The sequence below is a fragment of the Sphaeramia orbicularis genome, unplaced genomic scaffold (genome assembly GCF_902148855.1).
Source record: "Sphaeramia orbicularis unplaced genomic scaffold, fSphaOr1.1, whole genome shotgun sequence".
NCBI lineage: Eukaryota > Metazoa > Chordata > Actinopteri > Kurtiformes > Apogonidae > Sphaeramia > Sphaeramia orbicularis.
The window spans coordinates 84,301-219,251 of record NW_021941543.1 but is presented as its reverse complement, the minus strand read 5'-3'; the positions used below and the strand labels follow the sequence as shown (position 1 = coordinate 219,251).

Sequence of the window (134,951 nt, the reverse complement as noted above, 5' to 3'; positions counted from 1 at the left end):
TTGTTAATTGTTCCTTAACTAATTTTTGTTTATTTTAGTCATTATTCTGTCATCCCTTCACTAAAATCTGGTCATTTTTGACGAACACCTTTTTTGTTTTTTTTCCTCCATGTTTATTTTAATCATTACTTTATTTATTTATTTTTTTACATCATTTAATTCATTTTTGGCTCTTTTTGTCATTTTTTTCATCTTTTTGTAATTTTTCGTTAACTATTTTCTTAAATCTGAAGATAATTTGTTCTGATTTAACGCTTACACTGACGACAATATTTATCAGGTTTCCTTAATGATTTAATTTCCATCAACACTTGTGTTTTTACCTCCGCTAGGAGGTATTGTGGTCACTTTGCTTTGTGTGTTTGTTTGCGTGTTTGTTTATTTGTTAGCAACTCTACGGGAAAACTATTCCATCCATCCATCCATCCATCCATCCATCCATTATCCACCACTTATCCGGGGCCGGGTCGCGGGGGCAACGGTCTTAGCAGGGATGCCCAGACTTCCCTCTCCCCAGACTTCCCTCTCCCCAGACTCCTCCTCCAGCTCTTCTGGGGGGACCCTGAGGCGTTCCCAGGCCAGCCCAGAGACATGGTCTCTCCAACGTGTCCTGGGTCTTCCCTGAGGCCTCCTCCCGGCGGGACATGCCCGGAACACCTCCCCAGGGAGGCGTCCAGGAGGCATCCGAAACAGATGCCCGAGCCACCTCAGCTGGCCCCTCTGGATGTGGAGGAGCAGCGGCTCTACTCCGAGCTCCGACTATTCCACCCATCTTTACCAAACCTTCCCCACAGATAGGCCTAGGCCCTGGGACCAACCCACCTTTTCAGAATAGCCTACCCCCCATAAGCTCTACTCCATTCTACAACTTCATTTCTATATATAGTAATTATTTGTTTTAATCTGTTTATTTCTTTGTATTTTATGGATTGTTTGTTTTATCTTGTTGTACAGTGTCCTTGGGTGTCTTGAAAGGCGCTTATAAATAAAATGTATTATTATTATTATTATTATTATTATTAAATTTTGGGCCAAGTAGGCCAAAGTTCAAGGTCACAGCAAGGTCACAAAATCTACAATTTTCCTATCTGTCATCATTGAGCAATTCATAAAAAATTCAAAACGACTCCGATTAGCCTCCAATTTGATCCACCCGTAGCTTAGAACAATATCTTGTATCTGGCACAAAATTGTCCACATCCACTGTGGAATGTGGACTCTGGACATTTAACATTGAAAATCCCATTTCCCACACATTTAAAATTAGAACTCAACAAATATTAATTGGAATTGAATATAATTTGACAGACACACGACTGGTACCAAGCTTCAACTTTTTCTGCTGTATGGAACAACCTGGAAACTGTTGAATTTAAACAGAAATAGTCCATCCACACATGCACACTGTTCGGGGTGCTTGGTGTAGGTTTGCGTTCTCTGAACACTTGTTTTACATCAGTTTTTCCTTCCTTTTACCTGAACGTAACTCCATGTGTCATCTTTAGTTCCACACTAACCCTGTCTGTCCCACATTTGTCTGGTTGGGACCTGGTTTCTTTATTCTCTGTTCCATGACACACTTTGCTTCTGACTGGACATTTAATTCATTTTATGACTGGAATATTAACGTCCACAGAAACACATCGGTCGTCTCTCACGTCTCAAGGTCTCCGTGTCCTCTGCGAATCGGACCGAACCCACAGTGGGTTTGTTGTCACATCGTTCAGATCACAACGGTCTTATTTCCTCTCCCTCCTCTTCCTCCTCTCCCTCCTCCTCCTCCTCAGTCTCCCCCGTCCTCCTCTCCGATACCTGTGGTCCCCAGGTGATGCTGGCTGGTTGCTATGGTGTTGTGATGCAGTTGCTAGGTGGTCAGGGGGTCACATGACTGTTTTTTCTGCCTGTGCTTCTGCAGAGTCATTGTCTTCAGCCATTAGCTTTTATTAATTCTTCTGTGTGTACAAACATTAAAGTGTGAGATAAATAAAGACTCGGCGGCGTCTCTTGGGTCCAAACAAACTCGGAGCGTAAACACAAATAAAACACTTAAATTGATTTGGTTTTTTTTTTCCTTTTTTTCTTTCCCTCATAAATCCATAAAAAAGACAAAACATGTTTTTGCCCCAAAGTTAAATATCTAACAATAGCGCTGCTGTTCTTCTGAAGGAACTTTTTGCCTTGAAAGAATGAAAGAAATGCATGTCTTACCTAAATATTTATACTTTAATGTGGAAAAGTTGGTATCACAGGAAGCAAAGTTTAAGAGTTTAACAGTCACAGATAAATGGAGACGTACAGGATTTAAAGAATAGAAATAAAAGTCTGTTTTATGTCAAACCAAAGCAGGATAAACGGTATCAGAGCAGCAGAAACGAAGATAAATGAACCCGTACATGCAGTCAACGGCGATGAGGGAATATTTTTAGGTTGCTATGACGACCAGCCGCCGTCGACCAGGAAGTAACACTAAGCTTTCGTCCATCAATGACAGTTTATTTAGCGAAAATGAGCTAAAACAGCTAAAATAGTCGTTTTGACATGAACTTCTACAGAATATCTGAGATGGAAATCTGTGACACATGAAAATCAATAGGAAAAACCAATAATAATTAATTCTAATTAATTTAATCTTTCAGAATCAGATTCAGATTTCTTTATTATCATTTAAATATTACATTATAGATGCACTGTAAAAATGAAAATACATTGCATTGCCCACTATAAAAACAGGTAGATCAAACAGCATGAATACAGTAAACTGGATACAAAAATATATAAATATTCATAAATAAATAATGCACATAGTGAAATCTGTCATTAAAGAAACTATGCCAAGTTCAGTGTTGCATTTTATGTTACACTGAGTATGGAATAAATATAAATATCAACAATATTTTTCAAATATTTTTTGGTTCAGTTTGTGTGTTTACACTTTAGCAGCAAAACTATTGGGTGAATTCATACCAAATTTCGTTTATAGATTGCCAGTGACCCAGAATTGATGTGATCATAGTTTTGGGAAAGTAGATCAAAGTTAAATTTTTTTTTGACACTTTTAAGTCTTCTTTTTTTTTGGTCAATTATTTATAACGGGCAAAATTTCAAATTGCTATAAAAGCATCCATTTAAACTTAATTTACTTAAAACGTTGCAGAGACAGAGATTAATTTTAGACATCACTCTGCAAAATATCTGATAGCTTGGTTTTGAAATTATTTTTTGACATTTATTTTTACTTGTTTATTATTATTATTATTATTATTATTATTATTATTATTATTATTGTCATCTAACTCTGTAAAGCCTGAACCATTAAATCATTGACAGAAAATTCCAGTTCTTTGAAAGTGGAGCCTTTATTGGTCCTTCTGAACATCCCCCCAATTTTTTTTTTTTCCAAATATCAATGTCCATGTTTGTATCATATTTGATCCATCTGGTCTCAATGTTCAAATATTATTATTTTCAAACAAACAAAAACATAATATAACACAAACATGTCTAACAAATTGTTAATTCCTTTTCTAAATGGTCCCAGTTCTTCCTCCTTCCTCATTAATGACAGTCTTATAGTGTCACTGGTAAATGAACTCCTCCCCCTGGTGGATAATCTGTGTATTACATGTAACTAATTGTATACATCAGGTTTTTCAAGACAAAAAATAGCACACTGATCATGTAGAGGGCTTCAAAACTCATGAATCAAATATATCTTTGGTGTTATAGGGTTAATTTGTTTATTAAGTTTTTGTTCTATGTTATTTTAGCTACTTATTTTTCTTAATTAGACAGTTGTCGTATATATTCTGTACTGATCACATGTCAGTATTGGATTTACATTTAGAATTGTCTTCTTTTGGGTGGGGTAGGATTGTGGGAGAGATGAAAAGAAAAATGAAAGAATGGAAGTCCTTTCTATCACACTGCACTGTGATGCTGTTGCCTGTGAAATTGCTTCAGATAAAGAAAGTTAATTAAAAAAAACAAAACAGTATGAAAGATGACCATAAGCAACCTGTAAAATCCTTGTTTCTGCACACAGGTGGACTTTACCTCCTGTTTTAATCCGTCCCATTGACTCCTCCATCTGTTTTTTGATTGGTCGTCGTATGTGACAGCTGGAACTGCCCGAATTTTATTTTATTCATTATTCTGTTATCCCTTTAGTAAAATCTGGTCATTTTTGATGATCGTCTTTTTTGTTTTTGTTCCTTTATGTTCATTTTGCTCATTACTTTGTTAAATTTTTTTTTACATCATTTTATTCTTTTTTTTTTTTGGCACTTTTTGTCTTTTTTTCATCTTTTCGTAATTTTTTGTTTACCATTTTCTTAAATCTGAAGATAATTTGTTCTGATTTAGCGCTTACACTGTTGAGCCACATTATGTAATAAATTCCCATTATGTAATAAAAGTTCAAAATGTAATAAGAATGTCACGTTATCTTGTAATAAAGCCGCATTATGTAATAAACTGACACATTTTGTAATAAACTACCTCAATGCATTATGTAGTAAATTTTTTCGCATTATGTAGTAAGTTATTACAATTTGAGAAATTTATAACAAAATACACTTGACACATTTTTATTTTCATCTTTAAACTGTGTGGTTAAAGTTCTGATTCCATTACCTGTAGCTCCTGTGACTAATTTCTTCTAAACTGCTCTGAAATTATATTAATTTGGATTGTTAATGAATGATGTTAATGAACCTTTTTTTTTTTTTTTTTTTTTTTAAATAAAATGTGTCAAAATGCGTTGACGTAGTTTATTACAAAATGTGTCAGTTTATTACATAATGTGGCTTTATTACAAGATGACGTGACATTCTTATTACATTTTGAACTTTTATTACATAATGCGGCTCAACATACACTGACAACAGTATTTATCCTGTTTCCTTAATCATTTAATTTCCATCAACACCTGTGTTTTTTACATTAGTTTGTATGTGTGTATTCTGTACTGATCCCATGTCAATATTGGATTTACATTTAGAATTGTCTTCTTTTGGGTGGGGTGGGATTGTGGGAGAGATAAAAAGAAAAATGAAAGAATGGAAGTCCTTTCTAACACACTGCACTTTCATGCTGTTGACTGTGAAACTGCTTCTGATAAAGAAAGTTAATAAAAAACAAAAAAAAAAGTATGAAAGATGACCGTAAACGACCTGTAAAATCCTTGTTTCTGCACACAGGTGGACTTTACCTCCTGTTTTAATCCGTCCCATTGACTCCTCTGTCTGCTTTTTGATTGGTTGTCATTTGTGACAGCTGGAACCGTCCGAACTCCCAGCATGCCGAGCTTCTCCTCGTGTTTAGCCCGGGGCTTGGGGCTGCGACCGGCCGGTTCAACCCCGTCTGACTCTATTATTCTATTATTCATATCAAATCACCCCCGAAGCCCTCGATCAATAATTTAGAGTGGGTCCTGCGCTGTGCTCGTCTTTTATCTGCGTTTTCCATTCATTCTTTCCATCTGCAGGACGGCGTCATCTCAACACCTTCCTTTTGTTGTGTTTTATCTCCACTCTTGGCAGCTCCCTCTTAAATCTCTGCAGGAATCGCACATGAAAGTTTAATAAAATATCTGATCAGGTGGACGTGAGCAGCTGCAGATTGGCTGCTCTGGGTAGGGTTTTCTGTTTTTTTTTTTTCTTTTTTTTTTCATGTAGAAATGACTTTTCTTCACCCAGAGGTCGGGTCGGTGAAGGGTTCACGGCCGATCGCTGCAGATGGAAAATGGTTGTGACATTTACAGCGAAGTGAAAACAGTGGAAGGAAACCTGAGTGAAGAGGCTGATGTCAGAGCAGACACACCAGCAGTTTGTTTTATGGCTGCCGCTTTTAAGAAAAAAGAGGAAAAGTTGATTCTGTAAACTGGACTTTTTTGTTTGAAAGCTTTTCTTTAGTACGATTTCCTGCTTCATGGTCGTTAGTGATTATGATGAACAGCATCATAGTCAGAATAGTCTTCAATTAACAAGCATCAGCTGGTTTAGTTGGGCTTAAATGGAAGGATTTGGTCATTTTTACTTTTCTGCATCTTTGTCGTGTTTGATTTAATGAATTTGGTGCAAACAGATGTTTTTTGGGGTTTTTTTGGGGGGAGGGGGATTGCATTTTTACCTCTGCCAAGGAGGTTCTGTTGGTTTGTTTGTCTGTCTGTCTGTCCGTGTGCAACATAACTCAAAAAGTTATGGATGGATTTGGATGAAAATTTCAGGGAAGGTTGATACTGGCACAAGGAACAAATAATTAAATTTGGGTGGTGATCGGGGGGGTGCACTGATCTGCCTTGTTGGAAGTCTGCACTCTGAGTGCTTTTCTAGTTATTATATTGCGTTATAAATGCTTAAAGCAGTGTGTTCTAGTATATAAACAGGACTAACAGTAAACTATCAGTATTATATATATATATATATGTATATATATATATATATATATGTGTATTTTTTTATTTTTATTTTTTTCTCCTTTATTCTGTTTACTTCTTCGTTCCATTGTTGGTTGTTTGTGGGATGTTCATGTGGTGGGTCAGTGTGTTTTTTTTCTTGTACTGCTGCTGTTGTAACGAAGCAATTTGCTACAAAGGATCAATAAAGTATCTATTTATCTATCTATCTTATAAACAATTATTTACAAGAATTTACCACAAACACATTGCTAAAGTAATAAACAATCTACCATAATGTGTTAAATCGACTCCCAATCTCAGCTTTTAGATGAATGTAGAAAGTTTGTTTTTATAATCTCATAACATTTCGTTATGCACATTTACAGCTGTTTTTTGTTTTTTTTGTTTTTTTAATAATTATGCAAAAAAAATGCAAGTTTGTTTTTTATTTTTTTTGTCACTCTAACAGATTGTTTTAAGCATTTTTTTTTTTTTACATATAATGATGATAATTAACGGACAGGTATTGAAGGTTAAGAGTTCTTTTTGAAAAAAGGTGGAGAAGAATTGTTAAAAAACAAGACATTTTCTGACACTTTTATTGCAAAAACAACATAAATAAATCCAGGCGTCCTGTTATAATTGTGATCCTTCAAGGGTTAATACCAGTTTTGGTGTCTGTGCATATCCAGGTCTGTTTCCACGGTGATCGTCCTGTAGAAACACCTGGTCACCTCCTGTTTTCGCTGCATCATGGAATCAAAACGACTGAACAGAAGTCGTCGTATGAGCAGACGTGTCTTTGTCGTAACGCGTCGTTTTCAGCTGTTTATTGACCTGTCACGAAGCGAAGACGACGTTCACAGCTGTAAAAAAAAAACCCAGATAGAGGAAGTGAAATGACAGCGCCGCCGTCGGACGCCAGACTGTGATGAACCTGTTTTGTGTGGACTTTATCACCAAACCCAGACAGGCCCGGCGCTTCTGTTTTCACCGTTACTGCTGTAAAAGGCTCAGCTCTGTTCACAGTTTTCATTCTTCTGTTGCGTTTCGACGCCTCGGGCTCAGATCGACTGGAGCCGAAGTTTCCAACGGGGAAAACAGACAGAAATAAAAGTGAATAAACCTGCGAGCTGCCCGTTTCACCTCAACATGACTTCATCCAGGGGAGAAATCAACCCTTATCTGTACTTAAGAGGCCGTTTGGAACAGACTCTCCTCAGAACACTGTTTTTTTTTTTTTTAGCTCATAGTCCGATACTCTGTTTGGTTCAGTCTGGGGCGCCGCTACCGACTGTGGACGCCATGGACTGTAAACGTTGTGGGCCCTCCGGAATAGAAATTATCTGTAAATATGTCATCAGAGGGGTATGAATGTTTGGTAACAACTGGAGGTATAGGGGTGCGTTTTATAAGCGCTGTAACAACCACAACGAACATGAAAACGAAAGTAAAACTTAACTTTGAACGTCCGACTCCTGGCTCTTTTACTGCACAACTTACACATTTTCACAACTCCTCACCTGTATCCACTGGGCCCCCTAGAAATGCTGGGCCCCATCAGTTTGTCATGTTTAACACCCCCCCCCCCCAGCTATTTCTTCAAACATGACCTCTGACAAAACTACAGGTCGGATCCATTTCAAATTTTATAAGTAGCTTTTAGGGACGATCTGTACAACGTTTGTTCACATTTTCAGAAATTTTTACTTTTGAATATTTGACGAGTTTTGAAATATAAAAAAGTGCCTTATAACATGTAAATGGTTACAGATATTAATGTATAGTTCCTACTGATCACTGATAGAAGTCACATATGGACTTCCATTTGGGTCCATGACCTTTGACCTTGAGTGACCTTAAAGGGTCAAAGTCACCAATGTCTTGATTTCATCAGTCTTCTTCTGTGGAACTACTTGTTGGATTCATTTAACATTTTTTACATGTACCTTCTTTGGGATAATGTCTACAAAGGTTGTTCATTGTTTTGAGAAATTTTGATTTTGGATTTTTTGATGATTTAATTTAATTTTTTTTCATTGTGCCTTTACGTGTAATGGTCCATATTTTAATGGTTTATAACATGTAAATAGTTACAGATATCAATATAGTTCCTATTGATCACTGACAGAAGTCATATATGGACTTTCATTTGGGTCCATGACCTTTGACCTTGAGTGACCTAAATGGGTCAAACTCAAGGTCACCAGTGTCTGTATTTGAACAGTCTTCCACAAAACTACCGGTTCGATTAATTTCAAGTTTTAATTGTATCTTCCATGGGACAATGTTTACAAAGTTTTTTCAGTTTTGACAAATTTGTTTTTTCTTTTAATTTTTGACCAATTTTTGAAATATAAAACATTTCTTTAATACTTAATAGTTTACTTTAATTACTTCTAATGGTCCGTATTCTGATGGTTTATAACATGTAAATAGTTACAGATATCAATACAGTTCCTACTGATCACTGATAGAAGTCATATATGGACTTTGATTTGGGTCCATGACCTTTGACCTTGAGTGACCTTGAAGGGTCAAACTCAAGATCAACAGTGTCTAGATTTCAACAGTCGTCTTCTCTGAAACTACTGGTCGAATTCGTTTAAAAAAAAATTATGTAACTTCTTTGGTACAGTGTCTACAAAGGTTGTTCTTGGTTTGAGAAATTTTGATTTTTGAATTTTTTGTGATATTTTTAATATAAAAAGGGTGGTTTTTGATTTTTTTTTTTTTTTTTTTTTTTTTACAAATTTTTTAAATATTAAAATTTAGTCTTTCCTTCTAATGATTCATATTCTGATGGTTTCTAACATGTAAATGGTTCCAGATATCAATATATTTTCTATTGATCACTGATATAAGTCATATATGGACAGTGATTGGATGAGTGGAGTTCTCCTCCAGTCAAAGTCCCGCCCACTTCTATAGTTAGATTGATCTGCGTCATCCAGACCACAGGACTGGAACATAGAACAGAACCTGATCAACCTCACAACAGAACATGACGCAGACGTACGGGGCCACTGGTTTTATTTTTCACTCCAGTTTCTACAAAGTTTTACAGCCGAAAACAAAAGCCCAGCGTCTGTTAATCTGAACTTTCCTTGCGTCGTCTGCAGTCGAAGATAAAAAACACAAATCAACAGAAAAATACAAACACAGAGTCGGACAGGTTGGCCCTGAAGATCCCCTGAGCTTTTTGATTAAAATTTTAACAGATAAAGTGGAATAAAAAGCTTCACGGTTTGTTTAGGGAGCTTCTCCTCAGGCTTTATCTGCTGCTTCACTTAATAAATCGGATAAAAAAAAAACAAAAAAAACAAGAAAAGTCTGCGGAGAGTTCCAGTAAATATGACCGCAGGAAGTTTGAGTTTGAGATGAAAGTTTGAAACACACTGAAACCTGATTAATGAAGCCAGAACAGAGTGTGTCTGTGTCCTTTATGCGCCCTGGTCGGCCGTGAGGGATTGTGGGTAAATCTGATTGGTTCTTATCTAATTCGGGGGTTCGGGGGGATGGGGGTAGATTAATTTGGACACACATACATGAAAACACACACACACTTTAAAGACATTAACCAACATTTCCCAAAGTCCCAAAGTCATTCTTTTGTTTCCTCTCTGAGATGAAACTTCTCCTCGGGGTGTTTTCTCGTCCTGCTTCGGGGAAAAGATTTTCTCATCAAACACAGGGTTTTTTTTCTTATTAATTTATTTTATTAATACTTAAAACAATGGAGGGCTTTCTTAGTGCTTTGTGCAGCGGATTTTAAAGACGGCAACAGAAGGAGATAATTCCGCTGCTAACAGACGTAATCAGCAGAAAAATGAAGGAAAACTGAAAAGTAAGCAGCGCAGATTAGACCTGCTTTCCTTCTGCTTCTTTAACTTTAACCCATAAACACCCAGTGCTGCCTTTTTTTTTCTCTATATTTAACTTTCCTAAGTGATTGATCTCCATTTATTATAATATATCCTCAGTATTTTGTGATTTTTCAGTGAAATCCATGTATTTTCCTAAACTCAAATCACTGATTATGTAGATCAGGGCTGTCAAAGTCATTTTAGTTCACGGGCCACATTCGGTTAAATCTGATCTGCAGTGGGCCGGACCAGTAAAATAATAACATAATAATATATAAATAATGTCAACTCCAAACTTTTCTCTATGTTTTAGAGTGAAAAAAGTAAATTTACATTATGAACAGGTTTACATCTACAAACTATCCTTTCAAAAGATGTGAATAACATGAACAAACGGAAAAAATAAGTGTAATTTTAACAATATTCTGCCTCAGTTTATCATTTACACATGTACATTATAACGTACAGATCACAGTGGATCTACAAACACACAAAACATTTCATAACAGGCAAAATATTGTTAAAATTGTACTGATTTCTCTTAAGACTTTTCAGGTTATTCACATTTTTTGCAAAATTATACTTAGGTTTTAGTGTAAATACATAAAAATATTTACATTTACAAAGAGAAACATTTGAAGTTGACATTATTTCTATGATATTATGATAGTATTTTACTGGTCCTGCCCACTTGAGATTGAATTGGTCGGAATATGGAACCTGAAATAAAAGGATTGTTAAAAACCCCTTTAGCCCTATCAGCCCAACCGCGGGCCGAAAAAATTCTATTAATATTCATCTACTGTAAAAATATAATAAATCAGGACAAGGAATGTTTTTTTCAACTTTTGCTCAAAGTTTAGACCCTAATGTTCCTAAAAGTACATCAAAAGTGTATTTTAGTGCAAACTTTAATGTTCAAACATGATTTTTAATCTTTGTGGGGTGAAATATACGCTATTAAAAATCTCCGACACGAACAATTAATTTATGCATATCATCGTCAATCCAGCCGAAAAAAAACAGGCGAGGATAAAAAATTCCAATTTCTCTTTTAGTTTGTTACAGTTTACTCAGGCAGAGTAATAGATACAATATTTTAGACAATGGGAATAGATTCTGTGAAGTCTGTAAATGTCCACAGACACCGAGAACATCCACATGAACCTTATTATTGTGAAGGAATTCTTCATTCACTTTGGGTATGTCTGTTTAGGTGTGTTCCCCTTGAAAATATGGTCAGGGTTAAACAGGTTACTATCAGGGGCCAGATTTGGCCCCCGGGCCGCATGTTTGACACCTGTGATGTAGATGAACATAGAAGCCCAGATTAAAGTTGAAGGTTATTTTATCAGAAACAGACAAAACTGAAGAAAAACAGACTTTTCCAGCAAAAGTATTATTAGTGTAAAGGAGTGATATTTTGCTTTTTTAAATGGAATAATACATTTTCAAACATTTCCCTGTGGTCTACATAAACTGTACATGCTACGCTTGGGTCAAACCCGAACAAACGTCTTGTTCCCTCAAATTAAAGTTTCCGAAGGTAAGGAAAAGGAAAATTAACTTCACAACAGAAGGAGGCTCAGACGAATCAGTGAAGTGTCTATAGGTTTCACTTTCACTTCAGTCATTTAAAAAAAAGAAACAAACAAAAAATTGCCTTTTTAACAGTATCATGATATATTGTGATATATTGTATTGTGATCCTAGTATTGTGATTTGTCAATACACACCCATGTCAATAATGACTCCAAATTTAAATCCAGATTTCATTTATAAAAGTCAGTATCGGCAAAACTAATCCAAAAAAAAAAAAAAACTCTGATTGGAAGCAAAAAAATCCAGATTGGGACATGACTACTTTTAGACCACAGATACAGGCTCATATTAGGTTTTGGACCACTGAACGGAACCATCAGATGTTATTTGTTTTTAACCTCATGGATTATAAGAAACTCAATTTAGATTTTTTCGTGCACTGTAAAAAAAAAAAAAAAACATCAAAAAACGGTGATATTCCAGCAGCTGGGGCACCAAAATAATACTGTTAAACAATGGAAAATAACCATCTCATAAAAATACGGTCATTTTCCATGATTAAAATACAGTTTTTTGCCCTAACTTTACATGAGATTTTGCTTTTTTTTTTTTTTTTTTTTTTTTTTTTTTTTACTTTTTAATGTTTAATAAAGAATATTTACATATATTAAAACAATCAAATTACCTATAAATATATATATATATATAAATAATTTTCAATGAGACTCAGTTGTCCAATCCACTGATAAAAACTGTATTTGGACAGTTTATCAGTGCTTATACATGTTATACATTCACAAAAATATATTTATTCAACATTTTTGTTGTGAAACCTCCTGTAATTACACAAGATATTTATCAATTAACAAACAAGTCTGGTTAAACTGACAGAACAAATACTTCTGTTACGGTTAATTGTCAGTGATTTTATCTCGTTTTATTTTTTTTTTTTTACAGTATTCAACTTTAAATTAACAGTTTAAGAAATATTTGTGAAATTGTGTTACATTTACAAATGGGTTTTGACGTGTAAAATCAGTCTGTTTTTGGAATTTCCTGTATCTTAAAAATACAGGAAAAATCTGTAAAATAAACAGTGAAAATTCTGTCAAATTACAGATTTTTTTTACAGTGTGTGTGCAATTCAGTTTAAATTTACATTGTTTTATGAACCTGTTTTTCATGGTTTTACACAAATGTCCACTCAGCCGGACATCATGAGTTAAACATTCGAAGCAAAAATGTGTTTAATAAACCAGTATCAGAAATGTTCAACTGTTTATTTACTCCTTCGTCCGGTGTGTTTGTGGTGTTTGGTTTCATCCTCCAGGTTTCTTAAATTCGTGTCTTATATTCGGTTTTTTAGTCGTTTTTCTGTCTGTGTGTGTGTGGGTTTTTTTTTTTTTCATCGTCGTCAGATTCTGAAACGGTGACTCACTCTGTGTCGACTTCTTCTCCATCAGGAAAAACCTGCCATTATTTCAGGATAATTAGGATCTTTATTCTCGTTAACTTCAACTTTATGAGTCCTGATCATAATGTTTAACTGACGAAGCTGAAATCGGAATTAATGTCTTTCTCTTCTTTTTTTTTCCATGTTCGGTGTCTCCTCCTCCTCCTCCTCCTCCTTCTTCTTCTTCTTCTTCTTCTTCTTCTTCTTCTCAGGTAAGTTTAACGTCTTCACCTTCTGCTTCTCTTTGACCAGATTCTGTTTTAAATATCCGTTCCATCAGACGGAACTCCACTCATTTTCTGATTTATTTATTTCATGTACGTCCACGTTGCAGATTCAGGACTTTAGGTCACGTTAAAAGACTGCAGAGGCTTTTATTTTGAAATGACAGATACAGGAAGTGGAGATGGGGACGTAGACGAGGGTCGAGTAGATTTAACCAACGTGAGTTTATCAATGAATAATATGATGTGAACATGAATAGATCTGTGCGTTAGCTTTGACTCTGAAAAATACGACGAGTTTTACTTTGTTTTTATGCGTTTAGTTTTTTAAGCTAAATTTAACCTTCGTCTGTCGGAGTTTTAGCTCATTTTAGGTTCTTTGTGTAAACTTTAGAGAAGTTTTTTCTTGTTTTTAGCCTCTTTGTCTAAGATTTGCTGCAGTTTTTAGCTTTTTTTTTAAGCTTTAGAGAAGTTTTTTTTTAGCTGGTTTGAAGCTTCTTTTTGTAAAATATTCAAAATTTGCAGCATTTAAGCTTGATTTTGTTTGTGAAATTTAATGAGTTTTTGCTCATCTTTACCTTCTGTTTGCAAAACTGAGACATTTTTAGCTTCTGTCTATAAAATTTGCAGCATTTTTAGGTTTTTTTTAAGCTTCTGAGAATTTTCTTTAGCTGGTTTTTAGCTTCTGTCTAAAATATTCAGAGGTTTTAAAATTTGCAGCATTTAAGTTTGATTTTGTTGTTTTGAAATTTGCTGAATTTTTTGCTCATCTTTGCTTTCTGTTAGTAAAACTGTGACATTTTTAGCTTCTGACTATAACATTTGCAGCATTTTTAGCCTTTTTTTTTTAGCTTGTGTCAAAGTGTCCGCTGAGTTTCCGCGACTTTCTTTAAAATTATGATGAGTTCAGCTGGTTTGTGCCCTCAGCCCTCGCTGCAGGGTATTGTCATCAGTTTATTGTCCGTCCGTTCATCCGTATTTGCAAAAACTTTGACGTGGACTGAAAGCTGAGGGTTTTCAACTGCATGCATGTTACCTTTGTTTACCTTCTTTCAGTAAAACTGTGACTTTTTTATCTTAAATTGTGTACAATTTAGCTTGTTTTTAGCCTGTCTAAAATTTGCAGTATTTGTAGCTTCTTCTTTAGCTTTATGTATAAAACTTTGTAAAAGATTTGCTAATTTTTTAAGACTTGGACAGTTTTGTAGCTGTTTTTTAGCTTCTATCTCTAAAATATTCAGAGGTTTTAGTTTGGTTTTGATGTTTTTTTTGGTTTTTTTTGTAATTTATTAATTTTTTGGCTCATTTTTACCCTCTGTCAATAAAACATATGTTTTTAGCTTCTGTCCATAAAATTTGCGCCATTTTTAGTTTTTTTTTTTTTTTTTATGTTTTTTACTTTGTGTGTCAATCTTTCTGCTTGGTTTAATTGTGGTTTAATTCAGTTTTTTTCACTCAGTTTCTTTTCTGCTCAGATTTTTAGCAATAAAATATAAGTAGGAGGAAAAACGGAAGTACTATTTTTAAAATAGTTGTATTTCCTAAATCATTAATGCAAAATTTGTTTTAAACCCATTGAATTAAAGCTGATAGTTCACGTTTATATCACATCTGGATTAATTAATTTCAGATTCACTGTGGCGGTGAATAGAGCCAACATTACAACATATGCATCACTGTCCAAATACTAAAGGACTCAACTGTAAAAAGACATAAAATCAGTGAATCTCTTTTCCTTTTTATTTAATTTTTATTTATTCATAAATAAAATATTAGATTATTATTATATCATTATTATTGTAAATTATGTTAAAGAAATAGAAAATCAGTGAATCTCTTTATTTTTTATTTCATTTTTATTTATTTATAAATCAATTATTAGATTCTTATTATTCTTATTCTTCTTATTATTATTGTTATTATTATTATATCAAAAAAATAGAAATTCTGTGAATCTCAGCTTCTTCCCGTTACATGTTTTAACCTTATGAAGCTAGAGTCTCGTCAAACACCGTCTCTGTGCGTTCCAACCCATGTGACCTGATCATGTGACCTGAACAGTACATCCCAGTTCATCTCCTCTTCGTACAAACATTGCGACTCCGTTCCAGACTCGGATAGCTCTCTCCGGGTGTTTGTTCAGCTGCAGCTTCTGACCCGATTAGAACCGCGTTAACTCTACTTTCAGTGGATGAAAAAACTTCCAGTTCGTCGGCCCGTCTCCGGTCCAAACCCGGTCACGTGACGGCGCCGAGGCTGCCAGCGCCGCTTAGCTTCACTTCACAGAGTTTACGGGCTGATCCGCCAGATGGAGCGCCGCCGCTGCCGAGACGGAGGAATTCCCAGGTTAACACGAGTGAAGAGCCAGCCAGCGCACAGGTGGAGGGATTTAGGAAGTCCCGCCTCCGACGCCGCAGAGACCAGGACGAGGCGGAAAAAACAGAAGACGGGAAGACTTTGTTTTTTACCGGTTGAACGGTGAAGAAATGATGGAGTTGTGAGTTCAGTCTGAGATCTGTGTTCGCTTAAAGATCTGGAACAGCAGGAAGGATGAAGAGTCTGAGGCAAAGATTTGACTGTCGATTAGTGAAACTTCACATCCGCAGGCGAAGAAACCACAGAAACCAGGTCCTGACGTCCAAAAAAGTCAGCCCACACTGTAAAAAAAATCTGTCATTTAACAGAATTTGATGTCCAATGGAAAAGCGACTAATGACAGTGGCTGGAGATGCTTGTTTCATGTTCAGTTAACGAAGTATTTTACTGAAAAAGTCACTTTTTCTTCAGTTTTCTCAGGTTTTGATATAATAACCCACAACTTTTTGCCTACACTGTAAAAAAAATCTGTAATTTAACAGAATTTTTACCATTTATTTTACCGATTTTTCCTGTATTTTTAAGACACAGGAAAATATCAATGAAATGACAAAAATAGACTGTGATTTTACATGTCAAATGGAAAATAATGAAAAAAGTGTAACTGAATAACCATAAAATTTCCATTTTAAAATTTTTTTTTGTTTTTTTCACAGAAAAATACAGTTAAAATACATTTGCAAATGTTTCATAATTTCACAACTATTTCTTTTCAATTTATGAGATTAAACTGTTAATTAAAAGTTTAATACTGTAAAAAAAATAACTAGTTAATTAGAGTAAATTTTTAAATTTACTCTAATTAATAATTACTAGTCCTGCAGGAACTGGCCTTGTGGTTTCATGGTGGTTCATACCCGGTCTAGGTCTGAGGCGGGTTCATGGGTTCTGCACGCGCTCAGTGGATCCTTATAAAAGTTATCAACAAATTGAACAAAAATGAATGAAAATAATGAAACAAAGAAATAAAATAATCTAAAAAAGTGCAAAAACGAACAAAATGATTTTTAAAAATTAAGAAAAACTAACAAATGAATCAATAAATTGAACAAAAACAAACAAAATCTTCAACAAATTGAACAAAAATGAATGAAAATGAATGAAACAAATGAATAAAATAATAAAAAGTACAAAAACAAAAAAAAAATAAAAACTGAAAGAAAAAGTAAAAAAATTAATCAACAAATTGAACAAAAACAAACAAAATCTTCAACAAATTGAACAAAAATGAATGAAAATGAATGAAACAAATGAATAAAATAATAAAAAGTACAAAAACAAAAAAATAATAAAAACTGAAAGAAAAAGTAAAAAAATTAATCAACAAATTGAACAAAAACAAAATCATCAAGAAATTGAACAAAAATGAACAAAAATAAAAGCAAATAATGAAACAAATGAATAAAATAATCAAAAAAAGAAAAAAAAAATTAAAAAAGGAAGAAAAACGAACATTAATCAACAAATTGAACAAAAACAAACAAAATCATCACCAAATTCAGCAAAAATGACCCAAATTATCAGGTTTGATTCAACACATGTTGTTTGTGCTGGTTTTGGTCCTGGGGTCAAAGGTCAAACTAAACAGTGACTTGAACCTTTACACTTAGTTCAGTTTGTTGTGTGTGTTTTAAAAACTGCGATTATTTTAATGGAAAAAAAACTGTCGGAACAGTCTGGTTTGGACCGCTGTGTCCATAAAATGTGATAGGATTTGAACGTCAGCAGGTCAAACTAGTCCTGCAGGAGCTGGCCTTGTGGTTTCGTGGTGGTTTAGACCCGGTCCAGGTCTGAGGCGGGTTCATGGGTTCTGCACGCGCTCAGTGGATCCTTCTAAAAGTCCTTCTTCGGTGGTTTTTACTCAGTGGGTTTGTGCTGATTCTCCTGCTGATCTTCAGGATCTGCAGACGTTCTAATCCAGAGGAGGGGGGGGGGGGGGGGGATTAACCGGCGGTGAAGCCCTCCCCCCTCCGGAGTGTGTGTCGGTGTGTGTGTCGGTGTGTGTGTTGTTGTGTGTTCTTGTGTGTGTGTCGTCCCGCTGCGCCGCCACATCTCTGTAAATCTGATTTCCTGCAGGTTTAGACCCAGCGTCGCCGTCTCATCCCTCTCCGTCCTTTATCCTTGATCTCTTCCTCCTTCAGTCTCTCCTTCACAACTTCCCACCGACCCCCGCCGCCGCCAACCCCCCCTATCTCGATCTGTCTCCGGTTGCCATGGCAGCCGCTGCATCCCAGCATGCTCAGCGGGGGGATCGGATCGCTGCATGGACAAGTGATGCAGAGATAGGTGGAGGCGGACAGACGTCTCAGTTAGATACGGGACGCCATGAGACGGGTTCAGTGGCGGCAGGCGGTGCGTTCAAGGACAAACGGAAACTCTGATTTACAGTTTGATTCTAAACTAAAGCCTTTTATAAAACTGGACAGAATAAGTGGAGGGTGAGGCTTCTAAAATAGCCATCATGTACACGATGTTTTTAATCAACAAAATGAACAAAAAAGAAAAGGAATAATGAAACAAATGAATAAAATAGTTTTAAAAAGTAGAGAAACAAACAAAATAATTTTAAAGAAATGAAGAAAAACTAACAAAATCATCAAAAAAATTGACAAGTTTCATTCAACTTGGACATTGAACAGTGGTGGTGCGTTCAAGGACAAACGGAAACTCTGATTTACAGTTTGATTCTAAACTAAAGCTTTTTATAAAACTGGACAAAATAAGTGGATGGTGACGCTTCTAAAATGTTCAGTATATTTAGCTTCTTTTTGACTTTATCTGTGAAATTTTCCTCCTGACACTAACATATCAGCTTCTTTTTAGTTTATCTGTAAACTTTTTTTTGTTCTCAGAGTGTTGTTCCTTTCTCGGCCCTTACACATCAGTGGTGACAAACAGAAGCCATCATGTATGAGATGTTTTTGATCAACAAAATGAACAAAAATTAATGCAAACAATATAACAAATGAATAAAAAAGTTTTTAAAAAGTGGAAAAATGAACAAAATAATTTTAAAGAAATGAAGAAAAATGAACAAAATCATCAAAAAATTGAGCAAAAATGACCAAAAGTTTCATTCAACTCAGACATCAAACAGTGGTGGTGCGTTCAAGGACAAACGGAATCTCTGATTTACAGTTTGACTCTAAACTAAAGCCTTTTATAAAACTGGGCAAAATAAGTGGATGGTGACACTTCTAAAATATTCAGTATTCATTCTTTCATTATCATTCATTCATTTTCTGAACCTGCTTTATCCTCACTGGGGTCACAGGGGTCGCTTGGAGCCTATCCCAGCTACGTAAGGGTGAAGGCAGGGTACACCCTGGACAAGTCTCCAGTTCATCACAGGGCAAAAAACAAACAAACAAACATATATATATATATATATATATATATATATATATATATATATATATATATATATATATATATATATATATATATATATATATGTGTAAATATATATATATATATATATATATATATATATGTAAATATACAGGGTGGGGAAGCAAAATTTACAGTGAACATTTAGTTGTTTTTTCTCAGCAGGCACTACGTCAGTTGTTTTGAACCCAAACATATACTGATGTCATAATCATACCTAACACTATTATCCATACCTTTTCAGAAACTTTTGCCCATATGAGTAATCAGGAAAGCAAACGTCAAAGAGTGTGTGATTTGCTGAATGCACTCGTCACACCAAAGGAGATTTCAAAAATAGTTGGAGTGTCCATAAAGACTGTTTATAATGGAAAGAAGAGAATGACTATGAGCAAAACTATTACCAGAAAGTCTGGAAGATACTATTAAAGAAGAATGGGAGAAGTTGTCACCCCAATATTTGAGGAACACTTGCGCAAGTTTCAGGAAGCGTGTGAAGGCAGTTATTGAGAAAGAAGGAGGACACATAGAATAAAAACATTTTCTATTATGTCAATTTTCTTGTGGCAAATAAATTCTCATGACTTTCAATAAACTAATTGGTCATACACTGTCTTTCAATCCCTGCCTCAAAATATTGTAAATTTTGCTTCCCCACCCTGTATATTCAGTATATTTTTTCATAATATTTGCATAGAATTTTCAGTATTATCAGTTTTTTTTAAGTTTATCTTTAAACTTTTCTTAATTCTCAGACTTATTTTTTTCTGTTTGTAGAATTTGCTGTATTTTTCGCTTCTCATTGAGTTTATGTGTAAAATTGGCTTCTTTTAGTGCTGGTTTTTAACTTTCTATGTAAAACATGCTGAGTTTTTAGCTTGTTTTTATCTTCTCTCTGTAAAATGTGCAGCAGGTTTAGGTAGTTTTGACCTTCATTCCAGTCATATGGACAAAAGTATGTAGACACGTTGAATTCAGGTGTTTGTTTTCTAACGGGTCTGGGATACACTGAATTCAACATTAAAAGCAGTAAGTAGATGTTCAAGACCATTAATACCCAACAAATCAAACAAAAATGAAGAAAATAATCAACAAAATGAAGAAAATAATTAACAAAATAACATAAATGAGCAGAATAATGAACAACAAGGACAATAATAAACCAAAAATTAACAATATAAAAGGGCAAGGAAAACTCTGTTCTGACATGTGTCATTATAGTCTTGTATCCCAGACCCGTTAGAAAAGAGACACCTGAACTCATCGTGTCCACATACTTTTGTCCACATAGTTTATTCTGTATGATCTGAAATGAACAGTCTGAGCTGACCCTCTGGTGTGGACAGTGGAACGTTGTTAAACTCAGTCTTGTGCAGCCTTTTCCAGCTGTTATTGGTGCTTGTTTCAGTTCAGTCCAGTGTGTGTACTTCCTCCTGCAGCTGTCACAGACACACACTCCTGTTTATCGTCTGCTGATGTTCTGTGGTGTTTTCGCTTCCATTAGTCAACCTGTTGACGGCGCACAAACGACACCACAGCCTAATAAATGTGAGTGCTGGAGGCCGGTGCTTGATTATTCCTGCTTTGTGCCGGCCTGTCTTCTCATGTGCGGTCTTTATTGTGTTTGTAGCAGACGCACAACGCAGACGCACAACGCAGACACACAACGCAGAGGGCTTGTGTGTTGGGTGTGTGTGCGGTTATCAGGAGGATAAATGACTGCGTTGTGGAGTCTTCGCTGTGGACTGCAGTCAGTGACGCGGTGCGAGCCTGCAGTCATGTGTGTGCGGTTGTGTGTGCGGTTGTGCGTCAGGGTGTGTGGTGTGTGTGGTTGTGTGTCAGGGTGTGTGGTTGTGCGTCTGTCTGCGTGGGAGGCTCACCGTCTGTTTGTTCAGACAAAGAAAAGCGTCCTCAGACTCACACTGGGATGAAACTGAAACAAAAGAGGCCGATACAGATTCCACCCATGGCTCCGTTTACTCGTATACCACCTAAAAGTCAGCGTTCCGTGACGGTTCTGATCCATAAACCACATTTATATCATCCACACACCATCAAACAGACATTTCAGCCCCTACATCTCCACTTTTATTCATCCACTAGATGCGTTTATGTAAAATATCAGAGTTTAACCCTTTCATGCGTAGTGGTCACTGGTGGACAGGTACTCTGCAGCTCTTCTCGTCTATATTCATGGGTTTGGTTGTTTTAACACAGTGGACACTTGTGCATCCTCTGCTTGTGCTGGGAAAACGAAAGACCCAGCCACTGTGGCTGCGTTAGGAGAAATGAGTGTAGCCACAAACAGCTACAGCCAGTCTGGGACCAGTTTGGGTCCAGTCTGGGTCCAGTCTGGGACCAGTCTGAGTCCAGTCTGGGACCAGTCTGAGTCCAGTCTGGGTCCAGTCTGGGACCATTCTGGGTTCAGTCTGGGTCCAGTCTGGGTCCAGTCTGGGACCAGTCTGGGACCATTCTGGGTCCAGTCTGAGTCCAGTCTGGGTCCAGTCTGGGTCCAGTCTGGGTCCAGTCTGGGTCCAGTCAGGGTCCAGTCTGGGTCCAGTCTGGGTCCAGTCTGGGTCCAGTCTGGGTCCAGTCTGGGACCATTCTGGGTCCAGTCTGGGTCCAGTCTGGGTCCCTGCAGTGGGGCACGTAGCGGACCACGACGACGAGCATAGCTCCCCTGGGAAATTTTGGGAAAAATGAAGTCTTTTTCCTGCATTCTGGTGCATTTTGAGCTTAAAAATCTGTTCAATCTGGCTTCAGTTTCATACAAAAAAAAAAATAAATAATAATCATAAAAAATTAACTTAAGTCAACATTTTCATCTAAACTATTTTTATTTCTAATCTAATGTATAACAAAACAATAAATGACAGACTTATAAATACAATTATTCTGACCACTGATGTTCATGAGATTCAATATGAGATTCAAAATAAAATAAATTTACCTGTGAGACAGGATTTATCATAAAGTCATTTGGTAATTAAATATGGACAGATATGGACTCCTGAAATTATTTTATTTGGACTAGAAAGTCCTCCTGTCATTAGTCTGACTGGAACAAAGTGCTGCTGCTGACATTTAATGTGTTGGAATGAGCGTTTTTCAATGAATCCACCAGGGGGCACCGCTCTGAATTAACCATACTGGACAAATACCACGAAGAAGAGGAAAGTTTAATGAGAAGAAGAAGAAGAAAGTCAGTAATAACAAACATGGAGACAACAGAGGAAACACTACTGTGATACTAATACTGCAGCGTTTTCGCTGGTAAGGTTTAAAAGTGAAACTTCAGCAGGAAGAGAAAAGAGAAACGAGTGATCAGTTTCATTTTCACTTCTGCTGGTGGTGGTCTGCACTGCTCTGTGCCCCTCTCTGCTTCACCAGCTCCATTACTTTCAGTAGATGTTGTACATGATGAAATGAACGAGCAGTAACTTCCCACAAGTGACGTGTGCAGTGTGAATTCGTAAAAAATCGGAATTGTTCGTGTGAGTTCGATCGCTCTCGGCAGCGCTCTTCAACAGTGGAGACCGCATTTGTTCTTTTCCTTGGTTATCGCTCGGACATTTTCGATCAGAGATGTAAGTTGGTTGATTTTACAAAAAATACCTTTGCCACTGTGGCTACACAGGCTGAAAACAACTGCGCCAACCAGGAAAATGCATCGCCAGTGGTGATGTGGCAATAGGCTAGCACAAGCCTGGGCATCATCGCAAACACTGCGATCCATACCAGTACTGTAACTTTACTGTTCTCGATAAACCTGTATAATATGTTTTAGTGTAAATCAATTGCTAGTTGTTATTAGACTGTAATTAACAGTTTTGTTAAATAAAAAGGTTTTTTGCAAATTATCTCCATGAAGTGGAGTAATAACTATTAGAGTACGTTAAAATGTGAGAAAACATCCGATTAGCGGCATTAGAAATGTTTTTATTTCATAGTTTTCACACATATCACTTTCTGGTGATGGGTTTTAAATACATGTTAATTTGCTTCAGAAATTAAACACGTGGAGTCCAAATGAGTAGACATTTTTGTAACTCCATGAAAAATAGGTTCATTAAAAAATTTCAGTTGTGTTGTTTTTTCATGCCTAAAGAGGAATAAAATCACTTAAGAAAAAAAAAATTTACTAACATTCTCATAATTCATGCATGAAAGGGTTAAAGACACATTTGAATGGATTCTGGGAAATTTAACGTTCATATCTTACCCATATTTCATAGGGTTGGGCAATATGGAAAAAAATCATATCACAGTAATTTTTTTCATATCAGACAATATCGATATGGATCACGATATAAATCAATTCACTATTTTGGTGCAGCTTAAATTTTCTGTTGCTGATAAGTTAGTTGACGGTTATTTTTGATTTAAATATAGTTTATTTTCTGTCAGGGGTTGAACATGACAGATGTGCTGAAGAACATTATAGATAGATAGATACTTTATTGATCCTTTGCAGGAAATTGCTTTGTTACAACAGCAGCAGTACAAGAAGAAAAACACTCTGACCCATCGCATGAACATCCCACAAACAGTCATCAATGGAACAAATAAATAATAAACAGAATAGAAGATATATATATCTATATATATATGTACAATACAAGTAATGTATATAATACAATAACCTGAAAACACCTAACACACCTAAGTATGCACAGCATACAATAATAATTTATCGCACAGCGATATTAAAAAGTCTAATAGCAGCCGGCAGGAAGGACCTCCTACTGCGTTCAGTCTTGGACCGAGGGGGGATCAGTCTGTGGCTGAAGGTGCTCTCTCTGAACACCTCAAGATGGTGCAATGGGTGAGATGCGTTCTTCAGAATAGAGTCCAGTTTCCTGAGCATTCTCACCCCAGCCACCTGCTGAACTGTTTCCAGTCCAGTCCCAATGATGGAGCTCGCTTTCTTAATGAGTTTGTTCAGTCTGTTTCTGTCAGAAATGCGAGCTCCCTCTCCCCAACACACCACACCAAAAAAAGGGCACCAGCCACCACAGTCTGGTAGAAACTGCACAGAAGAGGCTTGGAGATCTTGAAAGACTTTAATCTCCGTAGGAAATAAAGTCTACTTTGCCCCTTCTTGTGCAGAGTCTCCATATGACAGGACCAGTCCAACTTGTTGTCCAGTTGGACTCCAAGGTACCTGTAACTGGAGACAGCTTCAACCTCTGTGTCATGAATGGTGACTGGCACCAGTCTGGACCTCTTCCTTCTAAAGTCCAAAACCATTTCCTTGGTCTTGGAAATGTTCAGTTGGAGGTGGTTGAAGTCACACCAGTCCACAAAGTCCTTAACCAGGCCCCTGTACTCCCCCTCCTCCTCTCCTCTGATACAACCGACAACTGCTGAGTCGTCAGAAAATTTCTGAAGAAAGCAGCTGTCTGAGTTGTATTGGAAGTCTGATGTGAACAGAGTGAAGAGGAAGGGGGACAGAACAGTCCCTTGTGGTGCTCCAGTGTTGCACAGGACCTTTCCTGAGACACAGTTCTGCAGTCTCACATACTGTGGTCTGCAGGTCAGGTAGTCCATGATCCAGGAGACCATCCATGACTCCACCTGCATCTCTCTCAGCTTCACACCAAGCAGCCCCGGCTGGATCGTGTTGAAGGCACTTGAAAAGTCGAAGAACATGATCCTCACAGCTGCATCTGAGGTGTCCAGGTGTGCCTGGGCCCTCTGTAACATGTGGATGAGAGCATCATCCACACCGATGTTAGGCTGGTATGCAAACTGCAGAGGATCCATGTGCACCCTCACACTGGGACTTAGACAGGAGAGGACCAGCCTTTCAAGTGTCTTCATTAAGTGTGAAGTGAGGGCTACAGGCCTGTAGTCATTAAAGTCCACTGGATGTCTCTTTTTGGGGACAGGGACAAGACAAGATGTCTTCCACAGGGTGGGGATCCTCTGTAGCTGCAGACTGAGGTTGAAAAGATGAGTGAGTATTCCACAGAGCTGACTGGAACAGATCCTCTTATACAACTGTTTCTGAGAAATAAAACAGACACATTTTGTGTGTGTTGTGTTTCAAGGTTCATGTGTAAAGTAGGGCTGTGTATGGGCAGGAACCTGGGGATACGAAACAAATCACAATACTAGGATCATGATACAATCTATCATGATACTGTTAAAAAGGCAATTTTTTGTTTGTTTCTTTTTTTTAAATGATTAATTCCTGGAAGAATGGAATTACACCAGAAATAAGCTCAAATACTAAACACATTTTCATTTGATCAGAACAGGATCTAATGTTATATCACAAAATTTTTCTGTGTTCAAACTGAAATTCTGTTTTACAGACATTACAGTTTCAGATCCTGTTCAAATGTTCAGATTCTGTTAGTTCAGAACTAACATCAGAACAGTATTTTAGTTCAATCCCAACAAAGGAACGAACATTATTTAATAAAAGAGTGTTAAATAATAATGAATAAAATATTTAAAAAACCCAAACAAAATAAACGAAAACAAAAATGAACCTCCACAATATCTGCATTTGAATAAATTCCTAAAAATATCGATACAGTGCTTTTTAATATCGATACAGTATTGTGAAATGAAATATCGTGATATATTACAGGATCGATATTTTCTTACCCCCTACTCTTCCGCCTGTGCTGTGGGTGTCCACCTAACTTGCTGTGGCTCTAGCATGATTGGTTCGGTGAGGCGCTACTTAATTATGATTGGCTGTTCTTATGTCTGTCAAAACATGAACGAATGAATTCTATCGAAATTATATAGAACATGTCTTATATTTCTGTTGAGGAAAGTTATATTGTGATATATATTATCATTTTATCGCCCAGCCCCAATATTTCACTGTTTCACAGCTTTGTTGGTGAAGACAAGTATCAGATGTCTTCATCTGACCTGCAAAATGAAAGTGGGTGCTTCTCTGAAACTGGGTTTGTTTTAGTATCTGTCACTTTTCCATCTTTTTAGACCCAATAATAAAAGGTAAATGTAGACTTATTTTCCCCCAGGATGGACCTAATGATGACCTCAAATAAATGCAAAAAAAAATAGGCTCTTGCTCTGAGCCATTCCATAATTAATGAATTTTTAATCAAATATTGGGTTCAAAAATAGGACCCAAATATGGACATAAAATCTTCCTATGTGTCAGTGCATTAGGTCTGAAAACATGTCTTTAAACGGCCTTATATAACCCATCTAACATCTGTGATAGTTTTCACAGCCTCGTTCAAGTGTTTATTTTGTTTTCTTTTAGTTTTAATAAAGAAATCTTTACATCTGACCAGTGAAAATGTGGATTTTTGGAGCCGATAAATGTATTAAAAGAGTGAATTCTCCTTCTTTAAGTGGATGGATTCAGTCCCAGCAGCTTTAAATGGATCTGTCAATGATCTGAGATGGTCTGTAGAAAAGTGGAGTCGTTCAATGTCAGACGGAGACGTTGAACAGAATGAGTCGGACTCATGGTTGAAGAGGGTTTGGAACCAAAAAGAGGAGGAGGAGGAGAAGGAGGTGAAAGAGGAAGAGGAGAAAAAGGAGGAGGAGGAGGAGGAGGAAAATGACATTCAACGGAATGAGTCAGACTCATGGTCGATGAGGGTTTGGAGCCAAAAAGAGGAGGAGGAGGAGAAGGAAAGAAGAAGAGGAGGAGAAGGAGGTGAAAGAGGAGGAGGAGGTGGCGGAGGAGGAGAAATGGAAGGAGGAAAATGACATTGAACAGAATGAGTTGGACTCATGGTTGACGAGTGTTTGGAACCGAAAGGAGGAGGAGGAGAAATGAAAGGAGGAAGAGAAGGAAAAGAAGAAGAGGAGGAGAAGGAGGTGAAAGAGGAGGATAAATGGTAGAAGGAGAAGATAAAGAAGGAAGTGGAGGAGAAAGAGGTGTAGGAGAAATGGAAGGAGGAAAAGATGGAGGAGAAGAAGAAGAGAAGGAGGTGGAGGAGGAGATATGAAAGGAGGAAGAGGAGAAGATGGAGGAGGAGAAGGAAGTGGAGGAAAAGAAGAAGAAAAGGAAGAGGAGAAGAAGGGGTGAAGGAGGAGAAATGGAAGGAGGAGGAGGAGAAGATAGAGGAGGAGAAGGAAGAGGAGGAGAAGATGGAAGAGGAGAAGATAAAGATGGAAGTGGAGGTGCTGGAAAAATGGAACAAGGATGAGCAGAAGATGGAGGAGGAGAAATAGAAGGAGGAGAAGAAGATGATGAAGGAGAAGAAATGGATGGAGGAAGAGGAGGAGAAGGTGATGGACAAGGAGGAGGAGAAATGGAGGGAGGATGAGGAGAAATGGAAGGAGGAAGAGGAGAAGGAGGACGATGAAGAGAAGATGGAGGAAGAGGAGAAATGGAAGGAGGAGGAGGAGAAGAAGGAGGAGGGGAAGATGGACAAATAAAATGAAGAAGAAACAGTAGAAACGAAAAAAGAAAAAGCAGAGGAAGTAAAAACAAAATCAAAAAAGGAGGAGAAGAAGAGGAGCAGCAGCAGGAGGAGTCTTTGTTCTTCAGTGTAACCCAGAGCCTGTGGTTAAAGGTGCTGTTGTTCTCCTGTGGTTAAAGGTGCTGTTGTTCTCCTGTGGTTAAAGGTGCTGTTGTTCTCCTGTGGTTAAAGGTGCTGTTGTTCTCCTGTGGTTAAAGGTGCTGTTGTTCTCCTGCAGTCGGAGCGGTGCTGACATTCTGCGTCGTCTCGGTCCGATCCGTCTTCGTTAGCGTTGGCGCTGAGCCTCAGAACGAGGACCTCGTTAGTGTGAAGGACGTCCCACCAGTGGAAATGTCACAGCTCCACAGTGGGTTCCATCATCACACACCTCCACTGTCCACGCTGTCAGCACAGACCAGCCCCACGCCGCAGAGGTCGTCCGCCCGCCGCTTCGCTTCGTTCTCATTGGCCGGTGACACCTGAGCCTTTGGTCCTGGATCGGAACTCAAATGTAGACGCATGAAACAATTCAGGAAAAGAACCGAGAACAGACAGAAGAAGAAGAGACGAAGGAGGGGTTTATCTGAGATATCGACCAATCACATGTGTCTAAAGTAAGTCATGTGACAACAACCAGGAAGGACCAGGAGACACTGGACATGAAAGACCAGGAGAGACTGGACATGAAAGACCACGAGATATTAGACATGAAGGACCAAGAGACACTGGACATGAAGGACCAGGAAACACTGGACATGAAGGACCAAGAGACACTGGACATGAAGGACCAGGAGACAGTGGACATGAAGGACCAGGAGACACTGGACATGAAGGACCAGTAGACAGTGGACATGAAGGACCAGGAGACACTGGACATGAAGGACCAGTAGACACTGGACATGAAGGACCAAGAGACACTGGACATGTAGGACCAGGAGAGACTGGATGGAAGAGACCAGACCTAGAGGACCAGAAGACACTGGACATGAAGGACCAGGAGACAGTGGACATGAAGGACCAAGAGACACTGGACATGAAAGACCAGGAGACACTGGACATGAAGGACCAAGAGACAGTGGACATGAAGGACCAAGAGACACTGGACATGAAGGACCAGTAGACACTGGACATGAAGGACCAAGAGACACTGGACATGTAGGACCAGGAGAGACTGGATGGAAGAGACCAGACCTAGAGGACCAGAAGACACTGGACATGAAGGACCAGGAGACATTGGACATAGACCCAGAGGAGCAGAGGACACTGGAGGTTTCTTTGGTCTCAGATCGGTTCTGGTCCCTCTGGGTCCGTCTCAGTCCTAGTCCAGTCCTGGTCCAGTCCAGCGTCCTCCTGCTGGACGGTCCCTGGTGGTCCTTCCGGTTTCCCTCCTCTGTGTTTTTCCATTTCCATCCTGGATCTGCAGGACCGGCGTCCAACAGGGTAAATTGTCCACTTGATGGTGTTGAAAATGAGACGCTGTCAGGTCGTTATTTCAGACGACGGGATACGAACGGAGGCCGACGAACATTCAACTGCATTTACAAAAAAAACACCGCTTTTATTCTGAGCACGTCAGCCGCCTGGAAAGAAAACAGCAAAACACAGGATTTACAGAATAAAACCCAAAATAGCAGGAATATGTGATGGGATGGTTTAAAGATCTGCGTTTGTGGAAGGAGACGACTGGAAAGAAGTGGTTTTTCTGAATTTAGAGGAAGTCTCAGGACAGTTTTTACAGTTTTAACCCTTTAACACCCAACGTATCATATTTGATACATGAGTTTTGAAGCCCTCTACAGGATCAGTGTGATAGTTTTTGACCAATGACCAAAAAACACCCACACACAAAACAAAACAAAAACAAAACAAAACAAAACAAACGAGAAAAGCACTCAGAGAGCGCAGACCTCCGCCAAGGCAGATCAGCCCCCCCCCGCCCCCCACCAAAATTTAATAATCATTTGTTCCTTGTGCCAGTATAAACATTTCGTGAAAATGTCATCAAAAGTCACTTAAACCCTTTAACTTACAATGTTTTTTTTTTTTTACTGTTTAAGACATACGATATAATCATTTACGATAAAATATGAAAATACGTCAATAGTCGCTTTTTCATTGACCCTCAAAATGTGTGAATATAACTTGGACATAAACAATTACCTAATGGAAATACGACAATTTCGCCATTACTCTTATATTTTGATCAAAAGTTTTTGCACTAGCAAGAGGTGATTTTTTAGGCGTAGCGCAATTGATATGTCACGCAAAACTGCAACGGAAAGACCTTTTTCCACAACTAGGGTCAAATGAATTAAAAAAAACAAAAAAAACCCAAAACAAAACAGATGTTGACGGATGTTGCAACAAGAGAAGAAGAGTTTTAAAAGAAACATGTCGTGGTATGTGTGGACACACCAGGAAACCTAATCATTTTTAATTTAGTACGCGGTAGAGGGGTAATATATAATAACAATGAATATATCTGTAAATCAACACCATATTTACATTTCGTCGCCATGTTTATGGAATGACTTCCTGTGTCATGTCACGATAATAAATAAATAAATCATCGCATTTGTGATTTAATGGAAAAACCGACATTACGCATTTCTGTTTTTTCAACATTTAGTAAATATCGGAAAAGTTTTGCGCACATGTCCATTGGAAAAGTGACTAATGTGTAGACTTATTATCAGTAATGGTAATTTTTTTTTGTCATCGTAATGAAAATTGCAAAATAAACTGTGAAAAAGAATCTGACTAATTCTGAACAGTGATTAGTGATTATCAACCTGTTATTGAATCTCTATATTCGCTGATGACACCGTGGTTTACATCAACACTAAAAGACCAGTCTGAGTATTTGTAAAAGAGAAACAACACTTCCAAAGCAGGTTTAAGTTTAAAAAATCTGTGAAATGTACAAGAAACATCCATTCAAAAACAAATACAACATTTCAAGCCATAATATTTAAATGAAATATCTCTTATTTGTGAATTTTGATCAACAAAAGCATAAAAAGATGTCTTTTTCTGACCTGAAAAATAATGACTTTTCCCTCGTTCTTGATGAAAATTCTCAACTTGACTAAATGTAGCGGCTTAAAGTGAAACTCGGGCCTGTGCGGACGAACGGACGGATTAAAGCAGGATTTTCACATCAGATCAACATCGTGTGTTTGTTTTCTCTGACTCATGTTTTCATATTTTCATCCAATCCTCCGTTTGCAGGATTAACCGACCAAACATGTTAACGTTCTAATCCAGGCATGTTGTGTCTGGGTCGCCGTGGTAACAGGATGAACCCTGATCTAATCTGAGCCAACTTGGTGCTGCTTTCAGGGATAATCGGACAGCTCAGTGCTTCCGTAGTTACAGTGGACGTCTGTGTTTGGAGGTGAAAGTTTCAAATAATGACTGAAGGAAAAGAACGTTTTACAGGAAACTAAACAACTTAACATCAAGCTGTGAGATAGCAACGAGGCAGAACAAATGGTCACTTCCTGTCTCTTCAAAATAAAAGCGTCTGTAGTCTGATCAACTATTATATAACTTAACTGTCAATAAATGTAATTAATGTAAATGCAGGGTTTTTACTGTTTCTTAGCTGTTTCAGATCAAATATTCGGAATTTACTTAAACAGTCAATAACCGCCTGTTTTTATTTATTTATTTATTTATTTCCATTTTTTTGTTCATTTCAACTAATGTATTGTTAATTGTTTTGGAATTTTTTGGTATTTTCTGCTAATTTCTGATTAATTTATAAATTTTTGGTCATTTTATTCATTTTTTTCTGTTCGTTTTGAAGGTTACTTTGTTGATATTTGGATGTTTTTGTCATTTTTGGTAACTTGATGTGGCTTTCAGGGAGAATCAGACATCAGAAATGATCCATACATCAGCATTCTACAGAGAAAAAAAAACAACAAAAGTTCCCATTCCATTTGACTTTATATCAGTGAGTTAGTAACAAGACGGAACAAATGGTCACTTCCTGTCTCTTCAAAATAAAAGCGTCTGTAGTCTGATCAACTACTATATCACCTGACTGTCAAATATTCGGAATTTACTTCAACGGTCAATAACAACCTGTATTTTACTTCAGAAGTGTTGCTGTAATATGTACATTTTTACAGTTGAACAGCAGCGACAAACACTGAAGATTTATTTATTTATTTATTTATTTATCTATCATTTTTCTTCATTTCAACTTGATTGTTTTGTAATTCCTTTGGTATTTTCTGCTAATTTCTGATTAATTTATACATTTTTGGTCATTTTATTTATTTTTTCTGTTCGTTTTGAAGGTTACTTTGTTGATGTTTGGGTGTTTTTGTTGTTTTTAGTAACTTGGCGTGGCTTTCAGGGACAATCGGACATCTGAAATATTCCATACATTAGTATTTTATAGGGAAAAACAAAAAACCCCCACAAAAGATCCCATTCCATTTGACTTTATATCAGTGAGTTAGCAACGAGACACAACAAATGGTCACTTCAAAATAAATGCATGAAACTTAAATATCCTTAGTTAATTTAGATTTAGTGTTCTTAACATTTGTTTTAGCCGTTTTAGATTAAATATTCTGAATTTAACAACAGTTCACAACAGTCTGTGTTTTACTTGAGAAATGTCAACCAAACATCCATTTTTACCACTGAAAAGTAGCAACAAACACTAATTCTGTTGGGTTTTTGTTTTGTTTTGTTTTGTTTTGCAGATGCAGAAAAAACGAGTTTTATTTTTAATCCACCAAAATGAACATGTTTTTGCAGAAATAGACTTCTTATTTGGTCTTGTTGATGTGTTGGATGTTTATTTGGTATTTCTCTTAATTATGATGAAGTAAACCATAAAAATTCAGCACCTTACTTGTTAAAACGTGACTTTTTAAACATTTTTACTGGAAAATTCCCTGTAATTGATAATTTTCTTTTAATAAACTTGATGAATTGACTAATTAGAGCAACTTTAAGTCAAATTAACCCTTTCATGCTTGAATTATAAGCACTTTAATTAAGATTTTTTCTTGAGTGTTTTTATTCTCCTTTAGGCATGAAAAACAACAATGCAATTTAATTTTTTTTATGAACCTATTTTTCTTGGAGTTAAAAAACTGTCCACTCAGCTGGATATCATGCATTTAATTTTAGAAGCAAAGAAACATATAATTACACTAGGCTACAAGGAAAATGCTTCCAGAATAAAAGTAATGAAATTTTACCACATGAGAGTCACTGATAAAGAAAAATCAAGTCAAAAATGCTGGTTGGCTGAACTTTCCAAGATCCAGCCTTGGGTCAAAATGTGAAACTCAAGAATTAACGAGAGAATGGGTTTGACTCAAAAGGAATATTTGTCTCAGAGCTACAAGATCTACTTCCAAAACACTGTCTGCACATTAGAATACATTCACTTTACAGGTTCTATTTAGTGGAAGATTTATAAAACTATTATATAAATGTACATAAACCAGTATATATGTGTAATAACACTTAATCTTATACCTTGAAAACATCAGCAAACCGGCACTTTTGTCATTTATTTTCCAATTAATCTTATTAAAATACGTAACATTTAGCACATTTAATGTCTGAAGCAAACTGGTCAAGGCAGATGGCCATCTTCCAGGAGTCTGGGTCTGCTCGAGGTTTCTGCTGTTAAAGGGAAGTTTTTCCTCGCCACTGTCACCAGTCACAAGTGTTTGCTCCTGGAGGATTCTGTTGGGTTTCTGTAGAATTGACTTAGAGTCTGGTTTTGACCAACTCTATATATAAAATGTCAAGAGATAACTTTTTTGTGATCTGGTGCTATATAAATAAAATTTGATTGATTGAGTGATTTAATTGGTTTTCCCCTGTAAGTCGCTTTGGAAAAAGCGTCTGCCAAATGCGTAAACATAAATGCGTAAACATTTCTGAAAAATTGTAGACCAGTGGTATTGATATACTGTGTGAAAACTATGAAACAGATGATGTTTCACACATTTTAACATACTCAAATACTAGTTATTACTCACTTCAAGGACATACAGGGTGGGGAAGCAAAATTGACAATGAACATTTAGTTGTTTTTTCTCAGCAGGCACTACGTCAATTGTTTTGAAACCAAACATATACTGATGTCATAATCATACCTAACACTATTATCCATACCTTTTCAGAAACTTTTGCCCATATGAGTAATCAGGAAAGCAAACGTCAAAGGGCCGGATCTATCAAAGGTTTGCACGTATTAAAACGTGTGCAAACTCACTGCACGTGCAAAAAAATGTACAAACTGATTTACTAACAGTGCGCAATAAGGGTTGCGTCTTTCAAAGGTGCAAAATAGCGCATCTGCATCCAGTTAGAACGTTTGCCTCAATGAATATGCAATATGGGGCGTTTACACGCAGTTGTGCGTGTTGTGGGAGGAGAAAATGTAAATATATTAATTCAGCACTCGCAAAGTGATTTATCAAACCCGAAAGCAATTTTGCTGATAGAAACTGCGTCTGTATTTACCACGTCTCAAAAGGAGGTGCAAACGGTCTGGATGCGTAAGTGCGCACACATGGCTGCGGTTAGGAGACAAAGAAATGATGAAACCAGATGCAGAGAACATATTTTTCACCCTCATGTGAACATTTTTGGAGTGATAGAAGAAAAAATAACTGAGACATATGCGCCCCCCCCCACACACACACACACACACACACACACACTTTACAGGACGCTTTTCCACTCCTGATGATTGTGATTAAAAATACGCACCGACATATAGCTACAGCAGGGGTCTCAAACTCAATTTACCTGGGGGCTGCTGGAGGTAGAGTCTGGGTGAGGCTGGGCCGCATCAAGTACTGCACAACAACAACACTTCTGAACACAAACGCTTCTTCTGAACATGAACATTTCTTCAAACATGAACGTTTCTTCAGAACAGGCTTCCATTGACTACTTGTTGCTCCCAGACGTCTGTCAGCGCGTCCTCCTGCACACATGAGCCACATTTGGCTTCGGGGAGGAAGCAGTGGAGACCCTCAGTATGTCTTGCAGATGCTCATCATGTCCACTTCAATAATGACGTTTGATGTTGTATTCTTTGTGCACTGCAACTTTTTCTGTGTATATCAGACCCGTCGGGGTCCTCCTGTGCTCAACACATAAATATTCCATCTCCCACTTCTCCTGGAATTGTCTGTGCTTGTCGCTAATCTTTCTCTCCACGGTAGGTTTTGAAAAAGCCATGACTGGGACAGGATACATGTTTATGTCACTTACTTGTCGCGTCCTCCTTCACTAATCGCGCATATGCGAGGTGCGTTCACGGGCGTCGGAATTCCGAACATCAACATTAATGAAAGGGAACTTAACAAGTAGCTATAAATAATTACTTTTTTAAATAAATTCCCCCACAAAAAATAGATCCTGTGAGAAAAAACTTGTGGGCTGCACTAACATTAACCTTTGGTATCAAGTGGGGGGCCACAAATTCACATACTGCGGCCGCGAGTTTGAGACCCCTGGGCTACAGTGTGACAAAATTATGTGCGCCTGACAGTCCTTCTATCCAAATACAACCCCCCACCCACCCCGCGCGCACGCACGCACGCACACACGCACGCACACACGCACACACACACACGCACACACGCAGACACGCACACACACACTTTTAAAATGACAAATAAATGAATGAATGACTGAGTCATGCAATACCTTCTATGACAAAACTCCTCCAACGTTACATTTCCGTTCCTCTGGATCATTCAGCGCACCCATTAGTGCTGGTTTATCCCACTGCAGTTTTTCCAGTGTATTGTCTCCAGTAGCGCACGCAAAACCCTCATTTAAATAGGGCGGTCTGCAAGACTTTGCACCTGTTGTAATTTGCGCAAGCAATCTTGGTAAATCACCCGCAAACCGTGGTCACACCCCACACGCAAAATTCTAGATTGCGCAAGCAAATTACTACAAGCAAATTGGGATCTTAGTAGATTCGGCCCAAAGAGTGTGTGATTTGCTGAATGCACTCGTCACACCAAAGGAGATTTCAAAAATAGTTGGAGTGTCCATAAAGACTGTTTATAATGGAAAGAAGAGAATGACTATGAGCAAAACTATTACCAGAAAGTCTGGAAGTGGAGGAAGCAACAAAAAACGTCCCAAAGCTTTTATTAAAGCTCTCAAATCCAAAATCCTAAAGGATCCAACCAAATCCATGAGAAAAATGGCAGTTGAACTTGAGGTAGACAACAAGACTGTTAGAAATGCAGTAAAATATGATTTGAAGTTAAAATCTTACACAAGAACACCAAAACACTTGTTGACAACAGCAACAAATCCAACTTTAGCAATTTTTGGGAATCATGTTTATGTCCGCCTTCTAGCCCAGATCTAAACCCTCTGGATTCTGCTGTTTGGGGGTTTTAGAACATGCTACCAATAGAACATCACACAGCAATGTGGACTTTCTTAAAGATACTATTAAAGAAGAATGGGAGAAGTTGTCACCCCAATATTTGAGGAACACTTGCGCAAGTTTCAGGAAGTGTGTGAAGGCAGTTATTGAGAAAGAAGGAGGACACATAGAATAAAAACATTTTCTATTATGGACATTTTCTTGTGGCAAATAAATTCTCATGACTTTCAATAAACTAATTGGTCATACACTGTCTTTCAATCCCTGCCTCAAAATATTGTAAATTTTGCTTCCCCACCCTGTAATATGCAAAAAAAACAACTTTTTATTTAAAAAAAACAACAAAAAAAACCCCAATTAATTAAAGTCTAATAACAATTAACATTTTTTACACTCAAACATGTTAGTGCAGATCAGGTTTATCAAGAACAGCAAAGTTACATTAATGGTACGAATTGCAGTGTTTGGGATGGTGCATAAGTGTCCACTGTGTTTTCTGATATGGAACTAAAACAACAAAATCCATGAATATACAACAGAACACCTTTAAACAGCTGTCCACTGTAGGGACCACTATGCATGAATGGGTTAAATTCACTAAAAAACTGAAATAATATGTGATTCTGTCTGCTTTTATACCACCTCTACTGACCTGAAACATTCCTAAATGAAGAGTTTCACCTTCTAATTCTGCTTCTGGTGAAAATCAGGTGTTTTTTTTTTAATTAGATCATGTCTGAGGGTAAACTCCTGGGTTTTTGGTTGATATTAGACTCATGTTTGTTGTGTGAATCAGTTTTTTCCTATATGTAAGTAAATAAAACCCAGATTTTAGAGGTACATCTCTGGTGTCGAGCCTCCCAGGATGCACCTCTTCCATCCCTACCATATGTCAGAGAGCGCCCCCGTACCAGTCACATGACCGCCTAAACCCCGCCCCTCCCCCCACCTCCGTTTACATCACTTGACCTCTCAGACCTCGACCCCAAACTGAGGGATTCAAGACGCGACCTTTGACCCACATTTGTTTGTTTTCCAAAGTTTCTTCATCCGTGAAAAAGCGACGGTTTGTGTCAAAACAGCAGCTGAAATCCACCACGAAGGCAGGAGTTTTGGGAGATATTTCTGATTTATGTCACAGTTACATCAGATCCACTAAAACTTTATGAAAAATAAGAAGAAATAAGAAAAAATATGAGTGTTAGGGCTGGATAATAAAATCTTCAGGGTTTAGTTTTTACGTGTTTTCAGTCGAAACACGTCCAAATGTTTCCATGTTTTAGTGATTTTGGTGAAACGTACTTTTTAATGCACATAATAATCAGGTTTTTTTTCTCTTATTCTGATGTATTTCATATTAATCTGTTTGCATAATTATTGAAACTGAATATTCTTTTCACATTCCTGTTCATATGCATCTGCTCAAACCCTGGTTGAATATTTACATTTTTTTTTTTTTTTCATAGATTTAAAGCATGAAATCATCTTTAGTTTCTTTTAAGGAGTTTTGTTTCTGGTGAAAATTGGAGAAATCTGGTGATAACTTATATTTTTTAAGTTGTTTAGAAAGGAAAAACCAGATGGAAATAGATGCGTGTGATTGATGGAAGCTGAAATTTTGCTGAAATGCAGTTGAAACATGGTTGAATTTTGCTGAAACTATTGTTTAAATTTAAAATGAAAACTGAAAAATAATAAAGTAGAAAAAAAAACAAATTAACATTGAAGAGAAAGCAGAAAATGGTGGAAGCAAATACGTTTGAGGAAAAATGTAAAATAGGTTTAAATAAAAAAATAAAATTTAAGTTTAAATAAATTAAAATTAGTTAAAAATTTGAATTAAAAAAAGAGCTGAAAGCTGAAATGCATAAAGAAAGCAAATATTGGAAGAACAGTAGAATATTAAAAATCTTAAGGGTTTAATATGAATCATGTGAAAGATCCTGAAATCTGCACCATATGTAAGACATGAAAATGTAAAAGAAAAAAAAAAAACATGAAAATGTATGAATGTCAGTAAGAAAATAAAGAAAAAAAACATTAAACTTAAATGGTCACTATAATAAATATGGGAAAATACCTGATATTCACTGAAAAATACAATAAATGGATGATATTAAAAAAAAAAAAAAAAGAAAACTCACTAAGGAAACTTAGATATGGAAATAAATTGTAATGTTTAACTTTCTGATGTAATTGTTTCTAGTTCTTTAAGGGTTAAATTTCTGTTCAACAATACGACCAAAAAAATGAAACTTTCTTTACTAAAAATATCTGTCGTATACAATTAGAGAAACAAATTTAGTATTAATATATACAAATACAACTGAAGAAACAGGTTTAATATTAGTATATGCATATAAATAAACAGTTTATATATTTCATTTTATGTTTAGAAACAAAAATCTGCAGAGGAATGAGCTGAAATTAAGCTAAGATTTGGCCATTCAAGCATTTTTCCCAAATTTTACTAAGAAAAACCTTTATTAATTAACTTTAAATTTGATAAAAATAGTCATCTAACATTTATTCTGATTATTACTGATATAAAAATAGGATTGTATTTATTTCCCAGACCTTAATCTACATGTTTATTTTCACTTCCTGTCTCTTCAAAATAAAAGCATCTGTATTTATACCATCTACCAAACATCGTCACTGTTAATAAACATGAATAAATGTAAATCGATTCAATGAAACTAAACTGAAATTCGTCTTTAAAGTCTGTAACTACGTCCAAACGCTTCCACCTTCATGGTGTGTTTTGGATCCAGGGGCTGGAGGTGTTTGCTGATGCTAATCCTCCTCAGACCAAATGTCGAGACCTTTAGAAAACACCGGATCTGGAGCGTCGATTCTTCCACATGTGTCAGGACTGAGCCCGAGTCAGATTTTGACCTTTTTATACATAAATCACATGTGGATGGCGGCGAAAAGAGTGAAGCGGCGAAGAAAAATGACCAAACACGACATTTAAAGAGGAAAGAAATGAAAGAAAACAGACAAAAGTGGAAAAAAAACCTGCATGAATTCCATGTGTAGTGGTTTTATTACAGGGGGAATAAGAGGAAAAGGTGAAAGTGAGGCTGATTAATGACATAAAGACTCATGGAGATGCTGGATAATGAAGAGGAAGACGCTTTGATTAATTAAAGAGGGAGAAAAGAAATGAAGAAACAAACTACAAGTATATGAAACAAACAGTAAATGGACAAAAAAATGAATGAAATTAACAAAATAATCAACAAAAGTGAACCAGAATGCACAAAATAGCAACAAAATGTATAAAAATGAACAAAGAAAGCAACAAAATGAACAAAATAACCAATATGTGTAAAAATAAACAAAGCAACAAAATCAACAAAATAACTAATAAAAAGTACAAAATGAACAAAGAAAGCAACAAAATGAACAAAATAACTCATAAAATGTATAAAAATGAACAAAGAAAGCAACAAAATGAACAAAATAACCAATAATATGTGTAAAAATAAACAAAGCAACAAAATCAACAAAATAACCAATAATATGTGTAAAAATAAACAAAGCAACAAAATCAACAAAATAACCAATAAAATGTATAAAAATGAACAAAGAAAGCAACAAAATGAACAAAATAAACCATGAAATGCATAAAAATGAACAAAGAAAGAAACAAAATCAACAAAAGAACTAATAAAATTAATGAAAATGAACAAAGAAACAAAATTATCAAAATAACTAATGAAATTTTTAAAAATGAACCAAAAAAGCAACAAAATGAAAATAACCCATAAAATGTGCATAAATCACATGTGGATGGCAGAGAAAAGAGTGAAGCGTAGAAAAAATATGACCAAACACGACATTTAAAGAGGAAAAAAATGAACGAAAACAGACAAAAGTGGAAAAAACCTGCATGGATTCCATGTGTAGTGGTTTTATTAAAGGGGGAATAAGAGGAAAAGGTGAAAGTGAGGCTGAATTAATGAGCTGCTGAGTGAAGAGGAGACGTTTATTAATGAGATAAAGACTGATGGAGATGCTGAAGAATGAAGACGCTTTAATTAATTAAAGAGGAAATAAAGAAACGAGGAAACAAACGAGCAGATCGATACACAGTTAAAGTTTAAAGACGACGAGGAGGAAACGGAGACGACTTCCAAAATGAGAACGACTTCTGTCATCTCACTATAATAAAGAAACAAATTATCGCATTTGTGATTTCATGTAAAAAACCCACATTACGCACTTTTGTTTTTTTGAGTAAATATGGGTAAAGTTTCGCGCAGATGTCCAATGGAAATGAGACTAGTTTGTAGATTTCAACAATCTTCTCCGAAACTACTGATGAGATTCATTTCAAATTTGATCTGTATCTTCTTTGGGACAATGTCTACGAAGTTTGTTCACAGTTTGTGCAAATCTGGCTTTTTCAATTTTTGACGAATTTAAACAAATCGTTGCAGTATCAAGATTTCCTGAAAATTTCATCAAAAGTCACTTAAACCCTTTAACTTAAAATGTTTTTCTTTTACTGTTAAAGACGTACGATATAACCATTTACTATAAAATATGAAACTAAGTCAATAGTCGCTTTTCCATTGACCCTCAAATTGTGCAAATATAACGTGCACATAAACAGTTACCTAATGGAAGAATGACAATTTCACCAAAACTCAAATTTTTCCATTAAAAGTTTTTGCGCTAGCAAGAGATAGTTAAGCGCAATTGGTATATCATGCAAAACTGCAATGGAAAGACCTTTTTTCCACAACTAGAGTCAGGTGAATAAAAAAATGGATGTTGCAACGAGAGAGGAAGAAGAGTTTTAAAATAAACGTGGTGCGGTATGTGTGGACACACCAGGAAACCCAAACATTTTTAAATTTAGTACGAGGTAGAGGGGTAATATATAATAATAATAATGAATATATGTGTAAATCAGCACCATATTTACATTTGTCACCATATTTATTGAATGACTTCTTGTGTCATCTCACGATAATAAATAAACAAATCATCACATTTATTATTTAATGGAAAAACCAACATTACGCACTTCTGTTTTTGCGACATTTAGTAAATATTGGTAAAGTTTAGCGCAGATGTCCAAAGGAAAAGAGACTAATGACAGTGGATGGAGATGCTTGTTTCATGTTCAGTTAATCAAATATTTTACTGTAAAAAGTCACTTTTCTTCAGTTTTCTCTGTTTTTGACATAACACACAACTTTTTGCCTACACTGTAAAAAAAAATCTGTAATTTAACAGAATTTTTACTGTTGTTTTACAGACTTTTCCTGTATTTTTAAGATACAGGAAAATATCGATGAAATGACAAAAATAGATGTGATTTTTGATGTCAAATGTAAAATAACATGAAAAAACTGTAACTGTGAATAACCAAAAAATTTCCATTTTTTAAAAGATTTTTTTGTGTTTTCACAGAAAAATACAGTTTATATACATTTGCAAATGTATCGTAATTTCACAAATATTTATTTTCTATTTATAAGAATAAACTGTTAATTTAAAGTTTAATACTTTAAAAAATAATAATAAAACAAGGTAAAATTACTGACAATTAACCATTAAAGAAGTATTTGTTCTGTAAGTTGAACCAGACTTGTTTGTTAATTGACAAATATCTTGTGTAATTACAGGAGGTTTCACAACAAAAATGTTGAATAAATGTGTTTTTGTGAATGTATAACATATACGCCCTATTATTTTTTTTTTTTATAACAGACAAATATTCTTTATTAAACATTAAAAAAAAAAAAAAAAAGCAAAATCTCATGTAAAGTTAGGGCAAAAACTGTATTTTAATTGTGGAAAATTACCGTATTTTTACGAGATGGTTATTTTCCGTTATTTAACAGTATTTTTTTGGCACCCCAGCTCCCGGAATAATGTTTTTTTTACATTTTTGTTTTGTTTTGTTTTTTTGTTTCTTTTACAGTGTAGAGACTACAAATGGAAATTAGCACTGCTGCTACAATCTGGCATATTTACAGCTGCAATTATTGTACATGTTCATTAATATGCACTGTCCCTAATAAGTAATAAATAAATTTTAAATAAATAAATAAATAAATAAATTTTAATTTGAGTTTTTATGAACATCTACATAATGACAGTATATTAAGGAAAATTCCAAATTATTGCTTAAAAATGCAAAAATACTGAGCATAATAGTATACTAAATAATAATAAATCATTTTAGAAAGGTTATAAGTAGAGAAAAAAACAACAAAGGTAACACTGGGTCTTTATTTGTTAATGACATGAAGTGTTAAGTGTGCGTAATATGCTCACCTGTACACCAGAAGGTTAATCATTGATATGACGGTGAAGAAAAACTAAAGAAAAGGTTGGATCAATAAAGAATAAAAGAAGAAGAATGTCAAACACAAACCCCTGAACTGGTTCTTATCTTTAGTTTCTAGTTTTTCCTGCTGATGAAAAGCTCAGTGTTTGCGTCACAGATGAAATTCCTGCAGAGTTTGTCCTAATTGTGCGTTTTATTCTCCATCATTAACGTTTGTCGCTCGTCGCGTCCTTGTGAAAGTGTCTGGCAGCTCAAACTCCGCCGTGCTGCCAATAAAGCTTTTAGGCTGTTTGGATTTTCACAGATTACACACAGCGATGACGCTGGCAGACTCACAAAAGCCCCAAAAACAAGAGGAAGAAGAGCTGGAAATGAAAAGAAACACGGAACAAAAAGACGGAGTCACATCGGACCAATCAGATGGTTAATGGTAGAGTCTGAACAGCCTGACGCAGCCTTACTCTGACCTTTGACCTCTGATGGGGATGACAGAGCTGACGGTACGCAGACTGTTACAGCAGTAAACATCACACAGGAAGAACAAAGAACGCAAGTGGACAAAATAATAAACAGACAAGTAACTGAAATTAAACAAAAACATAGCTAAAGAAATAGAACAAAATAAAAAAAATTAACAGTGGTCAACAAAAGTAATTAAACATGAATATAATAACCATGAAAAGGGCAAAAAGAAGTAAATAGTCGACAAAAAAGAGAAATAATTCACAAAAACTAAATAAAACAAACAATAAATGAACCCAAAATGCACAAAGTTAGCAACAAAATGGACAAAAATGAACAAAGAAAGCAACAAAGTCAACAAATTAACAAGTAAAATATGTAAAAATGAACAAAATAATGAGCAAAATGAATTAAACGAGTGGACAAAATAATGAACAAGATGAAGTAAATATGAATAAACACAATAAGCATGAAAAGAGCAAAAATCAATAAAATTAATAAGATTATCAACAAAAGTGAAGCAAAATGCACAAAATAAGCAACAAAATGTATCAAAATGAACAAAGAAAGCAGAAAAATCAACAAAATGTATAAAAATGAACAAAATAATGAGAAAGATGAATTAAACATGAATAAACATCCATAGAATAAGCATGAAAAGAGCAAAAATCAATGAAGTTCTCAACAAAATTGAAGCAAAATGCACAAAATGTATAAAAATAAAGTCAGCAACAAAATAACCAATAAAATGGACTTAAATGAACAAAAATAATGAGCAAGATGAATTAAACATGAATAAACATAGACACAATAAGCATAAAAAGGCCAAAAAGAATGAAATGATCAATAAAATGAACAATAATTAACAAAAAGTGACCCCAAATATCCAGAATATTCAACAAAATGTACAAAAATGAAGAAGGAAAAGAAGAAAATAGTCAATAAAATGGACATAAAGTAAACAAAAATTAACAAAATGAATTAAAAAATGAACAAAAATAATTAGTGTAATGTAAAAAGTTCACAAAATAAATAATGACAAACAAAAAAAAGTCAATGATTAAAAGAAAAAATGATCAAAATAAACAAGCATGAACGTCAATAAATGAATCAACGACTAAAGTTCATGTTTGTGAATAAAATCTAAATAACTGAATGTGTCTGAATTTACTTTTATTTCTATTATTAGTCATTTGATCCATTTATCGACTTTGTCAGTTTGATTGATTATTGATCAGTTCTTTGTCGTCCAGACCTGGTTCAACCTCCTTTAACAGACGACCAGGTGACGCTGCGACCTGATTGGCCATGGTTGTGTTTTTGTTGCCGTGGTTATGTCCCACTCATCCATTGGCTGCTTCACGTTCTCCCATGATGCTCTAGTGTATGACCTCGTTATGGCGGTCACCTCTAATTGGATGTGGTTTGGTTTTAACGACTCATTATCTCGTTGTGAAAAGGTCGACACCATGGAAACTGTCACGGCGTCGGTGACGAGTTCACAGTTTACAATGAGACGATTTATGGCAATTTACAGACGGCAGCGGTCGTGTCCATGGTAACTGCAGGTTATATATTATTAATTAAGGTCGTGACAGTGAAAGGGTTTTTCTTTTTTGTAGATTCGTGCGATAATTGTTGGATGTTGACATATAATTAAAAGGCCTGTTTTGTTTTTGTGTTTCAGGACGTCTGAGGGGGTCCACCCCCACCGCCCCACTTCCTGTTTGAGTCTCGACAGTCACGTGACCGACCGGAGGCTCCACCCACCGCCCGTCCGCCGCACATTCTACCGCTGTAAGTTTCTGAGGCGCCTGTGGGTTGAATCTGGTGTTTTTAGCTCAGACCTTCAGTGGATTCAGTGGAAACTTTGGCAGGCTGGTTTTGGCCCCGGGCCGCATGTTTTACACCTGTGCTCCAGAGGATAAAGTGGTTCAGAAGATGAATGAATGAATGAATGAATGAATTTATTTCGATTTGTACATCAATCATTGCACTCAGTACAATGATTGTAATAAACATAAAAGCCAAAGAAGGAACAGGCTGGAAACAAAAGCTTCTAGCCTATTCCTTAGGAGCAGTGGGCTTGCCATATCAGGTGCCCGGGGAGCAAATCTGGGGGGGCAAGTGCCTTGCTCAAGGGCACATCAGCCAACAGCTGTCCCAGAGATTGAACTGGCGACTCTGCACATGCTGACTCTCCAGCCTCCTAGGCCAATATATTAACACAGCGCACACAAATAGAACAGCAACATGTTCAGTATGTGTTAGACCAGGGGTGGCCAACCCTGGTCCTGGAGAGCCACTATCCTGCATGTTTTAGATGTATCCCTCTTCCAACACACCTGATTCAAATGATAAGCCTATCATCAAGCTCTGCAGAAGCCTGATAATGACCATCAGGTGTGCTGGAAGAGGGAAACCTCTAAAACATGCAGGATAGTGGCTCTCCAGGACCAGGGTTGGCCACCCGTGTTAGACAGTGTATTATCAGTATAATAATGAACCCAGAAAAACCCAAACATCCACCATGGACCAAAACCATCTACTGATCTAAACTGTTAAATACCTGTTGATCCATTAATCCTATCAACACATGTCAATAATTGGTGTAAAATACAGTTCTTCATCTTTTCATGGTCATCAGATATGACCCATTTGGACGTCCAGAGGCTCCATAGTTGCCATGGAAACACCATCATCTTCTACAACATTGATTCACCAGTAAAACCCATGGAGTTGGATCACTGACAGTGGATGGACACACTGGGGTTATGTTCAGTTAATGAGAGACTGGACTGAAAAAGTCACATTTTCTTCAGTTTTCTGTGTTTTTGATGTAATGACCCTCAGCTTTAATTTGAACTTCAATGAACATCTACATCAGGGATCAGCAGCCTTTACAACCTGAGGAGCCATTTTTGTCTCGAAAAAAAAGAAAGAAATTTGACTGGAGCCATGAAAAAAACATTTGAATCCATCTACATTTTACCATGAGGTGGCTACGCTGCTGTGGCCTATTTGTGATTAGTTTGCTCTTTAACTTTGTATTTCCATTACAATAATGCAATGTCTGGTGCATTTATGAAATTATACAGCTACAAGAAAGAAAACATTCAAGATTTGTACAATTTTTTTTAATGATGGACACTATTTCCAAAACATAATTACGTTGTGTAATGGAGAAAAAGCACAACTTTCATGTATAGTGGCTTACTTACAAACTATGAATAAATGCAAATTGAGCATCTTGTATTAAATTCGGCAAGAAAAGAATCCATTTTGGTTTTTATGCTGTCAAAAAATGTTTTTATTCCGTGTAAAGCCTGCACATTTTTGCAGATGGACAAAGTTAGAATAGATTTAGGCCGATAACAGTGTTTAAAAGTAATGACTCATTCAGTTCACTTCAAAATGTTCCTTATGTTTTTTGACCAGAGGAGCCAAAGAAAGACGCTGAAGAGCCACAGGCTGCCCACCCCTGATCTACATGATCAGTCAGTTAAATACAGGGAAATAACAGATTTTCACTTAAAAATGCCAAACACACAACGTAATATTCAATTTAAAAGGTGATTAATCACTTAAAAAAAAGTTAAATATAGAAAAAAAATCTATTATGGAATTGCCACAGAAGTAGCACTGGGTCTGTGTGGTTTAAAATAAATATAGATAAATAAACACATATGTGCAAAGTCCAAACATGAACGTTAGAAAACACAGAAGTATGTTAAAGCGTGGACAGATTCCTTGTGCCAGTGCAGATATTTCAGTTTGTAAAACATACATTTGTGTTTGACTGAAGGCCAGTGGACCAGGATTTGAACCAACACCCTCAGAACCTAATAAGTCCTGTTTGAGCCTCGTATTTACAGATATAGTCAGGATAGATGTGCGTCACGTCAGACCTGTGGCGTTGGATGCTTCTAACACTCAAGTTGTCATTTTTTTTCCTGTGAAAAGCAGAGGACGGGCCTCTGCGTCGGCGCCAGGTTTTGTTTGGCGAACGTCCTCCTGTTTCCTCAAGCGGCGTTGAATCTGCGATCCAAACGCACAAAAACACAAAGAGCAGATTTGAAGCGGCATGAAATGAGGATTTCACAGAGCTTACGACGCCGCGTCCAAATCTGAGGCTGCAGATTGATTAGCTCGGATTAGCTCGGCGCTCGGCCCGTTGGTTCGTCAATAGCGGCGTAAACAGGGAAAGAGAATCGCTTTGAGCGCGATTCGTTAGGTGGTCTCGCTTTTTCTGCGTCGTAGAAGGAGGTCTGCTTTTTAAGATTTGTCCTTCAGCCTCCCACACTCGCTCACAGTGGGATTCTGGTGGATTGCCTGTCAGGATGAAAACCGATTCCACTTTCTCAGTCTGGCACTCGGGAGTCCGTTCAAGGCCAGAAGACACACAAACGCACCGCGACACCCACGCTTTACCGCTCGCACAGGTGGAATCAGAGCGCCGCCGCCACCGACTGATACCGAAGCCGTCAAGAAATATATACGACTTCAATTCAGCCCGAAGGTTCATTCAACGCTCGGCATCGTCTCCTCCTGAGTCTGGAAATGAAAAGAATAAGAACGGTGGATGAGAAAAAGAGGTTATTCAGGGATTTCATGGTGTGAAGTGTTGGCGTTCAAGCACTAAATCAATAAATGAAATAAAAACTGACGGAAAGTGAGAAGAATAGGAAACCACGTGAAAAAAACTGAAGAGAAACAACAACCAAAGGAACAAAAAGGAGAAGAAATAAAGGAATTAACAAACTGAACGTCAAATGAACAGAGATGACAAAAGCTAAATGACAATATTATCAATGATGTTTATGTTTTTATTTACGATGAGTCGCATTTAGGTGGTTTTGTTTATGAGTCGCGTTTAGATGTTTTTATTTACAATGAGTCGCATTTAGATGATTTTATTTACAATGAGTCGCATTTAGGTGTTTTTATTTACAATGAGTCGCATTTAGGTGTTCTTATTTACGATGAGTCGCATTTAGGTGTTCTTATTTATGATGAGTCGCATTTAGATGTTTTTATTTACGATGAGTCGCATTTAGATGTTTTTATTTACAATGAGTCGCATTTAGGTGTTCTTATTTATGATGAGTTGCATTTAGGTGTTCTTATTTACGATGAGTCGCATTTAGGTGTTCTTATTTACGATGAGTCGCATTTAGATGTTTTTATTTACGATGAGTCGCATTTAGGTGTTCTTATTTATGATGAGTCGCATTTAGATGTTTTTATTTACGATGAGTCGCATTTAGATGTTTTTATTTACAATGAGTCGCATTTAGGTGTTCTTATTTATGATGAGTCGCATTTAGGTGTTCTTATTTATGATGAGTCGCATTTAGGTGTTCTTATTTACGATGAGTTGCATTTAGATGTTTTTATTTATGATGAGTCGCATTTAGGTGTTCTTATTTATGATGAGTCGCATTTAGATGTTTTTATTTATGGGCCTTATTCAGGTGTTTTTAGTGACGATGAGTCGCATTTAGATGTTCTTATTTACGATGAGTCGCATTTAGATGTTTTTATTTACGATGAGTCGCATTTAGGTGTTCTTATTTACGATGAGTCGCATTTAGGTGTTCTTATTTACGATGAGTCGCATTTAGATGTTTTTATTTACGATGAGTCGCATTTAGGTGTTCTTATTTATGATGAGTCGCATTTAGGTGTTCTTATTTACGATGAGTCGCATTTAGATGTTTTTATTTACGATGAGTCGCATTTAGGTGTTATTATTTATGATGAGTCGCATTTAGATGTTTTTATTTATGAGCCTTATTCAGGTGTTTTTAGTGACGATGAGTCGCATTTAGATGTTTTTATTTACGACAAGTGGCATTTAGGTGTTCTTATTTATGATGAGTCGCATTTAGATGTTTTTATTTACGATGAGTCGCATTTAGATGTTTTTATTTACGATGAGTCGCATTTAGATGTTTTTATTTACGATGAGTCGCATTTAGGTGTTCTTATTTACGATGAGTCGCATTTAGATGTTTTTATTTACGGTGAGTCGCATTTAGGTGTTTTTATTTATGATGAGTCGCATTTAAGTGTTTTTATTTACGATGAGTCTCATGTAGGTATTTTTATTTACGATGAGTTGCCTTTTTCTGACAAACTCCTGGTCGGATTCATTTCAGATGTTCTATATTTATGAAACAGTTTCTTTGCGTGGTCGCTCCGGTCCGGCCTGGACAAACCTCCTCCTCCTCTCGTGAACCGGAGCTGCTGCTGCTGCTCATTTAGATAATTGATAGAAATCGGTCGGTCTGTCTCCAGAGCTCAGATCTCTGCTGTCGTGGATTAGCTCTTCAGCTCCGTGCGGCTGGATTAACTTTCGGACGGGTCTGCAGAACCGGCCTGAGGTTTTAACGAGATGGGAGTCACGGCGGGGTCACGGCGGCTGAAGGTGTTTATTATGAACGGTGACGATCGGTAATGAGATCCGGGTCAGAGGAGCCGACGTCCACGGAGCGAGAAGCCGAGCAGGAGGATGGAAAACTGCAGCAGAGTCGGAGTTTGAACTGGAACTGCAGACAGAAGAGTTTTAAGGACACGTCTCCAGTTCAGTTGAATGGTTTCTACAGTCGTGTTGTTCTCGCACAGCTGTTAGCGTTCTGCTACTGCGGACAAACTCAGTTCTTATCGACAGTTAAATTGGTTTTCCTCTGCTCTACTTCAGTCTGGATGATCTCATGATGTTTCTTGTAGATCATATTTTCTACTTTCCAAAGGCGTTGTGCAGATCCGGTCTTGAACCCTGGGGTCGTAATTTCAAAATATTTTTAGTTTGTTTTTAACTTTTTCGAAGTTTTTTGAAGTTTTAGTTTATTTTAAAATTTTTTGATTTTTTTTTTTCCGTCAACTTGAGCTCTAACAAAAATACCAAATACTCAATAACTATCCTATTTTTAACCCCTTAAATGCCATGTTTGTAACATAAACAAACCATTTTTTTGATGCAGAAAGTACACAATTTTTTTTTTTTTTTTTCAACATTCTGCATAAAAATTGGATTACTTCTATGTTGCAGCCTGGAATTTAATAATAATAATGGATTAGATTTATGTAGTGCTTTTCTATGAACACATACTCAAAGCACGTACAGAGCATCCATTATTCATTCACTCTCACATCCTCCCTCTGGTGGTGGTAAACTACATCTGTATCCACAGCTGTCCTGGGGCAGACTGACAGAGGCGTGGCTGACAACCTGCGCCTACGGCCCCTCCCACCACCGAACATTCACACACATTCACACACCAGTGTGAGTAGCAGCACTGGAGGCAAAGAGGGGGAAGTGTCTTGCCCAAGGACACAACAGCACATGGACAGAGCGGGATTCAAACTGCCAACCCTTCGGTTATTGGACAACCCGCTCTACCATCTGAGCCATGGCTGCCCTGTTAATTATTTGCCAATAATTAACAGTAACACTGGTTAATATGTATTATTATTATTTTTTGTGCGAGGTCAAATGTTCTAAAACACTGGTTCTCAACCTTTTTTGACTCGCGACCATATTTAAAAAGCAATTAAAACAAAAACTGCTTTTGAAATGTGCTTAATTTAAACCTGCGTTATTGTATTTTCGCCTCATGTGCCTGATGTGCTGATGTGTTGATACTGTCTAAATTCTGAACTGTCTGTATTTATGGAATTAGCTTTGGTTGATTGTCTTCATAATCACTTGTACTGTTTGCTTAATGTCTTGGGCCTCGTTTATAAGCTATAGATAGCTTCTGGGGTTACCCTTTTTACACAATCATATCCGGCTGTAAATTATCAATACAAGTTGCATATGTATTTTTAAATGATTTGTAAATAAATAAAATGTCCACTGCATTTTCACCAGTAGAAGGTTGGAAAAATACGAGTTACGGATGGACTTGAACGCAGCATTAGAACGCAGCATTAGTGCATGACAGTAGCGCATTGATGCATGTGGATCCGCAGGTTCTAGATGTGGTCGTTTTTATGCTGTTGTGTCTTCATGCGTGCTGTACCACATTTGTCCAGCAGTCACCGCCAAAGCGTTCTGGCCATAGCATCATGACTGTAAGGCTGTTGTATTCCAAAATGAGTAATACCTCCCAGAATATTGGTCCTGTCAACTGGCTGTTTTTGCTAGTCTCATTTTTTACCAAAAATACATAAGTATGACAAACTGCTGCAGTCAGCTCTGTACGGATTTAGTGTGAATCCTTGGACACACGCACACACACACACACACATATACAGAGGCCACTTGGCTTTTATAATATGGATCGTTTACAGCGTGCTGATTTTAGTGGCTCGGTCAGAATTTTACAAATCATGGAAAAATGAACAACTTTTGAATTCTGACCAAATACAAACCATGAAAAATAATACGACCTTTATCACGTGAAGTATAAAGTGTGTACACTGTGTCCACTCAGATACCAGAAGGTTACATAAATGAGCACACTTCACTTCCAATATCCTGTTTTTCAGAGTTATTACAGTATTTTCTACAGACAGTGTTGCACTAATCTATAGGTTTAATGTTAATGTCATGTGTTGCTACACTGTAAAAAAAATCTGTAATTTAACAGAATTTTCACTGTTTATTTTACAGATTTTTCCTGTATTTTTAAGATACAGGAAAATATCAATGAAATGACAAAAGTAGATGTGATTTTACATGCCAAATGGAAAATAATACGAAAAAACTGTAACTGTGAATAACCATAAAATTTCCATTTTTTAAAAGAATTTTTTTCTTTTTTCACAGAAAAATACAGTTAAAATACATTTGCAAATGTATTGTAATTTCACAAATATTTCTTTTCTATTTATGAGATTAAACTGTTAATTTAAAGTTTAATACTGTAAAAAACACAAAAAACAACAACATTAGAACCAGATAAAATTACTGACAATTAACTATAAAAGCAGTATTTGTTCTGTCAGTTGAACCAGACTCGTTTGTTCATTGACAAATATCTTGTGTAATTACAGGAGGTTTCACAACAAAAATGGTGAATAAATGTATTTTTGTGAATGTATAACATGTATAAGCACTGATAAACTGTCCAAATACAGTTTTTATCAGTGGATTGGACAACTGAGTCTCACTGAAAATTATTTATATATATTTATAGGTAATTTGATTGTTTTAATACATGAAAATATTATTTATTTAACATTAAAAAGTAAAAAAAAATATATACAAAGTCTTATGTAAAGTTAGGGCTAAAACTGTATTTTAATTATGGAAAATGACCATATTTTTATGAGATGGTTATTTTCCGTTATTTTCCAGTATTTTTTTTGGCACCCCTGCTGCCAGAATATTACCGTTTTTTTCTTTTTTTACAGTGTAGGCTAGTGGGTTTAGTTCTGTCTGTTTAACATCTGTATTCACTGAAGTGTTCAGGGTTAGTCCAATTTAACTTGCAGAGTTTGTGTCACATGTTGTTTTGCTGCTGAAGGAATAATGATGTGGAATTAGCATAAATCTACCAGCTGTAGGCCCTGTGTGTGAACGACCAGTCTGATTTACACACATAATTTATACTTACGCTACTGCGAAAAGTGTTCGGACTCATTACAAACTACCAATTAGACCACCGCAATCTGAATCCCTAATGAAACTGTGCAGCTGTTTAGACCCCAACATGTGGACTAGTGTTTATTTTATCGACATATGGACAGTATTGTGACAATTTTAGTCCAAAATGGCGTCAAAATCACCTCAATACCTCCCAGATCTGCTTCATTTCCTGTTGGATTTTATCCAACTCAAAAGACTCTGGTCTGAATTTTCATGCATCTGAATCATGGGATAAAATAAACCGCCTTCGAAAATTATGATCATTTTCCCTTTTAGCCATTTTAAACATCTGATCTCTGATCAAACATCTGAACCATCTCATAAAAATACGGTAATTTTCCATAATTACAATACAGTTTTTTGCCTTAACTTTACTTGAGATTTTGCATTGTTTTTTTTTTTACTTTTTAATGTTTAATAAAGAATATTTACATGTGTTAAAACAATCAAATTACCTATAAATATATATATAAATAATTTTCAGTGAGACTCAGTTGTCCAATCCACTGATAAAACCTGTATTTGGACAGTTTATCAGTGCTTATACATGTTATACATTCACAAAAATACATTTATTCAACATTTTTGTTGTGAAACCTCCTGTAATTACACAAGATATTTGTCAATTAACAAACAAGTCTGGTTCAACTGACAGAACAAATACTGCTTTTATAGTTAATTGTCAGTCATTTTATCTGGTTTTAATGTGTTTTTTTTTTTTTACAGTATTAAACTTTAAATTAACAGTTTAATCTCATAAATAGAAAATAAATATTTTTGAAATTACATTACATTTGCAAATGTATTTTAACTGTATTTTTCTGTGAAAAAAGAAAAAAAAATCTTTAAAAAATTGAAATTTTATGGTTATTCACCGTTACAGTTTTTTTGTGTTATTTTACATTTAACATGTAAAATCATATCTATTTTTTGTCATTTCATTGATATTTTCCTGTATCTTAAAAATACAGGAAAAATCTGTAAAATAAACAGTGAAAATTCTGTTAAATGACAGATTTTTTTTTTTTTTTACAGTGTATAGTTGCATTCTTTAGAATTACTGACCCTGTAAAACTTACCCCAAAAACAAAAGCATCTGTTGATATTAAAGGTCATTAATATGGACTAGTGTTTATTTCATCTACATATGGTCAACACTGTGAGAATTTTAGTCTAAAATGATGTGAAAATGCAGAGTTTCTAGTCAGATGCAACGACACAAAGCTTCACAAACCACAGAAAAGTGGTTTTAGTTTGGTTGTAACTCAACTACAATTAGTAAAATGTGAGAAAAATGTGATTCAACCATGAATCCTATCAATAAATGTAAATAATTGGTGTAAAATATAGTTCTTCATCTTTTCATGGTCATCAGATATCCAATCCAACTTTATTTGTAAAGCACTTTAAAACAACCGCAGTGGACCAAAGTGCTGTACAGAAGAAGAATTAAAACCAAAATAGAAGAATAAAATACAGAAATAAACTTAAAGACATAGAAACTGTACAAAAAAGAAAAAAGTGCTATACAGAAGAATAAATAAAACTTGAATAATAGAATAAAATACAAGAATAGATTAAAAAGCCATACAGTTAAAAACAACAAAAATAAATAAATAAATAAATAAATACAATAAACCACTATTACATAAAAACAATAGAATAAAGACAGTACCTTCAAACATCTCACATGGTTTCAAAAGCCAAGGAGAAAAGATGGGTTTGAAGAAGGGCTTTAAAAACAGACAGAGGAGGCCTGTCTGATATTAAGCAAACATTCTTCAATTAAGCAAAAAAAATCTTGAATTAATGAAGCAAAAAAAAAAATTGACAATGGAAGTGAAAATTTTCTTGGCAAATTTACATGTTTTCCTGTGGGAATTTCCTCTGAGCTTTAATAAACATCTACATGATCAGTGAATTAAATATAGGAAAATACATGATTTACGCTAAAAAAAATTACAATAAAATAACAAAGGTCAGATGTGGAGAAAAATCAGAAAAATAACTGAAGGTCTTTAAAGGATATGGGAAAAAATGATGATATAATCACCAATATTAATGCATCTATATATGTATGTACTTCTATTTATGTTTAATATCACGATTTATTACCCTGCCCCCCGAAGGGAGGCAAGGGGTATTGTTTTTAGTTCAAAGCAAAACTATTGGTTAAATTCATACCAAATTTGGTTTATAGATTACCAGTGACCCAGAACAGGTGTGGTTACAATTTGGGAAAAGTAGGTCAAAGTTTTTTTTTTTTTTTTAATGAATTTTTTACATCTTTTTTTTTCTCCCATTTACTTATAATGGGTGAAATTTCAAATGTCTATAAAAACATCAATTTTGTTTCAATTTATGTCAAACTTGGCACACATATACAGTTTTTTTGTTTGTTTTTTTTAATATGTGTATTATTATGAAAAGGACAGAGTTTATTTTAATGCTGCTGCAAATTGGACAGACTATCCTTGATATGTGCAGCAGTTTTGTGTTTTGTGCGTAGTCAGAATTTAGTCTGATATGAGGATTTAAAGTTACTTATGGAATCTGACACACTACAAAAAAAAAGTTAAGGATATTTTGAATTTTTGGGCTATTTTTTTCATTTGAGATTCTAGCACTTTTTACTTTTTTGTGTGTGACTTGAATTGAAACACATTTTTTTAATGACCAGACATAGTTTTATTTACAAATGGCAAAAATGACAAAAAAAGACCAAAAAAATAAAGAAATGTCCTTAATTTTTATTTATTTTTTTGTAGTGTAGGAATTTAGAGTAGGTGAAGGATGGGGTAAGATTAGAAGTTAAACTTTATTTTGCTCCTTTTTGAATGTTTGACTTTCTTTTATGTAATTCTTTTGTTATTTGATATTAATGCAATATTCCAAATAAATAAATAAACAAAACAAATAATTGATATGATGACATCAACACACGCATAGACATGATGACATCAGCTGAATCGATGACAAAATTATGACAAAATATTAGAGTTTATTTAACATTTTCTGACAAATTTCTTCACTAAATTGTATTAGAGTTGATGAACAGATTATTTAAGTTTATTGTTAATATCCTTATATTCCCATTCAGGGTTATATTTTCCAGTCTTTTTTTTCTGCTGTTTTATTCTCTCTACATAATATTTTTAGTCCTCCTCAGACTTGTCCTCAGAACAGTTTTTATATTTGGTGGAAAATGAACATTTTCAGGTAAAAATAACCTCAGGCTTGTTTTTCTTTGTGTTTTCATTTCATTTCTTCGCATCTGAATGAAAAACTGAACCATTTAACTCCGACATTAGACTCATGTCGTGTCCGTTCGTGTCGACCCGGCTCCAGGTATGGACCCCCCCCCCCACACACACACACACACACACACACACACACACACACGGAGCTGGATCGAATAAGAGGAAACCCAGTTAAAGCCGAGTGGGTCCAGATTTAATTTAGTCTCTCCTCCAGCCGAGCGGCCAATTACATCCTCAAACGCTCCCACTGAAGCCGAGGCCCTGGAGGCGTCGCCGCCGGCTCCTGTGGAGACACCTGTGGTTACTGCGGCAACAGGGGGAGTGGTTAATTGGAGAGCGGTGATGGTGTTGAAGCTGCAGGTCTGAGTCAGAACAGAAGCAGGTTTGGGTTTTCCAGAGTTTACAGAACCTGCTGTTGACCTCAGTCTATTTTAGACAGATTTACACTTTTATTTGGATTAATGAAATAGTTTTACTCTGAGTTTTTCTTTGGTTTTAGTGAAGAAGCTGAAGAAGGGTGAATTAAAGAGTGTATGATGTTTTATTTCTAACTCACTTTATAAAATGTTTTTTTCCACATTTACACACAATTTTAGACTTTTCCACTGAAGGTGATACATACTTTAAAGCAGGGCTCTCAAACTCATTTTCCCTCAGGTTCCACATTCAGCCCGATTTGATCTGAAGTGTGTCGGACCAGTAAAATAATAGCATAATAACATATAAATAATGACAACTCCAAATTTTTGTCTTTGTTGTAGTGTAAAGCAAAAAAAAACATTGAATTATGAAAATACTTTTATAAACTATCCAAACAAAAAAGATGTGAATAACCTGAAAAAATGGAAATTTCTTAAGAAAAATAAGTGCAATTTTAACAATATTCAGCCTCAACTTCTCATTTGTCCATGTGCATTATGGATCAGATCTACAGACACTAAACACTGAGGAACAGGCAGAAAAGAGTTCAAATGGTGCTTAGTTTTCATTAGACATTTCAGGTTGTTCATATTTGTTCAGGTTACTCACATTTTATTGCTACAGGATAGTTTGTAAATGTAAACATTGTCATAATTTAATGTTATTTTTTGCACTAAAACAAAGAAAAACATTGGACATTAATTCAAGTTTTTTTTTGCTGAATTCAAGATTTTTTTTTGGCTTTATTTAAGATTTTTTTTTTTTTTACTTAATTGAAGATTTTTTTTTTGCTTAATTCAACAATTTTTCCTTAGTTCAAACTGAATTTTTTTTTTTTTTGCTTAATTCAATTCAAGACTGTGGAATTTTTGACTTTACAAAAACATCCCATGGTCCGGATTGGAACCTTTGGTGGGCCACATTTGGCCCCCGGGCCGCATGTTTGAGACCCCTGCTTTAAAGGATCAGTCCTTTGATCATGTATTTTCTACATCAGTAAATCCTGCATCCAGGTCATGATTGTTGGTGGTATTTTTTTTCTAAGTTGTTTTTTTTGGTTTTAGTTCTTTTAATATTAGACGACAGACAACAAATGAAAATGAATCCTGTTGGAAAGCTGTAGTTTATTATGAGCACTGCCCCTGTCCAAGCAATTTCTATTATTACTACTACTACTACTACTACTAATAATAATAATCCTTGTGTTCTGGTTGGATTTCCAGTTTTTCGGCTTAAACCAGTCCGATTTCATCACTAAAATGACATATGTAACCTTATACTGACGCCATCACAATACTAAATCCACCTGCTTCTACTTCTGTTAAGAGTGACATGATAAACATAATGGAATTGAATTTTTCGATATTATATAGTTCTAAGCAAACTGATGGAAACACGAGTGTCTGAAAAAAATAAATGGGTTGAGTAACGTAGACGACGTATCATGTAAAACAGCAGGAACCTGTGTGTGGCCTACAGTATATCAGCAGTGGACGGTTCTGGTTTACGTCGTGTCATTATTCGCAGTTTATTGATGCCTGTCAGACCAGGTCACAGACTCACCTCTCAGTCATAGTCGTATTTCTTCTCTTGAGTATAAGTTTTAAAGGAGTGATATTTAGCTTTTTTTTAAAAAATGGAATTCTTCCTTTTCCCACATTTCTCTGTGGTCTCCATAAACTGTAAATGCTCTGCTTCGGTCTGAATTCTTCATTCATTCAACTCCACAGTACAGCCCGACCGATAGGGGATTTTTGGGGCCGATGCCGATACCGATATTGAGGGCTAAAAAAACCTGATATCCAATATATCGGCTGATATCTGATATTGACCAATAACCGATATATTGGCCGATATATGAAATAAGAACACTGATCTACACAGGACATAATAATCTTATTTTAGATAATTGTGGACAGGTGGAGAAACAGTTGCATAAATCTGTCTTTATCTCCCAAATATAATTGACACAACTTTCAAATGCAAACTCTGCAATCACAAAAATAATTAGAGCAAAAAATATGACTGAGCACACAATTATGTTTTCACTCACAAATTCTGATGTGTCTGCCTCATGGCACTACAACTTCTTATGTGGACTAAGGACTAAACTGAGCATGTGCAGAGTGAATTAGGTGAGTCCTAAGTTGTTCCTGATTGGAGCAACTGCAAGTGTTACAACTGTCCCCAGTCTCCCCTATACTATGAACACCCAGGCCTGTCTGCAGAATGAAACTGTGAGGGAGACAGGAAGTGCACGGACATGGGTGTGTGTGGGGGGTGAATACTTCATAAGGGGGGGGGGGGGGGGGGGGGGTCTGTGAGTTTGGGAGTGGTGGTGGGGGTTTAGCAGTCCATCCTCGTCAGAGTGCGCAGTAGTGGTCTGTGATTTTCGCCGAGGTGGGGGGTCGGAGTGGGGGGGGGGGGTAGCTATGTGATTGTGTGTGTGGGGTGATAGCATCATTGTCCGAGCAGGAATGAAAGGGAAACTAACTCGCTTTAAAATTCCTCTTATTTTCTGGGCAGCACACACACACACACACACACACACACACACACAGAAGCAGCGAGTGACAGAATCTCCGCGCAGCAAAAAAAGTTAATATATCGGCTACATATTGGCCGATGTTGATTAACTGGTGATATGCTATAATCGGCCTGGTTAATCGGCCTGGCTCTACTCCACAGGTCCATCTTCAACACTTTTTCTGAGTAAAGACACCAGAAAGGTGGTTGGGAGCGCTGGCCCTTTAAATGCACATGACTCCACCCCCATCAGGTTGTTGACTGTGGTTTCTGTCTAGAGCTCTGTATTGGCAACAATCTGGCGATACGATACAAATCCCAATACTAGGATCATGGTACGAAATATCACGATATATCATGATACTTTTAAATTTTTTGCCATTTTTTGTTTGTTTCTTTTTTTAAATGATTATTTCCTTGATGAATTGAATTACACCAGAAATCTGCACAAATACTAAACTCATTTTTATTTGATCACAGCAGGATCTAATGTTATATCACAAAATGTTCCTGTGTTCAAACTGAAATTATATTTTACAGACATCACAGTTTCAGATCCTGTTCAAATGTTCAGATTCTATTAGTTCACAACTAACATCAGAACAGTATGTTTGTGCGATCCCAACAAAGAAACTAACATGATTTAATAAGAGAGTGTTAAATAATAGTAAATAAAATATAAACAAAAAAGAAAAACAAAAATGAACTTTTGGACACATAATGCACCTGTTTTCTCTCTCTGATAGTGCTGTTCTGCAGTGTTCCACTAGTGCGTTTTTGTCGAGTTTTGATGTTTTTTCACAGTTTTTATCTGTATTTTTTCAGCTTGTGTAGTTGATTGCTATATTACTTTATGACTTTTGTTTTAGTATTACTTTTAGCAGGGTTTTACTGATGAATTCTAATCAATAATTGTATATAATAATGATAGTGCTGTTCTAGAGTGTTCTACGAGTGTATTTTTGTTGACTTTCGCTATCTTTTTTCCTACTGTTTTATCTAGATTCTTCCAGTTTCTATAGTTCATTGATCAATTTTTCCCATTACTTTATTCAATTTTTCTAATATAATATAATACAAAACAAAAAAGAAAAACAAAACAAAAAAAAAACTAAAATGAACATCCACAATATCTGCATTTGAATAAACACCTAAAAATATCAATACAGTATTTTTTAATACGGTACAGTATTGTGAAATGAAAAATCACGATATATTGCAGAACCGATATTTTCTAACACCTCTAACATTACTATGGCAACACAAGTGGAACAGTGGCTGATCCTGTTACCGGGGGAAACCGGGGTTAAGTTACTGCTGATAAACCTTAAAAGAGCAGCTTGAAGTCAATCACAAATAACAGTTCCAATCAGTAATCATTAAAACCTTTATTTGTGTTTTTTTTTCTCTGCTTTTAATCAGAAACAAGAGGCTCTAATGAGGACTTCTAACCTTTTAATCCAAATCCATCTTGATTTCTCCCCCTTTCCTCACTGTAAGAGGCTTTCAAAGACACCCCGCTCTTTCTTAGTGCTATTTTTTACTACTTTTAATTCCTTTTTCATCTCCTGAAACCTCCCGCTTCAGCCCAAACCTGCCTTTACTGTGTCTTATTCCTGCATCTGTTCTCTTCTTCATTTCCTTTCACGCTTTCATCTCTCTGATTTCCCTCCACTGAGTCGGTAAACTGATTGAGATTGAACAAACGGCAGAGTCTGACGCAGCCGCCGTCCGTCAGCCCGCACTCATTTAGGTAATTGAAACATCTTGTTCTCCGTGTTGCAGTTGCGTGTTTTCTGCTGCCGTGTACACCATCGTCCTGCCGGCGCTAGCCATCTGTCATCAGGACGGAGGATTAATGCGCGGAGGAAGTCCAGTCGTCGTAAATCTGAGGGATCGGAGCGGCCGTCCTCACGCCTGATCGACCGGCCATTTGATCAATATGACACAGGTTCCTGCAGGACTTAAAGATACGCTTAACTCTTTAGCTGCCACTTCTATTGCACGATCCGACAAGATGAATGAATATTGACATGGAAATAGACTCGTCGATAAGTAAAAGGAAAAAAATCCAACCAGTGTCCCGGTACGTCAGCGTCACGTTCTGTCAAGAATCAATAACAGGTTGAATTTATGAGGTTGTCAGCAAGGTTCTAATAGTTTTGGATTTTTCATTATAGTTTAATTTTATTTAGTTTTGACTTTTTTACTGTAATTCAGTCAGTCTTAATTCGTTTTTAGAGCAGGTTTACTAGTTTTTATTAGTTTTCATTTTTTCTACATGCTTAGTTACCTCCTCCAGGAGGTATTGTGATCACTTTGCTTCGTGTGTTTGTTTGTTTGCGTAAACTATGTATAAAATTTGAAATGAATCCGACCAGTGGTTTCATCAGCAAAGATGTTTGAAGAAATTGCTAACGAAGGCGATGGCAGACACAGCCAGTCGGTCAGTGAGCTAATAAAAATGTCTCACTCTGGGGCAGCGTTCAAGGAAAAGTAAAAGAAAACAAGTGAAAGAAGGACGAAAAGTTCACAAAACACCTGCAACTGCAATCATCAGCAACTGATGTATTAGTTTTGGAGAAAACGACAGGAGGAGGAACAGGAGTGACACCTCTATTTGTCATTTCCTTTGGCGAAGAAGAAAAGGAGGAGGGGGAGGAGGGAGAGGGGACGCTCACCTCCGAGACCACCCCCTGTTTTCATTTGTCACCTCAAAGACAGAACGAGGAGATGAAGAAACAGGAGAGACTTTCACCTTCACACCTCCTCTTCCTCCTCTTTTTTTTCTGCTTTGTCACTTAATGACAGAACGGGAGAAGAAGAAGGAGGAGGCCGCGATGAGAGGGAAGAAGAGGCGAAAAAAAGGATGAAGAGCAGATGTTTGGGATGCAATTAACGTCAACTCTGAACACAGACATGACACATATGTAGTAATAGATTCAGTGTCACTTAAACATCACAGCTTTGTCCAATTATCCCACTTTATTGTTCCTAAATCAGCATAGAAATGACTCAGAGTCTGTGTCTGCCTGAAAATCTGCTCCAACACATTCGACTGTTGTTCATTGTTGCACTAGATCAGTAATTTTCACATTTTCTCCTGCTAATGTCTGCCTGTTTTTAACGACTACCCAAATGCTACGCCAAATATTATGAATCCCTGGAAATCTTGGGAAACTTTCAGTAGAGACTAATTAGATTTTCTGTTTGAGCCCGTGTTCACACTGAAGTTGGCTGAAGAGTCGAGGTTCTGTCGTCTGGATTTCTTGGTGTTAAGTGGTTCATAAAACTCCAAATCTTAACTATTAAAGACACAGAACTGTTATTGTACTGACTTCCAAATTAATTTTTCTCTACATTTAACCTTTCCTAAGTGATTGCTTATCATTTATTATAACATTATCTTCTGCATTTTTTACCTAATGCAAAAAAGCAGGTGTTACTACCTCCACCAGGAGGTATTGTCATCACTTTGCTTTGTGTGTTCGTTTGTTTGTTTGTTAGCAAGTTTACGGGAAAACTATTCCAACCATCTTTCCCAAATCGTCCCCACAGATAGGCCTAGGCCCTGGGACCAACCGATTACATTTTGGTCCCAGTAGGCCAAAGTTCAAGGTCACAGCAAGGTCACAACATCTACAATTTTTCTATCTGTCATCATTGAGCAATTTTCCAAAATTCATAAAAAATTCAAAACAACTCCGATTAGCCTCCAATTTGATCCACCCATAGCTTAGAACAATATCTTGTATCTGGCACAGAATTGTCCACATCCACTGTGGAATGTGGACTCTGTGGACATTTACATTTAACACTGAAAATCCCATTTACCACACATTTTCATTTACATATGTTTCTATCTGGTTTATACATGTTTCTATGCTGGTTGGCTAGTTTATATATGTTTCTATCGGCTTACCTCTGCCAAGGAGGTTATGTTTTTGCCAGGGTTTGTTTGTTTGTTTGTTTGTTTGTTTGTTTGTTTGTTTGTTAGCAAGATAACTCAAAAAGTTATGGATGGATTATCTTGAAATTTTCAGGAAATGTTGATACTGGCACAAGGAACAAATGAACAAATTTTGGTTGTGATTTGGGGGGGTGGGGGTCTTGGTGGAGGTCTGTACTCTCCAAGTGCTTTTCTAGTCTTGTAATAATTTTACTAATCATGTAATAGTGTTCATAAGACTTTTTAAGCATGATATGTCATTAACTGAACCAACTCCATGGGTTTTACTGGTGAATCAATGTTGTAGAGGATGACTGTGTTTCCATGGTAACTACGGAGCCTCTGAGCGTCCAAATGGATCATATCTGATAACCACGAAAAGACAACAAACTGTATTTTACACCAGGAGTGATAGAATTAGTGGTAGAATCACAGTTTTCTCACATTTTACAAATTGTAGTTGAGTCACAACCAAACTATAACCAGTTTTCTGTGGTTTCTGAAGCTTTGTGTCGTTGTATCTGACTGGAAACTCTGCATTTTCGCACTGTTTTGGACTAAAATTGTCACAATCAGATGTTTCGATCAGATGTTTAAAATGGCTAATAGGTAAAATTCTAATAATTTAGGAAGGCAGTTTATTTTATCCCATGATTCAGATGCATGAAAATTAAAGCCAGAGTCCTTAGAGTTGGATAAAATCCAACATGAAATGAAGCAGATCTGGGAGGTATTGAGGTGATTTTCTAAGTAAAAAAATGCCAATGTCTATTGGGTCTCGTTATATAAAATGCAATCATGTGCACCAGGGTTGAGACACTAAACTATTGTAGGTGACACTTGTCAATAAACTAATTCACTACAGTCTAAGACCAACAGGGAAACTGCCTTGATGACCATTTTGCAGAGAAAATGGATTTATTTCTGTAAAAATAGCCAAATTTTGTCTAACACAAGCAACAAAATCCTCAGTGTGGTTTTGGAATGTAATGATTTCATCAATCATATAAATACAAAATCATCAGACTTTAACGCTCCAGCTTTAGAAAACAACAACAATAACAACAATATACACTACAGTATCATCTGCATACAGGCGAATAGTGGATAGTGCATAGTAAGCATAAAACAGAAACTAGTTTGTATAGATCCATGTAGATGTTTCTGCCTCTATGTCTGTAGTTTGTGTTTTAGTAACAATAAAATAAGGAAGTGTCTTTGTCCACAGTACTGTAGGTCTACCTTTGTCATGTGTTTATTACCTCAGAGCCAATCGGCGCCCTCGTTCTGTCCTGTGTACACTGGTAACCTGTGGCAATAAGCATCACTATACTATACCAATCCGGGTACAGGAAAAGGATAGGGGACCAGCTACCCAGGCTACGTCCAGATGACAACGCTTGTGGTATTTTTCTTGTGCAGATTACAAAAGTTTTGCGTCCGTACACGTATCATTTCAAGAAATATCTGCGTCCAGGTGGAAACGGGTAAACGGGGTTCAAACGGTGTAATACGTATGCCACACCTATATGTGGCACTGTGTGAGCCTATGGCAGGATACAGTAAAACCACAGAAGAATGCACTGAGCATGTGCAGGAGGTTACATCCAGGGTTTTCTTCTGGTCACATGGTACTATGGCGTCATCGTTTCCATACAGTGGTGTTGTGCCTATCCATGCGCCAACACCAGGGCAGCGATGGGAGATTTTTCCGCTCTTGGACCTGTTCTCCAAAAATAGCATTTCAGGGCATCGACAACACCGGTGTCATGTGACTAAAGGCCCAAACCATATTAAACTTTAGCGTATTGGCATAATTTGGTTATGGTGTGTACGAGACGTATATGCCATATACAGTCGCAGAAAAAACTCTTAGACCACCCTTGTTTTCTTCAATTTCTTGGTCGTTTTTTTGCCTGGTCCAACTATTGATACCAGCAAAAATAGTACATTATAGTTTAATTTCAGAGCTGATATCTATCCATTTAACATGTTTTCTTGATAATAACCAAAATCACTTCAGTTCTTCCGTCAATTTCTATGTCATTGTACTGACAAAACCAGTGCTTTAGACATTCCATGTTTTCTTTTCTGTCTGTTTTAGTCACATGACACACACAGGAGTCACTACTTGATTGCATAACCATTGTTTTGATGACTTTTGATGGTCTAATAATTTTATCTGTGACTTAATCACCACAGTACTGTGGCAACAGCAGGACAAAGAGTTCATGGGACAGTATCTGTAATTGGCTCTGGGGAAATAACGTGTAGTTACTGATTATTGTCACAGTACAAATGCTTAGATTTAGATTTTAGATTTATTTATTTTGAACATGCAAAGAAACAAAATAAAACAAAACAACGCAAATGAAGACAAAAACAAAGTAACAATTAAATGGACAATCTATCTTCAAGCACATACAAGTCTGAATATTGCATGGTCGAAAAGGAGTTGGAAGAAGTCTAAACTTATTTAATCCAACCCCTCAAGTACTTTTACACCTTTATCACTAACTTAATACAAGGATCAAACAATACTATTTTCCTAATTTTAGCATCGAACCACAACAAATACATAATGCAGTAACTGAATTATACACAACAAAATGTTCATGTCAGTGCAGTCATACAAACAGACTCAACAATTCAACCATTTTCTTCCATAATTCCAGCAGATTTATCAGTACAACATCCATAAACAAACAGGCCTCATTGTCAATATTAAATACTGGACCTCTCAAGAATCAATTCTTTGTATCTTTTTTTAAACTGAATTATGTTTGATATTTGTTTTCTCTCCACACACAAATTGCTAACATTATGCTAACATTTGATTGGCTCTGTGGACATAGACAAACCCATATTTCATACCCCAGTCCTGTGGCAGTAGACATCGCCATAAAATAAACTCAATAGACTCATTATGTTGATGATGTGGTCCATAAAACAAAAGATAAACTGCCTAAAAAACCTGAAAACCAGCAGGTCAGATGTCTGTAAAACAGCCAGGTCTGACTGTGTGTTTTATCTCCATCAATGCAATCCGTCCTTTATGTTGAATCTAATCCATATATTGACTGTAGGTGTTACTGTTTGACCTGCAGGTTAATACAGGCTAATGCTATAATCGATGCTAATCCTTCATAAGACAGAAGATGATACGACACACTCAAGAGTCTGGTGTTTCTGTTTCTAACTCCGATGACTGCTTTACATCGTCTTAAACCACCAGGACTCGATCGTTAACAGTTAAAACGTCAGCAGAAGTTTCCTCCGTCTAATTCGTCTTTTCTTTCTTCGCAGTCGACGTCCACCATGTTGTGCTGACATCACCAAACCCCGTCCCTCCTCCCTCCCTCTCTCTCTCCTTCAAAATGGACCATACCGATTGGCTGTCGTCATGGCGGCGGCCGCTGGTGCTGCTCGTGCTCATGTCCTGTTTCTTGAGGGCGTCGGCCTCAAACCCGACCACGCCCTTCCCCAAAGATCTGGAGCCAATCAGCACGGTCACCTGGGAGCGTAAGTACCACGACTTTTAATAAAAACAATGAAAATGTGTCAAGATCAAATTAGACTAAGATAAGATGAGTTAAGATCAGGTAAGACTGAAGTAAGATGAGTTAAGATAAGACTTAAGATCAAATTAGACCAAGATAAGATGAGTTAAGACTTAAGATCAGGTAAGACTAAAGTAAAATGAGTTAAGATAAGACTTAAGATCAAATTAGACTAAGATCAGATGAGTTAAAGTCAGGTAAGACTGAAGTAAGATGGGTTAAGTTAAGACTTAAGATCAAATTAGACTAAGATGAGTTCAGACTTAAGATCAGGTAAGAGTAAAGTAAGATGAGTTAAGATTGGATAAGACTAAAGTAAGATGAGTTGAGATCAGATAAGACTAAAGTAAGATGAGTTAAGATAAGACTAAGATCAGATAGGACTAAGGTAAGATGAGTTAAGCTCAGATAAGACTAAAGCAAGATGGGTTAAGTTAAGACTTAAGATCAAATTAGACTAAGATGAGTTCAGACTTAAGATCAGGTAAGACTAAAGTAAGATGAGTTAAGATAAGACTAAGATCAGATAGGACTAAGATGAGTTTAGACTTAAGATCAGGTAAGACTAAAGTAAGATGAGTTAAGATCAGATAAGACTAAAGCAAGATGACTTAAGATAAGACTTAAGATCAAATTAGACTAAAATAAGATGAGTTAAGACTTAAGATCAGATAAGACGACAGTAGTAGTTTAGTGGTTCAGAAGTTCTTAAACAGTTTAGATCAGTAAGTGGGTTTTGTCGTCAGTAGTTGTTTGGGCCTTAATGGGTTAAAAGTGCTTGAAAACTGTGTGTGAGTCCTGGTTTCACCCCCAGGTGTTTGTGTTTATGTCTGTGTTTATGTCTGTGTTTATGTTTGTGTTTGTTTGTGTTTGTGTTTATGCTTGTGTTTGTGTTTATGTTTGTGTTTGTGTTTATGTTTGTTTGTGTTTATGTTTGTGTTTGTGTTTGTGTTTATGCTTGTGTTTATGTTTGTGTTTATGTTTGTTTGTGTTTATGTTTATGTTTGTGTTTATGCTTGTGTTTATGTTTGTGTTTATGTTTGTGTTTATGCTTATATTTGTGTTTATGTTTGTGTTTATGTTTGTGTTTGTGTTTATGTTTGTGTTTATGTTTGTGTTTATGCTTATGTTTGTGTTTATGTTTGTGTTTATGTTTGTGTTTGTGTTTATGTTTGTGTTTATGTGTGTGTTTGTGTTTGTGTTTATGTTTATGTTTGTGTTTGTGTTTATGTTTGTGTTTATGCTTATGTTTGTGTTTATGTTTGTGTTTATGTTTGTGTTTGTGTTTATGTTTATGTTTGTGTTTGTGTTTATGTTTGTGTTTATGTGTGTGTTTATGTTTGTGTTTATGTTTGTGTTTGTGTTTATGTTTGTGTTTATGTTTGTGTTTGTGTTTATGTGTGTGTTTATGTTTGTGTTTATGTTTGTGTTTATGTTTATGTTTGTGTTTATGTGTGTGTTTATGTTTGTGTTTATGTTTATGTTTGTGTTTGTGCAGAGTCCTACCAGTACCCGGGCTTCCAGGGCTTACTCCAGGACAACGACACCCTCAGACTGGGCCTGGACTTCCAGAGGATGTTACGAATCAACCACATGCTGTACATCGCCGCCAGGTTCGAACACAACACCGACTCATGCAGACAGCTGAGTGTCCGTCTCCATGGAAACGGAATAAAAACATCAAACTGAGGGAAGCGGGATCTCATGTCCAGACCTGGTGTAGTTTAGGAACAGCTGCACAGACTGATAGGAGCCGGCCTTTTCTGACAGTTTTCACCAATTTATGGACTTGGAGTGTCTTATTCAGAGTCTGAAACTGAAGCTGAACTTTGTTTCCACCGTCAAACACTACGACTGTTTTATTCAAACGACTCTCACCTTATTGTCAGGTCCAAAGACAGTAAATATTCACTTATTATAGTCAATGGATGAGAAGTTATTGCTGTTTTTTAAATAAATACAGGAACACAATTTAAAATATTCACACTGACAGGTCCAATGAAAGGTTCCATCCATGTGTTGCATTCACTGTCCTCTGGTTCTGTCTGTTCTTTCTGTTTACATGAGGAAAGTAACGTCCAAATTATGATCAGCCATCCATGATATAATCTGTTCTACATCTCATATTTATACATTTAGCTCTTATGTACTTGTACTCTCATATTTATAGATTTTAACTCATGTTGTTTACTTTTACTCATATTTATTAGAGGTGAATAACGGTGCACTCGTTTGTACTGAACTGTTTCAGTTCGGGGCCTTGTGTACTGAACAAATCCATGTAGTTTATGTGAAGAACACAAACACTGGAAGCACACGAGCAGAACCCATGAGCAGAGTTTCCTCTGTATACATTCAACAGCAGCGAATTCTGAGCACGGCTGCAAAAAAACCCAAAACATGACAACAGAGAGTGGAACAGAGGCACAGAAGCCTGGTCTGACGTTCGAAGCATGTTCAGTTTCGGTTTCGGTTTGCGTTTTGTTGCAGCTTTGTGGCACAAAAGTCCTCAGGTTCATTTATAGAAAAAGGTTTTATTTTTGAACTGTAGTTGGTCAAATCCAGTGAACCTGCTCCTCTTCTCCCTCACTGTTCCTCTGTTACTGTGAGGTCACGTTCACAGCACCTCAGGAAATACTGTGAGACGTTCACAGACACTCAGTAAATTACAGTGTTTACCACAAATGAACACTGAACTTTCAAAAATGCAAAAATACAGAACGTGGGGTATCAGTTAATGCACAAATGACTGAACAATGTTTTGTACAAATGTCCTGTGTCCCACAGGTAGTTATGGAGCGTACCCCCAACACACACACACACACACACACACACACACACACACACACACACATGCATATATGCATACATACATACATACAGGGTGGGGAAGCAAAATGTACAATATTTTGAGGCAGGGATTGAAAGACAGTGTATGACCAATTAGTTTATTGAAAGTCATGAGAATTTATTTGCCACAAGAAAATGTCCATAATAGAAAATGTTTTTATTCTATGTGTCCTCCTTCTTTCTCAATAACTGCCTTCACACGCTTCCTGAAACTTGCGCAAGTGTTCCTCAAATATTCGGGTGACAACTTCTCCCATTCTTCTTTAACAGTATCTTCCAGACTTTCTGGTAATAGTTTTGCTCATAGTCATTCTCTTCTTTCCATTATAAACAGTCTTTATGGACACTCCAACTATTTTTGAAATCTCCTTTGGTGTGACGAGTGCATTCAGCAAATCACACACTCTTTGACGTTTGCTTTCCTGATTACTCATATGGACAAAAGTTTCTGTAAAGGTATGGATAATAGTGTTAGGTATGATTATGACATCAATATATGTTTGGTTTAAAAACAATTGATGTAGTGCGTGCTGAGAAAAAACAACTAAATGTTCATTGTACATTTGGCTTCCCCACCCTGTATATATATACACACACATGCATACATACATTCATACATACACATACATACATACATACATACATATACATACATACATACATAAGTACATACATACATAAGTACATACATAAGTACATGCATACATATACATACATACATACATACATATACATACATACATACGTACATAAGTACATACATACATACATACATAAGTACATACATACATACATACATAAGTACATACATAAGTACATGCATACATATACATACATACATACATACATACATATACATACATACATACGTACATAAGTACATACATACATACGTACATAAGTACATACATACATACATATACATAAGTACATACATACATACACATACATACATACATACCGATGCAGTTTGAGAAATGTTTAAGTATCTTGTTTTTTCATGCACAAAATGCTGTGTAAAAAGTAATATAGCCCAACAACAATGCATTATTTATTGGCTTTCATTACCCAGTATCATTCCACTCTAGTATTCATGTATTTTCTCTCACATTTATAGAATGTCTCTGATACATTTTAGCTTTTATATACATATAATTTTTTCAAATGTTATATCTATGTTTATGTCCTATATTTTCTTTTCCACATCCATGCATGTCCCTGTGTTTTTGTGAGACTTCTAAACATATAGATCCACTCGTGTAATAAACGTGTATAAAGGAGCCGTAGATGATGATCTGAGACAACAGCTGTTTTTCTATGAAACCATCAGGTTTGCACACATCGAACACATAAAAACCAGCGTTTTCTAAAGCCTAAATCTGTTTTTAATGGTTTCTATTCAGCGTTTCTCCACCGCTCGGATGGATGAGGTCATTCAGTAACACAGGCCCAGTTCATGTTGGGTTTTTTCATCCTTTTCCTCTGTTTTTTTTTTTGGTTCTTCTCCATCTCACAGCTGTTTTACTCAAGGCCAGTCATCCACAACACTGTTAAAGCTCTTATTTCTGCCTTTTCTCGCAGTGAAACGACTAAAATAGTGTCTTTTCTAGTCTCACCCTGAGGATTTATGCATCGAATTATCTCATTACACACTCGTAGCTCTGAAAATAAACACAAGTAGGATTGTAACCTTTACATACTGACATCTGACAGCAGTGAAAACACAGAAAATGATTTAATTTAGATGGAAACACGAAGGCTTTTAATGAAATTACCAACATGAGCAAACAGTAAAGTAGTTGCTTTTCCATTGACCATTTTTTTGACATGACTGATCTGGTAACACACGTCCACGTCATGTGAAGTATCGTATGTTTGACCGTTTTGTGTTTTTCGCTTTCAGGGATCACGTTTTCGCTGTGAATCTGACGACGGCTGTGGACGACTTCGTGCCTCGGCTGGTGAGAAACTCTAGATTTTTCCACTCGTCATCCAGTTTCCTGTGGAGTTTCCCTTAAATTCTCCTTAAAATTGATAAAACTCAAAATTCCACAGACACAATAATTGATATAACTATATTAACTTTGGAAATTTTTAAATATTTTCTGAATTGTATAATTAGTGTTGGTCATTTTAACATATTGTACATATTTAGATGTGAATATAAGGTCTGATGTCTGACACCTTAAAAAATGTCTTAAAAATGTATAAATTCAGTCTCTTCAAACCTACAGATAACCTGTTTATGTATTTAGTGTAGTTTTTGGTATATTTTAGTCTATTTTAACACATCTTTTTGTGTATTTTAGTGCATTTTAGTGTATTTTTTGTGTAATTTAGTGTATTTTTGAGTATTTCAGCATATTTCTTGCACATTTTAGTGTATTTCAGCATTTTTTGTTTATTTTTATATGTATTTTAGCATAGACTATTTTTATGTATTTTAGTGTATTTTCCTTTTTTTTTTTTTTTTTTTTTTTAACTGTGTTTTAGTCCATTTAAGTGTATTTTAGCAGATTTCCCCTATTTTTGTATCCTTTAGTGTATTTTGTGTGTATTTTAGTTTATTTCTTGGGTATTTTAACTTTTTTTTTGGTATATTTTTTGTGTATTTCAGTGTATTTTTTGTGTTCTTCAGCATATTTTTCTATCTTAGTATATTTTCTTTGAATTTTTTGTATTTTTTGTTTTTTTTGTGTGTGTGTTTTAGTGTATTTTGTGTTTTCTTCAGCATATTTTTCTATCTTAGTGTATTTTATTTGTATTTTAGCTTACTTCTTGTGTATCTTAGGATATTTTTGTGTATTCTTTATAATTTTATTTTGTATTTTCATGTATTTTAGAATTATTTTTTAATTTTTCGTTCATTTTTTTGGGGGGGGGGGGGTGTAGTTTAGTGTATTTCTATGGTTGTGTTGTGTGTATTTTGTGTCTATTTTTGCACATTTTTCTATCTTGGAGTGTTTTATTTGTATATTTTAGCTTATTTCTTGTTTATTTTTTAATATTTTTGTCAGTTTTAGTTCATTTCTTGTGGATTTTTTTTGTGTATTTTAATGTGTTTTTGTGTTATTTTGTGTGTATTTTTATGTATTTTGTGTCTTTAGCACATTTGTCTATCTTGGAGTGTTGTATTTGTATTTTTGCTTGTTTGTTGTGTATTTTAGGATATTTTTGTGTATTTTATATGTATTTAGCATATTTGTGTGTATTTTATTGTATTTTTTGAATTTTTGTGTATATTTTAGTACATCTGTTGTGTTTTTTTGTGTATTTTAGTGTATTTTTTGTGGGGTTTTTTCATGTATTTTAGTGTATTTTTTATGCGTGTGTGTGCATAATAAGTCCAACATTCATTCATGGGTGAAAATGTAACATTCGTGGACGTAAACATGGTTCAGATGGTTCATCACAGGAACTCTGAGCCTGTTGGACGGATCTTAATGTGAATGGAATGAATGAAATCAGACCAAAGGAACACAGAAAATGTGTTGAATTCGTGTTGGCTCGGCCTGTGGATTCTCTGGTTTCTAATCAGAGCTTTTGTTTTGATGGCGTCGTTGGTTTCCTTCGAGCTCCGAGAACAAACCGCAGACACAAACGCATCCTTTTTCCATTTGTGGATATCAGACGGCAGAACAAAACGGCGGCGGCGTGCGACTCGCCGCCTTTGATCTCAACACCTCCTCCTCATCAAAGCGTCGAGGTTACAGGACGCCTCCCCGCGGTAATGGGCCTCCCGGTGCATTGTGGGACGGAGGCCCGCCGCGGCGCTTTGATGTGAGCTGTTAGTGTCGTTATCATCGATCCGACCTCGAGTCCCCGGCTCAGATTCAGCCTCAGAGCCGGAGTTAGAAATAAGACGTCACTGTGGGGGGGGGCAAACCTGTGGTCGGCGGCCCTCAGCGGAGACGCACGGTTAACACCAGCGCCGCTAACGTCACAGCTCAGATAAAAGCGATTCAACAACAGGATGAAAGTCAGATCCACATGGAGACGCAGATCCAACAGCAGATGTGGAATTCAGACTCAAACAGACGAGTCCGAGGCGTTCGAACATCGCAGATTTAGTCTGTTTTTAACGAAGGTTTTGTTTAATAACATTGTTTACGTCCTTCGTGGGTTGTGTTTTGCTACGAGTTTGTGTCTTTGGCATTTTTTTGTGTCTTTTTCTTGTTCTGTTTTATGACTTTTTTGTGTTATTGTGTCTTTTACATTTTTGACTTTTCATTTTTGTCTTTTTATTTGTTGCGTCTGTTTTTTACCTCCACCAGGAGGTACTGTGATCACTGCTTTGTGTGTTTGTTTGTTTGTTTGTTTGTTCGCAACTTTACAGGAAAACTCTTCCACCCATCTTTCCCAAATCTTCCCCACAGATAGGCCTAGGCCCTGGGACCAACCCATTACATTTTGGGCCAAGTAGGCCAGAGTTCAAGGTCACAGCAGGGTCACAACATCTACAATTTTCCTTCTGTCATCATTGAACAATTTTGAAAATTCATAAAAAAAATTCAAAACGACTACGATTAGCCTCCAATTTGATCCACCTGTAGCTTCGAACAATCTCTTGTATCTGGAACTACATTGTCCACATCCACTGTGGAATGTGGACTCTGTGGACATTTACATTGAACATTGAAAATCCCATTTCCCACACTTTTTTCATTAGAACTCAACAAATATTGATTGGAATGGAATAGAATTGGACAGACACATGACTGGTACCAAGCTTCAACTTTGTACAAAATATCATTTCCCTCCATTTCTCTTCCGTTACGCTCTGTTGACTTTTGTTATTTTTTATTACCATGTTTGACCGCAGTTTTTCTGCTGTATGGAACAACCTGGAAACTGTTGAATTTAAACAGAAATCGTCGATCCACACATGCACACCGTTCAGGGTGCTTGGAGGAGGTTTGCGTTCTCTGAACACTTGTTAGTTTTCATTTTTGTCTTTTTATTTTGTTGCGTCGGTTTTTTCTCTGTGCATCTTTTTCTTTTTTTGTGTAGTTTTTGTTTCGTGTCTTTCATTTTGTTGCATATTTTTCATCTCGTTGCATCTTTTTCTTTTTGCATTTTCTTAGTTTTTTGTATTTTTGGTCTTTTTCATAATATTCATCTTGTTACATCTTTTTTCTGTTTTTATTCTTGTTGTGTCTTTTTCATTTTTTTGTGTATTTTTTGTTTGTGTCTTTCATTTTGTCGCATATTTTTCGTCTTGTTGCATCTTTTTCTTTTGTATTTTCTTTGTTTTTGTGTTTTTGGTCTTTTTTGTAATATTCATCTTGTTGCATTTTTTTCTCTTTTAATTCTTGTTGTGTGTTTTTCATCTTTTTAATGTTTCTCATCTCTGGTTTGGTTCTGAAGTGGAACCGGTTGGTCCAGGTCCAGATCTGACCCATCTCCAGTGGGTCCAGGTCCAGATCTGACCCATCTCCAGTGGGTCCAGGTCCAGATCTGACCCATCTCCAGTGGGTCCAGGTCCAGATTTGACCCCCTCTGGTGGGTCCAGGTCCAGGTCCAGATCTGACCCTCCTCCAGTGGGTCCAGGTCCAGATTTGACCCCCCTCTGGTGGGTCCAGGTCCAGGTCCAGATCTGACCCTCCTCCAGTGGGTCCAGGTCCAGATCTGACCCTCCTCCAGTGGGTCCAGGTCCAGGTCCAGATTTGACCCCCCTCTGGTGGGTCCAGGTCCAGATCTGACCCATCTCCAGTGGGTCCAGGTCCAGATTTGACCCCCCTCTGGTGGGTCCAGGTCCAGGTCCAGATCTGACCCTTCTCCAGTGGGTCCAGGTCCAGATCTGACCCTCCTCCAGTGGGTCCAGGTCCAGATCTGACCCTCCTCCGGTGGGTCCAGGTCCAGATTTGACCCCCCTCTGGTGGGTCCAGGTCCAGATCTGACCCTCCTCTGGTGGGTCCAGGTCCAGGTCCAGATCTGACCCTCCTCCAGTAGGTCCAGGTCCAGATCTGACCCTCCTCCAGTGGGTCCAGGTCCAGGTCCAGATCTGACCCTCCTCTGTTGTAGTTTTTCCTCAGACGTGTGACTTCATAGACCCGTGGCCCTTGAACATGTGACGCTGACGTTCTTTCATGTGTTTCAGAACCTGACGTGGAGATCCAAGGACGTCAGTAAATGTACGGTTCGAGGCAAGAACAGCGTGAGTCCAACCAGTCCCACGTCATCTACACACTGTTTTATTCTTTTCTTTTCTGTTCTTGCTCTTGTTCTGTTTCTGTTTTTTCTCTTTCTTTTTTTTTCCTTCCATCATTTTTCTCCTTTTCCAGTTTCTTGTCTTTTCATTTTTCTTTTTTGTGCCTTTTTTTTTCGCTTTTCTTTCTCTGACTTTTTTCTCTTTTCTTTCTTTTGCTGAATCAGTTTTGTCAAAAAACAAAGTGTTTCCACTTCTGCTTATTTTAGTCCCAGTGTAACGTCAATAAATAACCAACTGATTTACTATAATACAGATAAAACTGATTTATTTGAATAATTAGAATCAATTGTTGTTGTTTTTTTCCCACTATTTTTCTCTGTTGTAATTCAAATGAGGCCTTTACCTTGGTATGTTTCAAAATTAAACAAAAGTTTTATATATAATTAAGAATTTTCTTGGAAGAAGTGGTAGATTGACTGATTGATTATTATTATTATTATTATTATTATTATTATTATTATTATTATTTATTAATTTATTTATTATTTGAACACTTAGAGCAAAGTTTTAAATTTCCAATAAACCAATAAAACACAAAGAATTTAAAACTTGTTTAAAGACTCAAAATCAGATGCATTCAGAAAAACCAACACGTTCACTCATATTCAGATAAAAGTGGAAACGTGTCACAGTTTTACTTTCATATTTAATGTGTTTTTAATGTGTTTTTCTCGTCTTGTTTCCGTTTCAGGACGAGTGCTACAACTACGTCAAAGTGTTGGTTCCTCGAAACGACGAAACGTTGTTTGCTTGCGGAACGAACGCCTTCAACCCGACCTGCAGAAACTACAAGGTATGACAAATAAACAAACACAAACCCACAACAAATAAACACAAAATGACAACAAACAAACACAAACCGACAAACAGGTCCAAAAAAATCCAGATCGGGACATGACTATTATTTATAGGTTATTGCACAGGCGTCAAACATGCGGCCCGGGGGCCAAAACCGGCCCACCAAAGGTTCCAATCCAGCCCGCGGGATGAATTTTCAAGGTGCAAGTTAGGGCATCGAACTCAAAAATAATATCATAATAACCTATAAATAATGACAACACCAATTTTTTTCTCTTTGATTTAGTGCAAAAAACATTACATTTTAAAAATACTTACATTCAGAAACTATCCTTTAACAATAAAATGTGAATAACCTGAACAAATTTGAACAACCTGAAATGTCTAAATAAAATTAAGTGTAATTTTAACAATATTTTGCCTGTTGCTAAATGTTTTGTGCCTTGGTAGATCTGATCTGTAATACATATGTATAAATGATAAGTCGAGGCATAATATTGATAAAGTTTTAATCACATTTCTTAACAAATTTCATTTTTTTTCAGGTTATTCACATCCTTTTTGTTTGGATAGTTTGTAAATGTAAATATTGGCATAACTGAATGTTATTTTTTGCACAAAAAAAATTGGAGTTGTCATTATTTATTGACTATCACGCTGTTAGTTTACTGGTCCGGCCCACTTCAGGTTAAATTGGGCTGAATGTGGCCCCTGGAAGAACATGAGTTTGAGACCCCTGGGTTATTGTGTTCTTATTGTACTGGGCTGAACGTGGAACCTGAACTACACTGTAAAAGAAAAACCCTGTAAAAAAAAAAAACAGTAGTATTCCAGCAGCAGGGGTGCTGAAAAAATGCTGTTAAATAACAGAAAATAATCATCTCAGAAAAATACAGTGATTTTTTAATTAAAATACAGTTTTTTGTCCTAACTTTAAATAAGATTTTACTTTTTTTTTTTAAAAACTTTTTAATGTTTAATAAAGAATATTTTCATGTATTAAAACAATCAAATTACATATATATATATATATATATATACACAACTGAGTCTCACTGAAAATTATATATATATATATATATATATATATATATAATATATATATATATATATATATATATATATATATATAATTTTCAGTGAGACTCAGTTGTCCAATCCACTGATAAAAACTGTATTTGGACAGTTTATCAGTGCTTATACATGTTATACATTCACAAAAATACATTTATTCAACATTTTTGTCGTGAAACCTCCTGTAATTACACAAGATATTTGTCAATTAACAAACAAGTCTGGTTCAACTGACAGAACAAATACTTCTGTTACCGTTAATTGTCAGTAATTTTATCTCCTTTTATTTCTTTCTTTTTTTTTTTACAGTATTAAACTTTAAATTAACAGTTTCATCTCATAAATTGAAAATAAATATTTGTGAAATTATAATACATTTGCAAATGTATTTTAACTGTATTTTCTGTGAAAAAAGAAAAAAAAATTCTTTTAAAAAAATTGAAATTTTATGGTTATTCACAGTTACAGTTTTTTCACGTTATTTTGCACTTGACGTGTAAAATCACTGTCTGTTTTTGGAATTCCATTGATATTTTCCTGTATATTAAAAATACAGGAGAAATCTGTAAAATAAACAGTGAAAATTCTGTTAAATCACAGATTTTTTTTACAGTGTAGAAGAAGAAAATGATCGAAAACACATGCACACAAAAACAAAAAAAAAAAACACGAGGTCTGACAGAATTAAAGTGAATAAGCCTTTAAATATATCCTTCTCTGTGCATTAAGTCATCTGCTCTGGGCGTTTGTTCTCTGTTGAATTTCCAAACACATGGCGCTAACGTCGGGCTAATGAGCGCACAGACGAAGGCGTCGTTTTCATCCTCTGTACGATAACTTTAATTCAAAGTTTGAGACACCAAATGCGACTCCTTCTCACAAAAGGCAGGATTCCAGGCGCCAGTCGAGCTTTTCTCAGCCACCGGGGTTTGATTGACGGGCGCTGACCCGGTTTAGAAGAGCCTGCACCAGCTTTGAAACCTCCGACGGCGGCAGTGGAAACGACACCTGAAGAAGACGAGGCACGTTAGAAGAGTCGGGATCTCAAATGGAACGCTGCACTTGTTAAACAAAAAGAAGAAAAACGCTGATTCCTGCTCTCGTTCTGCGGCGGGAGAAGACGTCCGTGTGATTTCAGTTTTGATGAATATATGGATAAAAGATCAAACTCTCACTGACGTTTGTTTTTTAGGCTGAAAGTTTAGAAAATCTGGAATTTGACTCAAAGTGCTGATGTGTTGTTTTTAAAGCTGCGTCTGTGAGCGTCGTACAGCGTTTAGACACGAACGAATGAAAGTTGAACGTCCGCTCAGATGGAAGGAGTCGCCTCTTGGATTTAAAGGATTAGATGTGTGAGTTTGGCTGGTGTTGAAGTTTAACACCCCAGGCTGTTGAAAGTGGGAAATGGAACCCATCACATCAGCGTCCACTTCTGTAAACGCATCAGAAATTAATCCTGGAGCTGAATCGGATCAGAAAAAGAAAATTACTCAAATGAAAATGTTTAAATCTTAGATAAAAAAAAAATCCAAATGTCACATCGTATCATTAGATTAGATTAGATTGGACTAGACTAGATTAAATTAAATTATTTTAAATTAGTTTAGATTACATTAGACTGAATTAGATTAGATTAGATTTATTAAATTAGATCAGATTAAGGTAAATGAAATTTGATTAGATTAAATTAGATGAGATTCAATCAGATTACATTAGATTGGAACTCAGGAAATTGAGATTCCAGTAGCAGCACAACATCGAATGTACATATATAAGAAATATATTACAGGACAAAAAGAAAAGAAAATAGTAATAACAAAGTAGAGACCTGCATTAAGATGAAATGGAGGTAAAATGAACAGGAACAGCTGTACAGCAGTATGGATTAAAAAAACCAAACCAAAACAATCAATGCATCTGTGTTTAATTGAGTAAAAACGGTCCAAACGTCCACATTTGCTTCCATTTCGTGTCATAAACCCTGTCGTGTCCTGTGATGAATGGAGTTCCTGATGGTTTGTCATTTTTTAAGCCGTGTCTCCGTGGTCTGTTTGCTCTAAAACCTCGGACGGAGCTTTATTTAAAGACAGCGTGGCGTCGGTTCAACCTCCTGCCGCCGCCGTCCAATAGAAAAGCGACAGGAAGCTCCAGACTGACACGACTGTTAATTATAAAAATCTGACCTGAAACAACCTCAGCATCAATCATCTCTGCGGTCGGAAAAACTACAGACTGAACTTCCACTCAATTAAACTCAACCTCATTTATTTATTAATTTGTTTTTTCCCATAATGCCATATTTCTGGTTTTGGCAGCCATTAAAAACCACCATTTGGATTTGTGTCTAATCCAGATCTGCAGAGATTACATCAAACATGTATTTACAGGCTCAAATCAGAACCTGAAGCACACTAAAATATGACGAAAAAAACCCAGGAAATATGTGACAAAGCATCATGGGAGTTGTAGTTATGATAACTGTTCAAAGTAACAAATGACTGTCGACAACAAATGTTTCCAGAAGCTGTCAAAAGACTATCTACGGTAGCCCATAAGTGATAAAAATAAATAAAATAAAAACGCGGCAGGACTCGGCAAATAGGTGCGTTTGAGAACTGCGTGAATGCTGCACTAACACTAAGGCCCAATCCCAGTTCACCCCTTAGCCCCTCCCCCTTGGCCCTTGCACTTGGCACTACCCCTTTAAACAGAGCTGTAAGGGTTAGGGGTTGAAACATTCTGCGATGAAATGGTCCTGTTAGCACGTAGCTGCAGTAAATCACAAAAACACATTAATGTTGGTTAATGGATTACCGCCTCAGACACCTTTAGAATTTGTACACTGAGGAACTATGTTAGCTTCGCCCTGAGTTAAACTGCGTGCCTGCGAAATGCATGACTGCCGGTGTTTCTCCAAACTGTTCCATTACTCCGTTAAAATGAAGTCCAGCTAAAGCTGGAGCTGCTACCAGAGGGTGAACGCTTAATTTAAATGATCAACTTACCACTTTATGTTTAAAAAGGTTTAAAAATTTAAAACAAAGGTTGATTTATTGCTTCAGGCAAAAAAAAGAAAAAATTACAAAAATGCGAACATCAAAAAGAAGTCAGTTATCAACTAGTATCTCTTACGACGAACTCCCTAAATCTGCTTTTTCATATTAATATATCTAAAAGTCTCCTTCATTACATTTTATAGTCTTTGGTCACTTGGAAGACTTCCATATTTGGTCCATAAGTTCAACATACACATATGATTGGTTGACAGTTGTTACTATGTAAAACACATCAGACATACGTCAAGTGCTCCATGTGAGGTGATTCTAAGAAAACACACATTTGAAAGTTCACTTAAGTTTAACAAGTGCCTTGGACATCTGTCAATCACACCTTGGTTTGACATCTGCACAAAGGGTTCAGCTTTAGTTTGCATGGCTTCACCACAAATAGCTTCATTAGGTACGCCTCCGTCTAACGCTTACACGAGGAGGCTAGCATTTCTTGACCACAGAAAGTCCCTAAGTTCATAATCTAATTTTTCTGCTCGGCTCACTTTACCACAAAAAACTTTCCAAAGCTGCAAAATAGGATTTTTTTTCGTAGAATCTGACCTTTTCTCCAAGTTCAGTACACACAGGTGTGAGTTTCAACGCAACCACACACAACACACGAACCAAACCTTTCTCTGACTGTTCAGTACAAATAAAATGAAAATACAAAATACAGATACAAAATATAAATCAGAATATAACAACTTAGATCTGCAAAATAAAACACTCATCAAGCAAAACAACTTATAATACTTCATTTCTTCTTTTCCTTTTTGGTTCATACATTTTCTCTTTTGTTTTTTATATTGATATTAATTTAAATTAATTAAAATAATTAAAATAAGCCTTAGGATGGTCATCTGACATTTTAGTGCAAGACCAGTGTGTTACAGTCCAACCCTTCCAGACCTGGTACGTCATCAGCAGTCATCATGCAAAACAGAGGGGGGAGGGGCCAAGGCGGGAATTAGGATTCAGCCTAAACTTTGATGTCAAGTTGAGGGCCACAAAATATCATCTGACGGGCCGCAAGTTTGAGACCGCTGCTCTAGTACAATTATTAGAACAATGACAACATTATTTTAGGTTTTAGAAATTCATTCATTCATTCATTTGTTTTGATCAGAAGAAAAAAAAATTACATTTTTTTGTGTACAAGGAACTAATATCCAAGCAAATGCATTAATACAGATGATCAAGACAAAATAGCAAACTTCTTAAATCCCACCCCCATCTCACATTTATACAACATAATACATGCCTTTTTCTGCCTTACTGATATAGTAACATCTGAAATGATTAAAATGTTAATGTCTCTGTTAACCTAAATAACATCTCTTGCTGGTCTACAGTCCAGAAGTAAATCTGATAAAAAGCCAAAAAGAAAAGCAAAAGAACGCGTATTTGAAGGTGAACTGTGTCCAAATATGAGCAGGTCCTGCAGACTCTGAGCAGAGCGTCTGTAGGGTTAAACCCAGACAGTGCGGCGGGTTGTGAGTGCAGCCTCGCAGCTATAAACAGCCCCATTCCCCCGAGGCTCGGTGGCAGACAGGTATATTTATGAGGCTTTTCAGGAGGCTAAACGCTCCCGCAGGCTCAGCCTCCGTTAGCCAGTCAGCCGGCGTCGCCGCCGGACCCCAGAACCTCAGCACGGACGACAGCCGACAGTGAAATATGAGCTGCCACTTATCACCTTATATAACACGTCAATAACTTTATCAGCAGCTTAATAAGACCACGAAGTGAGCAGCACATTAGCACATGAACTCTGAAGATAAGGCCTGTTCCATCAGATGAGGGGAGATGGACATAGCTGACAGCATGTGACAACATATTTACACCAAAAAAAAGGGTCATTTTAGCAGAAAATAATGGATTTCTTTGGCAACATCTGATTAACTTTAGCATTTAGCTCATGGTTTATATGAACAGCTGTAGACATGATGTGTCCCAATACTTTTGTCCATATAGTTTATAAACATCCATCAATGAGTCATTTTATGCAGCAATTTCTCAGTGTTTCAGTTTATGGTTTATGGGTTCATTTTAGTTATTTTTAAGAACAAACACCATATTACTTTATTTTTCTTCACTTTTTCTTGTGTTAAAGTGAATCTCTTTGGGTTTTGGACTACATGATGCTTCACAGATACAATAATTCATATTTGTAGAGTAAACAATGATCAAAATAACTCAAAACAGGACAGAATAGAGTAAAATCTACCATTAAACTTAAGGAAATTTTAATGTTTTTATCTCAAATCGTCATGAACAAGACATCGTACAGCTGTAGACATGATGTGTCCCAATACTTTTGTCCATATAGTTTAGAAACATCCATCAATGACTCGTTTCTATGTTTAATTTAAGATCTGTTTCATGTCCATAGGATCATTCTGAATGTTTTTGTCCATTTACTTTATTTTTCTTCAGTGGATCAGCAGTTTCTCTGTGTTTCAGTGTCTGGTTTCTGGGTTCATTTCAGGAGGCTCATGCTGATTAAAAGAGGCGTTTCTTCAAAAAAGGTTGAGAAACACAGTCTTAATTTATAAACCAGATGCTAATTAGCAAATCAATCCCAAAGACCCTGGACTGTCTAATAGGATGAAACCTGTCTTTTCCCTGAAGGGTAATTTTCAAGGAAAATAATGTGTTTCTGATGAATATTAGCATAAATGTTTATTTACAGGATGAAATCAGAACCAAAAACACACTAAAATCTAAAAGAAAAAAGGCAGGAAATATGAAACAAAGCATCATGGGAGCTGTAGTTTATGATAATAGTTCAAGGTCACAGACTTTACATGTTGAAATGTAAATTCTATTATATGAATAATATAAAATGTTAATAAAAATGGTCAAAAATGGACGTTAGAAACATTTTTTGCTTCCATTTCCTGTTCCAATATCATCTTTAAAGGGAACACATTTACATAGAGGTTATAAACACCAGAATAAACTCTGTCCCTTTAGACTCAGTACAGTTATCAGAACAATAACAACATTATTTTAGTCTCGCTCATGGAATGAATCTCCAAACAAAACACACTAATGTTTGATTTTTGCTTTGTCTTCATTTCTAAACCAGATGCTAATTAACAAATCAGGCTTGCATTTGCATTTTTCCTCCAAATGTTCCAAAGCAACAAACTATTTCACACCAGCATCAGAAACAGCCCTGAAGACCCCAGACTGTCTGAAAGTATTTATTTATTTATGTATTTAACCTTTATTTAACAGGAAAAAAGCTCACTGAGATTAAAAATCACTTTTTCCAGAGCGTTCTGACCAAAACAGACAGCAGCTGAAGTTCCACAAAATAGAAATCACAGCCATACGTTAAAACTAAACTATACAAGAAACAACATAAATTCAGTTCAGCTTTATTTGTACAGTACATTTCACACACAAGGCAGAGTCAATGTGCTTCACAACAGATTTATGATATAGTGACAGTAAAAAGCAACCATAAAAAAGAGAGTGTGCGTGCAAGTAAACAATCCTATGTACACACACTTAAACTCACACATGCACACACAACTTAACACTGTTGAAAAGACACATTTTTAATCTGTTTTTAAAAATGGCTGATGAAAGTCCGTTTAAAACCAAACACTAAACTAAGAACACACATATTCACTTTCTGTCACTGCCCTGAAATGTGTAAATCCAACCAGAAGTCTGTATTTACAGGATTGTACAGGAAACTCTTTTAGAGGTCGTTCTGTAGTTCTTTAGCCGGTGTCTGTTAGAGTTTATGTACACGAACCTGAAAGTCAGCCTGGTACTAACCCACTGTTGGCTTTTGGACGGTCTGCTGTTTATCTCCTTGTGCTGTTTGGAAAGCTGCTGAATACTGGAACTTCCCTAATAAAGTATCTATCTATCTATCTATCTATCTATCTATCTATCTATCTATCTATCTATCTATCTATCTATCTATCTATCTATCTATCTATCTATCTATCTATCTATCTATCTATCTATCTATCTATCTATCTATCTATCTATCTATCTATCTATCTATCTATCTATCTATCTATCTATCGAAAACACCATAAATAACTTAAAAGGTACTAAAAGTATGATAATGAAATAAACATGAACATGAGTGCTGAGTCAAAGTGTCTCCTGTGTTTCCTCTGGTGTTCTTCTAGATGACCACGCTGGAACAGGTCGGGGAGGAGGTGGTGGGTCAGGCCCGGTGTCCCTTTGAGTCCGGTCAGTCCAACGTTGGCCTGTTTGCCGGTGAGTTCAAGGACATGTCGACAGCCGGAAATCAGAACTGATACTTAGAAATAAATGGAAACATAATGCCGCGTTTCCACTACGTGGACTCGGCTCGGCTCAGCTCAGCTCGGTATTCCTGGAGAGCGTTTCCATTACAAGATACTACTGACTGTACAGTACCTGGATGCGGCGCGTTACTTCCATGTCGTCTGCTCAGAGAGTTGCTGATAAACTCTCTCGTTGCGTGTTGTCTCATCTGAATTTTTACGTCGGCCACCAAAGACTGAATCTCCTCCAACCATGATGTAGTTTTACAGCTGTCATCGTGTGGATTAACCTATCGCTATATTTACTGTCAACTTCCGCATCTGTTTTTTGTAAAATGGCAGGTCACAGAGAAAACTGTCTGACCAATCAGTGGTCTGCAGTGTGTACACGTCACATTTTAGTATCTGATCCCCAGTCCTGGAACCTCGGCGGAGGTGATACCAAAAAAGTAGTACCGGGTACCAGATTCCAGGTCCTTTTTCGTAATGGAAACACAAAAAAGGCCGAGTCCAGTCGAGCCGATACCACGTAGAGGAACCAGGGCATATGAGACTATTATACTATTACTATTACAGTGTAGTGTGTATCATGTATGTGTTGTATGTTGTTTGGATTTGCATGGCTGCTGCCGTGGCAGAGCTTCCTAATCTCAATGGCACATCCTGGTTAAATAAAAGTAAAATAAACAAATAAAAAATAGTAAAGTAAGAAACACTAAACCGTAAACCTACGGCAGTGATTTAAAGGATTCATGGACAACACAGAGGAGTTTTAGTTCAGAAAATAACATCTGATCACCGACAGAACAGAAAAAAATTCAGCTTTTAGCAACTTTTACTCATATGAAAGTAAATGGCAAAAAACCAAAACCTCCTATCTGCAAATTTTTAGATTTTGGGTTTTCACATTAAATGGTGAGAACAAGGATGACTGCACATTTTCAGTCTATCTGTGAGATAATCCTGCCCTTTCTTATGACATGAAGGTCACCTGACAACAACAACAAAGACCATACGATAATGAAACTGAACCATCAATCAAATTTTATTTATATAGCGCCAAATCATAACAAAAGTTATCTCATGACACTTCACATAAAGAGTTGGTCGAAACCAGACTCTAAGCCAATTTACAGAAACCCAACAGAATCCTCCAGGATCCACGTTTTTTTGTTTCCTGAAGAAAGTGATTTTTTTCAGATAGGAGGTTTTGTGTTGTGGCCATCTGGCAAGTTTTAAACTTACATCTACAATGAATTCATGTGTAGAAAAATGTTTTTTTGTCATATTTTTGGGAATTTCAAAGTTCTCATCAAAAACAGAAAAACAAGACATTGAATACCACACGATGTTTTGTTTTTTTTCTTATCAGTTCAACACTTTCTGTAAAGCCCTGTGAGGAGACTTTGTTGTGATATTGGGCTGTATAAATAAAATTGAATTGAATAGTCTTTATTGTCATTGTGCTATTCCAGTCAGCGCAACAATATGAATAATGTTGACAGCTGGAAATCTTTTAAATCTTTGAAATTTAAAAAACACTAAACTGTAAACCTACAGCAGTGATTTAAAGGATTCATGGACAACACAGAAGAGTTTTGTTCAGAAAATAACATCTGCTCACCGACAGAACAGAAAAAAATTCAGCTTTTATCAACTTTTACTCATATGAAAGTAAATCCAACAGCTGCAGATGTTCTTTGGCAAGTTTTAAATTAACATCTACAATGAATTCATGTGTAGAAAAATTGTTTTTTTTTTTTTTTGTCATATTTTTGGGAATTTCAAAGTTCTCGTCAAAAACAGGAAAATAAGACAGAATACAATACAATAGTGTTTTTTTTTTTTTTAATCAATCCAACACTTTCTGAAAAGCCCTGTGAGGTGACTTTGTTGTGATATTGGGCTGTATAAATAAAATTGAATTGAATTGAACTGAATACAATAGCCTTTATTGTCACTGTGCTACTCCAGTCAGTGCAACAATATGAATAAAAAGCCAATACCTCAGAAAATAAGAATGAATTAAAAGAGTGAATGTAAAATTACAAAAAACACTAAAATGTAAAATAAGAAAATAGAATATAAAATTTAACAAAAAGTAAAATATGAATAGACACAATTTTAACAGTATGTATGTCTATGAAAGTCTATAAAAATAGTGCATTTATGTTTGAATAAATATTCAATACATATTGCATTTTTATTGCCAGAACAGAGGATTCAGCTCAAACTGCAAAGGACTATTACTGCAGATCATTGACACTATTCAGGTTTGGGGCTGTTGGGGCTGTTGTGGACTGGTGGGTCTGTTGGGTCTGTTGTGGGCTGTTGGGTCTGTTGTGGACTGGTGGGTCTGTTGGTCTGTGTGGGCTGGTGGGTCTGTTGTGGACTGGTGGGTCTGTTGGGTCTGTTGTGGACTGGTGGGTCTGTTGGGTCTGTTGTGGACTGGTGGGTCTGTTGGGTCTGTTGTGGACTGGTTGTATTTCTGTTTTCTGTTCCTCAGGAGGAGACTTCTACTCCGCCACCATGACCGACTTCTTGGCCAGCGACGCCGTCATCTACAGGAGTCTGGGCGAAGGTCGGCCCGTTCTGAGGACCGTCAAATACGACTCCAAGTGGCTCCGAGGTCCGACATGGGACGGGTTTCACTCATGTCACTGTTTGTTTTCCACTTACCTGGTTTTACAAAAGCCTTTAAATAAGATAAAGGCTTTTGATCGTCCTTAAACTGAACTAAAAAGGATCAGTGTCATTTTGTACACAGCGTTAGAATTAGGCTAACTGCAAATTAATGCTAATTGCAACGACATAAATATTTAAATTTACATAAATATTTACATAAAGAACAGATTTCTTGTTCTCTGTATGTTTCATGTTTCGCTCTTGTATGTTTTCTGTACTGTGGTTTTTGTATTTTGTTATTGTGAAATCAAAAGTGTTATCTTATTTTATCTTATCTTGCCTTACCTTATCTTATCTCACCATACCTTACCTTATCTTATTTTACCTTTCCTTACCTTACCTTATCTTATTTTACCTTTCCTTACCTTACCTTATCTTATTTTACCTTTCCTTACCTTACCTTATCTTATTTTACCTTGCCTTACCTTACCTTACCGTACCTTATCTTATTGTACCTTACCTTATCTTATTTTACCTTTCTTTACCTTACCTTATCTTACCTGATCTTACTTATTTTACCTCACATTATCTTACTTTACCTTTCCTTACCTTACCTTATCTTATTTTAACTTACCTTATCTTACCTTACTTTACCTTACCTTATCTTATCTTATCATATCATATCTTACCATAGCTTACCTTACCTTACCTTACCTTGCCTTACCTTGCCTTACCTTATCTTATTTTACCTTACTTTACCTTACCTTGCCTTATCTTACCTTACCTTGCCTTACCTTATCTTATTTTACCTTACTTTACCTTACCTTGCCTTATCTTACCTTACCTTGCCTTACCTTATCTTATTTTACCTTACTTTACCTTACCTTGCCTTATCTTATTTTACCTTCCCTTCCCTTCCCTTATCTTATTTTACCTTACTTTACCTTACCTTGCCTTATCTTACCTTACCTTACCTTACCATTTTAAGTGTGTATTTCTGGGAAGGGTTATTATTCATGACATATTGTTGCTAATACGTTGCTAAATTCTTTAACTATTGAAGTGAAAAGGCTAAATTCAGGGTATGTTTATGCTAATGTTCCACAGAAGTCTAAATCCTCTTCATTTGAAGTGAAATGGATGTTAAACTAAAGGTGTTAAATGGACTTTTCCAAATGAAGTGTCTGCTCTGTTTTGAACCAATAAGTCATCCTCCTCTGTTTCCGCAGAACCTCACTTCCTTCACGCCATCGATTATGGAAACTACGTCTACTTCTTCCTCAGTGAGATCGCGGTGGAGTACACGGCTCTGGGAAAGGTTCGTAAAAGCGTCAAAGCTAACGTTCAGCCTCGCATCGACGGAGTGACGGAGGGTCGTCCTGGAAACGGTGACTTTAACCTCCTCTGCCGCTCTTTCAGGTGGTGTTTTCTCGAGTGGCTCGGGTCTGTAAGAACGATAACGGCGGTTCTCCTCGAGTCCTGGACAGATACTGGACCTCCTTCCTAAAGGTGAGTGCGTTTCTTAACCTTTAACCTTTAAAGTTCCTCTGGTTTCATGGAAGAGACAAAATGAGAGTGTTAGACCTAGGGCTGTAAGAAAATATCAGTTCTGCAGTATATCGCAAAATTTCATTTCACAAAACATGTCGGTATTAAAAAGTACTGTATCGATATTTTTAGGTATTTATTCAAATGCAGATATTATGGAGGTTCATTTTAGCTTTTTTGTTTTTCTTTTCTGTTTATATTTAATTTATTATTATTTAACAGTTTTTTATTCAATAATGTTCGTTCCTTTGTTGGAATCGCACAAAAATCCTGTTCTGATGTTAGTTGTGAACTAATAGAATATAAACATTTGAACAGGATCTGAAACTGGAATGTCTGTAAAAAAAATATTAAAATTTTAACAGAGGAAAATTTTGTGATATAACATTAGATCCTGTTGTGATCAAATAAAAAATGTGTTTAGTATTTGTGCAGATTTCTGCTTTAATTCCGTTCTTCCAGGAAATAATCTTTTAAAAAAGAAACAAATCCAATTTAAAAAATTGCCTTTTTAACAGTATCGTGATATATCGTATCGTGATCCTAGTCTTGTGATTTGTATCGTACTGCCAGATTCTTGCTGATACACAGCCCTAGTTAGAACTATTGTAGGATCAGAGTAAAGGATGAAAACCACCTCAGTGATCTGGACTAGAGTTGGTCCGTTCCTGTCCAGGTCCTCTCCAATGGCAACAACAAGTACCTCATCCTTAATTGTTAATATTTCGCTGTAAGTTTTGTATTTCACAAATTCATCCCACAGGTCGGATTGGACCCGTTTTGGCCTGAGGGCCGTATATTTGACACCCCTATTGTAGAGGCACCATATGTGGTCATTTCATTGTGTCTTTCATTTGCTGAAGGATTACAACAGAATGTGCTGGTATTAGATATTTAGTAGATCTTCATCCATCACCTCCTTTTTCACTGTCATGACTTTGTCGTGCAGTTATCTTCTGTTTTTGCAATAACAATACAATATTTATTCAATATTTATTCAAACATAAATGCACTATTTTTATATAGGGTTGTGTTCATAGAAATACAGACTGTTAACACTGTTAATTTTGTGTCTATTCATTTTTTATGTCTATTTTTACTGTTGTTGTACCTATTAGTTCTTTTTACATTTTGTAAGATTTAATAATTTTAATTTTATATTTTCTATCTTAGTTTTTTTTAATTTTATATTCACTTTATTCTCATTTTCTGGCATACTGCTTCTTTTTTTTATTCATATTGTTGCACTGACTGGAGTAGCACTCCATAAACTGACATCTATTCTATTCTATTCTATTCTATTCTATTCTATTCTATTCTATTCTATTCTATTCTATTCTATTCTGTGGTCCATGTTCAGGCTCGGTTAAACTGTTCAGTTCCTGGAGACTCCTTCTTCTACTTTGACGTCCTCCAGTCTCTCACTAACGTCCTGCAGATCAACCAGAGGCCGGCGGTGGTGGGCGTGTTCACCACACAGGCCAACAGGTAAGACGCAAACAGCAGTGTGAGGCGGACGTGTGTGTGTGTGTGCAAATATATATATATATATATATATATATATATATATATATATATATGATTTTTTTATTCCAATTCTTTCTTTGTTTAAATATTTCTATAAATTATCAGGTTCTAGATCCTCTGGTCCGGTTCATTCGTTTCCTTTCTTGGTAAATTCCAGGGTCATTTCCAGTTGAATAACCTCTCAGCTGACATGTCTGTTTCTGCACATGAAATCTGACACCATGGTGGGTTTGGGCCGTGGGCCGCGTGTTTGACACCGGTGTCAAACTTTATGTCGGGGGTTTATTTCTGTGTTCAGTATTTTCATTATTTTTCAAAACAGCCAAGTAGCTTACAGAAATACAGAGGAGAAAAGAAGTTAATTAATAAGAAAGAAAGAAAGAAAGAAAGAAAGAAGGAAAAAATAAATTAAAGAAAAATAGGGCAAAAAAAACCCATCAACTCAACATGATCAGGTAGATGACGTTGCATCACTAGTAACTGGCTGGATTCCACACCGATTCCTACAAAAAACCAAAGAGCTGAGTGGCATATGATGGGTTTATGTCTGACTAATAACTCATATGACGCTGCACAGATGATGAAAAAACCAAACCTAATCTGATCGGTTTTGGAGCTGATGCAGAATCCAGAGCCTTGATGATCACAACAGGAGACAAAAGTTAAACATGTTAAATTTAGGTTCATTTCATTCCTGCAGTTGTTTCCCTGCAGATATTTTTTTATGTTGTTGAGTTAAAATGAAAAACGTGTAAACGAAGCAGAGGAAATATATTTAATTTTCTCTGTTTTATTGTTGGGTTTAAATTGGTTTGATATTCATGAGCAGTTTGTTGCATAAAAGTCTAATCTATTTAATTTCTTCGTTCACTGTAAATTCATTGTTTGGAGTCTAAGTTTACTTATTAAAATACTGATGCTTTAGCTTCAAACCAGGGTTACAAAGTGAGTATTGAATGCATTTGAATAAAAACAATTTAGAGCATAAAAATAATGAGAGGAAAAGAGGAAAATGCATAAATTAGAGCGGGTAAAAAAGCAGTGCAAACAAAGTAAAAATGAGATTAAAACCAGAAGAGTTGTAATTAGGGATGGGGATTGAAAAGGATTTAGTCTGTTAATTCTGTCTGATTAAATGAAGGTTTAATAAATAAATAAAATAAATAATAATTCCAGTTCTATTATCGATATCACTTGCTGATTCTCATTGGAATAGAGAATAAACAACAGTACAGATGGTTTTGTTTGCATTAATGTCCAATATACATTAATATTTTCCCCTCAATGTGAACAAACCTAAAGGGTTTTAAAGGTGTCGTTAAAGGAGTGTTCGATCTACCTGCTGCAGCCTCAGCCTGGTCGTCATGGAGATTATTCATAAACAATAGTAAAGCAGGCTGACTCAGCGAAATGACGCTAACATGAACAGTATCGATAAAACCAAGTCTGTACTAAGTTTGTTCTGGTTAAACTTTCTTTACATTCCACGTAAACTTCAAGAGAAGCTTTAATTCAAGAAAAACTGGAAAAAAAATTGAAGAAAATGAACAAAACTTGAAGCAAAACATGATTAAAAAATGAATTGAAAAAATGAAGGAAATGAAAGAAAAACTTGAAGTAAATGAACAAAATAAAAAAAGAAATGAACAAAAATAAAGAAAAATGTGAATAAAAAATGGGGATAAACAAACAAGAAAGAAAAGCTTGAGTAAAATAAACAAATATAAAAATGAACATAAAATTAAGAAAAAAAATTAAAAAGAAAAGCTTGAATAAAATGAACAAATATGATGAAAATGAACAAGAGATGAAGAAAAACTGAAAATGAAGAAAAACAAATAAAGAAGAAAAGAAAAACTTGAATAAAATAAACATATGATAAAAATTAACAAAAAATGAAGAAAAAAAATTTAAAAGGAAAGAAAAGCTTGAAAAAAATGAACAAACATGATGAAAATGAATAAGAAATGAAGAAAAAGTGAAAATGAAGAAAAAAATTTAGAAAAGGAAAGCTTGAATAAAATAAACAAATATGACAATAATGAACAAAAAATTAAGAAAAAAATTTGAAAAGTAAAGCTTGAATAAAATGATGAAATATGATGAAAATGAACAAGAAATAAAGAAAAAGTGAAAATGAAGAAAAAAATAAAAAAGAAAAGAAAAGCTTGAATAAAATGAACAAATGTGAAAATGAACAAGAGATGAAGAAAAAGTGAAAATGAAGAAAAAAATGTTAAAAAGAAAAGCTTGAATAAAATGGAAAAGAAATGTAGATAAAGATGAGGAGTCTACTGTTAGCATTAGGTGACAGAGGAGGTGTCGCTGTAGGCTCCGCCTCCACAGTCCCTGCCCCCACAGTCCCTGCCCCCACAGTCCCCGCCCCCACAGTCCCCGCCCCCTTTCTCAGTCCTGTTCGTGCTTTCTCTGCAGTATTCCCGGGTCGGCCGTTTGTGCGTTTTACATGGACGACATCGAAAAAGTCTTTAACGGGAAGTTTAAGGAGCAGCGGACCAGCGACTCGTCCTGGACTCCGGTTCCAGACGAGCAGGTTCCCAGACCCAGGTGAGTCAGGGGTCCGGTCCACGTCCTCAGGTCCCGTCCGGACCACGTATGTGACCCGTAGTCTGTGTTTGTCCTCAGACCCGGGACGTGCGCAGGCGACGGTCCGGCTGCAGACTACAAGTCCTCGGTCCAGTTTCCAGACGAGATGCTGACGTTCATTAAGTCGTACCCGCTGATGGACGAGGCCGTTCAGTCGGTTAACGACCGGCCCTGTTTCACCAGGACGTCCAGCAGGTGACGCTCACACCGCAGCCTTCGCTTATTTAACCTGTGTTCGTTTGGTTGGCTTTATGTACTTCATATCTGTTCATTTTGTTGATTTTTTTTTTCATTTTTGTTCATTTTGTTGATTCTTTTTTTTTTTTTACTTTTGTTCATTTTGTTGATTTTTTTTCATTTTTGTTCATTTTGTTGATTCTTTTTATATCATTTTCCTTAATTTCTTGATTTTCTTGTTTCATTTTTGTTTAATTTCTTGATTTTTTTTTTTCATTTTTGTTCATTTTGTCGATTTTTTTTTTCATTTTTGTTCATTTTGTTGATTCTTTTTCTATCATTTTGCTTAATTTCTTGATTTTCTTGTTTTATTTTTGTTTAATTTCTTGATTTTTTTTCTTTCATTTTTGTTCATTTTTTTGATACTTTTTCTTTAATTTTTGTTGATTTTGTTGATTTTTTTCTTTCATTTTTGTTGAATTTCTTGATTTTTTCTATCATTTTTGTCAAATTTCTTGATTTTTGTCTCATTTTTGTTCATTTTATTGATACTTTTTCATTCATTTTTGTTCATTTTATTGATACTTTTTCATTCATTTTTGTTCATTTTATTGATACGTTTTCTTTCATTTTTGTTTAATTTCTCGATTTTTTCTTTCATTTTTTATTCATTATGTTCTTTTTCTTTAATTTTTGTTTAATTTCTTGATTTTGTCTTTTATTTTTGTTTAACTTCTTGATTTTTTTCTTTCATTTTTGTCTAATTTCTTGATTTTTTTCTTTCATTTTTGTTTGATTCCTTGATTTTTTTCTTTCATTTTTGCTCATTTTATTGATATTTTTTCTTTCATTTTGTTTCATTTCTTGATTTTTTCTTTAATTTTTGTTTCATTCCTTGATTTTTTCTTTCATTTTTGTTCATTTTATTGATACTTTTTCTTTCATTTTTGTTGATTTTGTTGATTTTTTTCTTGGATTTTTTAAAATTTCTTGATTTTTTTTCTTTCATTTTTGTTTAATTTCTTGGTTTTTCATTTTTCAGTTCAAATCATAGTCATGGATTAAAAAAAATAAAAAATCAATGTTGAGAGAAATTGAGTTAAAACCATTTCTGAGGCATTTTGGAAACAAAGACAACAATTTAACCCAAACTAACCAATGCAATGGTATTTATCCCATAATATAACACTCTACTCTGACATTAGTCATTATTGTTTCGTATCCCAGACCCCTGTTAGGAAACAAACACCTGAATTGTCCACATACTTTTGTCCACATAATGCCCATCCGCCCCAGTGAAAGGAACCAGTGGAATGAAATAATGCACATTCTTCCCACTCGTCCTGTCAGTGGCTGTAATACGACAGCTGATCACAGTCCAGTACAGCTTCAGCAGGTACATTCTTTTCTCCTGTCCATTTTTCCAGGTCGATAAACTCGACAGAAAATGAAAGAAAATAGAAACTAAACCGAAAAGAAGGATGAGGTGTGAGGAGAGCGCTCCAGACTGCTGTTAATGAAATTACCAAAGGCCAGGACTGAACACCAGCTCAGTGATGGGTTAATGTCTCTGCGTTTATTGGTCCGCTGGGAAGCCAATGGAAAATAATTAGTATTTTCTGGACCGTGATGAAATGTCAGAGGAGCCAAACGCCCCTCTAATGTGAAGCTTTGTAGGAGTTTTTTTGGCTCTAAATGTAAATTCGCTCCGATCTCGTCGCCTGTAATGGAGCAGAAATGGAGTTTGCGAAGGTCCCGTCGGCGGTGGGAGTCAGTGAATGCACCGTCCTGACCCCAGAGTTGATGAGGCCAATCTGCAGCATCAGCCCCGATTATCAGTCTGGGTGAAAGAGGGAGCGTTTTAATGAGCGTCTGCGGGCCCGTCAATGACCGGGCCACCGATTCTAATTACTGATCTGCTGAACGAGAAGTTTAATTCCACGCCGGCGTCGGACCGCGCTCCTGAAGGCCTCAGATGACCCACATAACGGCGGTGGTGTTGTCCGGAGGCTGCTGATCCTCCCAGAGCTCATACAACATCCCACACAAGCATGGAAACGAAAACATGCACCTGAGAACGTGAGGGGATGTGTTTAAAGTGGAAAAACCAAAACACACGACTTACTCTGTACACGAACTTTACTGTTTATTCAGTTTATTTCATTTTGAAGTTCCTTTTTGAACTTTTTTTGTCTTTCATTTTTGTTCATTTTATTTATTTTTTTCTTTCATTTTTGTTGATTTTGTTTATTTAGTTTCTGTTCATTTTGTTGATTTTATCAATGTTTGTTCATTTTGTTGATTTTATTAAATTAATGTTTGTTTTTTTTTATTTTATTAAATCAATGTTTGTTAATTTTGTTGATTTCATTTTTTTGGTTCATTTTCATTCTTTTTATTTCATTTTTGTTTAATGTCTTGATTTTATCTGTCATTTTTGTTGATTTTGTTGATTTTGTTTATTTAGTTTCTGTTCATTTTGCTGATTTTATCAAATTAATGTTTGTTCGTTTTTTTGATTTTATTAAATTAATGTTGTAATGTTAATTTTGTTGATTTTATTTATTCATTTTTTTTGTTAATTTTGTTGATTCTTTGTATTTCATTTTTGTTTAATTTTTTGATTTTCTTCTTTCATTTTTGTGTAATGTCTTGATTTTATCTGTCATTTTTGTTCATTTTGTTGATTTTTTTTCTTTCATTTTTTTTCATTTTGTTGATTTTTTTTCTTTCATTTTTGTTCATTTTGTTGATTTGTTTCTTTCATTTTTTTCATTTTGTTGATTTGTTTCCTCTCATTTTTGTTCATTTTGTTGATTTGTTTCTTTCATTTTTGTTGAATTTCTTGATTTTTTTCCTGTTATTTTTGTTCATTTTGTTCTTTTTTTTTCCAGTGTTGAACTAAGCTTCTCTTCCTCCCCGTCAGGTCCAAGTTGACCCAGATCGTGGTGGACGTCTCGGCCGGTCCCTACAAAGACCGGACTGTGATGTTCCTGGGCTCGGATGACGGCAGAGTCCTGAAGGTTTTGGCGAACACGCATCCCAACGACAGCTTCGGAACCAAACTGCTGGAGGAGATCGACGTCTACAACCCGTCCAAGTAAGAGCCATCATAATCAGTCTGCATTTATATAGCACTCAATAAATAAAATAAAATTGTTATAGCACTCATCTTTAATCATCTTTAATCTTCTAGTATCCAGGTGAGCATGTTATGAACACTTTGCACTTCATGTTATTAAAGATCGTATTATTTTTCACTATTTGTTTTTATATTTATTCACCATTTGATTTATAGGTGTGCATTTTATGCACACTTGGTGACAGATGCTAGTATTTTTGAACATTTGACCTAGTGCCAAAAATAATAATGCAAATTAACCAGTGTTGGAGTTAATCATTGACATATGCCAGGGGGAAGAAATCTAATAATATGTGATCCACTTTTTATGTAATATATTGAAAAAATATTTTTTTGTGTGTTTTTTGCATCCAAAAAATGATTTGTTTACAATAAAAACACGGCATTTAAAGGGTTAAAAAAACATGACAGTTTTTGAGTATTTGGTATTTTTATTTACGGCTCAAGTTGATGAAATAGAAAAAAGGGTAAAAGAATTAAAAACAAACTGTATGAATTTTTTTTTTTTTTACATTATTCCACAAGTGTGCTGAAAAGGCACACTAGGTGCTTAGGAAGGGCCTTGGTGGTCAGGGTACTGGAGGGTTAATCCATGTTGTGTTTGTGCAGGTGTAACGTTCAGGGTCAGGAGGACAGGAGGGTTCTGGGCCTGGAGCTGGATAAAGACCATCACGCTTTGTTCGTGGCCTTCAGCAGCTGTGTGATCCGAGTGCCGCTGAGCCGCTGCGCCCAACACGGAGCCTGTAAAAAGTAAGAAAACTAATGCACTCTGGGTAAATGTGCCACAGCTGCGCCCCACAGCCACCGCTCACCAGGGCAGGATTCAGGCCCTGGTGCTGGAAGGCGTCCAGAACCAGGAAGGGGGGATCTTTTCCAAAACATCCAAATGTGGAGCTTAATTTGGAAACAGAATGGCTGCCGAGCGAGACGGAGCGAGCGGAGGGAAAGCCGGGTGTGAACGGAACAAAGAGGAGCTTATTTATAGAGCGACTGCCCCAATCAGAGCGCATTCATCAAATCCACACCAATCAGACTGCGTTTAATTACCGAGCAGCGGGATGAATGGAATGTGGTCTCCCAGCTGCACGGTCGCCTCAGCAGCTGCGAATGTGTCACTCAGACAAAGATATGAGATGGAGAAGATGCTTCAGTCCACATCTGTTTCAGGATTTAAACCTCTGGAGGAGACGATGATGATACAGACACAAAGAAACAGGACAGACGCTCTGTGGAAGTGGAGGGAGGGAGGGAGGGAGGGAGGGAGAGAGGGAGGGAGGGATGGACAGACGCTCTGTGGAAGTGGAGGGAGGGAGGGAGAGAGGGAGGGAGGGATGGACAGACGCTCTGTGGAAGTGGAGGGAGGGATGATAGATGGACAGACGGATGAAGGACAGACGGATGGACTAATAATGGATGGATGGATGGATGGATGAATGGATGTAAAGACGGACAAATGGACTGATAATGGCTGTACAGATGGATGGATGGATGAAGGATAGACAGATGAATGATAAACAGACAGACGGATGAAGGATGGATGGACAGACAGATGGGCAGATGATGGATGGATGGACGGACAGATGGATGAATGGATGGATGGAAGGATGGATGGATGGACCGATAGTGGATGGACAAATGGATGGATGGACGGGTGAACAGACGGATAAAGGATGGATGGACGGACAGATGAACAGATAAAGACTGGACGGATGGATGGATGAAAGTATAGATGGATGAATGGAAGGACGGACGGACGGACTGATAATGGACAGACAACTGGATGGACAGATGGATGGATGAACAGACAAATGAAGGATGGATGGATGGATGGATGGGCAGACAGACAGATGGACAGACCACTCTGATCTGATTCTATGTTATATTGTGTCTTATTGTATCTTATCTTATTTTATCTCATTTTGTTATTGTGCCTTGTTTTAGTTTACATTATCTTATTATTTCATCTTATCTTATCTTATTGTTTAATGTTATCTTATTGTACCTTATCTTGTCTTATCTTATCCTACCTTATGTTACTTTATTTTACCTTATCTTATCTTACCTTATCTTCTTTTATTTTACCTTACTTTGCCTCATCTTAAATTATTTTATCTAACCTTGCCTTATCTTACCTTATCTTATTATTTTATCTTATTTTACCTTACCTTATCTTCCCTTATCTTACCTTACCTTGCCTTACCTTAACCTACCTTACCTCATCTTATCTTACCTTATTATTTTATCTTATCTTATCTCACCTTATCTTACCTGACCTTACCTTACCTTACATTATCTTATTTTACCTTACCTTACCTTATCTTATTATTTTATCTTATTTTACCTTACCTTACCTTATCTTATTATTTTATCTTATTTTACCTTACCTTATCTTATCTTCCCTTATCTTACCTTACCTTGCCTTACCTTAACCTACCTTACCTTACCTTATCTTATCTTATCTCATCTTCCCTTATCTTACCTTACCTTGCCTTACCTTAACCTACCTTATCTTATCTTATATTATCTTACCTTACCTTACCTTACCTTACCTTACCTTATATTATCTTATCTTGTTTTACCTTCCCTTCCCTTATCTTATATTGTCCTTATACTACACATCTGTTTATCCTGCCCTAATCTTCCTCTTCCTCCTCCTCTTCCTCCTCAGGGCTTGCCTGTCCTCTCGTGACCCATACTGCATCTGGCTACGGACCGGGACTTGTGCCAACATGGCGCCAGGTTTCAAGTACGTGTCACTTTCTTTCTTCTTCCTCTGTTTGATCCCTTTGCTTCTTCCTGCTGCTGATCCCTCATCAATCAGCGGGCGTATATAAATCTGGCGGTGGCGGCGGCTGCCTCGTATATCTGCCCGGGCGACTGAAGGCTCGTATATCTGACAGATGTAAATGTGAAGCCTTTCACGCTGGCAGCCGCCGTCCAAGGATGGATGAGGAAACATAATGGGAACCAATGTTCAAATGGATGTCAGTGGGAATGTACTGAGTGCACTTTGCTGACGTAAATCCTCGGTTATAAAAAACAAAAAAAAGAAAAACCTGCTGCGTTCTTTCACTGCAGTAAACTTCTGCATCACTGCTGTTAATGGACCAAGTCTGGGTCATGTACAGGGATGTAACGATTACCAATATAACGATAAACAGCGGTAAAATTGCCAATGGTTAGTCTTACCGTTTAAATTCTAATTATCATGATAATGCACTTTTAAGGAAGAAAACGCCGATGTAAAGATCTGCTTTTACGTCAAATATTTGAGTATAGTTTGAATTTACAATTTAAATTTTCTATACCTAATATTTGGAACCAATATTCACTTTGAAAGTCTTTGAAAAGGTTCGTTAAGCATCTGTGTGTTATTTACACAATAAATTATACACATTTATCAAATCAGATCTTATATATTTTTTGTGTTTTCTGGCCTTTTATGTTGATACAGTAGGTTAAAGTGAAAAATAATACACAGAGGAGATAGATGAAGTTGTGCTGAAAAAAAAAAAAACAGATCCCAAACATGGGTATAGTAAACATGTGTTTATATAGTATATAAAGGCCAAATCAAAAGGACTGAAAAATGGACAAAATAGACTCAGACCACTAAGGGTTAATATTAGAATGTTTCTGCAACAGAAGGGACATTGTGCCAATTATTTTATTTGGTTGTTTTGTTTTTTGTTTCTTTTTTGTTTGTTTGTTTGTTTGTTTGTTTTTTTCAAAATACAACTTGGTTAAAGTATTTCTGTGTATTAGTACTTTTTGAACATTTTGAGCACATTTTCAATAATACCACGATAATAATGATAACCGTGATAATATTTGGTCACAATAACGGTAATATGAAATTTTCATATCATTACATCCCTAGTTGTGTAACTGAATTAAATATCTAGAATAGATAATGATGATAAAGGGAGAGTTAATGAAAGGCTAAGGCGGATTTAAAAAAAGAAAAATATTCAAGTTTTGTTTCAAGATTTCAAAAAACTGTGGCTTGGACGTGCTTCTGTTCAGTTCAGTTTATTTTGAATATGCAACAAAAAAAAAAAATTCCTACTTTAGTGCTTAGAAAAAAAACATAAAAACTTATACATGTACATGAAAATAAAATATAACTTCATTCACATATTCAAAAAGGAGTGGGAGTAAGTGTAGGAGGAAAAAGCAAACTGTAAATGAGGAAAATATTGGATATGATGGGAGTAAATGTACTCGTCTAATTTACATATTGTGATGTCACAGGGTGGCGGCCATATTGGGTCACATCACTTTTTGTAAAATTGAACTTTGGACATATTTACATAGAAGTTTTCTTTGTGTTTTTGTTTTTCTGTCATCTTATTCTTAGAATAAATGAACTTAAACATTAGCAGAAAGTAAAGTGCAGTAAGTTTTAGGAGTTTTTTTTTTTTTTTTTTTATTCAAGCAGCAGAGTAGGCAAATGTGTCCTTATCTATCCAAACCAAAACTAAACTAGAAGCACTCGGAGAGCGCAGACCTCCGCCAAGGCTGATCAATGCCCCCCCCCCCCCGTGGGCCCCCCCACACCAAGGAGGTTATGTTTTTGCCAGGGTTTGTTTGTTTGTTTGTCTGTCTGTTTGTCTGTCCGTTAGTGTGCAACATAACTCAAAAAGTTATGGACAGATTTTGATGACATTTTCTGGTCCCCCCCCCCCCCCCCCCCGTGGGCCCCCCCACCCCCGATCACCACCAAAATTTAATCATTTCTTCCTTATCCCATTTCCAACAAACCCTGAAAATTTCATCAAAATCTGTCCATAACTTTTTGAGTTATGTTGCACACTAACGGACAGACAAACAGACAGACAAACAAACAAACAAACAAACCCTGGCAAAAACATAACCTCCTTGGCGGAGGTAATAAACTTTACTTATTTACTAAAGCAGCTCTGGATCACACCTTTAAAAAATGTAATAAGATGAAACTGTAAAAGAAGCAAAACATGAAAAGATGCAACAAAACAACGTAGTAAAAGATGGAACACAACAAAAATAAAGATTTAAGAAAATAACCAAATACAAATGTTGTAAAAGATGCAACAAGACAAAAGATGAAAATGACACAAAAGATTCAAAATATGAAAACCATATATATGTATGTGTGTGTATATATATATATATATATATATATATATATATATATACACACACATATATATAAAGGTGACAAGATGAACATGACGTAAAAAAAAAAGTGAAAGATGCAAAACCAGAAAAGATATAACAAAACAACGTAGTAAAAGATGGAACACAATGAAAATGATAATAAGACGCAAAAAAATAATCAAATGCAAATGTTGTAAAAGATGCAACAGACAAAACAGAAGCAAAACACATAAGATGAAAATGACACAAAAGATTCAACATATGAAAACCAGATAAAACGTAAAATATGTTAAAAAAAAAAAAAAAAAAAAAAAATATATATATATATATATATATATATATATATATATATATATAAAATGTAACAAGATGAACATGATGTAAAAAAAAATGTATTAAGATGAAACTGTAAAAGATGCAAAACATGAAAAAATGCAACAAAACAACTTAGTAAAAGATGCAACACAACGAAAGTGACATTAAGATGCAACAAAACAACAAATACAAATGTTGCAAAAGATGCAACAAGACAAAATAAAATATGACACAAAAGATTTAAAATATGAAAACCAGACAAAAGTCTAAAAATTTTATTAGAAAAGGATAAAACCATGAAACAGTTCAACAACATGAAAGCGTCTCCTATCGTAACATTAACTCTCATCCAGTGGGTTCGTGATTTGTTGCTGTTTTTATTCATTCGTTGTATTTGGCCTAAATGTTGTGAAAAGCCTGGTCCTGTTCTCCTGGACCCGGGTCAGACTCTGGCGGTCTCAGACTGACTGGGTCGATAGTATTTACAGACAGAGGCTGGACTCTCCCAGGATTCAAACAAGCCGTCGCCCCCGGAGATGAATATGAGAGAATAATACCTGGTCGATCTGCGGGGGAGGAGGAGTAGGGGGAGGAGGGGGGGGGGGTGAAGGAACGCCGGGAAAACCGAGGCTTTGGCCGCAGATCGATGGTCATGAAGTGATGCATTGTGGGCGTCTGATACCTGACACTCTGGAGTTATTGATCGTGACGGTGGTGGAGGTGTGAGGGAGGCGTCTGGATCCACAGTCTGAACCTGATCCCAGTCGGACCCAGAGAGTCCACGTGGCCTCCAACCGGACTCTCAGGGGGATCAGGTCTGGTCTCGTGTCTGGGATCGAAGCTTGTAGTAACCGATGATGTAATAATGGAATACAGCCGATAACAGAATTGTTTTGTCCATTTTTCATGTAATACCTGCCAATAACGCAGTAACTTGTCAATGATGTGGTACCTTATTACGGTATTGGCCTAGCATTAAAAAAAAAAAAAAAAAAACTTTGAAAATGTACTAAATGCAGCCAAACATGGAATAATTTTGGACATTTAAAATAAAATAAAGACAATAAAGATAATGTAACATTTTGCCAATAATCTGGTACCTTATTACTTTATGGCCTTGCATTTAAAAAAAACCTTTGAAAATGTTCTAAATGCAGCCAAAAATTTTTAGCATTTTGTCCATTTAAATTATAATAAAGACAATGACGTCGTAAATTTTGCCAGTGATGTAATATGTTTTTATATTATTTGCATAGTAATAAAAAAAACCTTTCACAATGTAATAACTGCAGCCAACAATGTAACAATGACCAGTAACACTGTAACTTTGTCCATTTAACTGTAATAAAGTCAGTAACATAGTAACTTGCCAGTTATGTGGTACCTTATTACGCTATTAGCCTAGCATTAAAAAAATAATAATAATAAAAATAAACTTTGAAAACGTACTAACTGGTGCCAAAAATGTTATAATTTTGTGCATTTAAATTATAGACAATAACATCATAACATTTTGCCAATGATATAATACATTTTTATATTATTGCCATAATAATGAAAAAAAGTCTTTCACAATGTAATAACTGCAGCCAATAATGTAACAATGACCAATAACATAGTGATTTGGGAAAATTAAAATATAATAAAGACAATGATGTGTGTGGACCAAGGTTCTAATAGTTTTGGATTTTTCATTATAGTTTAGTTTTATTTATTTTTATTTAACCTCTTCCTGGTTAAATAAAGGTTAAATAAAACTAAATAAAACTAAACTAGAATGAAAAATCCAAAACTATTAGAACCTTGGTCCACACAACCTTCATTTTCCAGAATATTTCAGTGTAAAATGGACTCCAAAGGCTCAGACAGACCATTGTTTCTGTTGGACTTCATTCTGTGGATAAACTGGAGGGTTTGTTTAGAGAAAAGACCACCACGAGGGTTAAATAAATAAATCCGACAGCAGAAACAACACAGACTCTCCGTTAAACAGCGTCTGACTTTAACACCTAAATATGAAGCTTGTGCACATCTGCTATATCTAAGCTGCAAAAATCAATAAAAACGCTCATTATTCATTAAAATAAAGTTCGAAAAGGACAGATTTGTGAACATTTATGAGCACAGAAACCGGTTATCCATTTCTGATGTTAAATAAACTCAAAAATAAGTGAAATATGTGCTCACCTTTGGCATTTCTGTACAAGAAACGACCTGTTGTTGTATTTAAATTCCTCTAACGCCTCCTAAAGACGCCGCAGAGGAATATTAATGCTCCAGTATTGGAGGTGGAAGGTCAGTTGTTGGCTGCTCTTTGTGTTTCTGGGATTTAACTTGTAAAATAGGCCAGTTCAGACTGAATCAACACAATAACAATACAATGATCCACTACATGGACAAAAGTATGTGGACACTTTGAATTCAGGTGTTTGTTTTCTAACAGGGGTCTGGGACACAAAACACTAATAACAAATATTATAATATAGTTTTATATGATGGGATAAATATTGCATTGGTTGGTTTGGTTTAAATTGTTATCTTTGCTTCTAAAATGCCTTAGAGATGATTTTTACTGAAGTTCTCTCAGCATAGATTTAGGTTTTTGTTTGTTTGTTTATTTTTTTATCCATGACGATGATTTTAAATGTTCTTCCTCTAAATCTCCAAAATATTTTTCCTGCTCTGTCTGTAAATAATAATTTTCTACACAACTTACCATCTACTTTGTTTTGTCTGTTTGTGTATTTTTCTCATTATGATTGTCTTTTCTTCATTTTTCTTCATTTTGAGACTTATTTTGTTCTTTTTGATGCCTGTGTTGTTCGTTTTTATTGATTTTGTTGTCAGTTCTGTTCATTTTACAGATTCTTTTTTTCTAACCATCTACTTTCTTCACATCTCACTGAGGAAGAAAAACCTCCCATTAAACTTTAAGGAAATATTGATGTTTTTATCTAAAATCATCATTAACAGGATGTGTCCCAATACTTTTGTCCATATAGTTAAGAAACATCAGTATTTCCTTAAAGTTTAATGGGAAGTTTTTCTTCTTAAGTGACATGGGAAGAAAGTAGATGGTTTACAAAAAAAAAAATCAGTAAAATGAACAGAATTAGCTACAAAATAAATAAAAATGATCAACACAGGCAACAAAAAGAACAAAATAAACATCAAAATGAACCAAAATGAAGAAAAGACAGTCATAATGAGTGAAATACACACAAAAAAATAAAGTAGATAGTTGTGGTAGAAAACTATTATTTATGAAAAACCCAAGCATAAAAAATGAATAAAAAAAGCCCCAAAATGAACAAAACAAGCATAAAAAAACCAAAATATGCATCAAAAGGAACAAACATGAGCAACACAAGCATAAAATATGAATTAAAAAAAACATCAAAATGAACAAAAATGAAGAAAAGACAATCATGAGCAAAATACACACACGAAAAAGAAAGTAGATGGTTAGTAAAAGAAAAAAAATCTGTGAAATGAACAGAATAAGCAACAAAATTAATCAAATTGAGCAACACAAGCGTAAAAAATGATCAAAAAAGCATCAAAATGAATAAAATAAGCATAAAAAACAAACTATGCATCTAAATGAACAAGAATGAGCAACATAAGCATAAAAAATGAACAAAAAAAAAAAAAAACCTCAAAATGAAGAAAGGACAGTCATAATGAGTAAAATACACACATGAAAAAGAACGTAGATGGTTAGGTGTGGTTGAAAATTTTTATTTACAGTCAGAGCAGGAAAAATGTTTCAGAAATTTAGAGGAAGAACATTTAAAATCATAGTCATGGATTAAAAAAAAAATTAAAAATCCCTTTAAACTTTAAGGAAATATTGATGTTTCTAAAGTATATGGACAAAAGTATTGGGACACATCATGTCTACAGCTACAGAATAAGCAACAAAATTAATAAAAATGAACAACACAAGGATAAAAAAATGAACATAAAAGCACCAAAATGAAAAAAAAATAAATAAAATTAAATTAAATATAAGCGCATATATGTATATGTATGTGTATATATATATATATATATATATATATATATATATATACACACACACACACACAAATATATATATATATATAGACATATATATGCCTAAAAATGAACAAAATAAGCAAAAAAACAAACAAAATACATATCAAAATGAACAAAAATGAGCAACACAAACATAAAATATGAACAACATAATATTGGGACACATCATGTGTACCGCTGTAAGATGTCCTGTTCATGAGGATTTAAGATATAATTTTTTTTTTTTTTTTTTTAAATTAACATTTCCTTAAAGTTAAAGTGAAATTTAAAGTTGAACTAAATCAGTGTTGAGAGCAATTCAGTACAAATCATCTCTGAGGCATTTTAGAAGCAAATATACAGATTTAACCCAAACTAACCAATGTAATGATGTGTATCCCATCATATAAAACTCTATTCTGACATTCGTCCTTATTGTTTTGTATCCCAGGGCCCTGTTAGAAAACAAACACCTGAATCCAACGTGTCCACATACTTTTGTCCACATACTGGATCATTTCGAGCTGATTCTCCATTTGTTTTTTATGTGAAATTCTTCTTCAGTCTGCGTTAAAGGTGTTCCTTCCCGTCCTCGTCGGCAGGTTCGTTCCGGCTGCAGCTTCTCACAGCTTGGTATTTTCGGTTTTCGGAGCGCGGGCTCGTCTGTGCTCCGACGCCTCCGTCAAATGTGAACTCAGTCAATGTCAAACACAAATATTGCAGCAGACATCCATAATGCATGTATTGATCTGCAGTCAGACTCCATGCGACGCCGTGCTCGGCTGACAGCTCTTTATGTTCGCGTCTCCTCTTGATGTGTCTTTTCACGCTGATCGATGATTCGCGGTCGCCTTCGGGGGTCGAGCATCTTTTCGTACGCGGGGTTGTGTGTTTTTTTTTTTTTTTTCCCTGCTCAACTGTTGGAGTTATTTAGATGAAATCTCTTTGTGTTTTTTTGGTGGAGTTGGATGCAAGTTAGAGTAAACTTTCCAAACACTGGAAGTTTGTTTAGTGGGATTATTATGTGACGCTACTCATCAGGACATGAGGATGAAGATGCGTTCAGGTCCGTATGTATATGTGGTAATATTTCCTCTGTTCACCACAAGAGTTAAGAAGAGTAGTTCTGGGAGGGGGCGAGGTTCTAATAGTTTTGGATTTTTCATTATAGTTTAATTTTATTTGGTTTTGGCTTTTTTGTCCTCTATTTCCATTCGTTTTAATTTGTTTTTAGGGCAGGTTTACTAGTTTTTATTAGTTTTCGTTATTTTCTAAATGCTTAGTTTTAGTTTTGTTGTATCTTTTCTCTTCTTCTCTGTCGTCATATTCACATAAATCCCAGACAGGACTCTGCTGCTTTCTCCCAACTTTAGTCTCCATGTTTCCAGGTCGAGTGGGGACCAGAAGACGACCAAATGACAAGTGACGGACCGTTAAATATCACATGGTGCCAGCAGCTAAAATAGCTTGAGGGAATAAATCGATTTTATATCAGTCGGACTTTGACAAAGATGAAAACGACGGGAATTTTATCCAGAATTTTTATACGTTTTAATTTGTTTTATAAACGCACAATACAGTTTCAGTTATCGTTTTTTCTTTTAATTATAGTTTTTATTTATTTCAGTTAACAAAAATGTTTTTACAATTCTAGTTTTCGTCATTTTGTTAGTTTTCGTTAACGATAATAACCTTGAAGGGGGGCAACAAACGTCATGCCCCCTCAAATAAAAGTTTCCAAAGCTAGGGAAAAGAAAAATGAGGTGCACTACAAACAGGAGACATAGAGGATTTAGTGAAGCGGCTTAAGTTTCACTTTCACTTTGTACAGTTGGATGGTGTGGACCCCCCCCCCCCAGTCACCACTTTAATCACCAGCATGTGCCCCCTTAACATTCCTGACTGCCACCTCATATACAGTATGACTATCTGGAACTGGGCCTGGTGTCATCTGTTTTTATTAGAGATGCACCGATACCACTTTTTTCCAGACTGAGTACAAGTACAAGTACTTATCTCGACTCGGGTACCAGGTCCTATTCCTGGAGACCGTTTCCATTACAGGATACTGCAGACTTTACAGTACCTGGACGTCATAGCGGTGCGTTACTTCTGTGTCGTCTGCTCTGAGAGTCGCTGATAAACTCACTTGTTGTGTGTTGTCTCATCAAGCTCATGCAGAATTTTTACGTCTGGACCTCCTGGACAAACCATGGAGTAGTTTCACAGGCTGTCATCATGTGGATTCACCTACCCACATATTTACTGTCAACTTCCACATCTGTTTTTTGTAAAACAGAGTCACAGAGACGACTCTGACCAATCAGTGGTCTGCAGTGTTTACACGTCACATTTTAGTATCTGGTCCCCAGTCCTGGAACCTCGGCGGAGGTGATACCAAAAAACTAGTACCGGGTACCAGATTCCAGGTCTTTTTTCGTAATGGAAATGCAAATAGGTCGAGTTGAGTTGAGTCGAGCCGGTACCACATAGTGGAAATGCGGCAATAGTGGACCACAAGTGGAAGAACTCTATGGATTTCAGCTTCTATGAGTATTGTAAGTCATCCAACGGGGGGCGCTGTAGTTGAAAATCAGTTTTTTGGACATATATCTAGAAATAATAGGCCGATTGAGATCAAATTTGGTTCATGTTGATACAAATGTCCATGTTGTTCTACCATCCAGAGCTCATATGGGCTCATTTTCATTCACTAGGTGGAGTTTTGTGGGAAAAACGGGTTCTCTGACCGTTTTTCTGCCACTATCAGGTCCATGTTGAGTTCCTATCCACTGTCTAACAGTTCTCTTTCTTCATGCCACTACCTTGAGTTTACATGATGTCGTGCTTTGACACCAGGTGGTGTGTTTTTTCCAAATGCTTGGGGGAACAGAGGACTGGGGGGATTTCAGGGGTTGTAAGCCTTGTTCCTTAATGGTCCCTGCAATAGTTTTGTTAAACCCTTTGAATTAAAGCCTAAAGTCACCACTTCACTCACAGCTGTTCATGTCAAATCCTCTCTGGTGTTGAACAGAGGAAAAGTTCTGGAAGTTTGGTCGCTGTCCAAACTTCTTTATCGACCTGAGTGTACGTTTTATGCAGGTTTTTTTCCGTCCTTCAGCTGAAACAAAAGTCGCTTTCATGTCAAATCTGTGGAGATGTATGCGGTTGGATGGAGACGTGAACTTAGTACCAGAATAAAAATGCAACAAGTGACCAGTCTTAATGTCAAAGTCATAAAAACCCAAACTTTGAGCTGGCAGAAGATGAAATTTGGAAGAAGATCATGACCTCAGCATTTCTGAAATGGTGACCACGGCCCTGAAAATCGACCTTCTGGGGCCTCGTCCACGCGGCGGTTTGATCGAGTTCTGCTCAAACGACGCCGCTGATGGAGAAGCAGAAGCAATTTTTGTTCTGGTCCGCTTCATTTACTCTAAAAACCCTCAGTTCAACTGGAAAAAAAACAGTGGAAAAGTAGGCGAGATAGCATCAAAATGCTTTTTTTTTTTTTTTTCTTCTTTTTTTTGGTTCATTCAGACTCACAGGGAAACAATAACTTCCACAGCGGCTGCCGTCCTCCCCAGACAGAAGTGGCATTTTTATTACAAACAACAGAGCATCGCAGACGGAGCTGAGAGGAGAAACTGCGAGAAGATTAAAATGGACAGGATGAGCCGGTAGAGATGAAAAGAGATGAGGAAGGAGAGCGAGGAGAGCGAAGATGTGATGCAAGAGCTGGAAAGGAAAGACGAAGCCGAGCGAAGATGAGAGATGGCGAATTAAAGGGAAACACTCGGAGAGAGATATCTGTGTCACATGGTTCAAGTAAGACCAAGTAAAACAAGTGGGAAGATAAAGAAAGTCAGTTTATTCTCCTGGAGAAGAGCTTCCGATGCTGTTTCTGCCTCCGTCGCTGATTCACTGTCTAATTTGGTTTCAGGCTTTGATAAAGTGGCTCTGACTTACAGATTCACTGCTTATAAAGAGAGTTGAATTAAAGCCTCTTTCTCTTTGGTTCTGGTATTTGTGCAGCTTTTTTTTCTTTACATAATGAAATTGTCAACCTCTTCTCCGGCAAATTGCTTTCTCCGCGCCGTTAATTTGCCTCGCCGTAAACGTTTCGAAGGAAGCACAAAAGCTCCGGATTCCAGCGTCTGCAGTCCTTCATCCTGAGGCTCATTACGAAGTCGACCTGTTGAGCTGAAGAGACTGAAAGTTCAGTGAAAGGTGTGTGTGTTCTGAACTGGACGAAAAACGGAATGTCTGTGGACGAGGCGCAAAAAAGAAAAGCTGCATCTGACACTGTACAGTGTCCTGACATACACTTATAGAATAGAATAGAATAGAATAGAATAGAATAGAATAGAATAGAATAGAATAGAGTAAAATACAGCAGAATAGAGTAAAATACTATAGAATAGAATAGAATAGAATAGAATACAATAGAGCAAAATAGAATAGAATAGAATACAATACAGTAGAATACAATAGAATAGAGTAAAATAGAATAGAATAGAATAGAATAGAATAGAAAAAATGCAATAGAATAGAGTAAAATGCAATTGGATAGAGTACAATAGAATCGAATAGAGTAGAATAGAATAGAATAGAACAGAATACAATACAATACAGTGCAGTAGAATACAATAGAATAGAGTAAAATAGAATAGAATAGAACAGAATACAATACAATACAGTGCAGTAGAATACAATAGAATAGAGTAAAATAGAATAGAGTAAAATACAGCAGAATACAGTAAAATAGAATACAATAGAATACAATAGAATAGAGTGAAATAGAATAGAGTAAAATACAGCAGAATAGAGTAAAATACTATAGAATAGAATAGAATAGAATAGAGGCACCCCCCCCCCCACTCCTGGTCCTCCCAGTTTCCACATCCAGTTCAGGTGGGGGTCCTCTTCACCCGTACCTGTAATGCTAATGCAGTCTGTGCGTTAGAATCTGCAGTTTCAGCCATTTTTTTCCATTTTGAAAAAGGACAAAAAAATGACAAAGAAATGGTCAGAAGTATAACCCCCCCCCCACCTCATTTCCATACTTTAGCTCACGTTTGCTTGCTCTGAGTTCAAATCGTCATGTCTCTGGTTGTATTTGCTCTATCAACATCAAATAAAACGTGGGAGAATGTTTCAAGTCCGAACTTTTGAATGAAATTGTCCCCAGTTGTGTTCTACGTGATGCACTTCCGATGCTACGACGTGTTGAAAATGTCATGTGATTGAGTCATGGGGCCGTGACCGTGGACTCCTAAGGGTTAAAAACACCGCCACCGCAAAGGACACTTCATAAAAAAATACAAAAATGTATCCGCTGTTTCCGAACAAGACAATTATTTAATGTAAAAAAGCCCAAATTTTTACTTTCCTGGGTCTGAGGAGGTAATTGGTTGAAACCTCAATTGAATAACAATACATTTTGATGCTGATTTGTTTTGGGGTTTTTTTTCTTCTACGGGCTCAGCTGGCTGACAGGCAGCAGCCGACACCAACTGTCCTCCCAGTCATCATTGTCCATTTTTCTGACTCCTTTGCTTGTGTATCCTCTTTTATTTGGACATTTTACCAGGGAGTATCTCACACTACTTTTTTTTTCCTACTTGTCTTGTCCAGCGTCCTAACAGCAGAATGGTAGTCTGGTTCCTTCTGGTGCTGAACATATTTGCTTTGCTGAGGGTAACTTCATAAAGTATATGAAGCGCCCTTTGATATTCTGCTGTTTATTATGAGTTTAGTTGAACCACATTTCGATGCCGGACCTGACATGGGGGGTGGGGGGTAGAAGAAGGGGAAAGAACAAGAGAAATGATGCTGATTTGGATGAAAAGAAGCAGGGTTAAGGTTTAATACGTGCACTTTGTGTTTATTTTCGTCTTATAAAGATTAGACCCATTATGAGAACAGCCACAGATTTAATAACACGTCAGGTTGATAGATTGGGATCAAACTGCAACAGATCCTTCGCTCAGGCGATAAAAACAAAGGTCCGAGTGGTTCTGCAGCAGGATGATATTATTACTGCGGCCGCAAAGCGCTCATGTGAAGAAGGAAAAAAGTGGGAAAAAAAACGGGGGAGATGGAAAGGATTTATATCTGAGAGCAATATGAGAGCGAGTGGAGCAGAAAGATGGAAGAGAAGAAGAAGCAGGAGGACGGACTCAGTGACGTGAAACACCTCCCTGAAGACAGAAGAGTGGCCTCCGCTCTTCTGTTCGCGGTCATTTCATCAGCTAAAAGCGCCAAAACGGGGTCACGGCAGGTCGTCGGCAGACATCGTTGAGTCTCATAAACGTCAGAATGTGCTGAAACGCGTCTGAAAATCGTTTTGTGCGAGAGGAGTCGGTGTTTGTCCTGGAAAAGCTCTGCAGCAGACGAACACGAAGAAGAAGAAGAAGAAGAAGAAGAAGAAGAAGAGGAGTAAAGTTTGGTGATTATCTTCTATTAGTGTCAGAGGAGATCGCATCACATCACATGGTCCCGGAGCTGATGTGTTCGCTTTAAAACCAGCAGCGCAGATCTACGACCTGCACTGGCACTTTTAGACATGAAACAGAATCATTTTATTGTCACGTTCAGACGTTAAATATCACAGTTTAACCCTTAGAGGACGATCGCGTCTCTGCTGACACATCTGCGTAAACATCGTCATTCAAATAAGCGTTTTTTTTGTTTGCTTTTTTTTTTTTTAACTTTATTGAAAACATTGAGTATACAGTACAAAAATTTGATCAAACAGCAAGATGTCAAAAGGGAAAAAGCATTTGAACATATAAGTTTAAGAAAATAATGCATAGATTTAAAGATACAAAGCATAATACACGAATACTAGTATAAAAAAGTAAATAAATAAATAAATAAAAATAACAAATCTGACACATATAAATAAATAAATGTAACAGAGAGTTCAGACAATGTTAAAGAATTGTTCATATGTAGCCAAGGTTTTAGAGCTTTTTTAATTATAGATAAATTCTAAAGATTTAATATGATTTTCAAATTCCAGTAGGAAGATTTTAAAATGTGGGTGTGTTTTAGTATATTTGTTTTTTATGTATATGAAATTTTCCAAATAAAATGAACACATTTACAACAAATTCTAAATTGTGAATGTCATGTTTTATGTCATTACATTTTGGGATGTTATAGTTATCTTATTATTACTTTTAGATATGATATGTTTTTCAAATTTGGACCAGAAATTGAAGAATGAATAAGTGTAGAGTAGTTTCAGAGGAAGATCGACAAAAGTTACATATTTCTACTACATCAGAGAATCGAGATATGAGCGTAACCCCTAAACCGTTTCTGTTATTGACGAAACTCAAACGGCATCTGAACAAAGTTATTATCGCCAACAAAAACTAACGAAATGACGAAAACTAGAATTGTAAAAACATTTTCGTTAACTGAATAAATAAAAACTATAATTCAATGAAAAAAACGATAACTAACTGAAACTGTATTGTGTGTTTACAAAACTAACTAAAACTATAAAAATTATGAATAAAATTCCCTTTGTTTTCATCGTCACCAATGTCGGATTGATACGAAAGTGATTTATTTCGCTCTAGCAATTTTAGCTAGCGGCACCATATTATATTTAAGGGTCTGTCACTTGTGTTCACTTGTGGTTTCCAGTCGTCTTCTGGTCCGAACTCTACCTGGAAACATGCAGACTAAAGTTGGGAGAAAGCAGCAGAGTCCTGTCTGGGATTTATTTGAATACGACGACAGAGAAGAAGAGAAAACATATAAAAAAAAAACTAAAATGAATACTAAAACTAAAACTAAGCATTTAGAAAAAAAATCAAAACAAATAAAAACTAGCAAACCTGCTCTAAAAACGAATTAAAACTAACGGAATTAGAATTAGAATTAGTGTTCTACTAGTGTGTATTGTCATGGTTTTTGTGTTTTTTTTTCTGAATTTTCCTGGTTTGTATAGTTCATTGATAGTTGTATTTTAGCTATAAATGTTATATACAGGGTGGGGAAGCAAAATTTACAATGAACATTTAGTTGTTTTTTTTCTCAGCAGACACTACGTCAGTTGAACCCAAACATATACTGATGTCATAATCATACCTAACACTATTATCCATACCTTTTCAGAAACTTTTGCCCATATGAGTAATCAGGAAAGCAAACGTCAAAGAGTGTGTGATTTGCTGAATGCACTCGTCACACCAAAGGAGATTTCAAAAATAGTTGGAGTGTCCATAAAGACTGTTTAGAATGGAAAGAAGAGAATGACTATGAGCAAAACTATTACCAGAAAGTCTGGAAGATACTATTAAAGAAGAATGGGAGAAGTTGTCACCCCCAATATTTGAGGAACACTTGCGCAAGTTTCAGGAAGTGTGTGAAGGCAGTTATTGAGAAAGAAGGAGGACACATAGAATAAAACATTTTCTATTATGTACATTTTCTTGTGGCAAATAAATTCTCATGACTTTGAATAAACTAATTGGTCATACACTGTCTTTCAATCCCTGCCTCAAATATTGTACATTTTGCTTCCCCACCCTGTATGTATGTATGTTTATATCTGTCAAGGTTCAAGGTTTGTGTTACATTTTAGTGACATTAACGGCAACAATTCAAGTTCTTGGTTATGGACTGAAAATATATCAGTTTAGGGTCAAATTTTCTCAGGAATCTGAATCTGAAATCATTTATGCAAAATCTCTGCTTAAATTGGCTTCATCATTGACAGAACAAGTCCAAATCGAACAAACAGGTGGGCGGTTTCAAAAACCAACATGAAAATTTGGTTGTAAAAAAAAATTTGATCTCACTTTAGGAAAGTAAATGAGCCTAAATAATATAAACTAATTGTAGCCCATGTCGGTGGGCAGAATTGATTAAATTTTGGAGGCTAGATATTGAAAATGGAGTGAATGCAAGTTTTTTTTTTTTTTTTTCTTTTTTTTTACAATGGTATGTATTTTTTTCACAAACTAAAAACTGATGGGGGTAGGGTTAGTAAAAGTAATGATTTGACTGATCTAATTTTAGAATAGACTTAATTGTTGGGTAATGCTTTATTCACAACAGAAAAAGAAAGAGAATGGTGTATAATACATACAGATGTATGATCATATCAACTCTACATACAGAATTATAAGTCCAGTTCTTACCTAGAAGCCCAAAAATCCAAACCAAATGGTCCCAGGACGTCTTCTGAGGAACTGTCTGATCTGACGTCACTGACTTTGAACTGAAATCACTGAAACTGATACTCATTCAAAGGCCAGAGCATAAGTTCTGCTTCTAAGGTTCAAAGGAAGCAAGTTCAATGAACATTTACAAGCAGCAACAGGATAATATGGGTTTTCAAATTATTTGTCACTGAAAAAAGGTAATTTTTGGCCACTTTTCAGCAAACATCAAGCAAAAAGTCACACGAGGACAAGTCGTACACATTTTTGGGTGGATATGTATTTTATAGTTTATATTAAAAACTAACGGTTGATTACTGCAAATCTGATTGTGTATGAGGTGACTAAAAAAAGTGTATATGAATGGTTTTTATGGATGTTTTGTGTTATTGTAAAAAATATACAGAGGAAAATGTGTGTTAACAAAGCAAAGGCAGCGGATCTAGTTTGATTATTAGTTTGTAAAAAGGGGGTGGGAGTCAATAGGTTACACATCTTCCCACTCCTTTTCGAGCACAAAAAAATTTAATTTACTTATTTGTTTTACCATGTTGTATGATTCTTTATCTGATGATTCTTTGTGCTCGAAATAAACTACTACTACTACTACTATATTCTGAAACTACACAGTTTTTCCAATTAATTCAACACAAGACACTGCATGAAAGGTATACATTTATTCCACAATATTTTTTTCACAATAATGTCACAATTAAAGTTTCAACCTTGTCAGATATAATATGTAGACAGCTAGCCAGGGCAGAAAGAGAAGCAGTGTCTGTAAAAGTAGTAGATCTGCAGAGCTGCATTTGCACAAAATGAAGATCCGAAACACCCAAATGTAATGTCCTACATTTAAAAAGTAAATATGGAGTTGTGCATTAACAGAGATGTTTTTACTTGTAATTTTTGCGGCAATAGCTGAAAATATGTCACCTTTAAGAATGAAATTGTTCCCAAATTCTTGACAGATGAATGTATTTTACACAGAAATCAAATCGGTAACACTTTATAATAAGTCCACACTATGAAGCATTAGTTAAGCATTAACAAAGACTGGATTCATTATTTCTAAAGCATATTTCTGACATGAATACTCATTAGTATATGGTTTATAAGCCCAGTTATAAAGGTTTTACTCATCATTCATAATCATAATCATTCATCATTCAGTCATTCAGTTTGTTTGATAATCTTATGTGCTGTGGTCTTTCCTTTGTTAGAATAACTCAGACTTTTGTGAGTCTTAGACATCACCAACCTTTAAATCTCATTTGTAAACACTTTAGATGTCATAGATAGTGCACACTTTAGATGAGCTCACACATAGACTGAATTCATGAGTAGGAAGTGCTTTAGAACTACCTGAAATAATGACTTCCTGTATTAATAAGTGTTTATAGGACATCTATTGGAAAATAAATGTGAGTTTGTATAAAATACCCACGAATATATTCACTCACCATTAGTACATGTCTGAACAGTGTATGTGTGAGCAGAAATGCACATCAGAACTGGTTTGTAAGTGATGCAATACTAAATGTTTAAATGCTGAATCCATCATTTATAAAGTATGAAAATACAGTCATTAAGCACACTGTAGATGAGCTTATTAATGATGAGTAAAACCTTTATAACTGTGCTTATAAACCATATACTAATGAGTATTCATGTCAGACATATGCTTTATAAATGTTGAATTCACTATTTGTTAATGCTTAACTAATGCTTCATAATGTGGACTTATTATAAAGTGTTATCATCAATCTAATTATAGTACATCAGGTCTGATGACCACTGTTAGACACTGTTTCCACAAATACACTCAGGATTTCCAGCGTTATTTTAGTTAAATGTGCAAAATCAACTTTTAATTTAATTTTAAATATTAACACAATTACACAGGAATAAAAACAGCAGTTAAAAACTTGGTACCTACATTTTTTTTTTAGTATTTAGTGCAAATAATTGGGCTCCACTGATCACAGAAAAAAAAGCTGACTGGGCTGAAATGTGAGAGACTAATGATGACTAAATTGAGTCTCAGGCTCTAATTGACACCTTCGTATTATTCTCCTCAATTCGTGAGTAAAAAGTTTGGAGTTTTCAGTGTGAAAACTGATGAAATATTTTTGCCTAATGCACAAAATATGAGCAGAATTTGGATCAGCTCTGAAAGCGACTGTTAAAGAGATGGGAATAAGCACCGCGGCCTGACCTCAGTGCAGCTGATCGAAGCATAAATACGCAGAGTTTTTAAAAGAGCAGATATTATTCAGAGCGAGAAATCTGGGAGCTGAAGTGAGTTTAGCTTCTCCAAGTTGTGCTGATAAGTGAAGGATTTCCTCCAGGGAGCGACAGGCAGCGAGCGAGGCTGACGGAGGGAGTTTATGTAACCTGAACGAGGGGAAGTGGGATGAACGGAGGCAGAGCAGGTAGAGGAAGGAGGGAACCCGGTTGTCGTGGCAGCCGTTTCCCTGGAGACGGGAAGAGGGAGAGACGGCGCGGATCCGGAAGGCGAAGCCGAAAACGACGAAACGCATGAAATGATTCCTGTTTAAAGACCGGTGACCTCTGGACCGTCTCCGCAGAGCTCAGCTGTGTTTACACCTCGGAGCCAGAGCACATACGCAGCAATGCATCATGGGAAACAAAATGGAAACGAGTGTTGGCTTATGTTAAATGCAGAGGAGTCCTAAAGATGCAAAGAGATGAAAATGATGCAAAAGACAGGACACAAAAATAACACACTGGGTTAATGATAACATGAAAAGGTGCAAAAATGTGGGGGAAAACTGTGCAAATGACAACGCAAATGAAAAGAATGCAAAAGACGGAATGAAGTGACAACGATAAAACAAAAATGATGCAACAGATGTACCACAGAAATAATGCAAAAGTCTGAATAATAGGAAAAGGCAAAAATGTAACAAGAAAAAATTATGCAAACAATCAAACAAAATGAAAATCTGAATGAAACTGGCAGTTCCAGTCCAGTCAGTGAAACAATATGAATTTAACCTTTCATGCCTGAATTATGAGAGCCTTAATCAAGATTTTTTTTTCCTGAGTGTTTTATCCATCTTTACACATGAAAAAAACCATATCATTGAATATTTTTTTATGAACCTGTTTTTCATGGAGTTCCAAAAATGTCCACTCAGCTGGACTCCATGCATTTAATGTTTAAAGCAAAAAACTTGTATTTACTGATATACTGTGTGAAAACTATTACAGATTTTTTTTTTGCTACTGCTAATTTGATGTTTTGTCATTTTAACATACTCTAATGCACAGGTGTCAAACATGCGGCCCAGGGGCCAAATCTGGCCCGCCAAAGGGTTCAGTCCGGCCCTTGGGATGAATTTGTGTATTTCAAAAATTACACTAAAATATTAACAATCCTTTCAGTTCAGGTTCCACATTCAGACCAACTCAATCTCAAGTGAGCGGGACCAGTAAAATACTATCATAATAACATATAAATCCAATTTTTTCTCTTTGTAAATGTAAATATTTTCATGTATTTACACTAAAACAAAGTATAATTTTGCAAAAAATGTGAATAACCCGAACAAATATGAACAACCTGAAATGTTTTAAGAGAAGTCAGCACAATTTTAACAATATTCTGCCTGTTACTCAGTGTTTTGTGTGTTTGTAGATCCACTGTGATCTGCCACTAACTGATTGCACTTTATGTATTTATTAGATTTTAATTGTATTTTAAGTTGTATTTTATTGTGTTTTTAGTGGTATTTTAATTGTATTTTTATTTGTGCTGTTTATTTGTACTTGGCACTGTAAAGCACTTTGTGACTCTGTCTACGAAAAGTGCTCTATAAATAAAATTACTTACTTATAATGTACATGTGGAAATGATAAACTCAGGCATAATATTTATTAAAATTAAACTTTTTTTTTTCCAGTTTGTTCATGTTATTCACACATTTGAAAGGATAGTTTGTAGATGTAAGCCTTTTTCATAATATAAATTTTCTTTTTTCGCTCTAAAACAGAGAAAAGGTTTGGAGTTGACATGTATATATTATGTTATTATTTTACTGGTTCGGCCCACTTCAGATCAAATTTAGCTGAATGTGGAACTGAACTAAAATGAGTTTGACACCCCTGCTCTAATGCTAGTTATTACTCACTTTATGGCGATAATATGCCAAAAAAAAAAATTTGTTTAAAAAAACCCATGTTAATTACAGTCTAATAATAATAACAAGCAATTGACTTACACTCAAACATGTTAGTGCAGATCAGGTTTATCTAGAACAGCAAAGGTACAGTAATGGTCTGAATGTCAGTGTATGGGATGATCCACTGTGTTGGCTGAGGTGGAACTAAACCAATAAAAACCATAATATACAAGAGAACAGCTGGAGAATAGTTGTCCACTGGAGTGACCACTGTGTACGAAAGGGTTAAACAAAAAAGTAAGAAAATAGAATAGAGCAAATATAACATTTCAAAAAGTAAAATAAGAAAATAGAATATAATATTTTGTTTTAAAAAAGTAAAATAAGATTAGAACTAAAGTAGAATAAAGTAAAGGTAGACATAAAATATGAATAGATATGTATTAGCAATATTAATATTATGTTTCTCTATGAAAAGTCTATAAAAATTGTTCATATTTGATTAATATTGAATAAATATTGGCTTTTTTTTGGCAAGAACAGAGGGTTTTGCATGAACTTCTCTCAACATTCTTTTTATTGAAGTCAAGGTAGACCAAAGTGGCAGTCATACAAGAAAAAATCATACTTTTAGATTCTCTACAAAACAAAAAACACAATACCCACCCTACAAAGTCCCGGGTAATGCATCCCCATCTTAGATTGAATAAATAAATAAGCGAAACAAAGAAGAAAAAAGAAAAGAAAAACATAAAAAGGCAATAATATTAGTGGGTATGACACTCATCAGGCATTAATACACTGTAAAAAAAAATCTGTAATTCAACAGAATTTTTACTGTTTATTTGACAGATTTTTCCTGTATCTTGAAAATACAGGAAATATCAATGAAATGACACAAAACAGATTTTGATTTTAAGTGTCAAATGTAAAATAAGATGAAAAAACTGTTAACTGAATAACCAGAAATTTCCATTTTTTTTAAAGAATTTTTTTTCTTTTTTCACAGAAAAATACAGTTAAAATACATTTGCAAATATATCGTAATTCACAAATATTTATTTTCTATTTATGAGATTAAACTGTTAATTTAAAGTTTAATACTGTAAAATAAATAAATAATAATAAACGAGATAAAATTTACTGACAATTAACTGTAACAGAAGTATTTGTTCTGTCAGTTGAACCAGACTTGTTTGTTAATTGACAAATATCTTGTGTAATTACAGGAGGTTTCACAACAAAAATGTTGAATAAATGATTTGTGTGAATGTATAACATGTATAAGCACTGATAAACTGTCCACCATACAGTTTTTATCAGTGGATTGGACAACTGAGTCTCACTGAAAATTATTTTATATATATTTATAGGTAATTTGATTGTTTTAGTACATGTAAATATTCTTTATTAAACATTAAAAGGTCAAAAAAAAAAAAAGCAAAATCTCATGTAAAGTTAGGGCAAAAAACTGTAATTTTAATTATGGAAAATTACCATGTTTTTATGAGATGGTTATTTTCCGTTATTTAACAGTATTTTTTTTTCGGCACCCCTGCTGCCGGAATATTGCTGTTTTTTATGTTTTTTTTTTTTGTTTGTTTTTTTACAGTGTAATTAAACAAAAAGAAGACTAGAGTGGAGTTGGTCTTCAAGGCACATTTGAGAGTGCGTGGGGTTGTGTTTGCATCAACTTCTGAGGCTCTGTCATTGATCTAAACAGATGCTGTTTCTTCCATTTCTCGGTCCGACCGTGACCTTCCTCTGACCCCAGAAAAAGAACAGCCGGAACAAATGGACATGACGTGAACTCCTTCCTGGCTGGTGTCGAGCGTTTCCTCTCCACCTCTGCAGTAAACGGGGGGTGGGGACTCCACGCCGTTTAAACACCTAATTCCATTTCACAGCCTCTCAGACCTGTTAATGCCTCTGCAGGGAGCAGCGGCGCCCTGTTTTCAGACTCTCAGGTCTGTTTCCACCTCCCATAGCCGTGCCTGCAGGGAACGAGGCGTTCAGGGGCCCCAGAGGGTTGGCTGTTTCTGGTAACCCCCCCACACACACACCACACCCCCCCTCCCGTTGGCGCTCTCGCTCGGCCCACGCTGGTTAAAATGCAACCGGTGATGGAGGAGAGAGTGAGTGATAAGGCAGATAAATATTGAGTGACTGAGGGGGTGGACGAGTTCGCAAATAAGTGAGGTGGAGAGAGGTAAATATAGATGCAGCAGCGAGCACAGAACGTAATGATTTCATAATAAATCCAAACACAGGCTTCATTAAATGCTCATTAAGTGGACTGCAGCCGCTCGTCTGCTGAATAAATCATGTTTCTGTTATTGGATTATGTGCTCGGTGTTAATAAGGGCAAGGAGAGGTGCAGCTTTGGAGGGAAAATGGACGAAGCGGGTGGTTTTTAGTCAAGAAATCCAGTTTTTACACCTGGAGGAGCAAACTGAGGTCGAGGGTTTGGATTAGAATGTACCGAGCAACGGCACAGATGCATGATGGGAGTTTTAGTAAGTTCTACAAGGTGGATAGTCAGGTCAGTTTAAGTCATTTCTCTGTTACTTATGGCCTTGATGCAAAAGTCGAAACAAGGTGAAATTATACGAAAAAACATGAAAATAATGAAAAAGAAATTAGATGAAAATGACATGGGGGAAAAAAAAATTGATAATTTTTTTAAATGATGCAAAAGCTGAGTTGTTTCTAAAATAACTGAACCTTTTTGACCGTTTTAATTCATCGATTACTCGTCTTTCGTTCAGTTACACAAATGAAAGTCATTGAAACTTATAAAATGCTTAGAATTGTTCTATGATGGATCAGATTCAGGTCATTTATTTGTCTATATTGTTTTGTTCATTGTTTTTAATTCATGTTCATTTATAGATTATTTTGCTGATTTTTAGTAATTATTGTGAATAACTCGTCTTATTTAGTCAATTTTTTGGGGCCATTCTGTGGTCATTCTTTTTTTTTTTTTTTTTTTTTATCATTTTTCATTATTTTTAAAAAATAATTCTTACTTTCTTAATATTTCGGGTCATTTGGTGATTATTTTGCTCATTTTGTGGTGTTTCTTGGTTTATTGCTCTTTAATCATTTTTATTAATTATTTTACCTATTTCTTTTCTTTTTATTTTATTTATTATTTGCTCAACTTTGTCATTTTTCCCCTTTTTTGGCTCAATTACTAGATTATTTTTGCTAATTTCTTGTCAGTTTATTTAATATACTTTTGTTTTGGCCGTTCAGACGATTATTTAATAATTTTCTGTTAATTTCCATTAAATTTGTTGACTGTTGAGATCAGTTTTGAACATTAACTCAAAACTAATAACATAAGTTCTGGCTTTTTCCTCTGCCATTTTTATTTATTTATTTATTTATTTTTTATTCACCTTTTTTGGTAATTATATTACTTTCTTAATATTTCTTGTGATGTTGTTCATTATTTTTGTTTATTTTATGTTGTTTTGTTGCTTTATTTGCTCCTTTGTCATTTTTGTTGATTATTTTACCTATTTTCATCATTTTTGAAAATTATTTAATTCATTATTTCGATTGTGTTCATATTTTTTTTTCTCTTTTTTGGAGTATGATGCACATTTTTTGGCACTTTTATTTAATTTTTGTCAAATGTGTTCACTATTGTGACCAGTTTTGTTGATTTTCTTAACTTTCACACCATTAATTCAAACCTAACAACATAAGTTCAGTGTTTTTCCACCTTGAACTTCCTTATTCTTATTATTTTCAAAGTACCGAGTGCATGTGGGACTGAATGTACTTGTGTTAAGAATAATGACATCAGTCTAAATGTAAATCACCCTCCTGGTGTCGCTAACGTGTCCTACATAGTTCCACATAAACACACTCTGAACCTTTTAGGTGTAACTTGGATTGAATTTGTGTTATTTTGTTGTCATCATGTTTGCTCATTTCAGGTTGTTTTGTTGGTTTATTTGCTCCTTTGTCATTTTTGTTGATTATTTTACCTATTTTTTTTAAATAATGTTTGAAAATAATTTTTTTTTCATTATTTTAATCGCGTAATTTTTTTTGTTTGTTTTTTTGGAGTATTTTGCACATTTCTTGGCACTTTTATTTAAAATCTGTTAAATTTATTCACTATTGTGACCAGTTTTGTTGATTTTCTTAACTTTCACACCATTAACTCAAACCTAACAACATAAGTTCAGTCTTTTTCCACCTTGAACTTCCTTATTCTTATTATTTTCAAAGTACTGAGTGCATGTGGGACTGAATGTACTTGTGTTAAGAATAATGACATCAGTCTAATGTAAATCACCATCCCGGTGTCGCTAACGTGTCCTACATAGTTCACATAAACACACTCTGAACCTTTTAGGTGTAAATTGGATTGAATTTGTGTTATTTTGTCGTATTGTGCAGAGGTTTGCGTTCCGCTGCGGTCGGGTTGTGTCGTCCGCCTGTAAAAACCTGATTTGTTGGCGCTTTAAAAAATTGATTTGAAGGTCAGACGGAGAGTGGTGGATGCTGAGAGGAAAGTAAATGGCTTCATTTATCGGAGCCGCGGCGGTAAAGTGAAGCGGCGTATGTCTCTCTGTGTGCACAAACCTGACATGGAACCCATCATCGGGCCCTCGCCGCCGTCTGCTTTCTGATTGGTCGAGCTCCGAGAGGTTGAACGCGTGGCGCCTCTGTCCTCGACCAACCCCTCTTCAGATTTCAATCGCTTGCGGATAAAGTATGTGTCATAATCTAATTACGTGGCCTCGTGGGTATCTGTAAGGGTTACCACGGCAACCGGCCCCATAGGTGGAGGTGGAGGTGGAGCGGCGTGTGGTCTTTAATCAACCTTTTTTCTTCCAGTGTTTGTTCTAATTCCTCCCCTTCTTCCTGTTTTCTCTCGGCAGGGCCGGGTTTGAGCAGGATATCGAGGGCGACCACTCGTCTCAGGCCGACAGCTGCCACGGTGAGATAAACCTGACACTTTACAGCCACAAAGCCCTAAAAACCACGTACAACCATGATACGGGCGGCTGCAAAACCGGGCGGGGATTAAAACCGGTTTGGGATTTGACAAGTTTTCTTGTTTGTTTGTGTGTTTTTGTTCAGCTGACGTCATGGCAACAACACGGAACCATGAGTCTGCAGCCGACTCCGCCTACGGTAAGAAACACATTTCTGATTTAAAGAATGTGTCGCAGCCTATTTTCAAGCGTTTCCAGTTGTTTTTGCTTCTCTGTTGGGATTTAAACGTACAAACACAGAACGGCGGCCATGTTTTTTCTCCAGTCACACAGCCTCCGAAACACAGGAAACATGAAAATCACTATAATTTCTGTGATTATTGAAAATCTAGAGTGAAATCGACCAATATTCCAAAGTCAGTCACACTTCAAACTACCAGACACCTAGTAGTTAACGTCAGCCACTTTTTAGCTAACTACAGATGTGTAAAGCTGTAAATAATCTCTGCAATATCAAACTATTCTGCTGAATTTTCACCTGATGAAGTGCATAAATACAAACCTTTGTGTTACACGTAACCTGTATGAGTATTACACAGAAATACAGTCCTGCGCAGAAGTAAGTTTGGGATGTTGTTATCTTTGTTAAGTTGCTGTTTGTTGTTGGCTAAACTGTGACAATTCTGACGTGTTCGTTGGATTCCAAACAGATCTTTAGTTCAGCTACTGACAACACAAACCGAACAGAAAACAGAGGTGATTTGTGGTTTTAGTGTGGTTGTTCTGTGTCTAAAAAGGGAGCTAAGCTAACAGAGCTACGGTAACAGAGCTAAGCTAACAGAGCTATGGTAACAGAATCTACGGTGACAGAGCTAAGGTAAAACAGAGCTAAGGTAACAGAGCTACGATAACAGATTTAAGGTAACGGAGATAAGCTAACAGACCTAAGGTACCAGAGCTAAGCTAACTGAGCTACGGTAGCAGAGCTAAGCTAGCAAAGCTAATGTAATAGAGCTAAGGTAACAGAGTTAAGGTAACAGAGCTACGGTCACAGAGCTAGGGTCACAGAGCTAAGCTAACAAGCTAAGCTAACAGAGCTACAATGTAAAGTTCAGCTGATGCAGCACGTCAACATTATGAGACACCTGTGTTTGAGTGTTTGAGTGACTGTCAAAACAAGCATCTGTGAGTTTTAGTTTGAAGAAAACTTGCTGATTCCAGACTACAGATGTGTGGAAACGATGAACTTCATACTTTATTCAGTGACCGATACAGTCCTGTGGAAACATAGGGGTGGTTTGCTGGTGGTTTTTGTAGCTTTTGGTTCGTTCTGGTTCACCATTTACCCCTGCTGTTGATCGTTGCATTATTTTTCCAACATCAATTTTTACATTTAGCCTCTTTAAACAAAAGTGAACATAGGCGCTACCTGCTATTAGCAACAGCAGCATTAACAGTAAACAAGGTAATGACATGGATTTGACTTAATTTGTTCCCTTATAGGCCCTACGGGATCACATGTTCATCAACATCTATACGTTAGCCACTGGTTTTTCAGCCACCGTGACATAACTAATATACTTTTTTGGTTTGTCCTTTAGTATTGCACCTGTATTGATCTAAAATGTTCTTTCTACAGACTTTTATTTATGATAAAGCAAAGTCCAAACTATGGAACAGGCCTCTAGTTCAAAAAACATGGGCTCACTTTTTCCATTCCAGCCTACGTGTCTAAAATTGTAATGAGGGGAGCAGCAGGAGTATTATTTCTTTGTGGTGATCTCTCTCAGCAGGGATTGAGCTCCTCATCACTGTCCGACTCTTCCGCTAACAAGCTCACACCCGACCGGAATAATTCCTTATCCACGCTCGGTACGAGTCGCGTTGACGTACAGTAGCTGAGCGCTCGGTTTGACTTCATTAGCCTCCGGTGCAGATCAAAGTACCGCCTCGCTCTACATTCCCGCTCCATACCTGACAGAAAAGTCCTGCTCGCCACCCGCCGAGGCCTCGTCGCTCACATGAGCGGCAACAGCGGCGGCGGTCTTTAGCCGTCCCCGTTGACTCAATTACAGTGATTAAAGCCGGTGACGCCCGGCACAAATGCATTTCTGACACCAGCGCTCCACTTGACACGGACGTAGAAACACTCGAGTGAACTGGAGTGGACGTTTCAGGTCAGCAGCTGCAAAAAGAAGATGTGGAGAAGAAAGTAGAAACTACAACATTTTCAGCAGAAAGTCTGTTGAACCTGCTGTTTCTGCACATTCGGACCTGAAGAATCCACGCATCATTGGTTCTTTTCAAATTCAATTGAGAATCCACAATCGGAAAATTAAAAAATGACTCGTTATTTCATTATTCATGTACAAATCAAACATCAAAAAACGAGTTTACATGACGGTTAAAGGAAGAATGCAATGACTTTCCTGATCACTTATCTGTTTATATCTGTAAATTAGACTCTCTTTCATCTATATATGTGGTTAGGGTTCAGATTATAGCGTCACAGCGATGCGGCGCCTTACTTCCGTGTCGTCTGCTCAGAATCGCTGATAAACTCGCTCATTGCGTGTTGTCTCGTCAAGCTCATGTTTTACATCTGAACCTCTTCAACAAACCATGGTGTAGTTTTACAGGCTGTCATCATGTGGGTTAACCTACCGACATATTTACTGTCCACTTCCACATCTGTTTTTGTAAAACAGCGGGTCACAGAGACGACTCTGACCAGTCAGTGGTCTGCAGTGTTTACACGTCACATTTTAGTATCTGGTCCTCAGTCCTGGAAGCTTGGCGGGGGTAATACCAAAAAACTAGAACCGGGTACCAGATTCCTGGGGCCTCATGTATAAAGACTTACGTGGATTTCATACTGAAACCTGCCGTACGCCCAAATCCAGAAAAGTCCGAACGCACAAAAAAATCCAGATGTATAAAACTGTGCGTACGCCCGAATCCAAGTACATTTCCTTTATACATCTCAATCAATGTGGAATTGAGCGCATATGTTGGAGTGCCTGACTCCTCCCTCTCCATGCCCATATTTAAATATGCAAATCAGTATAAACGGGGTCTGCAGGTGGGATTCCCTCTGGGATTCCCCTGTCTGCAGGATCAGACGATGACGTCAAGGTGGACGCGAAGCGGAGGCCGAAACAAGGCGGAAGAAGAAAAGAGACAAACTGAGACTGTTTGAGGAAAGAGTCGCTGATATTGTGACCACTTCCTTACAGGGCTGATGTGGATCAGCCCCAAGATAAATATGTATTTAGTATTAGTGTCAGTCACACATTAGTTCATTCTACGGGTCATACAATAGTCTGATCACAGCCAAACAGGATAAGGTTCATGCGTGATCATGTCAGGAAATCAAAGAGGAAATCAATGACTTTGACTCATTTTTAATCTCTCAATTTATTATTTTCCAACAATGAGACAGAAGACGGTCAGACCCAGTATCATCCTCCTGTCACAGAGGCTTCTGTTGACTCCCCAGTGTTAGCTGATCCTCCGGTCCGCCACAGCCCACCGCTGATGCCCGTCCGACCGGCATGGGTCTGTACTGACCCGAGTCACAATGAGCGACTGGACCGACTAATAAATGTTCTCACAGACATGAACACTATATGTATCAACCTATGAATTTTATGTCCTTGTCTCTTTGTTGTTGCTGAATGTCCATCCGGGCAGGATTGGCATTGATGGATACAGGGTCTAATTGGTTCTGGTTCTGGTGGTGGATGTGCTGCTCTGACAGTAGGATCTCATGCCGGTGTGTTCATTGTTCTTCTGTGTATCTCCGATGTGCCCATCAATCGGAGGAATGACCTTTTTCGCATTACTAACAGTTTCCCAGTGTCACCTCTAAGTGTCGCCATGGTTCCAAAGCACTAGGAACGTGCGTACGCCAGCTGTGGACTTGGCGTGAAGGACCGCACATTTCCACGGTCACTTCACTCTTTATACATCTGAACGTGAGCGTGGAAAAGGGTGTACGCCAGGTTTTTGTGCGTATGCACGCTTTATACATGAGGCCCCAGGTCCTTTTCGTAATGGAAACGCAAAAAGGCCGAGTCGAGTCGAGTCGAGCCGATACCACGTCGTGGAAACGTGCACAACACATACACACTTCTGCACCACTGGCCCTCTACAGGCCAGAATGGGATAACATAACATAACAAACAAAACAAAACATATTCATATACGACCTCAGGGTTGTTTTTTTTCCATTAAATCACAAATGCGATGATTTGTTTATTTATTATCGTGAGATGAGACAAGAAGTTTAGTTTAGTTTAGTTATTAGTTTGACCCCCATTAGCTGCTGCATATCACAGCAGCCACTCTTCCTGAGGTCATCCACAACACAAAAACAAAGCACCACAATTTCCCACAACTCACTCAACAACAGGATGGACATACCTCAAACACAACAACAAAAAACCAAAAATCAACAACAGCACACATACAAAACAATTACAATAATAATACCAACAACAACAGAAAAAAGAATAAATAAACCAAAAATCAGAAAACAAAAAATAAAAACATAAAATAAAAATAGAAATAAAACAGCTCCACAACAAACAGAAAAACAAACTGTCTAGATGATGTCAGTATAAGATGTGCAATAGCTCAGACAGTTATCTTGGGTAAATATGAAAATTCTCAACCTTTTAGAAAAACTAACTGCTTGAATTTCTGAAATTAAAAATTGTGGCAATGTATTCCATGCCACCATTGCCCTGTATTGCACACTACCCTGTATTTGATTCGTCCTACAGGCAGGCAACAGGAAACATCTGTCCTCTGACTGACGTGTGGAATGTTGATGGACGTCACTGAAGAAAGTCAGTTTACTGTAAAAATGTTTGGGTGTTTTTAATGATGTTCTAATAAATTTAACTAAAGAGTATCTAATTCTGCCTTTAACATGTAACCAGGCCAGACAGTCACTCCGTAAATATGTGGACGAACATAAATATCTGTTGTTCTGAATCTCAAAATGCTCGTTACCCCTCTATCTCATACTAAATCTATCTCAGATGTACTGCTCCTTTAACTCCTCTGAGCCCCACAAACTGAGTTCCTTAATCAACTGCTTGTCAGAGCTGAAGCAGTGGCTAAATGATAACAGCCTCCAGCTGAACTCCAGCAAAACTGAGACCCTCATCATTGCCCCGGATAGTGCAATCCCAGGGATCAAACATCACCTTGGAGACCTGAGTTCCTCGGTAAAGACAAAACTGAGGAATCTGGGTGTCATCTTTGACCAGGACATGTCTTTAGAATTCTACTCCAAACACCTAGTCAAAAACTGTTTCTTCCACCTACGCAACATCTCCAAACTCAGATCTATGGTGTCCACAAATGAGCTCGAGATGATCGTTCACGCTTTCGTATCTTCTCGCTTAGACTACTGCAACAGCCTGTTTACATGCTTAAACAAGGAGCTGGCCCGTCTACAGTTTGTCCAGAACTCTGCTGCCAGGCTCCTGACCCGCACAAACAGGAGAACCCACATCACTCCCATCCTTAAATCTCTCCACTGGCTCCTGTTCTATATCGTCTTCATTTCAAAATTCTTGTGCTAACTTTCCGGGCCCTACATGGCCAGGCCCCTGCATACATTGCTTCCCTGATCCAGCCCTACAGCTCAACTCGTAGCTTGAGGTCTTCAGGACAGCACCTGCTGATGGTTCCACGGACCTGTTTTAGCACACGCGGTGACAGGTCTTTTAAAGCTGTGGCACCACGTCTATGGAATGACCTGCCTCTACACCTACAGTCCATGGACTCTGTAGAGAGCTTTAAGAAACACCTCCAAACCCTCCTGTTCAAAAGGCTTTTTAGTCTCCCACCTGACCCAGGACCACCACAGACTGATTACACTCTATGTATTCATCATAACGTACTCCATGTGTCACCCCCCCCCCCCCCCCAGTCTCTCTATATCTCTATCGCTCTCTCTTTCTCCTCCTTTACTCTCTCTCTCTCTCTTTAACCCCAACTGGTCAAGGCAGACAGCCATCCTTCAGGAGTCTGGGTCTGCTCCAGGTTTCTGCTGTTAAAGGGAAGTTTTTCCTCGCCACTGTCACCAATCACATGTGTTTGCTCCTGGAGGATTCTGTTGGGTCTCTGTAAACTTAATTTGATTCGATTTGAATTGATAAAGCACTTTGTGACTCTGTCTGTGAAAAGTGCTCTATAATAAAATTTACTTTACTTACTTTACTTACTAAATTAAACATTGATTGGGTTTCCTGGTGTGTCCACACATACCGTGACATGTTTGTTTAAAACTTTTTCTTTGCTTGTTGTAGCATCCATCAACATCCAGCTTTTTTTTTTTTTTTTTTGTTCATGTGACTCTAGCACAAAAAGGTCTGTCCGTTGCAGTTTTATGCGATATACCAATTTGACTATGCCTGAAAAACCACTTCTTGCCAGCGCAAGAACTTTTAATCAAAAAACAAGTTTTGGTGAAATTGTCGTTCATTCATTTGGTACATTTTTATGCACAAGTTATATTCTGTGCAATTTGAGGTCAATGGAAAAGTGACTAGTGACTCACACATGGTAAAATTTTACTACTTTTATTCTGGAAACATTTGACTCATAGACCAGTGTAATTGGGCTAATGGTCGGTAGGATGAAACTCCCGTCACATTGAGTCTCATGGTTCAGATTCTGTAAATCACTGGGTTTTAGGAGTTACATGGTATGAAAGAGGGTGAATTGGGCTGGATTTGTGGTAAATATGGTCAACTGGTTGTAAACGGTGTCAGAGTTACAGCAGATTGAAAAGTAAAGTTGTGTTTGCTCTAGTGGTGATATCCATTCTGCAGCTGAACATCCTCATTAGGAAATCAAAACTGGACAGGAAACGTGGGATGTCATAAACACTGTAATAAATATAAAAATACCATTTGAACCCAGTCAAGTCTGATGTCTTGTGCTCCAGCTAAAGCTTACACCATGTCTGTACATTAAAGTGTGATGAAGTAATGAGGCTCCGAACAGAGGAAGGTTGGACTCTTTTCATAACAGCGTCCCATTGGAATGAATGGGAGTTTTTTTTCTTTTTTTTTTTTCTTCGCATTTTCTCCCATTTCTTGTCGTTTCTAGGGATTTTCTCAAAGCAGTGGGATGTTTTTTGTTTTTTTTTTCTGTCCTGCTTGTGCTCTTCCTCAGCAGTACATGATAAATAATAACCATCTCATCAACGTCCTCTTTACCGGGTGAATACAACCTTAATCGTTTGGGGTTTTTTTTCCGTTCGAATCGTTCCATTTTGACGCCGTAAACACTCAGCAGTCCGTCCATGTGAGCCCATATTTTTTCGACAGCATGTGTCTTTTTTTCCCAGAATCCTCTGAGCTTAGGGTGCAGCTCGTTTTCTATTGTGTTCACCTGGCATCTAAATGAGGCACCGTTCAACGACTGGAATGAAAAGTTCTCATTAAAATACTCTGAAGTCTGGTAGAGGAACTGTGAGCGGCTCAGAGCTGAGATCTGCCGCCTGAACCGACGGCTGACTGATACCTGCACAGAAACCTTATTATTTTAGACAAATGGTGACGCTTTCTAATGCCCAGTCAAGTTATCCAGCTGTAAATCAAAGCTGCCTGTCAGATGTGAGAAGCAGTGTCATTAAAACAGATGATCAGGATAAAAATAAAGGCAGGTTTTTTTCACTTCAGTCCTTGAAATCTAAAACTGCAGAACATAGAAATTAACATATATATGTTAGAAAAACTGCCTAAATGAAATGGAAATAGAGGTGGATGGTCTTAAAGAAGTGATATTTTGCTTTTTTTAAATGGAATTCTTCATTTTCCAACATTTCCCTGTGGTCTATATAAACTGGAAATGCTCTGCTTGGGTCTGAATCTTGAATTAATCCAAAAAAAATCTTGAATTAAGTAAAAAAAAATCTGCCAGTGGAACAAGATGAAATGATCTTGGTAAGATTTCTTGAAATAAGATTTTCAAGATCTGTTCAGATCGGTCTGAAAATCCGTTCTTATATCTCACTGAAAGTTACTCTTTAGGTCACAGGTGCCAAACATGGGGTCCGGGGTCCAAATCCGGCCCGTCAAAGGGTCCAGTCGGCCCTTGGGAGGAATTTGAAATGCAAAAATTACACTAAGATATTAAACAATCCTTTTAATTCAGATTCCACATTCAGACCAGTTCAATCTCAAGTGGGCAGGACCAGTAAAATACTCTCATAATAGCATATAAATAATGACGACTCCAAATTTTTCTTTTGTAAATACAAATAGTTTCATGTGTTTACACTAAAACAAAGTGTAATTTCACAAAAAATGTAAATAACCTGAACAAATATGAACAACCTGAAATGTTTTAAGAGAAGTAAGTACAATTTCAACAAGATTCTGTCTGTTATTAAATGTTTTGTGTATTTGTAGATCCACTGTGATCTGTAAGTTATAATGTACATGTGTAAATGATAACTGAAGCAGAATATTGTTAAAATTACACTTATTTTTTCAGTTTGTTCACGTTATTCACATCTTTTGAAAGGATAGTTTGTAGATGTAAACTTTTTCAGAATGATAAATTATAATAAAACATAATAAATTTCATAAATTTACTTTTTTTTTTGCTCTAAAACATAGAGAAAAGTTTGGAGTTATATTTCTATATTATGATGTTATTTTACTGGTTTGGCCCACTCCAGATCAAATTTAGCTGAATGTGGAACTGAACTAAAATGAGTTTGACACCCCAGCTTTAGGTGATTCTGTCTTATTTTAAGTGAGATGAGATATCTGGACTAGAAATGAGAAAAATACACTCAGTAAGATTTAGATTTTTTCCAGTGATGCTTGGGTCTGAATTCTTCATTCATTCAACTCCACAGGTCCATCTTCAACCCTATTTCTGAGTAATGACACCAGAAAGTTGGTTTGGAGCGCTGGCCCTTTAAATGCACATGAGCCACTTCTTTATTTATTTGAACATCACAAACAACATGAAGAAAAAAATTATCGTCCAAGCAACACCATTGTGCAGGAGGGGACAGAAGGCAAAAAAGGCTTATATAAATACCTCCCCAGAAATAAACAATACACAAATAAGAAATAAAGAATAAAAATACATATAACCGAAGTAATAATAAAAGTAAAAAGTAAAAACTACAAATCAAATGGTATAAAGCCTTACATTTTGGATTTTTGGGTATTGAGAGCGAGTTTATTCATCTGAAACCATCTAGAAACATGATAGTTCTTCATTTGCTTCTCTTTATCAGTGTATCAGAAATTCAACTTTTTTTTCCAGATTTGTCTGAAATTCAGAAAAGAGGTTCTTTTTTCCTAATTAAATAAAGGTTAAATAAAAAATTATAATAAAATAAATAAAAATAAGTGAAATTTGCATGTGATATAACCAAACGTGTCATCAGCAAATAAGAGAGGCAGTACATTTTTACATCCCATAGGAAGATTATTCATGGAAATAAATTTTTAAAAATGTTCAGATGATTTTTTTTTTTACTTTATTTCTTCATTACATTTTCACTTTTTAAAATCTCTATTTATGTCTTTCATTTTATTTTACTTTCACATTATTTTTTTATTCCATGGAAACAGTCTTCACGAACACCTAAACTTCCCTCCATCCGTCGTCTTCATCCTCTAACTCTAAATCTAAAACGTCGGCCTCTGACCGGGCCATGAATATCCCGTTTCCACGGCGTCGAGTATAGCCTCGACTGACGGACGTGATTACAGCGCAGCAGATGTAAAGCAGCGGGACATGAGAGCGCCAAATTAATTTCCATACTTCGACTTATTCGTCTCTGACTCGCACTAATTGTTCCGTGATTAAGCGTGTCATTGGAGTTTTTCGACTTTATTGACGCCTGCAGGGATCGGCCTCGGAGCTAATGGCGCCGTAACACAATAAAAGCTGACGGCGCAGTCACAAACACAAGCCGCACTCTGTCTTTTTTTGGCATTTTAATTTTCCTAATGTAACCCATAATAATGATATATGGACTAATTAACTGCATTCCGTTTTCTTTTCTCCCTTTTTTTGTAGTGAGGTTCGTTAAATCAAGACCCAGAGGAAACAGACTCGATAAATAGTCCCGTCAATGAAACAGAAACTATAAAAACACAGCGAGGGGAAGTCGTAAAACTGACAGAAAAGTCCAAACGTGGATCCAGCTGTAAAAGAAAGTCAACGACAGCATCTTTATCCCTCATCTCCAGACAATTTATCAAACAGAAAACAGAACGTTATGATGTTAAAGTCAGGTTTTATGTCCACATATGTTGGAATTTTTTTTATCAAACTTTGGAAAAATCTGAAAAAAGGTGAATGTCAGTTTGTTTCTGTTATTTAAGGATAAAACTTCTTACATTTTTAAAAAATTTTCTTCAGTTTTTATTCATTTCCTTGTTTATTTTTTCATTGCTGTTGATTATTTTGTAATTTTTTTAAATTTTTGTTCATTAATTTTAACATTTTTGATATTTTTGTATATTATTTTGTGTATTTTTTAATCACTTTGCTCTTTCTTTGCTCTGCCTTGGCGGAGGTCTGCGCTCTCAGAGTGCTTTTCTAGTTTTGTTTTTTCCTGTTAAATGGCCCAAATGTGCACAGAATGTCCTCGGTAGTTCATATTCCTATATTTTTCCAAGTTCTTCGCTGATATTATTATTCCCTCCTCCAGGAGGTATTGTGATCACTTTGCTTGTGTGTTTGTTTATTTATTTGTTTGTTTGTTTGTTTGTTAGCAGCTTTATGGAAAACTCTTCCACCCATCTTTCCCAAATCTTCCCCACAGATAGGCCTAGGCCCTGGGACCAACCCATTATTTGGTCCCAGTAGGACAAAGTTCAAGGTCACAGCAAGGTCACAACATCTACAATTTTCCATCTGTCATCATTGAGCAATTTTCCTAAATTCATAAAAAATTCAAAACGACTCCAATTAGCCTCCAATTGGATCCACCTGTAGCTTAGAACAATATCTTGTATCTGGTACAAAATTGTCCACATCCACTGTGGAATGTGGACTCTGTGGACATTTACATTTAACATTGAAAATCCCATTTCCCACACATTTTTCATTATAACTCACAAAT

The 134,951-nt window shown here is 36.3% G+C and overlaps 1 protein-coding gene and 1 long non-coding RNA gene across 2 annotated transcripts; one reads left to right on the top strand and one right to left on the bottom strand.

Moving 5' to 3' along the window:
• Window positions 1-44,591: 44,591 nt before the first annotated feature.
• LOC115416067 (uncharacterized) lies at window positions 44,592-65,984 on the bottom strand. The gene is made up of 3 exons (XR_003934910.1): window positions 65,906-65,984; window positions 60,458-60,464; window positions 44,592-44,636 (listed from the first exon to the last, which is right to left on the bottom strand). It is a non-coding gene; the product is annotated as an uncharacterized LOC115416067 (long non-coding RNA).
• Window positions 65,937-109,453, top strand: LOC115416066 (semaphorin-6D-like). The gene is made up of 16 exons (XM_030129779.1): window positions 65,937-66,116; window positions 67,653-67,767; window positions 70,908-70,965; window positions 75,105-75,161; window positions 75,907-76,008; window positions 84,295-84,385; window positions 86,921-87,043; window positions 88,269-88,357; window positions 88,459-88,548; window positions 89,948-90,075; window positions 92,548-92,679; window positions 92,758-92,913; window positions 95,822-95,995; window positions 96,647-96,787; window positions 98,706-98,783; window positions 109,073-109,453. Exons 1-16 carry the CDS (start codon window positions 65,972-65,974, stop codon window positions 109,089-109,091), a joined length of 1,698 nt encoding a protein of 565 aa, XP_029985639.1. The 5' UTR covers window positions 65,937-65,971; the 3' UTR covers window positions 109,092-109,453.
• Window positions 109,454-134,951: the final 25,498 nt, after the last annotated feature.

What these genes read in the sequence shown, in the direction of transcription:
- LOC115416066 (XM_030129779.1), top strand. Translation starts at nt 65,972, where the DNA reads ATGGACCATACCGATTGGCTGTCGTCATGGCGGCGGCCGCTGGTGCTG. An exon ending in TTCACCACACAGGCCAACAG is followed by an intron (nt 90,076 to 92,547) that starts GTAAGACGCAAA and finishes CTTTCTCTGCAG; the next exon opens with TATTCCCGGGTCGGCCGTTT. An exon ending in CAACACGGAGCCTGTAAAAA is followed by an intron (nt 96,788 to 98,705) that starts GTAAGAAAACTA and finishes CTTCCTCCTCAG; the next exon opens with GGCTTGCCTGTCCTCTCGTG.